Consider the following 141,717-nt stretch of genomic DNA (forward strand, 5'->3'; position numbering starts at 1 on the left):
AAGCAATCAATGAGAAAATGACGTAAGAATAATTGAATGATGCAACGAAAGTGATGAAATCATATACACTTGCTGCAAATGTGCCTACAAGAATTGATGTCCCTATTAGACAAAATTATGATGCAGTAAATGATTTATCTGTTGCACGCCTGAAGCATGGCATACCCTTAGACTCAAAAGGTTCATTCATTCGAAAAAAAGAAGAAGAATATGGCAGTACTGAACTATTGCGTTCCCGAAGCATAACTATTGCATTCCAGAAGCATGACAGTTGCTGCCTAGATGCACGTCCCAGAAAGTACAATCCACGGACATGGGAATGTTGATGTCTCATGCATGGAGCATGATAGACATATAGGTTCCAATGACTCAACTCCCAGAAGTGGAGATTAAAATCCAAGCTCTATAACGCTCAAGAGAAGGTTATGATCCGCATTCTCTAAATTATGACTATCCTGAAAGAGATAGTGCAATGCCCTTGAAGAGGCAATGGATATCCAAAGAAATGAAAAGCTTTTATGCATGCACATGCACATGAGAATATGGGATCACGGATTGATGATAACCAATGGTAATTTTGGTTTTTACAAGTAGTTACTAAATTCATCAATGAGCTGTGTTGATATTGAGTCCCGTTCTTTTTCGTCAACAAAATTATTAGCCAAAATGGAGAAAGGCAATTCCATTACAATTTTGTAAGAACGTGGAAAAATAGACCTATATATTTGAATATAATACAAATAGCCAAAAAATGTTGAACCAAGGAGGTTACATTGGGCATTTGTAATACAGTGAAATACACTCACATGATATGACACAAGGTATTGAAACCTGAAATTATACTATTGTAAACAAGTTCATATGAATGGAGAATTATATACGAAGGGTTGTGAGTCGTCCACATCATATCTCCATAAGTAAATCCCTTAAGTATACATGGGAGCAAATTGCTATGTATAAATTTCAAAGGAAAATGTGTCATGAAGTATAGAAAATCCCTGAAGGATTCAAATTGCTTGAACTAAGCCCTCGAAGCGTAAAGCATAAATTATGTATTCAATACCAATGGATGGTATAAATTGTCTTAGTGAGTACTATCATTATGATATTGTTGCAACATACTAAACTCTCTTGCAAGAGTCAATGACATTAAATTAGAACTCCTGAAGAGTTGATGATATTAAATTGGGACTCCTGAAGAGTCATGAAAGATTATAAAGTGTTGATAGAAATATTGTCTCAAGCTACAGATCGAACAATCTACCAACACGAATCTTATCCATGATGTCTATGATATTAAAAGAACCATATGGATTGAAGATTATGAGTTGAATACTTAAATGATGTAGACACTAAGAAAGATCATTTATCTTCGTGAGGGTAAAGATAAATTAATGTTTGGTCCAGAAGTACCACATCTTAGTGAAGTATATGCTTTATTGTATTTGGCACAATACACTAAATAAAATAAAGTTTATCTATTAATATCTCCGAGAAATTACAAATGTGTGCATACATATGAGTTAAAGCAAACAAATAGGATGAAGCCTTCACAAAGGTTGCTCATGTGAAGCCTCAGTACTCAGAAGTACCCCATAATGATGAGGCACTGGAGATTGATCATGTGGCACCCTAGTACTCAGCAAAACACCATAAGGGGAAGGCATCGGTTGCTTTCGAAATCTAGCAATGAACCTTTGGTGATCACTTTAAGTCCGACTTTCAGATTCCTGCAGCTGGTCGTGCTTTCTTTTCATGCTCGTAGAGTAATTATTTGCAAACACGTGTAATACTCTATTCTCGTACTTGAGCCCTCTGATCTCTTGTTTAAGACTTATCACCTCAGCCATCAATGATTCAACATGGCAAGTTTGAGCAAGTTGGCGTTGACCCATATTGGAAACAGAGTCAGCACACTGAACACTGAGAGCCAAAGAGTCTTGAACGGCCTACTCATCAGACCGTTTTGAAATGATTCTGTTATCCTTTGAAGTGAGAAGATTCCTAGCTACCACAGTAGCGGTTATGTTATTTTTCATCACAGAGTTCCCAACTGTAAGAGGACCATTAAAAGATAAGAAGGACGGACGCCATATGTTATCCTGACGCTGCTCGTCTGTATCACTCTTAAGACTCAAATCTAAGCAAATGTTAGATGGGCAAACCATTTTTAGAAATGATGAAGGAAAAAATGAGGTCAAATAAAATCTCAGAAGTGCAAGAAGGGGAAAATTTCTACAGACAGCAACTTTCTGAGCATACTTTTGAACACAATGGATGTCTTTATAAAAGAAGAGGCAACATAGCTACTTGTTCAGAGATCGAAGAGGCACCGCTCTCCGAATTTCAAAAGCCATATTTTCCTGAATAAAGTTCGTTGGCATTTTTCAGATGCAATCTCAGCTTTTTCTGATATCGCGTGCAACTTTGTCAAAGATCTCTGACAAAGTTGAAAACACATAAATCTTACTGTCCTAATTACACCACAGTTGCTGACAAGAGTAAAGGCACAACACCACCACTTGTTATTGAAAAATCTCTATATATGTCGGCCTCCGTTTCCCATAACAAGGCAGACCTGCAAAACTCCTAACTCTCTCTCATTGTTGAAATGCATCTGCAACCAAACCTCTCAACATACTCAGTTTCCTTTCTCTCCGAGAATACCTCTTCAAAACAAGTCATGCTAGAGCAAGAGTACCTCATATCATCAAAGACGAGAGTAAGAGTATCTCATATCATGCAATCTCCCTGTCATTTCCTTTGTCATTGTTCTTACCTGCAAAGACAAGAATAAAGAAAGCCATATGTCGGAACCTTCACTCCAACTCCCGGTAAGGAACCGACTGCCTAGAACCTTTCTTGATTGCTTACCTAGTATTGCTCTCGAGTAGCCATCTTCAACTATTGTTGGAGCTGGGTCTCCAGTCACCAAGAAGTGATGAACCATCTAAATGCAAGGGTTGCATTCCACTCCTGCATCAGAAAGCAAATACTGCAGGAGAATATGCCACACATGCTTGGGGGAAAACCAGGGAAAATACTACTTAAGCAAGGGAAACAAGTAAGGCAAGTGAAAATGATACATTGAAGTATGTGGAGACAAGCGCAACAAACACTTGCTGATTCATTCTCGACAAAGCCGAATATCACTTGCCACGTGAAACTTCTCATGGTACAACTTAATTCAAGATCAAGTTTCGAAGCTTCTTGAAGAAATCACAAGTCCGATTCAAGATCAAGTGTCCACCACCCTTGAATCAAATCTACTCCAGATAAAAGGAGTAAATTCATATCTTTGATGCAAGTTTAGCACAAAGTCTTACAACCCAGTTCAAGAAAAAACATGTGGAAAGTTAACAACAAGTAAAGCACCTCTTTCGACAACTCTCCTCGCTAAGAGACTGAAGCATAATGATCAGTGATCAACCTAAATAATTTGACATCAGGGGGAGATACTCATTAGGGGGAGCATTCAAAACAGATCAAGATTTTAAAGATTCAATCGAAGACTTGGAGCCATCCAAGAGGGAGTGTTGTGAATAATATGTGGATGGCCCACATGAATAGTTTGTTACTATTTATGCACAGTATTTTTACTATTCATTTGTGGAAAATTTGTAAAGTAAATAGTGTTCTCTTTTGTTTATAAAATGAATGAGAGATGAAGAAGGTTGTGAGACACACGGGAGAGATAGGAAGGAAGAAAGGATGAGAGAAAGAGAGAGGAATAGAGAAAAGAAAGGAAGAGTAAAGGAGATAATAGAGATAATTATCTTTGTACTCCTATTATTCCAAATTATAATGAAAGCACCACTGCTGCTCCAAGGACGTACTCCAGTCACACTGACTGTAGAGGAACCTCGTAAATTTTGTGTCTTGCTTCATTTATTCCACTGCATCCACCGTCGATTTTACAACAGTTTTGGTTTATACATTTATATCACACACAGCTTGATCAACATGTACAATGATGTAAATTAACAATAATAACTCATTTGATTAATGAACCGAAGAAAGCTACCATTTTATTACGATGATAATATTTAAACTGTTAAACAGTGTCTTGTAAAGGTCAAATTTAATAATTATGTAAATTGTTAATTGTATTTGCGTTGTGTTTGAAATTGCCATTGTAAACACACACAACTGATGGAAGAAGAAGAATTAAAGAAAAAAAAACATCTAGTAATTAACACAACTAGATTGTCATAAGGAATTTATAGCTTAAGTGAATATGAATACTTCATGCACTTGACTTTGAAGTCTTTAATTCGATTTAGAGCTCGTTTGAATGTGTTTTTAAAATGATTGGAAACGTTTTTGGTGAAAATGTTTTTAGAAACCAATCGTTAGTAAAAATGCAAGTAAATCCTAGAAAAGCACTTAAAGTGCTTCTTGGAAGAAGCATATAATTGGTGCTTCTTGCAGAAAGCACTTAAAGTGTTTTTGGAATCTCAAAATATTTTCTCTAAAAATGTTTTCATTTATTTTAAAAGCACATCCAAACGAACCCTTATTCTCTATAATCCCACAACTGTAAAAATAAGAAGAAAAAAAATTAGGTTGAACTCCATGTTCGGAAAATAATTATGTATATACGCTATGTTGTGGGTTCGATTCTCACTTACTTCTGTCGCTTTACACTATTTAATCATCTAACTCTATTGTTTATAAAATAAATAAATAAATTCAATGGGCCTCAAAATCCCTAATCGTACTAGCAGCCCTCAAGGCGGCAAGGCCCAGCAACTCGTCTCTTCTTTTCAGTCGTAGAGCAACTCAAAAAGTCCAGAACGTTCTGGAGGTTTCAGGAACTTCAAGTCCGAGCGGTGCAGCATCTCCTCGACGCTTTTTCCTATAAAAATCTCCCGCTCCTTGAAACCGTTTCCTTCATAGTTTCTCGTTCGTTCATTTATTAGCAGAGAGGAGAAAACCGGAGATTTTTTTAGGGTTTAGGGTTTTTGTTTCCGACGAAGCAACAATGGCGGACGGCGGACCCAACTGGGAAGGACTGCTCAAATGGAGCCTCGCTCACTCCGACGGCACTCGCCCCAATCGTAATCTGAGGTAATTATCTCTCCCTTGCCCCTAAGTTTCATAAATTAAAGCAATTATTTCGAGTTAGTTGAGATTACATTGACTGATTTGTGCTTTGTGTTTGATAGCGAGGAGGAACGGAAGTGGTTTATGGAAGCGATGCAGTCCCAGAGTATCGATGTTGTAAAGAGGATGAAGGAGATATCGCTTGTAATGCAAACTCCTGAGGACGTTTTGGAAGCTCAGGGAGTTACTCCTGCTGACATAGAAGGTATTTTCCTCCCCATTTTGTTGAATTTGATTAGTAAAGTTTTCATTTTTCGTTCTTTTTCTGATGAGTTTTCGACAGATTTATTAACTTTTTGGTGGTAACTCTTTTGGGTTTGTGGCAGATTTGTTGGATGAGTTGCAGGAGCATGTTGAGTCCATTGACATGGCCAATGGTAACATTTCTTAACCCCTTTCTTGTACTAGATTTTTTTTTTCGTTTTAATTCGAGCGATATTCTAATCTAATCTAAACAACGTGAGAATTTGAAATTGGGGCAGAGGTGGCACACTTAACTAGACTTTGTTATCGTATATTTTCAGTGTCTGTTTGTGTATTCATATTAAGGTCTTGGACTAGCATAATGCTAGCTGAAATTTGTAATCTGGCATGTCTCATTGGATGTATGTATGTGTTCTAGATCTTCACTCCGTTGGCGGTTTGGTCCCTCTTCTTGGTTACCTAAAGAATTCCCATGCTAATATCCGTGCAAAGGCTGCAGAAGTTGTGACCACTATTGTCCAGAACAACCCCAAGAGCCAGCAATTGGTTATGGAAGCGAATGGCTTGGAATATCTGTTTACTAATCTAGCATCTGACCCTGATGTCACGGTTCGAACCAAAGCCCTTGGAGCAATTTCCTGTAAGTACTGCATTTGGTGTTATGATGAACTGTGCTGTTTAGTCTCGCAAGTTCTTGTGTTTTAGTTTTGCGCGTCTTCTGAAAGGATATTGATGTATAGCTTTTGCTCGGCAAATTAATTACCATGCAGCTTTAATCCGGCACAACAAACCCGGTATCACTGCATTTCGTCTGGCAAATGGTTATGCAGCCTTGAGAGATGCTTTGGCTTATGACAACGTGAGATTCCAGAGGTAATGGTGTGTTACAAGGATTTAGTTACATCTTCATTTCGTTTCACTCGTACTAAATTGTATATTTGGAAATCTTCTGTTGTTCATGACTTCATTTTTGCCTCATTCAGTATCTCCAATATTGAAATTTCTTGTGAAAATCAATCATTTTTCAGGAAAGCTCTGAACTTGATTCAGTTGCTACTGCACGAGAATAGCTCTGATTGCAACGTAGTAACGGAGCTAGGATTTCCACGCATAATGTTGCACCTTGCCTCTAGCGAAGATCTAGAAGTACGAGAAGCTGCACTTCGGGGCCTTCTTGTGCTCGCTCAAGACAAAACTGATGGGGCCAATAGTAGGTTAGCTGATGAAGATGAGAAGTTGAAGCAATTTCTTCAAGAACGAATTAAAGGTATAAGTTCGATGTCTCCTGAAGATCTAGGGGCAGCTAAAGAAGAGAGACAGCTGGTGGACTCACTCTGGAATGCCTGCTACAACGAGCCATCTTCTCTTTGTGAGAAGGGGCTTCTTGTTCTCCCTGGGGAAGATGGTCCGCCACCTGATGTTGCAAGCAAGCTTTTTGAACCTCGTCTTAGAGCTTTCTCTCTAAATCCTGCTGATACAAAACCTGCTACGGAGACGAAAGAAGCTCCTCCTTTGCTGCTAGGATTAGGTCCTCCATCCGAGGCTGCAAATGCTCAAGGTAGCTCTGGTGACAGAGATGATACGAATGGTAGCTCACATTCGAATTAATGGCGTAGCCATTGCTGTTTATGTTGCCTGTATTTAGCTCAGTGAACTTGTTTTTGTGTATCATACTGTTTTGTTGTAATCTCTGTTATTCCCCCTCACCCCAAAACTTGTATTTCTATTTGGATTCACAGGAATTTTTGCTTGCATAATTTATACAATTTGGTCGTAAATTTGTTTGGCTTACAAATTGCAGTTTCACATGTATTCACAAGAATTTGCTTTTTCTCTGAGATTTTTCCTACATTTCCTCCATGTGTTGGATTTTTAGTTAGCAGGCAAGATGGCCAGTGTCCTAAAGAATTGGCTATGGGTTTTGACAATGTCAAAATTTTTCGAACTTTCAATCTTTGCTAGTAATCCCCGATCAAGGAAGTGATTAGATAATCACGATATTAGTTATTTACAAACGATAACATCAGTGAGATAATTGTTAGTTGTTAACAGAAGAGAGATCGGTGGGTTTTGAACTGCGCATCAGGGTACCGAAATCATTGCTATGTACCACAAATAATCACCATATTTGACTTTCTTGTACGTGCACACTATTTGATCTAAAGGTTCAACTTCCCCATCAAAATGCGAAAAAATAAACGATGCATAAGAGATCCTCGCCCTGTTTCGTTTGCGACCGCTCTATACATGTTCAACACTCTTGTACTTCCCATTAATCCATGGAAAAGGCCTTACTCCATATCCGCCATAACAGTAACAAAAAATGAAATCCTTATTCTACCTCAGTAACATGAGTTAACATCTCCCACATTCACAACGAAAGCATTCGGAATTTGCCCGTCACGCTCATTAACGTGCTTAGTCATCTATTTTTTTGTCACGCTACATTTTTTTTGTGTATAATTAATTTATTGTGCGCATATGCTTATAGTTGACAGATTCGTGATACCACTTTTTTTACACAACTTTTGACATACATTTTGTAAGATCTACTTCGTAATGTATTTCAATGATCCGAACCGTTTATGTTTTAGAACATCATTCATAGATCATCCTTGCAAAAATAAAATTAGACAAATTCTGTTACAACCACCCCCATATTTCCATTTTATTTCTGTTTTTTCCCTTAGAACATTTTTTAAATCTATCAATTTAATCCCTTATTCTCTTTTAATTCTAGCCGTTGATCCAGGTTATCCTAAACTGCCATGTGGCAGCTCTCTGACTCTCTTCTTTTCCCTCTCTTCCCGAAACACTTTCCATCTCAAACCTATCTCTCTCTCTCACGGGAAACCTCAAGTTCCAAGAGCTCCGAGAGCTCTTGTTTCTTTCCTCTTCGAAAAACAAAATCAAACCTAATAGATTTACCACATATCTAGGATCCTAGGAGCTCGAGGAACACAACTATAACCCTGCATGCGTTGGTAGAACACCTCTGTGTGTTCTGCCATTGAAGCCAAGAGCTTCAAACCTCTGAAACTCGAACTCAGAACCCGCCGAGAAAACCCGACGAGATCCACCTCGCCATTCTCGACCACAGTTGAGACTCTAAGCGGTATAATTCTGTTCCCATCATTTCAGCTATTTTTCCTCTTCAATTTGGTACTTGTTTTGACTGTTGTTTGAACGGTTGCCGTTGACCGGAGCTACAACAGCTCCGGTGTCCTTCCCCAAGCACACCCAAAGCCACTAGGCCATCCGGCCTTCTCAAACACCTCGGGCCTTAGCCCAATCTTGAACCAGCCTAGTCCCTTTTTGATTAATTGGCCTGCGGGCCGTGCTTGTGCTTGGAGTGTGTGTGTATGATTGGGCTGTGCCCTACATGGGCCATGTGTGTATGTGTTTTGGGCTGTTGTGCATGTGTGTGTTGTGTGAGTGTGTATCCGTGTGTGCGTGTGTAAGTGTTGTACCCGTGTGTGCGTGTGCATGTGTTGTACCCGTGTGTGCGTGTGCATGTGTTGTGTACGTGTGTGTGTGTGTGTGTGTGTCCGTGCATATGTGGTGTGTGTGTGTGTGTGTGTAAGCATGTGCACGTGTGTGTATGTATATGTGGGCTGGCGTGTGTGTGTGAGTGTGGGTTTGGGTTTAAGCCCAAACCACCCTTCTTCACCCTAAACCCTTTTTAACCCAAAAACCTTAGGATCCTAAAACCCATTAGACCTTAACCCATTCAACCCAAATCCTTTATTTAATTTAGTTCAAGTCCAAATCCTTTAGAAAATCCTTTTATTTATTTATTACATTTTTGTGCTTAGGTGAAGTTGCTAGTGAGGGAATTCGTAATCCTTATCCGCACAACTCTATTGCTAAGGAGTATCTATGAGTGGACCCTTTCTAAAATTGACATAATTTCATAGTTTAATTGCATAAATGAAATGCATGCCTTACGAGTTATTAACTGATTTTATGTTAAGCAGATTTATGAAATATGTTATTTATCGTCTTGTTTTTGGTGAGGAATTAGTTGTTGGCCTATATTGAGCTATATTTTAAAATATCGTATTTTCTATTAAAAAAAAAAACCATGAACTAGTAGACTATCTGATGGATGATGATAGGATGCTAGAACATGTTTTAGAAACCCCTCTTTATAGTATAGACGATGAATGACTTTATACTATGAAGTGATTATTTATGAGAGTCGTAACTATTTGTGTGTACCTAGTGGACACTATGACTCCTGGGGCGAGGATCTAGTGTTGGCAGATAGACCGGGAGAAATAATCCCTAGCTACGGGTTGAGGGACACGGAGCAGGCATTGGGCCGGGAGTTAGTAATCTGTGGCTACGGGCGCAGAGACCATAGTGATGGCATAGGGCCGGGAGATATATATATATATATATATATATTTATTCAGTGATCTTACTAGTAGTACATTATGCTAAGAGACGTTTGATATTTTGTGTTCCATGATATGTATCTTGAGATGTTTTTTGGCATGCTAAGATTTTCATTAAACTCATCACTTATTATGCTAGTAGTTTTCTTTATATAAACTATGGGGGTTAGTATCTTGATAACTATTTTATTATTATTATTATTATTATTATTATTATATATATGAACTTGGTCCACTCATCTTTGTTTTGCACCCCCATTCAGGTCTTAGAAACGAGGACTACAACACAACATATGAGGCATTCCCCTACCAGTAGCAGTCTATCACTCACTTGAGTGATATCTTGTAATGACCTTTCCTTTTGTGATCTTGTTTTAGAACGTGTGCTGAGCACTCTAGACATTTCATTAAACTTTGTTTATTACTTCTAGATCCTAATGTTTATTCATGAATATTTATTCCTAATCATTACTCTTGTATTCAATAAATGACTTTCATCACCCTTCGATGTCGGCCAACATGTGCCTATCCGGGTATTCGGATAATATCGGGGTTGTAACGTGTCAAATTCATAATCATTAATACATTCTTTTGCAGTAAAGTAAATGGACGGACACAGCGCATTGTTTCTTTTCCATTAACACATTCATGTGTGCCGTGGGTCTAGTACAAAACCGAAACCCAAAAGTAAATGCGGGCAGACTTGCAGTTCATGGGGTTTAGGAATGTGGTACTAATTAGGGGTGGGCATGGGCCGGGCTGGGCAAATTTTTGGGGGGACCGAACCGAACCTGGATGCAAAGGAAACGGGCCGGGCTGGGCCGGGGATAGCAAATTCTTATATAGGAACCATACCCGACCCGGTTGAAACGAGCCGGTTCAGGCCGGGTCCACGAGTTCTTTGTTTGTTTTTTTTTTCCCGAAACCTCCACCTTCCTCAACAGAGATAGCAAATTCTAATAAATCTTCTTCAAACACTGGCGGGGAAACCTTGTAGCAGGTTCTGCTTCTTAAACTCTGTATATAGAGAATATGTAAAAGACTTGCTGGTGTCTCCTCCAAAACACATAACAACTACTTCATAGGGATCGAAACCTAAAGCTGGAAACTCGGAGACTGAAAATGATTCCATTGGAGATTAATTTCACAAGCAATCTGCAGGAGACAGTACAACTTGTTAAAGTAAGCAATTTGGTAATACAACCAGTTAAAAAAAAAAAAACATCTAGTCTGCAAAATTCATACCATATATGAGACAAAAATATTCCCAATATATCGTGTACATCTAGAAAGTAAAATCTCTTTTTGCTTTACCAAATTTAAACCGGAAAATTAAGGATTCGTAACAATTTCGTTTTCAATTTTTACATAAAGAAAAAAAAAACCTTAATTTATGAAATTGTTATCAAACAAGATATCTGGTATGGAAAGATTGTAAGTCTGGGGCTAAACCTGGGAGCATGTAGAAAATGAGGATTGTGAGGTGAGAGAAATAGGGGCCACCATATCTTGGAGCTGGGAAATTAAAACCCAGATAGTGAGGCTGGTGTGAGCACTGTGAGGTGAGGGCAAGACGATTGAGAGTTGGAGTGGAGTGAGTCAAGGGAGAGGCGATGGAGTGGAGGGAGTCCAGGGAGAGGCGAGGTTGTCTAGGGAGTCGAGGGAGAGGCGATGGAGTCGAGGGAGAGGCGAGGGCGTGATTCTAGAACCTGGAGGAATTGGCTAGGGTTGATCTTGAAACTAACGGTTGAGATTGGATGATAACTTATCATCCAATTTGGGCCGTTCATTATAATTAGAAACGGGTCGGTTTGGGTACCTATTTTTCTACACTTATGGAACCGGCCCGAACCTAAAGTTTCAAAGGCCCGGCCCGGCCCGCCCCGTTTCTCTTTTTAAAAATTAGGAACCGGTCCATACCCGCATTACCCGCCCCGACCCGCGGTTCATATACCCGTTTGCCCATTCCTAGTACTAATATATCCACGAAAAAAGCTAATGAAAAGATTTACGGACTATATTAAAAAATTCTAAATATTTGATTGGAAAAAATTTAGAATGAATTGTAATTCAATTAGTAGGGTTATTTTCTTTCACCTTAATATAAAGGTATTTTTATAAATTAAATTTATTAACTACGGTTATTTGACAAATACTTTTAAACACTGAAAACACTTTTAAATAAAATATTTTTGAAATGTTGTGCTTTAAGAAAGATGCATGGTAACATTTACCACCCTAGTAAGGATGGTGAGCAAATTCACACTCAATATTACATGTTTTATTGTTGAGTTGATTAGTGGAATTAGGTATCAGTCAACAGGGGTAACGTTTGTTAATTAGAAAAACTAATGAAAATACGTCAAAACTTTGAATTTTAATCAAAATCTATCTGATAACTTTATTTAATGATAAGGACAAAAGAAAAAAATGGAAAAATAAAGCCAACCAAAAGCGCGTGCAAGGCACACACCAACCTGTGTTCAGTTTAAGAAATAGTCAGCGTTCAGTTTAAGAAATAATGATAGTACTAGTGTTCAGTTTAAGAAATAGTGATAATATTTGTGTTCAGTTTTTAGAAATAATCAATGTTCATTTTAAGAACTAGTGTAGTACCCGTGTTCAGTTTAATAAATAGTAAAGGAGAAAAGAGAGCATGTAATGGATGCGCGGGGTCTAGCGTGTCAGTTTTTTATTTGTTTTTTTATTATATTAAATATTTGTCATTTTATTAAAATTTAATTCAGTTTAATTAAAGTTTAAACCATTTTCATTATATAAAGTTATTAGATAATTTTTTTTCTACTAAAAAATTTGGAGGCCATTTTTATTAAAGTTCCTTCTAGAATTTTATATAAATTAAAAGAATTAATTATTTTTTATATTATTCACATAACATCATATTATAGATTCACTAACATAATTATAAACAAAATCCTAAGGAAAATACGACATTGATATGCGATGGTCGAAGACTCAAAGTCATGAATGTAACATCCCACATCGCACAAGGGAGTGATCCTTAAATGTATATTCTCATCCCTACCTAGCACGAGGCCTTTTGGGAGCTCACTGACTTCGGATTCCGTAGGAATTCTGAAGTTAAGCGAGAAGGGGCCCAGAGCACTCTCAGGATGGGTGACCCATTCGGAAGTTGCTCGTGAGTTCCCAAAAACAAAACCGTGAGGGAATGATAAACCCAAAGCGGACAATATCGTGCTACGGTGGTGGAACGGACCCGGGATGTGGTGGACCCGGACCGGGATGTGAAAATGGACCACATTCATCAATTCTCATTGTTAGAGATCATTTGGAATACAAACGTTTAACCAATTTTCTCGTAATTTATTTGTTTTTTTTTTTTAATGAAGTAGTAATTTAATGCATAAACTAATCATAATTTGTTGTTTGAACACGTGACATATAACATAAACATACTCTTCTCACTCATATACCAAAATAAAATCACAAAACCAACACCAAACTAGAAGTTATTAATAACAAGCAGCTTACTGAAAGTCATCACAGAAGACAAGATTTAAAATTTTCTTCTAGTTTTTTAAAATTTTAATCATGCCTCAACTTCCAATCTTTGCCATTTCAGTGTGTGCCTTCCCATCGAGTTTCCCCTTTATGGCCTTCGCCATATAATCTCCAAATTTTAATTTCTTGTATATTCTTGATGACTCCACCATATGATCAAACGGTCCAACTTCCGCGTCAGTATGTGGAAAAAGAAATGATGCATAAGATATCCTCAGCCTGCTTTCGTTGGGGACAGCTCTATGCTCAATGCTCTTGTACTTCCCATTGCTCCATATCTGTCATAAAAATAATAAAAATTATGTTTAAATATTAACATTGTTCTAACTTCTACGTACATACTCAATAATAACCATGTTTACCTCAAGAGCATCTCCGACATTCACAACGAGAGCGTTCGGAATCGGCTTCACCGGCACCCATTTGCCTTCTTTTCGAATCTGTAATCCGGTGACATTATCTTCTTGCATGAGTATGGTTATGGTGGTTGTATCCGAGTGCGGACCTAGAGCTAGTACTTTATCAGGCATGGAGCATGGAGGAGTGTAGTTCACCCGCAAGGCTTGAAGCACCTCTTTATGTAGTCCAAGAAGAGCATCCTTCTCTAGCTCCATGATTGTAGATAGAGACCTTATGAGTTCCTCCCCAATTCTTTTAACTTCACTTGAATATGCCTCGATAGTTTCCCTATCATCATCAACACACTTATCACTAAATTGGAAGTGAGTTTAGTTTAGTTCACTTCCACGTGTGGTTAATTGAATTGATTTGAATTTTTTTTATTATTTTGTTTTTTGGGTATTACTCTACCGACGTGTGGGCTTTCGCTCAAGTACTATGGTTCATATCTATTAACAGTGTCAGTGATAAGAGTTTCTCTGGAATAAGGATGTCTACATTGACGATCATGTTTCTGTCTAACATATGTAATTATTAAAACTGTATCAGAGATTGTTTAGCCATTTGATTGTCCGCATTTTCATTTCAGCTTTATCTATCGAACTTTATATTTTCGTTGTTTTACAATAGTTTTAAGTATGGATGTTTTTTTGGAGACATACTCCTAATATATAGACGGCTCCAATCATAGGATACTTTAGAAGTAATCCTAAAGGTTGTTTGGGCGAGGGATTTTCAAGTTTCAAGGGATTGATCTCAAATTTATTAAGAAATATATAGATCACAAAATGTTAAATAGGAGGGATTAGAAAAACTTTTCCCTTTATGAGCATTGCAATATGTGAGAGGGATTTGTAAAGGAATCCTCCCACTGGTTTGTAATTCTCTCTTGGGAATTTCTAGTTCCTTCTATATATTAAACATTTTTTAATCTATTTTTTAATAACTTGACCTTAATTCCTTGTGACTTGAAGGGAGAGGATCCTCTCCGGCCCAATACATTGGAATCCTCTGGATCCTTCTTCTTTAATGGCTGAGTCTGTGTTGTGGCTTCCTCGGAGTCGGAGTCGTGCTTCCCCGGAGTCAGCATTGTGACTTCTACAGAGTTAGTTATCGGCAACATTGTAATAGTTGTCGACGACATAAAAAAAAAAGTGAAGAAGAAGACGCAGAATTGAAGAAGAAGGATTATTGCAGAAGAAAAATTGAAGAAGACGGCGAAGCACAAGCAAAACTGCAGAGAAGAAAGAAGAAGAAGAAGGATCCGGATGTATTGGGTCCAGAGAGGATCCTCTCCCTGACGTGAAAATCCCTTATTCAAACAAAGCCGGAAAGACTTTTTGGGGTCTTAAAATACTTTATCGTTGCGTTTGCAACTGAATCATGCAACTGAATCATGTTCCTCGTGCTTGCTTGCTGGTAGCTAGCACAAGGACATCCAAAAAGAATGTTTCAAGTCCCCGGAAATAAATCGACCCAAAATAAGAAAGTCACAGGAAATAATTTCCCTGAATAATTTAGTTTAGAAACATACCTGAATCCATTTGGTGCAGTTGGCCAAAACTGAAGGTCTCTTGACTGAGCTGGATAAAGGCTTAGAATTAGTGTGTCGGACCAGTCCATTGTCTGCCCTTCGGAAATCGCATAGGCTTGCCCATAGCCCTCGCGGCCACCTGACATACGTATTTTATTCTTCTCTTCTAGAGGAAGTTCAAAGAACTTGGCCGTTGCATCCTTCATCTCCTGCAGCAATTCCGTTGCCACTCCATGATTAACCACCTGCAATCATGTTTAACTATATATATTATATATTAACTTCAAAGTATCTACCAATTTAGATATCATACTGGTACAATGGAAAATGTTCTTTTTTTTTCAAACTGTTTGACAACATAAAAACATGGTAAGTTTGGATGGTAGATCGCGTCGATTTTTTTTCCAGAATTTGTGTACCTCTACATTCATTGTTTGTCAACATAAACATTTTGTGTAGCTGTTCAGTATAAATATATTTAGGATACCTGAAAGAATCCCCATTCTTTGCAAGCTTGGTCCAGTTTGTTGAGCTCCTCCTTGTGCTCTCTCGAGAGCAGAGAAAGATCGAGGATAGGGATCTTCGATGAAAGATCAAGCACGTCTGCCGTACTCTTTGGCTCGTCTTCTTCCTTCCTGCTTACGAGGAATGTTTCAGGGACCTGCAATGGGTTACTTCTTACCATTTCTTGAACATTTGGTGCAAATGCCATCTCTAGGGTTGAAGGGTTTTTCGCTCTTGTTTCTTTCTTGTTCAGAAATATTAATGCTTCAGCTTCATTGGTTTCACATCGATTATTAATGGTGGAGAGAAAGAGAGGGTTCAGCAAAGTTACTTAATTTAGTGATTTGTTTTAGGGGTGTTGGTGATAGATGATGAACTATATTTTGTTCTATATTGATGTTTTATTGAAATTAGGTAGAAATAATTTCTTCTGATCACTTAACAATCCTTGCTTGATTCGTACCTTTAATGATAATATTATTTAACTCCATATGGTAGAGTGAGTCCAAATTTCTTTTGGTGATCGCATTTTTTAAGTTGCATTTGGGTAGTATTGTTGTCTGTATATATTATCAATCTCTTTTTCCCACACACTAGCGTTTAAATGAAAGATATATATAAACCCAACAGCCCCATTTGAGGTCACATGCTTCATAAAAAATAATGGAACAAAAACATTTCTTAAAATAATGCAGGGTTTTTTTTTGTCATATAAATAGTGTTTTTTTATATTAATTTTTTATAGTTTTTTTTATTTTTTTATTTTTAACAAACAATATTACTTACATTAAGGGGAAAGAGGGTAACCTTAGCCTCACAATAAACTAGTAATAATGTAATTCAAAAAATGTGTAGTCGCATGTAGCACGCCGTGATTAAAAAAACATTTATTTAAATCATATGACGTGAATGTTAGAATTAATTTAATTAACTCATCCAAATTGAATAGTTAATTAGTAAGCTAAGGTGGATCTTCTGCCTGCCTGGTTTTAAGAATCTTTAGGTCATCTCCAATGGAGAGGGTTAAAGATCAAAAAGTCAAAAACGACACCAAACGCTCATTGTCTGCACGAGTTGAAACTGCAAACGACACCAAACGCTTCTTGCCTGCACGAGTTAAAACTGCAAACGACACCAAAAGAAAATAACAAAAAAAAAAAAATAATAATAATAATAATAAAAAAAAAAAAAAAATGATGGTGGACGACACCATGTGAAAAAGAAAAAGAAAAAGAAAAAAAAAATTTAATTAGTCCTATGGTGCGGATTGCACCATATATAAAAATAATAATAGATAAATAAAAAAAAAAAAATATATATATATATATATAAATATATAATAATAATAATAAAAAAAACAAGAGAGGGCATCATTGCTTTGAATGATGGTGTCGTGTGGAAAGCAAAGAAAAAAAAATTAAAAAAAAAAAAAGAATGATGGTGGACTACACCATGTGAAGAAAAAAAAATATTTTAATTAGTTCTATGGTGTGGATTGCACCCAACACACACACACACACATATATATATATATATATATATATAATAAAAATAATAATAAAAAAACAAATGCATTGAAAGAAATAAAGTTAATTTCATTGATTTCTTTGAAAAAATTACAGAGGGAACATTTATAAAAAAAAAAAAAAAGTGCAAACAAACAAAAGCCTTCATTGATCAGGTGGCGCCTCAGTACTTGGCGGAGTCCCAGATCGGAGAGGCACCAGAGGGTGATTATTCAGAGCCTCAGTACTAGGCAGAACCCTAGGAGGAGGAGGAGGCACCGAAGGTTGATCATTTGGGGCTTCATTACGCGGTATAGCCCCAGAAGACGAAGGCAAATGCTGTTGAAACAAACCCACGAACTTCTGATGATCAAGTAAAATCTGACCATCAGATTCCTGCATCTGGTTAATTTTCCTCTTCATGTTTATAGCATAGCTATGTGCAAGCCTGTGTAACTGTTTATTCTCATGCTTAAGCCCCCTAATCTCCTGTTTGAGACTCATCACTTCAGCCGCCAAGGATTCAACTTGACGGGTTCGAGCAAATAGGCGCTGGGCCATATTAGACACAGAACCTGCACACTGCACACTAAGAGCCAGAGAATCCTTAACAGCCAACTCATCAGATTGCTTGGAAAGTAGTCTGTTATCTTTGGGAGTGACAAGGTTCCGGGCCACCACCGCAACAGTCATATCATTCTTCATCATCGAATCCCCAACGGTAAGAGGACCAGTATGGGATATGAATGATGGGCGCCATATGTTGTCTGGAGAAGGCGGGACTACCTCTTCACCAAGGTTCAAATCAAAACGACGGTCGGAGGGTCCAAACATTTTCAAAGGTGTTGAAGAAAGAAGAGATTAAACAAATCAAGATCTTAGAAGTGCAAGAAGGGAGTTTCTACAAGCGAAAATTCAAGTGTGCTTTGAAACGAACTGCGTGCCTCTATAAAAATCAACACTCGACGTGATTTCAGAGATCGAAGAGGCGAGCTCAGAATTCGAAGAGGCCGATTCAAAAATCAAAGAGGCAAACTCAGAAATCGGAGAAACATCTTGCTTTTCCAGACGCGTCAGCACCCATCACACGCAAACTCAGCTTTGCGGAAATCACGGGTAATTTGTCGAAACACCAATCCCAGATATCGAAGAGGCGCCAGTCTTTTTCAACCTCGTCAACACCTGTTACATGCACACTTAGCTTGGCGGAAATTACGGACAATTTGTCGAAGATTTCTGAAAAAGAAGAAAGCACGTGAAGCCATACCGATCAATCACACATTGGTTGCCGACACGAGTGAAAAAATAGTACCTCTACAGGTATTAAAAGACTTCCTATAACTGTCCACCTTCACCTTCCATAGCAAGGCAGACATACAGAACCTTTCTTCATCTCTAAAAATGTTTTCCCAACGAAGCCTCTCGAGTCACTCAGTGTTCCTTATTCCTTGGGGTACCTCTGCAAGCAAATGACACCAAAGCAAAAGTATCTCATATCACCAGGGTAGAAAGCAAGAGTATCTCATATCATGCTTTCTCCATGTCCTTTCCTTTGTCCTTGTTCTTACCTACAAAGACAAGGATAAAGAAAACAATATGCCGGAACCTCCACTCAAACTCGGATGCCACATTTGCCTGGAGAACAGATAAGGTAAGTGAAAATGATACCTTGCAGCATGTGGAGACAACGTGCAGAAGAAACAAGCAGAGAAGAATGCAGCATGCACAGTCAACTCAGCAGAAGGAGTCTAAGTTGAGGAACTCAAGAAGCTGCCACATCTGCTTGGAGAACAAATAAGGAAATGCGGCATGCACAATCAACTCAGTAGAATGAGTCCGAGTTGAAGAATTAGAGAGAAGAAGGGGTCTGAGTTGAATCCAAGAGCTCGAGAAGCTCTAACAACATATTGACGGCACCATCGCCGAAGAGCAAAGCCTCGCTGTGCAACGCTGTCAAATCGCCACCACTTCTTCGAAAGCAAGAGTATTTCATATCATGCTTTCTCCCTGTCCTTTTCTTTGTCCTTGTTCTTACCTGCGGGACAAGGAGAAAGAAAGCAATCAGCCAGCACTTGGTATCAATCTTCCGATCTGGAAACGACTGCTTGGAACCCTTCCCTGATTGCTTACCGAGCACTACTCTCGAGGTACCCATTATCTCAACATCTTATGCTTCCAGAGAAGATACCACATCTGCCAGAAGAACAGATAAGGTAAGGGAAAATGATACATTGAAGCATGTGGAGACAAGCACAACAAAACATGTGCCGATTCATCCGCTACTTCTTCAAAATCAAAAGTATCTCATATCATCAGGGTTGCAATCACTATGGGTGGAGGACTAGTTTTGACCCTCAAATTCTTGGGTCGACTTGCTAGGCGTTGTGGGCTGCACGTGCCGATTCACCACCCTTGAATCAAATCCTTAAAAATCAAGTCACCAACTGGAAGAAGAGCCTATCAATCTTGAAGATCATACCGTTGACCAAACTGCTCAGGTGTGAATTAGAAAGATTGAACAAAGCAACAAGTTGTCACCTTCACCTCGTGCTTGCTTGCTATGTGTTCGAGTCAACCTTCAAGAATCAAGCCTTAACGGCCTTTGAAGAAGCTTCCAGCCAAATTCAAGATCAAGCCTCGACGGCCCTTGAGGAAATCACAAGTCCGATTCAAGATCAAGCGTCCACCATATTTGAATCAAATCTAGTTCAAGAATAAGCTGTGGAAAATCAACAATTGGAGGAATCCAGAAAATCCTCCAACCCAGTCCAAGATCAAAGCTGTGGAAAGTCAACAAAGCGCAAAAACAAATACGTGCCGATTCATCCACTACCAAAGCCAAAGATCATCTACCACATGAAGCTTCTTGTGGTCCAATTTTAACCTTCAAGATCAAGCCTCGACGGCCCTTGAAGAAATTTCAAATAAAGTCCAAGAACAAGCCTCAACAGCTCTTGAAGAAATCTCCAGCCCAATTCAAGATCAAGCCTCGATGGCCCTTGGATCGACATCTACAGTAATGGACTTCAAAACGCATCTCCTACACGTGACAAGCACATGTATACGACGCGCCTTGAAGTGGGGGCATTTGTAGACATCGAAATTTCGGTAAATAAATATTGACCGATGAATCAAAGTTTCAACGCTCATGTATTACATAAATTTTACACGTAGCGTGTGTACAAACAAAAAATCGAAATAAGTTGGAAAAGTCATCAAACAGGACACGTGTCAACACCTGGCAGAAACGACTTATTTCATCTGGAATATTATATTCAAAATTAGGCCTTGGAAATTTCTATAAATAGAAGGCTAATTCATTCATTTGAGAGGACCAAAATCATTAGGCAAAATTCTTGAAGCTCTGAAGCCCTGAAACTCTGAAGCTCTCAAGCATCCAGGTTCCCAAAGAATCAAGAAAGCTCTCTTCGCTCTTCGTTCTTCGTTCATCGTTCATCCTAAGATCAAGCCCCAACGGCCCTTTGGATCAACAATCATCCACCAATTCAAGATCAAGCCTCGACGGCCCTTGAAGAGAGTGTTCTTCGTTCTTCGTTCATCGTTCTTCCAAGATCAAGCCCCGACGGCCCTTGGATCAAATCCACCTTCAAGATCAAGCCCAAAAGCCCTTGAAGATCCGTTCATCATTGTTCTTCAAGATCAAGCCCAAAAGCCCTTGAAGATCCGCTCATCACCGTTATTCAAGATCAAGCCTCAACGGCCCTTGAAGAAACATTCATCCTCAAGATCAAGCCCCAACGGCTCCTTGAAGATTCGCTCAAATCTACCTTCAAAGATCAAGCCCACGGCCCTTGAAGAAACTTCCAACAGTTCATCCAAAATCAAGCCTCGACGGCCCTTGGATCAGACAAACATCCACAAATCAACACCTTACGGAGATCGAATCAGAGGATCAAAATAGAGAGAGATTGTAACCCAAAATCATCAAATACAAATATTCTTTGTGCACGTTGTTCTTGTCTCTTTTGTTTCAGGAAAATTTCGTGTTCACACTTCCCATTACTCCATATCTGTCGTGTATAGAAATTAATTAGTCTAAACATATATATATATATATATATATATATATATATATATATATAGAAAATATATAAGAAGTTCAATAAAGACTCTAGCACTAGTTAAACATCTTTGATGCTACATACTTACACAGTACACTGCTTAATAACGTCTCCAAGATTTACTACGAGAGCATTGAGAATTGGAATCGACGGCACCCGTTCTTCTCCTAGACAAATCTGTAATCCGGTAACAGTGTATTCTTGCACAAGTATGTGTTGGGTTGGTGGCTGATATTAGAGCCACATCTTGAAAGCAACAGTATGGTGATGGTGTTTTTGTCTGAGTCATACCTTGTACTTCCTAAGGCATGGAACATGGAGGATAGTAGTTTGCCCGAAAATATTGGACCAACTCTTGATGCAGTCCGAGAAGAGCATCCTTCTCCGCCCCAACATGTAAAGATAGAGACCTAGGGAGCTTACCTCCAACTTTCCTTACTTCACTTGAATATCCCTCGATAAAACCTCCCTTCTCCAGAGCTTGAATAAAAACCAGTGTTCTAATTAGTCTCGGACTAATTTTGGTTTGTAGACCGAGCAGCATCCTCATCTTCCCTGATTACGAAGATTCCCTATAATTAGTAGACTAATAGGATCATTGGTGTCCTTTCTGCCTACCTCATTTAATTAATCAAAGAATGGAAAATTTCATATTTCTCATGTTTAGTTCAGGACATTTTTTCGGACAATGTTAGTTGAGACGCTGTCAGTTTTTATATTTTGGATTGAAGTTTTTGTATGTTGGCAAAGTCGTAAACTTGGCTCGTTGCATATATAAAGAGTCATACTCTTCCTCGTTAAGAAATCATTGCTCAATATGTCTGCAGAAACTTTTCCTTTGTATGATTTTATTGAGTTCCATTTGCTTATGTGTCGGATTGTGAGTTACAAATATAAAAGAATGACTCCGTATATGTAAGGAGCCAAGCAGTTTTAGCTTGAATTAGAAGGTTCACTGTTTTGTTCTTGCTTGTACAGAAGTGTATAGGATTGCTGACTTATCCAATTTAAAATGGAAAGGATTTCTTACAGAGACAGAAACCAAAAGAAATGCCTGCTGATTATTGAGGACTACTTGATTTTAAGTCCTTTTCTTTTCTTTTGTTTACTCTGGCTTTTGTAAATAGAAAACACAATTTTAAGTTTCAATCTTTGCCACTTGAGTGTGTGCCTTCCCATTCATTTTCATCTTGAAGGATTCCCTCAGATAATCTCCACATCTGACTTTCTTGTACTTCCAAACAGATCGTGGACAGTCCATCATGTGATCGAATGGTTCAATTTCGACATCATCATGTGGTATAAGAAATGTTGCATAAGATAGCCTTGCCTGGCCTTCAGTTGTGGCAGCTCTGTGTTCATTACTCCATGTACTTCCCATTACTCCATATCTGTCATGACAGAAACAAATGTGAAGCTCACTTTTCTCAGGTAAATCTAGGAAGACTTTTATAGTGTTAGAGAAGCATCTCCACGCTGCTACTTATATATAGTACCTCAATAACATCTCCGACATTTACAACTAGAGGGTTTGGAATTGGCTTGACCGGCGCCCATTCTCCTTCCTTCCGGATCTGTAATCCAGTCACATTGTCTTCTTGCATGAGTATGGTTATGCAGGCCGAGAAGAGAATCCTTCTCCATCCCCATAATTAAAGATAGAGCTCTTATGAGCTCCTCTCCAACTTTTTTAACTTCACTAGAATATGTCTCAATTGCATCCCTTCACAAAAACTATAATTAAAAATATTAGATACATACTTGGATCGCAAGAAACAATACTCTATTTTTTTCCTGAAATTTTACAAACATATATACTCGAATTCCTTCGTTGTGATTGGCCAATATTTGAGCTTTCTATATAGAGATGGGTAAACAAGAAGAGCCAGTAAGTCAGACTAGTTCAGTATCTGATCTTCCGAAATCGTATATGCATGCCCGTAGCCTTGAATGGCGTCCGATGCCATAGCAACCTTATCCTACTCTTCTAATGGAAGTTGAAAGAACTTCGCAGTAGCATCCTTCATGCCCTCATTACTACTGTTGCCACTCCATGATTTCCCATCTGCAATGAATTAAACTGAAAAGTTAATATCAAATAGCGCTAGAGTTACGAAATTTGATCACCAAATGTTAGTGTCTTACTCGTTCGAAGTAAAAGAGATTTAAAGTGGACTCATATTTAATTGAAATGAAAGTTTCGACATAACAAAATTTGGTAAAAATGTTGAAATACTCGTTATAATTAAATTATAGCTGTACTCGATATCAATTACCTGGAAGAAACCCCATTCTTTGCAAGCCAAGCCTAGTTTGGTAAGCTTCTCCGTGTTCCCACTTGAAAGCAGAGAGAAATCAATGGTAGGAATCTCCGAAGAAAGCTGACACATATGATCCGCGCTCTTCGGCATTGATTCTTAAGAAGGTATCTTTCAGGGACGTGCAAAGGGTTGATCTTTGCTATTTCCAAAACATTTGGTGTCTGCAGAGACGAGCCAAAAGTCGGGGGCACCACAACCTCCTCCTGAACAAGTGCTACATCTGTGTATGAACCCATGTTCCGTTGTCAAAGTTTTTCAGCTTAAAATTGCATCAATAACTCTAAGCATTCGGAGTTTATAGACCAGACCTCTAAATGGTGCCTGGTTTAAAGATTCTTTATTTGCAGAACAGTTGGAGCTTTCCTTCGGTTTTGTTGTATAGGACGCTATGCAACTCTGCTTCGAACACTTATCGTCGAGCTAATCCTATCATGTGCATGTTAGATACAAAGAATTTTGGTTAATATACTGACAACTACAAAACCAACAGGAAACTGCCGTCTAAAGTTGTTTAATTTCTTTGGAGTATTAGCTGAAGGTTCACTTCTTTTGGTTACGTATTCGCCGATGATAATTTATGTAAAGCGTAAGCATTAACAGTGATGTAATCTGGTTTTAGCATTACTCATTTCTTTAAAAAGTAAATCCAATCTTCTCAAAAAGAAAAAAACAGAATAACAACAGTTTCGTCCAAGTATAGCCATTGGCTACATCCTTTTCAGCCATGCCTCAATGTGGAGGGCAGAAAGTGATGACATACCGCGAAGCCCGGCATTTGTTAAGGCTGGAGGAGTCATCAAAGGCATAACTATAAGCCTTGGGGCATATGGCCTTAAACAGATGTGCGAAAAGGGTTGGTTTGCAAGTGTTTGGGTTTGCGTAGCTTCCTGTGCAGCAATACTTCGCAGACTGCATAGCCAAGCAGGCACTCTTACACCCGACCACCCTGCCTCCTCTCCTCACTTCCAACGCAGATGGGCAGCACACGTTCAAATCAACCTCGCATGAGGCAACACCGCACCCTATTCCCCCACCAACCGGCTTCATTGACACGGGCAAGTTAAAGCCATCAACCAAACTCACATCATAGAAATGCAGGGGTGAAGTTGATGTTCCGAGCGTCATTTCAACCACGGTCGCTGGAGGCACGCCTCCTTTTCCTTGGCAATGCAATTGGCCAAAACAATCGCCGGTCTCACAGTTGCCTTTTCCATTACTGTCAAAGAAGCAACCCTGCCTGCCCCATATTCTTCCTGACCACTTCTCAGGTACATCAAGAACTGATTCCTCGCCGCTGCCAAGATGTAAACCGCCGCTTTGAGGAGTGTCTACGCCTGCACTGCCGAGTATACCGGGCCATATGCTTTCATGGCAGTTGTTCACTAGAATCAGTTGAGCCCCATCTGAAACAAGAAACGGAAACAAGAAAACACAATTAGAAACCCAAAAAACGAGGACACAGCGCAGTAAAGGTGGCAATTTCGGACATCACACGTTACACAACTTGAAATTCTCACGAATTAAAGACACATAACTAACACAATTGAATTCATATTATATTAATAAATTGATAAATTTTCTCGTTTTTATATCGTTTTGCGTGTTGATCAACTAATGAGTTTGACAGAAAGACGAAAATAATATAAATAGATAAATCCGAACACGACCAATCGACATCCCTAAGTAGAAGAAATACATAGAAGAGATGAAGACTTGCTTGTAATTGAGATAGAGATTAGTAGATAGAGTATGGGGAAGAGAAAAGAGGAAGTTGGCATTGATTGAAATTAGGCCTGCGAATGGTTGATGTAGTTGAAATGAAAATACTTCTTCAGAACCACAAGCATATATATAAGTGGAGACAACATCAAGCTTTTTAAGTGTAACATCCTCTCTTTTGATTTCTTTCTCTTACTTTCATGATGATACAAGGGCATATATTCATTGCTTCCCATTGAGGGCTTTCTTTTTCTCCCCATATCCCTGAGTATAAAAAATCAAAAGGAAGAATATAATCCATTTTATAAATAAAGAATGGATTGACGATAATAAAAAAATGAAACATAGTCTAAGGATGCAGAGAGTTGTCCCACGTTGGAAAGTTAAAAAACCTTGAATAAGGTTATAAGAATTTGAGTTGATTGGTTTATAGAAGTTGGGTTACTCCACATTGTTAATTGGTATTGGGTTGAAATCTTAATTTTCTTAATAATATCAGGGTAAGTTAACCTATGCAAGGGTGGTGCTATCCACACACATCTCATTACTTTTCATACACCCTCTCAATTTTCGGTACGTCAGATCGAATGAATTGGAAGGATCAAATGATATAAATTAAAATGGTGTGTAGAAGATAAAACAGAGTATGTAAATAGCATCACCACCTAAGTAAATATCATCGTCCATATGTGTTCCACGTCACTCAAAAAGTTAAGAAAACCTCTTTGTTAGCAGTGGGGTGTGGCTCCGTGGTATTGAATGCATTGACTTGTAGCCGTATGATCTATCATTTTATAACTGCTGAATCTCAATGTTCACATTTAATTATTTATTTTTTAGATATTCAAATGCTCTGTTGCATTGTAGAAAAACTAGATAGCGGTGCGTTCTGAAACTGTAGGGAGAAATGGGAGATGATAGAAAAACATGCAATGCGAAGTTGAATGAAGCAACTGTTATTCGGATTACGTGATCGTCAATTTATCCTGTGAATCAAATGCCTAAAAGGGCATATATGATCACTATTTTTAAATTACACGTAGCAGCAGTACTTAAATGAAAAGTAATATTTCTGTTGGACGTGAAGCTAAAAACACAGCTATGCACCTCTTTATGTTAAATCATCAAATCTTTCTTTTGTGTAGAACAAGCAGCTTTTAACTGAATTTGGTATGAATCTTAGGGAAAAGGATCCTTTTTCCAAAATCCTAAGGATTTCGTAATCACGACAGTTCATTGTACATTGTGTGGTCAGTTTTCGTTAAATATTATTTATATTTATTTTAAAATTTTAAAATGATTTCTAACCGCACGATACACGATATCAACAGCTCACATCATCAATGTTTTATTCAATACTCTTATTTTTATACCCCACAAAATTCATTCATTGTTATGTTTTTTTATTATTAGACGTGTCTGTTTAATGATGTATCTACTATATTATTGTGCATCAATTGGATGAATATACTTTTTTGTTTATGACGAAGATGGATATAACTGTTAACCGATGAAAAATCCGTTACCCGGTGGGTCTAATTATGGATAATCTCCGATGGTTAATTTGCGGTCATGGATATGGTTAATTTTGTGGTTATGGGGATAAATATAACATTTTCATTCCCAAACCGAACTGTTGCCATCCTTAAACATCCTGCACCACAACATCGATCGAAATCCACCATCGTGCATCTCCATCCCTGGCAAATACCAGAGATCCAACCAACCAATGTAAGTGGTGGAAAAGAGAGCTCCAACCTTCCTCCATCAAGCACCAAATGGATCTGAGCCACATACTATGGTTTGAGCCACACATTTAATGAAACTAGAGGGAAGGAGATCCCACCAGTAACAATGCCAATAAAGGCATACAGATGGAAGGTGGTGGTGTTTCCACCGAAGCCGGAGCTATACGCACCTTCCGAGAGGTTTGCGACAAGTCAAGTAAAGAAAAATGGCCTGCAGATCCAAAATTGAGTGAGACAGAGGAAGGACAGAGCAATGTGCAATGGATAGGATGGTGAATGAATAGAAATAAGGATGTGAACAGGAAACTGAGATTGGAATAAGAGGGGATCAGAGCTAGGAGTGCAGGTAAATTGGGTCAAAACAGCAAGGACAAAACGCAGGCCAACGAGCACGCAAAAAAGAAAAAAGAAAAGAAAAAGAGAAACGGGAGACAGCCACCTACCCTGGACACAACCAGGGCAGGCAAAGGAAGAGGGAGGAAGCAAGTAAATTGGGTCGAAACAGCAAGGACAAAACGCAGGCCAACGAGCACGCAAAAAAGAAAAAAGAAAAGAAAAAGAGAAACAGGAGACAGCCACCTACCCTGGACACAACCAGGGCAGGCGACGGAAGAGGGAAGAAGCAGTTAAAAACAAACTCTCATAAGAGGAGAATGAATTCTCACGAAGGGAGAAAAGAAACTCTCACGAAAATGAGAGACAAGGATCAAAATTATGTAACAAATTTTAATCTTAAACTTATTAGCACATTCCTTCAGTACTTGGGCTAATTTGAAGGGCAACTTTTTTAAAACATAACAATTATGAAAATGTTAAAAAAAAAAAAAAAAAAAAGCAGCAAATGGCCCTTTAACGCTGTAGTGGAATGGTGTCTAATCCTTACACGACATGAGATTTTTAACATCTAATTTAACAAAATCTATATAAAAAAAAAATAAATTGATTTTTAAGTTTATGGCCAAAAGGGTAAATGAAAGTATGTAATATCTTTCAAATATAATTAAATTGCAGGGATTATCTTCTAAAATAAAAAATATTATAAAGTTTCAATTTTTCCCAGTTCAGGGTTTTTGGATAATCCAATTGAGGAAGAGAAATCACATCTCCCAAAATGATCCGCACCGCAGTTAAGCTATCACTATCTGCGGCCACCGTCAATCAAACCGCCAAGCTCGGGGTCTCCATCCTTCATCGATCACCGCCGTCCAGACTTGTCCACGACGGGATCAACGGCTTGAACGCCAACCCCGTTGCTCTTCAGATGATCAACTACGCTCTCTCTCACGCTAGGTCTCAGAAATCAGGTCCTTTTACAATCCGGTCATCTGAATTTTTGAATTTGTTCATAGAATTTTGAAATTAAATTGTTTTAATTTGAAATTTGGATTGTGGGAAATGTAGATGAATCGTATGCGCAAGGTGTGCTTGTACTGGAACAGTGCCTTTCGACTCAGCCGAGCGAAGGGCAAGACCCTGCTGGTGATAATTCAAGGGGAATGGTGTTGTTGGCCATGTCCACTTTATCATCTGAAAGGTTTCTTTTTTATCTTTTTGGTGTTTTTCTTTTATTCTCGTACTCGCGATATTCTACTTTAAACTAATCTAAATAGCGGAGAGGGGGATTAGAACTCGGGTGCGTATGGGAACATCCGTTCTAGCCAAGTTTGTTTGTTTTGGGTGATTAGATAACCCAATTAAGTTCTGTGTTTGATGGATTAAGAAACTTATATTACTTGAATTTCAAATTTTTAGAGGAAATTTCGGTGAAGCAATGGAGAAGCTGCAAAAGGTTCAAGATTTAACCAACTCTTCAGTTGGTGTTAGACGTAAGATTATTATTTTACATTTTTTTTCTTCATATATTTGTGAAGTTTTGCCTTAGTACAATGATCTGTTGACTAATAAACCATTCTGGGTTTTGTTAAAGTTGCCGCTTTGGAGGCTCTTGTCGGACTTCACTTAGAGTTAGAGCAGGTAAGTTGACACTAAAACGATTAAAAATATGGATTTGTATTCTTTTATAGTTAAATATGTAAATGGTTCTCCCTATATAGGATGATACTTCATCAGTGCTCGCAGATAAATGCTTAGAACTGTTGGAGAACAATGAGCCTGGATCTAATGGTGGAGATTTTATAAATGCTCGCGCTAAAGCAGTAAAAGGGCTTGTTGAACTTGTCCATGGTAATACTGCATCAGGTACAGTTGCAGGCTAGCCTTTGTCTATTTATATACATTTGCTTCAACTAGTACACTGCTGAGAGTCAGGAAAGAAGGAAAATTCTGAATTTGGTTTCTCTGCAGCTGAATTGTTCTTTCAAGGACTTAAGGACAACCCGGCAATCACTGGTGAGGTTCATTTTGTAGGTGATGATTGTCATTGCCTCTAATACAAGGCATCATTCAACATGAGATGATTAATTGAAAGCTATGTAGGTAGTACTGCTTTATCCTATGGAGAATTCTTGCATGCAACGCAGAACTTTTCATTGGCAAAGGATGTCTACCAGAATGTTATTCAAGGGGTGTCCAAGAATGAAGAGTATAGTAATCCGAATGCATTAGCAGCCAGTAATATGTCTGCCGAGGAAGTTTCCCTAGCCGCCACATGTGCTTTAGGACAACTTGAGGCTCACTTGGGGTAAGTTCGTGACTACTGTTGACCCTATCATTTTTCTGTTTAGAATGGTGGAGAGATTAATCTTTGATCTTTTAGGAACTTTGCCGATGCCGAGGAGATATTGACTAAGGCTTTAACTATAACCGAGGAACGTTTTGGTGTGTTTCTTTGGCATTACTTTCGTTATGACTGGTATGGAATTTTTCAGAATTTTTATGTAATGATAAGTTGGTATCGTTTTGGTTCCTTGATTTTTGTGTAGGCTCTCGTCACCCCAAGGTTGGTGTTGTTTTAACCTGCATAGCTCTCATGTTTCGACGCAAAGCAATGCTAGAGCATTCTAGTGCTCTTTTGATTCAAGAGGTTAGAACTTATACTGTATACTTATAATTCTCAACTTAGGAATCTTGCATGTTCTTGCTACTATATTTCTATGGCCTTATTCTTAACTCTTCCACCCCAAAAAATAAAAATGACAGGGACTTTATAGAAGGGCAATAGAGTTGCTGAAACCCCCACCATTGGACTCAGAAGGTATGCGTTAACTGTGCCATAAATTTCTCCATATGAGAGCCGGTAATAATTGCTCATTGCTCTTTATTGGGTTGTGTAGGTACAGAAGCAAAGGTAGATAGAAGTGATATAGTGGCCCTTGCAAGAGGTAATGGCTGAACATCCGAATGTTTCCTCAACATGAGCATATTAGAAATTATACCCAAGCAATGACCATTTTTAGAAAATCAGCCTTGATTTCTTACAATTGGATTTTATTCCATAATGTTATTGTTTACCAGTTTCCGGTCGATCAAATCTAAGCATTGTTTCCTGCACCTGATTGGTGTGGCTTATACTGTAAAATGAGAATACATTCAAGTAGAATAGGTCTCTGTCTGGATATTTGGAAACCTGTAATGGCCTTTATCGCTGCAGATGTTTGACGTGCTGACCTTTTAATCTAAAGATTATAACCAGGTTATCTGCATTGATATGGTTAATTGATTGTGTAGGTGGGTATGCTGAAGTGCTTTGTATCCAACAGAACCGAAAGGATCAAGGTGAAAAAGCAAAGAGTTGGGCGGAGGCTGCATGGAGGAACCGCCGGCTGTCATTGGCCGAAGCACTGGACGTATCTAATACTAGTTCAGCAGTTCCAATTATCGATGCTCGAATCAGCAGGGTCCTGTAATGTCGTCAGTCCCAATACTTGCAGTCGCAGTTGGAGGTTCTCTGGTGATATACATCACAAGGAATGAGAAGACGTGCTCCCATTCCGTCATATGCCATTTGCACTCGCTTACGATGCAGCAAATATGTGAGGATTTGTACCAAGCATATCTTTACACCATGTGACATCTTGGCATGAATGTAAACGTTATGTACCTATTTTCGGATAATGTAAGAGGTAGCTACGGTGGCCACTATATTTAGGTGAGATGAACAATCCCTCGGAAATAAATGTGCTATCAAATGAGTTTCGATTGACCTAAACCAGGAGCATTACAGATTCTATGACGTGCATTGGCCGGAGATCAGGAAGAAAGCGTCGTCGGGTTGGACATAAAAAGTTGGGAATATCGGAAGTGTCCTATATTACAAGGGAGAGATCTTCACGCATTAATTGAGGTACAAAACAGAGTTATACCCACTTAAGATGAAGCACAAACTGCAGTTTAGGCACTGTTCTAAAAATTCCCGCGTAGTGCCATCTAGGTTCCGTTTAGGTGCTGCCTAGACGTTTGAAAATTAAGAAAGGGCGCTGTTGAGGTGCCCACCTAGCCCGTCCAGACCAGTTTAGGCATCCGTCTAGGTTGCAACTCACTTAGACAGAAAATAGATAACTTTCATTTTACATTTTATTTTTTCAATAAATTGTAAAAGACTTGTTGAATACTTAAATAAACACATATTATATGCTTGTTCCTCATATTTTTATTATGTTCCAATACTTCATAACATATATGTCATTCTATTTTGTAATTTATGATGAAATTATATATATTTAAAGTATAAACAGACATTTATTTACATAAAATATATTAAATTCACTTAAATCCGCCTAGGCACCCGCCTAAGCCCCGCCTAGGCGTTAGGCTATAGCCCTCTGCCCGATTAGCGTCTATCATTTTTTAGAATCTTGAGTTTAGGTCTTGTTGCAAAAAAGACCGCATCTTACTTTTTAAGTAAATACCCAAATTGAACGATCACAGAGGAATATCTAGTCCTTTTCCAATCTCCACTCCAATCAACTGCAGTATTCCCTTGTTCAATATCTGAAAATCATGAAAGCAATATTAACCATATCAGCAAAAACTAATCGTTCTACAGTGCGGTTCACTGCACTTTCTCGACAGCTGTAACGACGAAGTATCAATACTAAACCATAAAAACGCAAAAGAAGAATAATTTTACCAGTTCCACTATGAAGGTTCCAATAAGTCCGATCATACATGCTCTAGAATTCCATATTTCTGCAGTCCTGGTGAATCCAGCAAAAGGGGCCTTAAACTTTGGCTCTACTTTTGGCACCACCACCTGCAAATTTTGATTCACATTAATCTACCTTCTCACAATTATACTTGAGCAAGAAGTTCTAAAATTTCATTCGGATTACAACACCTTGAGAAAAAAAAAATGAACAAATGGATGGCCTGTTTGGAAATCGCTTTTAAACTTTCAGATCACCAAAAATGCTTTTCGCTACAATTAAAGAGAAAATAAACTTCTCAACGTGCTTGTAATGAACAGGAAGTGTTTTTTAAAGAAGCATTTGCAAACCGGCCCTAAGAACGTACCCCAGCAGGAAGCTTGGCAGCTTGAACTGTGAAGGAGCTGGCACGCCTCCTGGGAGCTGGGCAGAGTTGCTGGGTTTGAGGATTTGCTGTTAGAACCCTAGTGTGGAGGAGAGAAGATGAGAGTATGATAGATGAAGTTGCCATGGTTGTTTTTTATTTTTTTATTTAATTTTTCTTTTGGTTGTTGTGATATATGGCATGCTCTCAAGCTATGGCTTCTTTGCCATCCTTATCTACTTCACCCCACACAGAACAATTGGCAAACAACTTTCCACGTCCACATGATTTATATTTTGCGGGGGTATGAATTGACATCGATTTATGCCAGGAGTTATTTAACATATGTATTGGGCCCTGGACTTTAATTTTTGGATAAAAATGGAAACTAATTGTAAGGTCCATTTCACGGCGAATTTTACTGATTTAAATTGTTGTTGTTTAATTTTTCCAAAATCGTTGTTTTTTTTTTTAAGTTGTATTTCATAGATGATTTTTGCAAAATATTAGGTAAATCGAAATATGTGATGCATCTAAGTGAGTTTAAAGAAATTGACGAATACTTTTCATTATCTAAGAAACAAGGAAATTTCAACGTGATAATTAAATAAGCAAATATTTGAGACATCTAATTGAGTTCAAAAAAATTGACGAACATCTTTTTACTGAGATGTATTATGTTGAATTAATATATCTAAATGTCTGTACTGAAACGGATATACTAAAATATACTAAATGAATTAATGCACCTAAATGAAGAACACAACATGCATCGAAATATTATATGAAACATTAGTTTACCTAAATGTCTACAAAAAAATATATTGTGACTAATGAAATGAAAATTAGGATTAAATTTAATTAATGCATTAAAATTGGGAAGAAAAAAAGAACTAAAATGGCAGAGTAGTTCGCTAATGTGCTTGTATTGATGGTGGTTTTGATGGTCAGAATGGCGGCGATGACCATGAAAATGCAATGATCTTAGAGGCAAAACTGATGGTGAAGATGGTGGTGATGGCAAAACTGGTATTGGTGGGTTTGGTGACAACGATTAAAATGGTGAGCGTGGCGGCAATGCCTATAAAATGTGTTGGTCATTGAGGTTGCGGCAACGATGACTATGGTGAAGATCATAAGAATATGGTGATTGTGACGGCGGTGGTGATAGGGATGGTTAGCTGGTGGTGGAAGTGTAATAATGGTGATGGTGGTGGTGGTGGAAGTGTAAGAGTGGTGGTGGTGAATCTGGCGATGTTGGCAACTTGGCACATATGGTTGAGTTTTTTACTTTTTTTTTTTAGTTTCAAATTTATTTTCCTCATTCATACAAAAGTTAAGTTTCAAACATTTCTTCAAAATAAAAAATATATTTCGAGCTTCCCAAAGTAGCATGTGCAAATTGAGGCGATAATGTGCAAAGCAAAGAGTCGAAATTTTAAAACTCTATTAGGAAGACAAAATTTCAACTTGATGCTTAGGTTTAGAAGTTAGCTAATTTAATTTCAACTTGTCACTTGATGCTCAAGTTTAGAAGTTAGCTAATTTAAGTACAATCTAGTCTTGTAAGTTAAAGATCCTAGGTTTGACTCTTGTCAATTACAAGTTTGATGCCAAATTATATGGCATACTCATTGTGTAACTTAGCTCAAAGAGAACTGTTAAGCGGATTCTCCCAAAAGTGAGATAAGTCTCACACTCAGCCAGCTATAATAATGCGATTCAACTTTGTCTTTGGCGAGAATCAAATCTAAGACCTCTCACTTACAAATAAAGAGAAATACTACTAAATCATATTAAGTTAGTTTTTCATTCATTTGATTGTTATTTAAAAAAACAAACAAACGATATTATTTAAATTAGGAAGAGGAAGTGGGCTTATTCTTATAATGGGTTAGCAGTAATGTGGTTTAAATTCACCTCTTATGAGAATTGAACTTAAAACTTCTCACTTACCTCTCGTTTGATTGTTATTAAAAATGAACAAGAATGATTTGTACGTGAACACGCCTCTTAAGAATTCGTCTATATTTTATGCTAGCTATGTGGGACTTCATTGCCAAAAAACAAAATTGCACGGCTGAAATCGTCAAAATAAAAATGACGAGGGACAATAGTGAAAATAGGTCAGAGTATTCAGCCATACTTGTTTCTCCGCCTAGGTTCATCCTCCCCGAACCAATTAATTGAATTACACAACGATTCGCAACTTTTTTTTCGCCACTTCATTTCCATATATACACAAAAGCTCCTCTCTCTCTCTCTCTCTCTCTCTCGGAACTTGCTTGCCAATCTCTCACAAGGTTTAAGGGTTTGTGCATGGAAACCTCTGCTTCTTCATCAGCGACGACTGCCCAATCATCGACGATTCGTATCTGTCGCTGTAGCTTCTTCAGACGCTGCTGTCGATGCTACTGTTGCTGCTTCTGCACCTAATTTCGATAGTATCAATCCCATCTCGACACTCCTTAGCAATTTTGTGTTCCAATTTTGATCCGGAAATTTGAGAATTTTGGGGATTTTTCGGTGGTCATGGGGTTAGCGGAGGCTCAGCCGGGCCTATCTCTAGGGTTTAGCTCGCATCAGAGTTCGAGCTCGTCGAATTCAATCCAATCCATTCCGCTGCAATTGCTAGACCAGAAAGAAGATAAAATTAGGGTTGAGAATGGGGATGATCGTGACGAGGACGAGAAATTCAACCTCTTAGGGCACTCAATCTGCCTGAAAAGGCAGCGGGATGGGTTCACTATGAACCCGAACCCGTCAAAGTGCTTGGCGGTGGAATCGGCGGGGCTGGAGGCGAGGCGGGCCGTGGTTCGGTCTTGGGGGAATCAGCCCCTTTCGGTTGCGGACCCGGAGGTCCATGAAATTATGGAGAAGGAGAAGCATCGGCAGTTCAAAGGTATTGAATTGGTTGCTTCTGAGAATTTCGTGTGCAGAGCTGTGATGGAAGCTCTGGGCAGTCACTTGACGAATAAGTACTCGGAGGGTATGCCCGGGGCAAGATACTACACGGGCAATCAGCATATTGATCAGATTGAATTGCTTTGTCATGAACGCGCATTGGCAGCTTTTGGTCTTGATCCAGAGAAATGGGGCGTCAATGTCCAGCCTTATTCTTGTACCTCTGCGAATTTTGCAGTCTACACCGGTCTTTTGCTCCCAAATGATAGGATTATGGGATTGGATTCGCCTTCGGGAGGGCATATGAGTCATGGGTATTATATTCCTGGTGGGAAGAATGTATCGGCTGCCTCAATATTCTTTGATAGTTTCCCTTATAAGGTGAACCCACAAACAGGGTACATTGATTATGATAAGCTTGAGGAGAGGGCGGTTGATTATCGACCCAGGATACTTATTTGCGGTGGGAGTTCATACCCCCGGGAGTGGGATTATGCCAGGTTTAGGCATGTTGCGGATAAATGCGGAGCTGTGTTGATGTGTGACATGGCTCATATCAGTGGTCTTGTGGCAGCCAAGGTTTGAAATTTGACATCTGAACTCTAGCTCCGTTATTTAGTTTGTGAAGTTTCTGAATTCGTTAGCTATTACTGTTATTATTGCTTCATAGCATACTTCTCACGAACTTGTGGGCAGAAGGAGAAAGCAAATATTTTGACTGATCTACTAAGATATCATACCATGCTTTCTTATTTGGTGTTCAGTGTGGACAAATTAGCAAGTTTCTGAATTGGTTTCCTGTTTCTGTACACGTGTTCTGCTATTATTATTGTGTGGTATCAATTTCTTCACAAAGTTATAGACTGCCTGATTGGCTGTTGTAGGAGACAGCAGTTTCAGAGTCCTATCTCTTACTTGGCATTTTAATGCTTATAAATTGGGCTGCAAAATAACAACGCTAGTCACTGTGGCTGAACCATTTTACATTCTTTTTGACAAAAAGAAAGAGAGATTGAATTGATTTATGAAGATAGTATATCACGATCTCTTGGTTAGAAACTGGTATAAATGGTATTTTATCATTAAGTATAACGGTTGAGCTGTTTATTCATAAACAGTAGTATAATAAGTTAATAACATGCAAGTCGTTCTTTTGGTGGCTATAGGGCGGTCTAGTGGACTTTATGTTGACTTTCTAATATATTAGATAACTGCTGGTTTTCTTTATGGGTGTCAAATTTCCGTTTCAAAGGACATAAATTTCTTGAAGGTGCCTGCTCCACAGTATTTCGTGCCTTAGGTTAGAAACTGGTTTCTTGTTTTTCCTAATGCCGTGTGTTCCGTGCTTCTTGTGTCTCATTTTGTGTACTCTTGTGCATTCTTTAATGTGATGTTTTTATGCATGGCAACTGTTCTTCATTTGAGAAAATGTCCGAATTATATCATGTTATGAAATGCCATGAATGCTCTAGTGCTGTGATCTGATTTATTGAGAAAGTATAATACTTAGTAATTTTTTTAGTATCTGAGGATAGATGAGGATGCTGTTAATGCTGTTTGTGAAACTCATTTCTTTGTTTTGTGTTAGCCTACCAATATTGGTTTGTAATACCTGTTTAGAATGACTTACCTTCCACTGTTCACCTCTTGTATGGATTATCTGTTTGTAGCTTAAGGTGGGATTTAGCTATTTAAAAGGCCATACTCATATTGGTTGAAAAAGGAGTATCCGCTATCTGTTTCTGACATACCCGCTACTGTTCATTACAGGAATGTGCAAGCCCATTTGATTATTGTGATATTGTTACGTCAACAACGCACAAAAGTCTCCGGGGTCCTAGGGGAGGTATTATTTTTTACAGGAAAGGCACAAAATTAAGGAAGCAAGGTGTACATCATACTAATGACGGTGATAACAATTATGATTTCGAGGAAAAGATAAACTTCGCTGTTTTCCCCTCCCTACAAGGAGGTCCTCACAACAATTATATTGCTGCTCTTGCCATTGCCTTAAAACAAGTAGCCACTCCAGAGTATAAAGCATACATGAACCAGGTGAAGAGAAATGCACAAGCCTTGGCTAATGCTTTGTTAAGAAGAAAATGCAGATTGGTTACTGGGGGTACTGATAATCACTTGCTGCTTTGGGATCTGACTAGTCTTGGTATAACAGGTATTATAGTGTTAGCCAAGGCCAATTTACAACTAGGATTATTGAATTATATTTCCATGTAGAGAACATCTACCTTTTAACTTTCCAGTTTTGTTATCATTTTAATCCGATTGGTTTTTTATAGTTAGGTCAAAATTCAAGTTTATATACCTGTTCATGTTGGCATTACATGATTGCTTTTATAAGCAAAAACATGCCCGAGGCCGGGCGCTTCTCTCTTAAGGAAGAGGCAGCGTGGTATTCCACGGGAGAGGTTTATTCGTGGCGCACGTTAGTGCGTTGGGCTCACATTAACAACCCGACTTCTTTCCTTAAAAGGGGGTTGCGTTGGGGGCTCCAAGGCCGCTCTGCTGCTCAAGTTTTTTGCAGCATGTGTGATCTGTACGCCCTACATCTTTTCCCTTTTTATTACATGATTGCTTTTGTAAGCCAAACAGAAGGTGAGTTGCCTTAAGAACAAAAATATGTTTTTTGCGAACATTAATAGTGAACTTCTAGTCATTGATAATTTTAACATAGAGAGAGGAAATGTTGGCAGAGCTGCTAGTTAGGGGAAGCTACATTTGATCGATCACCATTTTGAATGTTTATGCTCTGGGATCCTCTAAATATTTTAAATTTTTGTGGGTACATGATACTTCGCCCACTTTCTGTACTAGTCGATTTATTAGCTAGTTTATTCCCAAATGTGGATGATAGTGGGAGGTCTTATCTTTTCAATAGTTTAAGAAACATCTTTCATATAATCTTCTTTCTGACTGTTCCAATTTTAAAGCATTTGCATACATTTTCGCATCCAATCTCCCCTCTTTTTCTTTCTCTCACTTTGCTTAAACTTGCAATGTTATGTAATTTTAAGGTCTAATTTTGTACTTTGCTATCTTACCCCATTCCTATTTACAATTTAAATGATATAGGTAAGAACTTTGAAAAGGTCTGCGAGTTGTGTGACATCACTCTCAATAAAACTGCTATATTTGGTGATAATGGTGCTCCTTCTCGTCGGGGAGTGAGAATTGGTAAGTAGCCTTGGTCATTTGAATTTGATCTATTTCTGAAAGCTGCAGACTATGCCATTTGGCCGCTTGAGTTTTTATCATGTGGACATCAGGATCAAACCATCTCCCCATTTTTTTTAAAGTCGGTGTATCCTTGTCTGTTTTTCCTCCTGTCTCTTTGTGATGTGATGAATTTAATTACTCGGCCTGCTTGCCTCGCAGCTTGTTTTTCTTTTTATTATTCTGTGGCGTAATTTCGTTTTTTCAGGTACTCCTGCTATGACTACAAGAGGTTGTGTGGAGGCCGATTTTGAAACAATTGCAGACTTTCTTCTAAGGGCTGCGAAGATCACTGCTTCTGTCCAGCTGGAACGTGGAACATATCATAAAGATTTTATCCAAGGTCTCCAGAACAACAAAGATATTGTTGAGCTCAGAAATCGGGTCGAAACATTTGCGTACCAGTTTGAAATGCCAGGATATGATTGATGTCCAAACGCGTGACAGCTTTCATGCATGTGCAGCTTGTTATCTTTGCTTCTGTGGCTTACACCTTGCTTTCGTGGTAACCTTACACGATCCTTACTTTTTGACCTGCTCTGTTTTCCGATAATCTCGTGTAAATTACAGAGGAATACCAGAAAATATGTTGCCGATTTTCGTAAGTAGACCTTGTTCCCACTTCCCTGCATGGCAATTTCTTTGTGATTTTTTGTATAAATAATAGCAAAGCAATTGTTAATAATCTGCATCTATGTGAAGGTGTAACTGAAAAGTATCGAGTTTGGTCTCTTTTGTTAGCTATTGTTCTTCGTCTAGTTGGCAATGCCGAACCTCTATGGGTCCGTTCAGTTTTTGTTCCCGAGCAGCGTATTACGCGAACCAGGGGCCTCTGGTTAGTGCAGCAGTTCATGTAACAAAAGTTTGTGTGCAACATTTTTCTCTTTTATGTACACTACATTTGTCCGATCAGAGTCGACATTCTGCTGATTTTTTTTATTTTCTTTTGGTCATGCCTTCTGTGAAAGAAGCTGAAACCTCAAGCTGCACTTTTCTTTCAAGTGACAACCTTTTTTCTCCTGCCAAATGATCATAATAATTGAATATGTGGGTTTAGGCTGATTGAGGAGGACAGTATGGCCGTTTCTTTGCAGTCGAAGTTATAATCTCTCTCACTTTGTCATCTCAGAAAAGAAAAGGGTTCATTGTAATGGATGGTGTGTTTTTTTTGTTGATTTTAGTTGTCTGCTTTCACCAATATTTAATTGATTTTGCTTGCCATGGACTCCTTCAAGGGGAGATGGATTGTCTGCCCTCCTTTCTCCATACCCTCCTCATACCCTCCTGTTTTGTGCGGTCACGGTTAAACCACGTCAACATTTGCTTTTTGTCTTATTATTTTTATATAAAAATTAATATAAAATATTGGTATGGCTTAACCGTGACCGCACAAAACAGGAGGGCATGAGGAGAGTATGGAAAGAGGAGGGCAGACAATCCTTCTCCCCTTCAAGGGAGGCAAGACATGAATTTCTTTTCCGGCAAGGGACAAAAAGCATGGGATGCGGTTGAGAAACAAAGAAAGTGACCCATAATTTTCTGCCCTTTATTTCTAATGTTTCTCCAAATTCCCAAAGAAGGTGGAACAAAGAAAATCATCTGCGTGAAAAAATCCTATATGCTGGTTGTATACAACTATGTCTTTATTTTCACTTATTACGAGATTAACTGATGAAGTCTTTCTCGTGAGATAGTTGTGACGCCAAAAATCTAAATCTAAAGACTCAAAGATTTGCATGAAAATACGTGATTGGTTTTACACAATTATATATTTGTTGACTAATTCATGAAATGTAAGTTTTTCTCGTCAGGTGATGGGGTAGAAGGGTTAAGAAGAGACGTGGAGGAAGAAGATGATGTGGTGAGAAGGTTGCATCATGAACACCATTGCTTTCGAAGTGAACCGAATCAGACAAAAGCTTGTAAGGATCAAAACAAGGTGCTTTTTTTGACATTAAAGCAACCAAAGAATCAGACTACAGTCCCAAGCCGCCCTTTTCATCAGTCTTTCACAACTAACCACCAACTCTTTCGCAGTTCATGAAAGCGATTTTTCTTGAGCATCTACAGGCACTGAGTGCTGATATTTTTTAACTATTAGATAAGTTCAACTGTCACCGATCATTAACTTTAAGTTGCTAGATTAACTCCAACAAATAATTGTGAAAGGACACTCAGTGTTTGTAGGTACCGAAAAAAGTGAATTGCCAAACAAGACCCCAACAAGGGAGATATTTTCAAAAGAATTTTTTTTTTAAATTTTTAGAACAGACCAAAAGAATCATATGCTCTGATAAATTAATGGGATATTATCAAATAAAAAGTTTGAATAAATGGGATTTTGATTGTGCCCTTAAGTCTAAAAGATAATATGACAGAAGCTTCCATTCCTTCTTTTTCCTCTGTTGTTCACCCAATCCGTTTTTACTTTCACTTTTTGTTCTTTAAAATTAATTCTTTGACGAACTTGCAACTGCATGAAATATAGTCCAAAATTGGATTTAGCACTAGGTCTTCTCAACCCATAATTGCATTTCTTTTTTTCCTTTTTTTAAAAAAAAAAAGTATTAAATGATAGCTTTGTCATGACAGTTTCCCTCTCAAGAGATCAGGAAGACTCATAGAGGCATTTCAATCTCTCCTTACCTACCATCGTGTAATTCACACACGTTAGTGATCGAACCTAGAACGTGCCCCTATTTTAATTCACATTATAGAAAAAAGGGAGGTAGGAGTTTGAAATTGAAATGCAGTAAGTTGAAGAAAAATTCTTACTAGGCAGTCCCAACACTTGCCAAAAATAAAATATAATAATAATTAATAATGAATTCTATTTTACAAGACGGAGTTGAAAGTTTCTCCAAATACTTTAAATCTAGTGAAAGAGGATGACGTTCAAGTACACATTGACCTAATGACTTGACGCACATCCGGAACTGGTAACTTTTTATCCTCTTTCGATATGAGAATATTCGATCATAATCTAGTTTAAATTACAGAACGAGCCATTCGAACTTGGGTTTTAAGAAAAAGCACACCATTACACAACAAACTTAGCAACCTCTATATCAACTGCTAAAAACATGAGGCGCCAAAAACAAGAGGACATATACTACGTAAATTTTTTTTTTTTTTCCAACAACTCTTTTTTTTGTGTTTTTACCTGTGACTGCAAAAGTCCAAGAGCTTCTTCCTCCCCTCAACAATTTCATCAAACAAATCATCAAGTTGGCTCACAATATTCTCAGAACCAGAAGTCAACCCCCCAAAACACTCTCTCAGATGCTCCACTCTCTCTCTAATCCCACTCTCCCAATCCATCACTCCTCCCTGTGAGCCCCTCCTCTCCTCCAGTTCACCTCTCAGCTCCTCCATCGCTGCCTTCGACCTCCTGAACTCCCACACCAGAATCCCAGGCCTCTCGCTCATCTGCCCGATCTCCGCCGCCACCCTCTGCTGCAGTCTGGCCGTCGATATCATGAACGGTGATCCGAAGATCATGCAGCCCTCGTAGTCGTCGTCTCCTTCCCTGCAAAAGGTTGAGTCCTCCGGCGAGCAGAAGACCAGTCCGTACAGCAAGATCATGAGAAGCAGAGAGCTCACGTTTCTCATTGCGTACAGGACTCCCCTGAACCCGCTGAACCCATTAAGCTTCGATTCGACGGCGACCCTTTCGTCGAATTTCAGTGAGAGTGGTTGGATTCTCGTTCCCATCAGCGCTCTGTTCTCTTCCTCCAATCCAAACGCTTCCCGCCGCCACCGAGAAATCGCGCGCACCACCTGCTGACATGACAGAACACATGAGTCTTTAAAAAATGAATATGAATTTTGAGAGAAGTTTGAAGATTGTGATCAGAATTGAAGACCCACCTGGCGGGAGAGCTGAGGAGTGAGATGGTGAGAGTCGAGGAGGGTGGAGGTGATGGCGTGGCCGGAGGTGTAGAAATTCTCCATGGCAGAGACGGCGGATTTGAGGACATGGCAGGCTTCCCAAAGCTTGGAGCTTTCGTCCATGTACTCGTCAAGCCACTTGTCCCCAACAGGCAGATGGAGCTTTTGGACAAGAAGGTTCAGCTGGGAGTGGAAAGATCGAAGAAGGGTAAGAACCCTTTGAAGGAATTGGATTGACATGAAGTTGCTGGAAAGATAGACCCTTTCGAGATCGTCCACCCCACGAGCCAGGAAGGAAAAGAAGCCATTGACAGAGTTGGTGGAGGAAGGATCATCCATGTTTCAGCTTGTTTTCCTTTTCTTTTGGTGCGTGGAGTAAAAAGAGAGGGTGGTATTTGAATTTAAATGATGGGAGGATTGGAAGGAGTTGAGGGATGGAAAGGAAAGGGAATGGAATGGGATTGTGGGAAGGGGGGAGAATCTTACAAGGAGAGGAAGCTCAGGTTTCCAAGGTTGAAAACGATTGTTGTTGGGAGCAATGATGGGTGTTTCCTATGGAGGGGAAAAGGATGCCGTTTTCATCGTTTTAATGGGATGATTGTTTCTAGGGCTGGAAAAAACATTCCAAAATTTCCCGATCCCGGCCGAAAAATTCCCAACCGACAAATCCCGAACAGATCGGTTACCCATATCGAACCAAAACCGAAAGTTTTGGTACGGATTTTGGTATTCAACCTGCCTTCGTTCGAAAATTCCGAACCGAACCGAACAATTTTTATATATAATTAAATATATAATTTTAATTATTATAAGCCGTTGAATTTGGTTGAGATTAATCTCAACCCTTCATTTATAATTAACCCTACCCTTTCTTGACCTCTCTCTCGACTGCTCTCTCTCTCTTCTCTCGACTCCTCCCTAATTCTTCGTCTGTCAGTCCTCGTCCCTAATTCTCCTTCGGTCGATCTCAAACCCAGCCACCAGCACCACTCTGTCAGTCGATCTCGAACCTAGCCACCACCACTCCGTCAGTGGATCTCGAACCTAGCCACCACCACCTTCGCCGAGTCTCGACTCCGACCACCTCACCATACCCTCTCATCTCGCTCCAGCCACCATACAAACAACAAGCAAATCAGGTTCAGCGTATCCAGCAAGCAGGAAGGAGTAGGAAAGAGATGGCCCTAATCACAAACTCATTAGTATCAGAATCGAAAGCAGCACCGGATTGGTTCGAACTAATTTTCTCTGGTTGATGCAATTTTGTTTGAATTAAAATTAGATTTCTAGGGTGTGTGAAAATTGGGTTCTAGGATTTGAATTTGGATTTGTATTTTGGTTCAGTTTCGATTTTGAGATCCCGTCCAGAAATGAATTGGTTTGAGATTTGGGTTATCAGTTTCGGTACGGGATCCTGACCCGAACCAAGGGATGTGTGAAAAATTAAAACTTAGCCTCAAAATACCCAAAAAAAGAAAATATTGTGTATTTGTGAATTGAGAGAGAGAGGGAGAGACGTACAACAAAAGGAGCAAAGAAATTTTCATGAGCTCAATTGCTCATTATCATCAATTTTTGACGCATGAGAGGAGGCAACATGAGAAATTTTTTGGTAGGACACTCTAATTACGTCATATCGTACCCTCTAATGACGTCATATGTATGTTAGCTACGACAAATAAGTAAGATCTATTTTAGGATTCTCTCTCTTTCTAATCTTTTTCTCATTTTATTCATTTTTATTTGAACGGTTATGGTTTAGTTACGTCAACCTCTTATACTAATTTTTTTATAGGGACAATAAAACAAAAAACAATATGTGAGAGGAGGGAAGAGAAAATAATGAGAATATGAGGAGACAGAATCTTATTCCCCATTCTATTTGGATTCTACTCGGCCCCATCCTGTTGTACAAAGAGTCCGGATCCTCTTTGTGAGGGTTTTAAGAATCTGTGAATCGTGTCATTTCATCATACATTGTACAGTCAGAAAATATTTTAAATATTTTAATTTAAAAATAAATATAAACAGTACTTGATAAAAATTGACCACATGATGTACGATGAACGGATATGATTCATGGAGCCCCAGAATTTTCATAAAAAAGATCCGAAGAGGATCGTGTTGGTTGTACAAAATAAAGTGTGTGAAGTGGAGTTGCAGCAGGTTCAGTGGTACCATGGTGCCGATTCTTATAATGAAATGCTGCGTGAAGAGAAAATTATGGGATACTTTAGATTCGGTCTCTAATTATTAACATTCTTTGAATAAAACCTCAATGATATTCAAGGTTTGATCAAAGTCCCTTGACTTTGTACACCTCATTATATTACTATTAATATTTATAGTTTTGACATTAATTGTTTGATATTTTATTAGATTTATAATCCTATAAATTTAAAATCCCTCATTATAATACTATTAGAAACGGTTACAATAAAAGAATTCAAACATTTTGATTGAATAAATGGATAGAAACTATGTAAAAATAAGAAATAATAAATGGCAAAAGAATGTATCCATAGTGTTAAAAAAAATGGTACATTTTACAAAAAAATTGGTACATTTCACATATGTATATTAATAAAGAATAATGGGTACATTATAAATAAATTAGGGTACATATAAAAGATTAAAAAATTATGAGTACAAATGAATTTTTAAAAAATATAGGCCCTAAAAGAAATTAATACATGGGTACAAAATAAAACTAAAAAGAAAATACTACAAATTTAAAAAAAAAATGTTGCAAATTAAAAGTGGGTACAAACTAAAAATATAAATATATGATACAAAGTTTAGGCATAAAACATAAATATACCATATATAATTTTTCTATCATTGATTAAATATACAATGTCACGTGACGGTATACACATGGGTACAAACACAAATAAAACTTTAAAAAATATGGGCACAAAAAGAAACTAATATATGGGTACAAATTAAAAATGAAAAGAAAATTGGTACAAATTAAAAAATATTTGCAAATTAAAAATAGGTACAAACTAAAAATAAAAATATATGATAAAAAATTTAGCTATAAATATAAATATACTAATTGTAACATTTTTAACACTAAAGGAATATATTTAAAAATAAAAATATTTTATTATTCAAATAATTAATGATGTTATTAATACTCAAGGACCTTGATAAAAAATTAAGAATAAATAAGATTTTAATTAATAAAGTAACAAAAAGAATGATGTGAACCTAATTTTTCCGAAAATTATACATGATAATGTATTATTAGTTCAGAACATTACGTAACAATAAATTTGTTTCGTGTAAGTTCTTTAAATAATCTTTTGATTTTTTTGAACAATCTTTTGATTTGAGTGTTGTTTGGCTTCTTCCTTCCTCCTTTTCATCCTCGAGCTACTGACTTGGCTCCTTAATCCACCTCTAATCTATTGAAATTTGTGGGGTTTGTTTTTCCTAGATATTTCCTGTTTTGTTGATTTTTTTGAAAGAGGAGGGGGACTTCAAATTCCGGACTTGGAAATGGAATGATGAGATTCCTTGCATATGTAATGTGTCTTGTAATTTGTAAACCCTTCTGACCATGCATAAATAATTAGTCTTTTTAGGCCACATTTTCCTTTAGTGTATAGTTTTTGCTAATCATTCTTTTCCCTTGGGGACAAAAATTGATGATGCTTCTTCATAAATCATGCCCCTTTAATTTAATCCCAGCCGTTTATTTGGTACTCCTTAAGGACCCATCCAACGGCTAAGAAAGTAAATCTTAGTTTGAAATGATCAAACTGCATGGGTGTTGCAATCCACTCGAGAGATTGTTTATCATTTACATTTATAATAATATATAGTGTTTTTTTTGAGGTCCGAGTACACATAAAAATTTCTTCATCCAACCTACAGCTATAAATATGTTTAAAGTTGTGAGGTATATGTTTGTTTATTGCTTACAAAGCACTATACGAATAAGTTCCTTTAAATTTAATATTAATTTCATCTTTAATTATTTATTTATTTATTTTTAATGAGGTTCTTCTTTCTTGATGTGGAGTTTTTTTTTGGGGGGGGGGGGGACCAGGAAATCTAATAGTATGTTGGGGTATGTGACATTTTACTTTGTTTTTATATTTTTCGGGTGCTCGTATGTTTTTGGAAACAAAAATACGACATCTTAGGAGGATGTTTGGTCTTTTGAGATTTCATTGGAAAGTGAAGTAGAAGCTTAGGACCAGTGTTTTAGGGAATTGACATGGGTGTACGTACCTCGCTAGATTTTGGTCTAGGGTAAAAGTGATGACATATGATATACATTGCTTATCCATCCAATTTTTAGTAATTTTATGGTGTACTATGATATTCTATTGAAGTTAAAATATTCGTATATATCTTTTATTATATCACGTACAAATAAAATATATCAATCATGTAACGTTGTCTGCATATAATATAACACATGGAATAAATACAACATGTGGCGCTACTACCATACTTGAGAAATGCTAAGAAAACTCGCTCAGAGTGAGACTCTTCATGTACTCTCCGCCACATTACAATTTAGAGAGTTCAGAGAGAGTTTCATTTTTAAGAGAGTTTTCTTACTACGGTCTAGTGATATTCTTCTTTACTTGTAAGTGAGAGGTCTTATGTTCAATTCTCGCCAAAACAAATTTAAACCACATTATTGCTAGTCCATTATGAGGCTAAACCCATCCCCTCCTCTTTAGTGTATAAATAATATCGTTTATTAAAAAAAAAAATATTTGAGAGTGTTCGGATTTTCTTTTCTTTTCTTATTATCCTTCAATTAGTGCTGCGATTGTTTGACTCGCTTTTATTTTATTCTACTTTATTCTTCATTTATTTTCAAAAATAATTCTCATGTAATCTCTAGTTGTGTTTTAAAATTTTAATTTCTTTTAGTACAGGGGCAAAATTTTATTGTTTGATGTTATTGTCGCCCCCCTTTAATATCTTATTTTCAACATATTTTGTTGAGGAATCACAGTATGAACTTTAAGTTTGGCATAAAAAATTCAACAAGCTTAATTAAACTAAACTTTATGGGTTACCAATTTGAATTGTGCTAGTACAAATTTTGATTTTAAATTCAAAATTATTTTTCTTGAGACACTTTCAGTTTGACAGTGAATACCATGAGATTGGAATGTATTTTTTTTCCTGGTCAAGTCAATAGTAATTAATAATTGAACTGTTCACTTACTGAATCGCATCCCATGGATGTTGTACCCATACTCGCCGTTATAGCAACGCCTGCATTGCCAACTGAACGAGTTGTTATATAGTAGGAGGAAGAACATATATAGCTCTCTTTCTTTAGATCAAGTTTCGGGAGAGACTCTTTAACTAATTATGGAGAGTGATTTCTGCACATCATTTTTCACGCTATGCAAACTCATGCAACACTCATCATATCTCATAATTATAAGAAAAAAAATAAAAGGACAACAACAAAAACGCAGCTCCACCAGATGTATGTATAGGAAGTTCCTATTCTTGCCAACCAAACAAAAGGACTTCCAAGAATCCAGATATTGCCAAGTAAAATAAGGGCAGGTATTGGATTTAGGTTATGGTGTGTAGGTTGAGGGGTTTGCTTGATTATTAATGGTTAAACATGAACTTTTCCTTATAAAGTAGATGAAAAAGAATCACAAAAAATAAGTAGAAAATATATGATAGAGAAATACCTGCAGCTGGAAAAAAAAATTAGGGTTTTGGATTGAGGTGAAAGTAAACGCACTTGATGGCTAGCTAGATTGGTCAAGCAGCATCCCTTCCATCCCCATCATGCTAATACCAATAAAAGTCGATCTCTATAGAAGAATGTTTCATTTTCCCCTTAATGAGCTTAATTAGATGGATGCAACTGGATGGCCCATGGCCCCCTCAACCATGAAAATGATACAAAGGAATGACTTTTAATTCAAATTCAAAGGATATGGTACAAGGCTTTTGGGTTGTCTTGGCATTAGGGTTTTGAGAGTCGGAGACATTATCTGAGGAAAGTTGAGGTTCCACTATAAAATCAACTGACAAAATAGGTAGTAACCTAACTCCTTTTAAAGTTTATTCTTTTTCTAAAGTAAGTTTCATACTCTCAACACTATCATCCTGGAGCCTTTACTCTAGAATTTTGGACCTCCATGCCTCATGTTTTCAATTTAGGTTTTTATTAAATGGAAAAGGAAGGATCCTTTTTCCTAGCGATCCAGGAGATCCCGTGATGATGGCCGTTCATCATACATTGATGCGGTCAATTTTTCGTTAGATACTATTTATATTTAATTTTAAAATTTAAATTTCAAATGATTTTTAACCGCGCGATATACAATGTATTAAATGGCGGCGAGGACCCTTTTCCTTATTAAATGTCAACCCTAATCCACCATTCCCGTCATTTAATAATACGGTATAGTTGTATTCCTCTTCACTTGTAAGTGAGAGGTCTTAGATTCGATTCTCGCTAAAGACGAATTTGAACCACATTATTGGTAGTCCATTATGAGGCTTAGCCCACTCCTAATATCATTTGTTAAAAAAAAAAAAAAAAATTCCACCATTCCCACATTTTTTGTATTTTATTCCTCTTTTCGGTCTCCTCTATCCCATCTTCTGTTTCGTTCTTGATCCCGAATTAGATATCTTATGAAGGATATTGGATGAGAGTGAAGAAAAAAATATATTTGGAATTGAGATTAAATTTTAAGTAAATCAGTTGAAAGAAAATAAAGTTGGGAAGACCATTATGGTCTTTCAGCAGAAAAGATGCTCCACTTATCCAGACATGGGCAAGTCACTTCCAATTTGGTAAAAAGGTAAACCAAATATAGGTTAAAGTATCTCTCTAAGCATACTAGGACATGTGGCAGCGCTAAATCAAAACAACTGGATGATAATCATATTCTTAAGCTTCTACTTTCTTTTGTTATGGGCCAACCTGATGAACTTTACCATCAAATGGTCAAAGACGTAATTAGATTTGGAGATTTTTTTTTAGTACATTGATATTTTTACATCAAGAAAAGAGAGAGTTTGGCTAAACTACATAATTGGCAGCCTAATTTAGTATCAAATTTGTCATCCACGATATTCGAATCTAAGACATATCACTTCCAAATGAAGATGAATACTATTAGATTCAGATTTTTTTTAATAAATTAGAAGAAAGAACAATATAATTTTATCCACTCAACATGCAGAATCATGGGGCCTTCTATTCAATGGAACCGGATCCCCTCCAGATCCCTTTTGGACCCAATAAAACTGAGTCTGCTATGCAAGGGATCTGGGCTGTTGAAATTTGATCTAACGGGTACAAACATGAGACACTCTAAAAGTTATAATAATTGTAACTGTTGTATCAAATTTTAACGGTCCGGATCCATTGCTCAGCATGCTTAGTCTATTTGGGTCCAAATGGGATATGGTTCCCTATTCAATGCCACATATACAAAATATATAAATCTTATTCTATTATTTTCATCATTAACATCCTAAATTTTTTTTATATCGAACATTAATATATCTTAAGCCATAGTTTATATGCTAGAATTTGCACAATGTCACCCAATTTGGGATTCCACGAGGACCTGCATATGTGACGCCACACGAAGCTAAAAAGGATTATAAGCGTAAATCCTTGAAGAACGATAATCTGGAATCTAGCTATCAGGTTTGGAGAGTAATCCCAAAGGATGATTGATTAATTGATAATTGATTGATGGATCCAACGACTTAAATAAAGGATTACAACTGCTTTGAACAACTCAAATGACTTTAGTAATTAAAACAACATTAATTGGCATTTACGGAAATTAAAACTCTTTTTTTGGAAGCCTAAACAGTCATTTTTGGCCCTAAACACAACGAGGTCATGGTTTGACCTGATCGACAATTAAAACGCTTATTCTACTCACGATTCTATTCAAAATCGACATATTATATGCTCAATTCTGACACAAGAATATTGTTTGCTGCAGTTTCTGATATATATTTGTATCCAATAGAATGTATTATTGTTAGTGTGGTTGGACTATACAAAGACTATTGGTTACTCTGTTAATTAGTTAGGTTGTTATTACCATCTGGAGTGCTAAGCTGTCACTCAATATAAATGCGCTCTCTATTGGTCTTCACATATGACTTCTCTCCTCTGTATTTGTTAAGATTTCTTTGTGCTCGAGTGCACACCTCACAGAGAGAGAGAGAGAGAGAGAGAGAGAGAGAGAGAGGGTTGATACCCTTTTTATAGAAACAAAGCAGTAGGAATCAGCTCGGTTAAGGACAGATAAACCATTGCACCGAAATTACTTGTATAAAAAAAGTAGTAGGGGTTCTTTAAAATGATGAAGGATACTGAAGAACGGGGCCAAGTAAAAAAAATAGTTAAAATCCTGCCCTTCATCTCACTTTAGATTTATAGACATTTTTCTTTACCAACATTGCTGGTGAGGGTGTCACATCCCTGCTCGGGCTCCCACCATATCTTTGGGCTCGACTCCACCGTAGCGCAATATTGTCCACTTTAGGTCCCCATCACGCCCTCACGGGTTTGTTTCTGGGAACTCACACGAGAACTTCTCAATAGGTCATCCATCCTGGGATTGCTCTCGTGCGAACTCGCTTAACTTCGGAGTTCCTACGGAACCTGAAGCCAGTGAGCTCCCAAAAGGCATCGTGCTATGTAGAGATGATAACATACATATAAGGCTTACAGGATCCTCACCCCTAGGCGATGTGGGATCCTACAATCCACCCCTCCTTAGGCGCCCGACGTTCTCATCGGCATACTTCCGGCCAGGGATTGATTTTGATACCAAATTGTCACATCTCGGCTCGAGCACCCACCACATCCTGGGCTCGACTCCACCGTAGCACAATATTGTCCGCTTTGGGCCCCCACCATGCCCTCACGGTTTTGTTTCTGAGAATTTACACGAGAACTTCCCAGTGGGTCGCCCATCCTGGGATTGCTCTCGTGTGAACTCGCTTAACTTCGGAGTTCCTATGGAATCCGAAGCCAGTGAGCTCCCAAAATGCTTCGTGCTAGGTAAAGATAAGAATATACATATAAGACTTACATGATCTTCACCCCTAGGCAATGTGGGATCTTATAGGGGGTGTTGCAACAGGCTAATCTTTCTTTTCCTTTTGGTTCAAGTAGGGCAAAACCCACTTCAAGAGATTATGCCTTTTAATTCGTCCCTTTACCCTCAAAGGAGGAATCTTCCAAAAAATCAACATAATTCTGCAACCAAGGTGAATATGTGTTAAGGATCAATTAGCTTAGCTAGAACATTTAAAAATAGTGCTTATTTTATAGGCTTTATATCCCAAGGATCTAAAAGAGGAGAAATTCTCCTTTGCAACTGATGATACCACGTAACAACTATCTAACGAATGATTAATGTATTATTTAATTACTTGACTATCATCTATGTCATAAGTCATCGGTAATGACACTAAAACAAGATTAATTTTAAAATAGTTTCTCTCCTAAAAGAGAGCTCCTAGGTGACTCTTTTTCCATGAAGGCTTCTATCACTATAAGGTCCTACACCATGATGCATGCCACATGGAGCCAATTTAATGGTTTGCAACCTCAATGGTTCTTAGCATTACGCTTGTAGAGATATCAAGCATATATGTTTTGATAGCCGACGTGCTTGTTATTCTGACCATGAGTGCCTTACCCAACTCATTATAGTCTTGCAATAATTAAGTCAAAGACGTTCGTTTCGTCATTAGATGATAAAAAAATACATGACTTTTAGATTTGATATTAAAGGTGGCAAATAAATTGATGCACTTTTAATGTTTTAATCTCAATTCATATTATTAAATTTAATAATAGATAACCGCAAATTTTTTATCACTAGATGACTAAGAGAACAAAACTAATATTTAGCAATTTTACATTGTTGAATAATTTAATTGATCATGATGGTAGTGAATGTAAGTAACATCAAAGGCCATAGAAGGCAATAACACCAAAAGTTCTTAGCCAACTGTATGTGGAACATTTAGTAACTACCCTTTCAATCATAATCATATTTCTTCTACATATGAGACTCACTTGCATAATAGTGAATTCACATTCATGCATAAGAGACGTGATCAACAATGTTATCAATAATACAAGATATATATATATATATCTTTGATTATAGCTAGTTTTAGGTCATTGGTTTAAAACCTCCAGTCCCAATCCAATGCATTTCAATAATTTCCTGCAGGGTGGGGTTGAATTTGTTTGTCTCTTTCGTACGTGCAGGTTTAAACTACATAATGCAAATTTAGATTAACCTTTCAGATCATGAACCTTATATAGTAACCTTATTAATCTTTGATGCTATTGTTCACTTTTAAAGGAAAATCGTGCATGTCATCAGAAATGAACATCATGTTTCTTTGTAACATTATTATATGACGAGACATGATGAGTGATAAAAGAATATAGAGATACACGAAAACTGTATGCAAATTCTTAATCATCTTAAAGCCACGTGTCATTTGTGCAATAGAGGCACCTATACATGTTTCTTTAATCAAAGTATATTTGAAATTTACTTTACAAAATATCTCTTTAAATATAATTATTGGCAAAGACTAGGTGGCAATTGATTACACAAGGAGAGACTAGTATAGTATTCTTGTAGTTTCTTTGTGTGCTAAGGCTGCCACAGGCAAATTATAGTGCATGCTTGTCAATTGCCAATGCATATTCCTTTACTTACCACTTTACTCCTCCGAAAGAACTTTTAGTACACGAGTACATAAACATTATAACATTTTGTATAAATCATACAATATCGTATAGACAAAAAACTTATACATGACGTTGTTTTATTAGTACGAGACACTACAATGAGTCAATAATGATGTACTGATGCTTCAAAGTTGCTCTCCTATTTGAGAATCCAATCGAATAATCAGATGCAATAATTGTTCAAAGCCGATAATTATTTTGAACAAGGACATTGGTTTAGACATTGCTTATACTTCTATGCTTGATAGAGCAATTGAGTAAATTTCTATGGTTACCTAAAAGTCATTGAGTAAATTTACCTTTAAATCATTGCTGGCAGCCTGGAACTATAAAAGGCTGTAAATTACTGTAATTAAGGTCGGCCAATGTGGAAAGGGATCCTCTCCTCCTAATCTACCAAGTCTGAAGATCCAGATTATTGAAAAATGATCAAACGGCTAAAATTATTATAACTTTTAAAGTGGAACCTTGTTTGTAGCCGTTGAATCATTTTTCAATGGTTCGGATCTTCAAACTTGATGAATTAGGAGGAAAGCTCCGGATCCCTTTCAGGCCAATGTGTTTGCAGACCTAGAACTAGAGCCGTAAAAGGAGTCGCATCACATCTATGAAAAAAAAGAAAAAAAAAGATGGTTTTGATTTTGGATTTGGTCTGTCAGGATCTCAGGAGTAGAGCTGCCTTGCCTCTGGAGGAGGGAGAGGACTCATATTATTGGACTAATTTAATAGATGTCATGAGATTTTTTACTATGAAATTGTACACGTCTTCCTCAGAGATCAGTATCTTAATGTATTTTTTTTCTAAAGTACAAAAATGAAATCAAATAGTTGTTTTCAGTTGATGTGAGTGATTCAATATTTGATCAGAGATGAAATGAAAAAATTGGTATACCATTTTTTCAACCAAAAACAATTTTGATAATTTGGTAGCTATGATAGTAATAAAGAAGGGTGTACAGGAGAAGAACAAATCGTGTGTGGTTATCGTTTTCAATAACAACTGGCATGTGTTTATTTTTAATTATTTTTTTAACAAACGATAAGATATGTATAATACGAGATATTATCTCTTGTAATCGGTGACACCATATAAGATCTATTTATCGGATGACTGGTGTGCTATCTGAATACATGACATCATCTACGTTATTAATGGTGCTATTGGGACAACATATTAATTGCAAGAGAGTTTTTCTAGTACAATGCGCCATATAGCCAGTGGGGATCCATGACTCAAGGCTCGAGGGGTACTAGTGCAAAAATTGTACAACTTTTTCGTTGAGTCATATGGACCTGGCTTCTCTGCTCTCCTACTTCTCATACACTCTCATCCTCTCTTATTTGTGCGGTCACGGTTAAGCTACGTTAACATTTTATATTACTATTGCTTTTTGTCTTATTATCTTTATAAAAAAATCAATATAAAATATTGATGTGACTTAAGCATGATCGCATAAAATAAGAGAGGATGAGAGCGTATGGAAAGTGGAAGAGAGAAGCCGGATCCAAGTCATATAGTCGATCGCGAGGGTGGGCTTGTTAATTGCCATGATCTGTTGACAACTTTCAAAGTATATCTCAAGGTGTGTCGAGCATCACTTGTCAAGATCTACTAAATTATGCCCGAAAGATATTCTATCAAACAATCTGTGAGTATTCAAGTCCCATACCAGATGGGCATAAGGTCATCTGAGGATCTTTCTCCCCATATTTCCAAACTTTTGTAGGATCTAGGGACCCTTGGATCCGGTACCCACAATTAAGTGTCGAACTCATGACAACTAGATATCATCCTCATCATTATGTAAGCTAAACCTGATATCTCATCCAACTAACTAAAAGACTGTCGACAACTTTCAAAGCCTATCTCAAAGCCCGTCGAGCATCACTTGTCAAGGTCACTTGAATTATGCCTAAAAGATATTTTTTCGAACAACTTGTGAGTATTTTCAAGTCTCATACGACATGACCATAAGGTCCTCAGATCCTTCCTCCCCATAATTCCAAATTTTTGTAGAATCTCGCAACCTTAGGATCTGCCGTTGTCTATAATAATGGGACCTACAATTAGGTGTCTAACTAATAAAAACTATATATCATCCTCTGTTAGAATATGAGTATGAAACATGACTTAGAATTGGCCGTAATATTGGATGAATCTTTGAATGGAAAAGTCTTGTTAATATGCTCAAAGGAATTCTATTCCTTATAGAATTATTTGTGCTTATAGTAGTCCTTGGTTGTGGGACTTGGTTTTGCGCAACCTTCTACACTCATAGTATGATAAGGTATACTTTGTTGATTTCTGAACTAATTCTACTAGGAGAATAAGTTGGAATAATTCTATATATAACCTCAATCACTACTCTTGCAAATATCGCTGTTTGTTTTGAATTTATCTGAATACCTATTATTTGGCGAGCACTTTTAGTTTTGCAAAAGAGGAGAAGGTTGTTTGGTTGAGAAGCTGCTATGGCTTCTTTGAGTTTCAATTCTGCAGGTAAGCTTCTCCGCAACTCTTTGATTTCAGTTTATAGCCTTATTACTTAATATTGTTCTTGAAGTTTTGGTTATTCAATTGGTAAATCATTGATCTGTGGATATAGTTCTTACATCCTCATCATTATTGTAAGTTGAACTTAGAGATCTCATTCAACCAAGTGAAGATTGAAAATAAAATACTAGTAAAAAACTAGTTTGTATTAAATGAATATAAGTGTTTGTACCACACCTGACCAATCCCGAAACTACTAAGCACCGGTCAACGTCATACCATTAAGGACCCACTGAGGGGTTCATGTTGAGGCACCCATGCCGAAGCACAAGTGTTTCCCTCCAACCAGGAGGCCAATCACAGCATGATGCATGTCAACGTTAGAATAAAGCTCATAGAGTCCTACAATTAGGAAAAGGATCCGGCAAGGATCATTTTCCTAGGGATCCCGTGATCGTGATCATTCATCGTACATCGTGCGGTTAGAAATCATTTCAAAATTTAAAATTTAAAATTAAATATAAATAGTACCTAACGAAAATTGACCGCATGATGTATGATGAACGGTCATGATCACGGGATCCCTAGGATTCCCAGGAAAAGGATTCGGCGAAGATCATTTTCCATACAATGAATCCCTAATGTCATTATTGTACTTAACTAGTCATTAGAACCCACTAATGATAATTATGCTTAAACTTATGTATTTGTGCAAACCCTTCACTATTATTGAGAACTCTTGTAATTATTAATGAGTACTCCTCTACTTCGTAGACGTAGCCAGACTTAGGATGAACTATATACATCTTGTGTTGGCTTCTCTATCTCTATCTCTTTACATATTAATCATCACTAGGTGACCAAAACAACCGAGTGAAGGTCACAAACTTGACACTTTACGTTGTTCCAAAGTCTCACAGATTTTGTGCATCAACAAAAGGTAACATGTATGTATTTCGAAAACACATAAAAATTAACTTCTTCATGCTCTTCATAATTAATCTCATTCATTTAACCTTTGAATCACGGGGGCTTTTCTTTCTTTCTTTCTTATACACAAACTTGAAGCCCTTTCTGTCTTTCAGTTAAAAGGTATGTTCTCAGATGCTGCGAAGAGAAGAAAGCACGCCCGGTGGGAGTCAGATGCCTTATACATTAGGCCACGGGCGCCAGATGATCGTATTTACCAAGTTAAAAGTTTTAAGCACGAAGCTAAAAGTAGTAATAAATTGAAGGAAAAATTTAAGTTCTTTCTATCAGCTCAAGAAAACAGACGCAAATGCTTGTGCACCGAAAGGAAAAACCATAAGTTTTATGAGCTGTTTTAATTTCAGACTGCACACTATTTCATAGGTTCGGAATTATTTCACAGAGTCGGAAGAACTGAAAATTTTTATAAAGATATATCGCACTGACTGCACAACTCATTCATCTGAACTCGAGATATCGATGTTTGTTGAATGGAATGAAATTTCTTGGAGAATACGACTCTAAGTCTGAGGTTTCAGGCTCAAGCTACAGTTTGGTCTTGGCGGGATGTCTCTTTCAAGTTTGAACCGTTTTGGCTATGATCTATATAGGTGAAAGCATTGAGCAGCAACCAAACCGAAGTCGCTGTGAGAATAAAAAACAAATTATTCGATTGGATATATAATAATATGTAACATCGTTAACAACCGGATCCGTGGCGCAATGGTAGCGCGTCTGACTCCAGATCAGAAGGTTGCGTGTTCGATTCACGTCGGGTTCAATACCCTCTCCGGTTTTTTTAATTTTTTGCTTTCCGCCAAACTTATTCTGATAAGAAAATTTCAGTATATTCTAAACATATATATATATATATATATATATATATATATATATATATATTTATATATTTATATTCTTATTGTGTGCAACTTTTAATCAATTGTTTACATTGTTATTGGTTGTGTTCATTGACAGTTTTGACAATGTTTTATTTATTATTTATTATATTTAATCATGCAATTATATACTAAAAATAAGTAGTACAATAATATTAGTTAACATTTTTTTGTTCTTATTTTCTCTTCGTTTGATTTGTTAACATGATATTAGAGCAGGTTCCATCTCTCTGACTTCAATCCCCTCTTGTTTGGTATATCAATTTTTATCATTTCTATTGTCTTTTCTTTTTTAACTTCACCTTCAGTTTGTTTTCTCTAGTTCAGATCTTGGGAGTTTGTCAATTTTCATCGTGGGTTTGTTTTGTTTTTTATTTCGATTTAGCTTCTCTTCTTGTTTGTTTGGGTATCCGCTTTTGTTCGCACCTTGTTCTTGTTTTCATGTGTCCAATCTCGGAAAAATGTGGTCCTTGAGCATATAATGCGGTATTGACAATTTATAATCTTCTCCTTTATTTTATAATCAATGGAATAAGAATCAAAGTTTGTAATAACATTTTTCTTCTTTTATTACCCTTTGGTTATAGGTGGACTAAGGTTAGCTTTTAAATGTTATGTCCTTTATTGTCTTTTGAAACTGTAATAAAATTTAAACAAACAATAATTTAAGAATGTGCGTAAACTCAGATGAGTGCGGTGTTTAACCAGAAAAATTCTACCAAAATTTGATGAGGACGGGGTATTATATATTCAATCAGAAATATCTTTTCGTGACCCAACTGTCATTACATAAAAAAAAGGGCAAATCCAGAGGTGGGTAGCAGTCCAGCAGAAGTTCTAATAAGCATGCAGGAGGTAGAGAAAAACTGCTTTGCTTAATTATTTTAGAAAACTTCATTTTAATCCTTGGCAAAGATGACTTTTTGATTAAAACCATGAGTAAGATCAAAATCTAATTTTAGTCCCTTGATACATTAATAGCCTCATTTATTAATTATATTTTGATTTTTAATTATTTATCTTTTTCTTTCTAATTTTTAATGTATTAATTTTATTTCATTATAATTTTTATTTTCATTTCATTCATCGTAATATATTTTGTTGTGAACATTTAGATAAACTAATTTTTGTTATACAATATATTTCAATGTACTTTATCTTCTTCATTTAGGTATATTAAATTCATTATAATACATTTCGATGCATACATTTAGGTACACACATTTCGATACAAACATTTAGGTACATTAATTCAATATAATACATTTTTGGTACTAACACATTTCGGTGCATACATTTCGGTACACACATTTAGGTACATTAATTTAATATTAAAACATTTCGGTGCATATATTTAGGTACATACATTTCGGTACTAACATTTAGGTACATTAATTGAGTCTTTCAAATTTGAAGAATGTTAAATAAAATTAATAAATTAAAAAACTCTTTTTTGGTCAAAAAATAAATTAAAATTTGTGTATTAATAAATTTAAATATTTAATGGGAGACATTAAATAAAATGCACATTAATTATTTTGAATTAAGGACACATTAGGGACTAAAATCAATATTTAATCTAACACTAGGTTTTTTTTAAATTTTAATCTTCTTGAATGATTAAAGTTCAAAAACCCCTTATTATTTCTTCTCTCATCGATATACATCACACGTTCTGTCAAACTCTATCTCAAGATTTAACTTTTCTTGACGTACAATCTACGGGGAATTTATAAATAAATAGAAGATATGTTCTTAATTAAGGTAGTCATCTTCTCGCTTTCTCTTGTTAATCCCGGTGATCATTGTTTGATCTCTCATCTTAAAGAGAGACAAATCAACATGAAAATCATAAAAATTAATACGATTCTTCAACAGCACGGTCGTGGGACTTGAAGGGCAGTAATGAAAATCCCGGTGAGCTCTTAAGTTGTCCAAACAATCAACTGATGAATATTGCTCCTCCATCATCATATGGCACTTCACCAACTCACACTATATATTATACAGGTAGTGGACAAACCAGTCAATAAAATGTTAGATATTAATTAGCAAAAGAAAAGGGCAAATTAAAAAGGGAATTTGATACTGAAGATTGAAATTAATTAATTGACCTTTTGGTCATGATCCAATAGACTTGTAAGACACGTGAGGTAGGCGTTATCAGATATGGCTTCTGAAAGTTGTATCTTATCCAGACTGCACCTTAGAGCAGATATTGCAACCACACTTGGCCTAAAATCCAGAAGCTTGGAATCTGGAATTTTCATAATAATTTTTGTTTCATTAATTATGAGTACTATCAGCAAATAATAATACAAGTGTTTTATTATAATCGATATTAGTACTGTAAGCTTGATTAAAGAGAGTGAGGAGAGTTTGAACCCAGAACGCAGTGAGTTAAAAAGAAGAACTCTATTCAATAGGAGTATATACTACAACTGTACAAGTTACAACATACATCGAATAATTACGAATAAAAAATATGCATGCATATACATATATACCTGAAATAGCTCCAAGAAGCAATTTGTTAAGTCGGCCTATGAGCTTTTCATGAAGTTGGGGCTTCAAAGAGTCCAGAATCCATTCCAACAGTTCTAGGTAAGAGTAAGCTGTTGTAGACGCAAGGCGCCATCCTAATGCATTTAGCACCATCATTTCCATTCGTTGGATTGTGCTTGGCTCAAATGAATGGTCCAGATCTTCCATCTGCGATCAATATGAATTAGCACAGTAGTTAAACCAATGCAGAAACATATGATGGTTACATTCTTCATTAATAACAGCAGCTCATACACTTAATTAATGAATAGTTATCACCTGAAGTTCAAGCAGGGAAGGATTGCAGGTATCACTGAACTTGTTGGCAATAGATAAGCAGGCAACAGACACCAATTCAACCATCCAATATTTCCATCCCTGAAAATACATACACCTTTATACATATTAGTTTCATATATCCTTTCAATGTTGTCGAAACAAATAACTAGGAAATTGGAAAATTAGAAAATTTAAAAAAGAATATGAAAGGTAACCATAGAATTGAATTAAATAAATTCATTCAGTGATATACATACATACATATATATATATATATGTGGCCTTTCCCAAATTAGACCAATTGAATTCTGTCTCTCTCGCTCTATACATATATCACTGAATGATTTTAAATTATTACTATATAACATATAGTCCTTACAGTGCAATGGTTCATGGATATGAACCGATCAAGGTAATTTGCAGCATAGAAAACGGTTCCAAGGGAGAGGTTCAACCGACCTGCAGACTGAAAACACAAACAAAGAATTAAAATGTTATATTGTATTACCGTAGTAATCATCTTCTAATTAATACAAGGTATATGGTGGTTCTTACTCAACTAATTAAAAAGCGTAGTTTGATAAATATTAACATACACACACACACGCACATATGTTATTGTACTGACCTTGATGAACCACTGAATGCATTTTAACCTAGCAATGACCAAATTATTGGAAGATAGGTTCTCTAGATAATTAGGTTCAGGCATGTAGCTGATCTCCTTCTCCATGCATATGGTAAGAGCCTGCTCATAGTCTTCCTTAGTTGTATACATTGAGGATCCAAAGTTACTGTGACCGAAAGGCTCAGTAGTCACTGCAGGGGGACTTGAAGGGCATACCTCATCACAAAGCAAACTTTCCATGCAAACCATGCTTTGAATAATATAAAAGATGCTATGGCCAGTCTAAAAAAAGTACATATGTTTCTTCTTCCCCAATAATAGGGTACTCGAGTTAGAGATGAACAGTTTGAGAAAACGAAAGGAAAATATGGAAGATGGTGAAATGATCAGGAAAGTTGAGGGGAAGTTATATAAGAGTTGGTGGGTGGTTACAAACTTACAACTTACGGATAGAGAAATAAACAGAGGGACACGTCCCTCATGAAATGGGGTAAATGCAGTGTTTTTCTGGTAGTAGGCTAGTAGTAGTGGGTTAAGATTTTTATTTTAATTATTTATTGTGTTGGTATTTTGTGTATTATTTAAATTACGGTTTTTTATATTTTGACCTGGGTTACCAATTGCGTGAGTCCATGCACGAGGATGTTTCTGTGGGCAACTTAGTGGAATAAATGTTCTCTCTCCCTCTCTCTCTCATCTTATCGTCGTCCCCCTTCAATGCAGGAAACGAGGGCAAATGCTAAGGTTTGTGAATGTGTTGGTGCTGTGGTGGTTTGGTTTGGTTGGCACTGAACTTGAGAATAATATTAGGGGCTCAAATGTGGGCCCCATTTTCAATGTTGATTTTACAAGTTGTGTGTATTTGGGGTGGGCCCCACTTCGTGATCGTCTTCAACGCTTGATCATGAGGGACTTGGTGGTGAATGGCCAATTCTCAGCTCATCTCATCTCATCAGTTCTCTATTGGGACAATCTGCTACTGCAAGATAGATGATCTGTAATTGAATTGAATTGAATCTCTCCACAGTCTCCACCAACAAAAGCTGCTAATTGATTGGGGGACCACAAGGTCCACAACACATATTCTCTACCAGCAGCATTGAGGCTTGTAAACCAGCCGAACCTGGCTTGTTTAATTTTTTTTAAAGCTCAAAATAGGTTTGGCTTACTTCTTATACGAACTCGAGTGAGTGAGCTTAAAAACTTCAACTTGATACCAAGCTCAAACTGTATCGAGTTATTTATTGCAATAAGTTGGTTTGCTCTAATAACAAAAATTCACAACTTAACAACACATTTTAATAAATAAAAAATATAGAACATAAACAACATAACAACAAAAATTCATAAGTAATACTTTAAGAGATAGACGCCTCATACTTGTTAATGCTTGTTGTTTGTTTAGAAACAGAAGAGGATGGGAACATAAACAACACAACAACAAAAATTCGAAAGTAATACTTTAAGAGATAGACGTCTCATACTTATTAATGCTTGTTATTTGTTTAGAAACAAAAGAAGATTGGAACATAATATCAAATTCATCTTAAAAGTAACCATATTATCCGAAAGAAAATCCTCAAACATAATCTTTCATTCCAAACAAACTACTTGAATAGAGCCTAATTCAAGTTATCTCGTGAAAACTACTCATTGCTCCTGTTCTTGACAAGTCAAACATACTAATATTCAAACTTAACTTGTTTCTTAACGAGTCGAACCTAATGTAAATTTGAACTGTTTCAAGCCAATTCACAACCCTAAGAAGCCGTAGCTAAGCTGAGCTTTTTTTCATTCCACTTAGGCCTGTAAACTATCAATTTCATTTTAAACCCCCTCCCCCCAAAAATTATTCATGCCAATGCACCCGAACAATACTTGGTTCTTTATATATAAGTGGTCATTTTTCCTTCAATGACAACGTGACATCATTTAACCATACAAACTTCATAATTATACTAGTCACTCTCTTTATCATCAACTGAAGACCATCACTAGAAAAATTCATTCACTTTAAGACTGTTTAATCATCCTTATGTGTCGAACTAATCCACAATTACAATGACATTAACATCCTCACAATAAACCTTCAATTTTTTTTATTCCCATGGATGACTAAACGCTCTCTAAATCGAATGAATGTTTCTAGAAATAACCTTTAAGCAATAATAAAGAGAATGAAGATTTTCGATTTGTATGGTAAAATGATGTCATGCTTTCGTCATTAAAAAAGAAATGATTCCTTACATGTAAGTAGCGAGAAGTGCCCAATCCTCTCCCATTCCCATAAGTTCACTTATTCTGTCAACTCAATTCATTTGTCACTTATTTCGTGGAGGCCTTTGATTTAAGGAAACTTTAACGAAAAGCTCCCGGTACTGTTTATTTTAACGAAAAACCACATTTTAACACTAAAAAGTCAATCATGGTACTATTCACTTTACCCTTTATTTTATCTTTATCGTTAAAATTCAAAATTTTGAAACCTTTTTCATTAGTTTTCATTTGATTTAATGCAAAAAATTTTAAGTTTCAATTGTCCAATGTTCTCCCCTTCCTGTTAGTTTTGTCACTTATTCTGTCGTATTAAATGTATTTTCGTCCATTTTGTATCGTAGAAGCATTTGATTTAATGCATAAGCACTAAGTTTCATTTCTTTCACTCTCTTTTTTTTTCCTTTCTCATAGCTCAATTAAGAATTCCAAAATATTTACTATTTTTTCTTGTGAATGTTGCATTTTGATGACATATATGCTCCTAAAAGTTGGTTATATATTGCATGTTATGAAATTAACGGAAAATTGTGACACTATCGACTGTCTCCGAGATACCGGTAGGAATGAAAAGTTAGGGGGCTCAACCAAATTAAAAAAATTCATAGGGCAAAGTGGAACAAGGTACAAAGTTCAGGGCGTTGCCAAGCTTTCCTTTAAATCATAATACCAAGAATCATAAAGAAGTAAACTTGACTGGACCTAATTTTGCTTGTATTCACAATCATAAATTCAGATTTGAGCTGAAGGTTTGGCCACATATGCAAGATCTCATATCACCCCAAAGTAACTCGCAATCGGCAATTACAATACACAAGAACACCAAACAGCTCCGCAACATACTTTTACAAACACAGACAAATGCACATCTTCACAACTTGTACGTTATCCTTGCATTACAAATGGAGACGCGTGTTCTTGAAAATTGACCAAAAGTTGTACAATTCCTAGCAGGCATATCCCTAGACATATATTTTCTCATCTATCGCAGTTCTATGATGAAAAGCTGAAACCTGATCGTTCCTCGTTAGTGGATTTCAGCTCAAGCTTCTGAAAAGGGCTGCACGTTGGTTCAAGTAATACTTATCAGTCACTTTGCTGCAATGTGATTAAAATGCTAAACCAGAAAGACTGCGCATAATAATGAAAGTGGCAATATACTTTGTAAGCATACGCACATCCCATGAAAAAAATGAGGGAAATACTCTGGCCAGTATACCTGCTGTTAGGATCATAATAGAAGCCATTGATGGAGCCATCGCTACAAGAAAAACAGACATAGTAAAAGCCAGCTATAGTCAGCCCACAGTCTGTGCCAACATTCACAAAGTATTGCTCTTTCCATCTCTGCACCACCACAATGTCAAAGAATTCATCAACGTTTCATCTGATGGTTAAGTAGTAATTATATGGGGAATAATAAAGCAATTAGATCAGTTACCATGAATATGTATGGATAATTACTCAGATCTAATGATTTGCCACCATCAACTTCCACTTGGCTCTGTAAACAATAGAATTAATCAGACGATAAAAGAAGTTTTCCATATGATTGAGAAGATATAGACTCCTTACCAGAAGAGAGGAAAAAGAAGGAAACTTGGTCCAGTGCCTTATATCATCCTCTGGCCTGTAAAGGGTTTCACAAATAAGCACTAGATCATTATTCCACAACCATTGCTAATTAGGGTCTACGATGAACTACAGGTTAAAAGAACAAAAGAAACATACATTGCTTCCCATTTTCCAGTGAAGAAAGTATAATTCTTGGTGTCAACGATCTCTCCTTCCCAAAAGGTAACTACCTAACATACATTTAGGAAAACAAAGTAGATACCCAATGAAGGTTATGAAAATATCAGAATACGGGAGTGTGGGGGATTACAGTAACTAGATTTCCATATCCACAAAAAAGTTGATATGGTGTCAAATCTAATGTACACGTCTTGCATGAAAGTGGCAGGCTAGAATCAGCCAAATTAATAGATTCTATGAGACACACGATAAGCAGTGAACATCGTACTGATATCTTATGAAAGGAAGATTGAAAATCAGGCAAATCAAGTTTCTCGCTGCCACCTAATGAACCCAAAGAATGCTTGACTTAAGATTTAACTATGAGGTTTGCCATCTAGATGTAACCATATTACAAGACGTGGACTCTAGCCAACCACAGCACTGACAGCAGTATGAAAATCAAAGGGACCTACAATGCTAAAAGGGAATGAAACTCCTTAACTAAAGAACAGTCCGATAAAAACTCAGTAGTTCGTTCACTCTTTTGTTGTTCTTAAATCATTTCGCGAAAATACTTAATATCAACACCAATACACAAACAAACATTTCACGGTGACAGGTAATCAACAGGCAGAAAGAAACTTCTTACTGGTGTGTCTGCCATAGGAACGTTAAGAGCTTCCATGGTTCCACATAGATAACCATACTCAAGGTCACACCCCTGTATCCGAACATTCACTCTCCACGCTTCATCTTTCTGCAGACTAGAAAAGTTCTGCGTACCGGAGAAGGCCTGCCACAGAACCATGAACTTACTTCTACAATGTGGCACACATTTATGCTTCCGAATTTCGGTGCTTGTGCTCAAAGCCAATATTGATCAGGCGATACTCCGCAATTCTAAACCAATTTCAAGAAAAAGGAAAGAAATTTAAGAATTACAAAGGCACAGGGACAAAGAGAAACCTGTCCAAAGCTTAAAAGTGTGCAAGCTGGAGGAGTTGTCTGTCCACAATTTGAACCTGCACAGAGATACATCCACAAACATATACATAAATATACATACATATACATATGTGTGTGAAAAATTGGAAGAAAAATGACAGAAAAGTAGTGTCCTTGAGAATTCAATCCTACAAAATGTACCAAATAGTGCAGATTTCGGCAAGAAACCTAACTTTAGGAAATGGGCAAACCGCTGTTTGCGGTGGCCTTCGGTTTCGAGAGAGAAGAGGGGGGAGAGGAGTACCTGAAAGTTGAGAAGGCGCGGAGGTCTCCGCCACTCTCTCCGGCATTTCTTTGATTAATTCAATCGTAACGGAGTAAGGCGACTCAGATGCTACCTCCAATCCAATACGCCATCCAGAGTCCGCGTCTGTCTAATGAACCCGACCCGGAACCGCCTACTATTTTAGTTCCTCTCCTTTTCTTACCTCATTATTCTTCAACTTGGCGTTAACGTATTCTTGTATTTAAAAAAAAAATGCCATGTCCAAATCAGGATTATAGGCCACTTTCAATTCGAAATGGGCAAAATTCGTCTCTAACTAGAGGACAATAGCATAGTCTACATACAGGGTTGACTACACATAGCCTTAAGCAGACACATTCTAACAAAGCATCTTGTGGAACCTCTGTAGTCTCTCTCTCGCTCTCTCTCAATACAGTAAACTATAGTTATGTACGTGTGCTCCATTATCACTTCTGCTACAAACGTACTTTTATTTTTATTTTGTAAAGAACATACTTTGATTTTGGTTCTTGAGGTTTCCGAATTTTAGTTTTATAGAGACTTAGTGTATAGTTAATACACGTTTACTTACAATGAATGAATTTTCAAGAAATGAGTATCTTTCTTATTTGTGCTTACCGAGTTGGGATCAAAGGCATGCATGCCATTGGGGTGAAATTTGGGAGCCTCAAAGTATCATTGGATGTCACTCCTGCAATACCATCTAGGCTAGGGAGAGATTTTTTAGTGTGACCGTCACATGAGATGGTACACCATGTGTCTCTATATAAATTGTGGGATATGTGTGTTAAAAAGTTAATAACTTAAAAAATAAAATTTCTCACCACTTACATAAAAACACGTGATGTTCCATCCGTATTCCCGTCACAACTAAAAATTTCTCAGAAGAGAAAAAACGATGCAAGTCATCTTTCACATATGCTAGGCTTACTAGTATGAGTACTACAAGCTAATACAAACATCCGATAAAAAGCGGAGATAGAGTTGGAACAATATGCAGTATGCACACAGAAGTTGCTAGAGATTCCGGTTTCGTTAAGTCCTTCACCTCACCTTCTTCTCCAGTCTAGCATCGAGATATTCGAGCAATGGACTAATCATCGTTTACGTACCACACAGATTGAAATTTGAAACACATCGGAACACGTTAGGACAAATAGAGATAATCACATGTTTGACGAAGACACAGAGAACCTGTTACATTGACAAGCTAATAAGCACTTAGATACAAAACAACAGATTGTTCTGATTCCCGATTGTGGATTTTATGTTGTACTTCATAAAAATATTTACTAGAGAATGCTATGCGCTTGGTGTCAACGACCACCTAAGAGGCTGAGAGGAGTGATGACTCTGCAGCATATGAATGGGAAAACCCCGCGCCAATTGCAATTTCGTCAAAACCTTCTTTGTGAGGAAACGCTAAGCCCAAGAGACATACTAAATTTTGATGACGAACACGAGTGAACAAGAACAATCACTGTATGACTATATTGCTCTGTGCAATGCACAAAATCCATATTGCTCCGTCCAGACTGCAGATAGAATGGCAAAGAACAAAAGAACAAACTTGTGTATGATAATATGATTGGCCTTGAATGGATTGAAATTTACAAAAATCGTAAGTATTAGGAGTGCCACTCAGTTTTATACGCTATGAATACCAGATACATAGAAGATCTTGTTGCTTTTGAATTCATCGACCGCTGTAGAGGAATGACGAATCTGCAGCATATGATGACGGTGAAGACCCCCAGGCCATTGTAGACTCATCAAAACCTTCATTCTGAGAAATGGCTAGGCCACTTGCAGAGGCACTGAGAAGTGACAACTCTGCAGGCAAAGGGATATCACCCTCCAAATGCTGCATAACTTGGCGCATCCTTGGCCTTGTTGTAGGCTCTGATTGGCAGCACAACAGCCCAAGCTTCAACACCAACTCCACCTCCTCCGCTACAAAATCATTACCTAACTTTGGGTCTTTCGCCTCAAGAATATTACTTCCCTTCCAACAAGAAAAGACCCAATCAACCAAAATCACATCCTCAGAGCCATGATACTCTATTGGCCTTCTTCCACTTGCAACTTCAAGCAAAAATACACCGAAAGCAAACACATCACTGCTTGTTGTGGCCCGGCCTGATCTTGCATGCTCAGGAGCTAGATACCCAAATGTTCCAGCTATATGAGTAGTTTGAGGGTCTGAGCCGTGGTCATATAATCTTGCAAGCCCAAAATCTCCTAGTCTTCCATTCCATTCCCCATCTAGTAATACATTGCTGGCCTTGACATCTCTGTGAACCACAACCTGATCCCATTCTTCGTGCAAATAAAGCAACCCTGATGCTACACCTCTTATGACTCTAAATCTTTGCCTCCAATCGAGAGTGACCGCCGTTTGGCCAAAGAGGTACTTGTCCAGGCTTCCATTAGGCATGTACTCATAGACCAACAGTAGCTCTCCTTTTCTCCTGCAGTAGCCCAATAATGGGACTAAATTTCGGTGACGAAGACGTCCATTGCTGACAATTTCTGCCACAAACTGCTTCATCCCCTGTCTTGATTCGTGTGAGACCCTCTTCACAGCAATCTCAATCCCAGAGGTGGGCAATATACCTTTATAAACCTTACCGAATCCACCCTTTCCCAAAAGTTCCTTTTCTTGAAACCCTTTTGTGGCAATATATAACTCTTTGTATTTAAACCTTTGAGGTCCATATTCAAGCTCCCAGTCCTCAAGCAGTTCTGCAAACTTCTTCTTTCTTCTTAAGGCATAGTTTACACCAAAAAGAAATGCTAGCAAAGCGACACTCACCAAGATCACAGGAAGACCAATGGTCAAAAGTTTAGATATTTTTTTAGGTCCTAGCCGAGGCATCTTGGGAAGTTGCGAGAGAACAAGTTCTTCAGCCTGACCATTCATCTTAAAGCTCCACCCCAACAAGTAAGCAGAAGCAGTAAGCTGGCCAGTGGACGAGGAGAAGCCCACGTACATGGTTCTGTGAAGAACTGGGGAAAGGTCGCGTGTCAAAGACAAAAGTGGAATATAGGGCTTACCATTACTAACTAGAGCCAAAGAGACATTGATTTGCTTCTTGCTACCATCATAGTCCACCCAAACTTGTACCGGTTGGCCACTGGTGATCAATCTTTCTCCGACATAATATCCGGCAGGAGAAGCCACCTCAGAGGCCAAACCATTAATATCAATCCCGACATGGTTATCATTGATGTCCTTGAACTCATCGTTCCGAAAAGTGTCAAGCTCAACAGCAAAAATATGATTTGTTGGATTGCCATCGTTTGTAAAGTTGAAAAGGCCTAGGTGTTGGGCTGGAGCAGCGTGGGGCAGCCCTCTTGTTGGAGCGATGACAAAGGCTATTCCGTGGCCATAGAGACCTGTATATCTCATAGCAAAGATGAAAGTGGTAGAGAAGGAGAGAACTGTACCGTTAGATGAGTTCTTGAAAATTACTGGGTTGGGATAGAAGGCATGACCAATCTTGAATCTAGTGTAATTTGTAAGCCTCAGAAGACCATTGGGTGTCACTCTTGCTATGCCGTCTAGGCTAAGATTTGCAGACCCGAAACCATGGTAGGCGAAATTGAGATCTTCAGCAGCTGCTATGCTGACTAGTACAAGTAGTATTATAAGCTTGAAACACATGAATGCTTCTGCATAAAGAAATGGAGAGGGGACAGGGAAATGGAGGAGGCGGATGAAAGAGGACTAATTACTCGTTCTTCTTTCCAGAATTTTCCTGGAAATGAATTGCGTAAAGAAATTTGTGTTGTCACACCTTAAAGATAAGTTTGATTAATATGAATTATTGATGGTGATTTGACCGAAGACTTTTCATTCAACGTAATAGTTAATGTGTATCCTTTGCTGGCTTGGTGAATGTTTCTGCCACGTAGCTGTTAGAATTGCAAGTGTACAGTATCCCTAAGGAGTATACATCCATAATTATCGGATTAATCTAAATTTATTATTGTGATAATTGCAAAATAAAAATAAGGAGGGTGTAGTTAATTTGGATTTAATAGGATTTTAATGAACTATTTTAAGTGGCAGATTTTAAAGGATTTTTTAATGGACTTTATAATTCTGTATGGATTTTGGAAGATTTGTATGGATTTATAATATGATTTCTATGGATTTGTATGAACTTTTTTCATGGATTTCTTAGGATTTTTATTTGACTTCTACAACATAAAATGAATTTTTTCTCAGTACACAATCTAAAACATATATGATATCAAAATACAAACCAATACAATATATTTTTAATTTTCTCATTTGAATTATAATTTTTTATGAAATTTTTAACAAACCAAAACATAGATCATTGATGGTTTCAGATGACATCTAGATCAAGCCAAATTCCAACTAATTGAACCCAACCCAAGCATACAAAATTAGATCTTTGCTCCAGTAGCTAATAACTCCAAGTACAAGGCAAAAATACTATTGAATCCTAAAGCTCATCTTTTTGTTGTTGTAGCTTCCAAAACTGAAAAACTCGCAACTCAATTCACCATTTTTCACTTCAGCACCCAAGTTACTCAAAACCCCAACATCCCATACTCCAATCCCTCCAACCCCTCCATTTTCCCTTAGTTTCCAACATTTTCTAGGCTACCAAACAGAGTTAAAACACACAACTAAACAAATAGGGAAAAAAAAAGGTAGAGAAGTAATATACACATAGCAGAATAGGGAATGAAGACTTTGTGGGGACATTTCGGATTTGGTGGATATATTTTTAAGAAATAAAGGAATTTTGTATGTCGTCTTCTTTTCTTGAGAGATGCTTCGTCCTCTTATTTTTCTGAGAGATGGTTCGTCTTCCTCTCCAGAGAGAAGAAAAGAAATCCTAGGGGTGGAGGTTGGATTGTTTAAGGTGTTTGGTATTTATACCACCCACTCTCAAATTCATCAAAATCCTAGTTCATTAAAATCCTAGAAAATCTTCGATATTTTCACTACACTTAGATTCTTATGGACTTTTTAAAATCCTAATCGACTACCCATGAATTTGGATGTATTCTTTAAAATCCTAATTTGATTACACCATGATTTCAAAATCTTTTAAAATCCTCCTTTAAAATCTAATTGACTACACCCAGATTTTAAAGTCCATTAAAATACTATCAAGTCCTATCAAATCCTAATTTGACTACACCCCCTAAGTATAACAAAGTTTATGATGACAAAATTGGATATGCAAAGAAACTATGCAAGTAAATATGAAAGATGAATGAATGTAAATAAAAAGCTAGGAAACCAACTTCACCTAATCAATTCCATCCGAAATCTATAGCATATTAACCTTAATTACTACGCATGTTGACCATTGATATTTCCTAAATTATTTATTGTTCCCTTCCAGACTCAACCAAAGGTATTCGTGACTAACAACCCATTATTTTCCAATCAAAAAATTTAGAAAACCAAGAACCCATTATGCGCTATAGGAAATCCGCAAAAGAAACTGCATAAATAATGTTATTTGTTGAAAATATCAGCATTGTTGACAACGTTGGCTGATAATTGAATGCCCACAAATGGATTTTCAACATTATAGACTAATGAAAATATTGGCAGTAGACTTTGGAATTGTAGGAATCATAGTTTCAAAGTATATGTTGTAAATTTTGAATGTGCAATTAATGGGTTTGATCGGAGCTGCTCTATAAATAGAGTGCTTCGTATGCCTGCAATAACATACAGAAGAACAGAAAGAAAGAAATCTCTTCCTCCATCTTTTATTGTCATTCACTTGAGCTATAGTTTTAGTGTGATATTTTACATCTGCTTCGCACCTATCAAAAAGGTTATCCTTCTAACTTTTACATTTTTATAACACGTTATCAACACGAGTCTCTAAATATAACTATTTCTCATTCCTCTTCGCCGAATGAAAATCATTTCTCTTCGCCGAAAGAAAAAATGTTTCCTCTAAGGTTTTTACTGTTCATCTTCTTCCTTTGCCTCAACTGCGCGGTATACCCTCGCGACGAACTGTTTGCTCCATGCTTGCTTCTAGTTCTCCAACTAGCGATTACATACATCTTTGATTTCTTGTTTGGTTTAGATATTGATTACTAACTCAGTATTTATTTATGTTGATTTTACTGAAATCCAAGATGGTGCGGTACAATCGCCCATCTTGAACTGCAAATTTCATCTTACTGCGATCTAAGATGGTGCGGTATCATCGCCTATCTTGAATTATAGATTTAATTTTATTGCAAATTTTAGGTGGAGCGGTATAATCACCCACCCTACCCTGCATATTTAATTTGCCTGCAGTTTAATTTCATTGCAATTTTTAGGTGGTGCGATATAATCGCTCACACTGCTATGCGTATTTAAATTTTTCTTGCTACTAGAGTGGTGCGGAATAATCACCCATTCTATGCTACATCATTTCAATGAGAATGGTGCGGTACAATCGCCCTTCTCATTCACCCTGAAAATCTCGAGCCAGAAGTTTCGAGTGCTAATCATTTTGGCCTGAAGATCAAATGAAAAATTTGTAAGAACCAGAAGTTCTAACACTATATTCCTCCAGGAATACATATTGTTGCAAGTTCTTACACATCTCATTTTTCTTTCAGAAAAGAAAATGGCGAACTTGGCAAAGCTTGAATATACTGCCCTGGACATTATCGGGAAAAATTACCTTACCTGGGTACTGGATACCAAGATCCATCTGGAAGCAGGGAATCTTGGAGATACCATCAGGGAAGAGAACAACTCATCTTTTCAAGAGCGGGCGAAGGCTCTGATTTTATTCGTCGCCATCTTGATGAGGCACTAAAGAGTGAGTACTTAACGGTTGAAGATTCGTTAGCTCTCTGGCAGGCTTTGAGAAGCAGATATAATCATCAGACAACGGTGATTCTTCCAAGAGCTCGCTATGAATGATCTCACCTAAGGAACCATGATTTCAAGTCAGTGGCTGAGTACAATTCTGCGTTGTTCAGAATTACCTCTCAGATGAAGCTCTGTGGGGATACCATTACTGAGGAAATGTTACTGGAAAAGACTTACAACACATTTCATGCCTCTAACGTGCTCCTGCAGCAGCAGTATAGAGCGCGAGGCTACACTGAATACAACCAGCTGATATTTATGCTCCTGGTAGCTGAACAGAATAATGTCCCGACCTACTGGATTTGCACCATTCCCAGAAGTGAATGCTGCTTCCCTCTAAGTGAACGCCACATCCTCTGGTGGCGATAATCATAAACGAGGACGTGGCCACAAGCGAGGTCGATGGAATAGGAAAGGCAAGAACCATGGTGGTCAGTTTCACAACCAGGTTCTGAGGCATAATTCAGGCCTGAGCTTTAAAAATGTGAATCGTCACAAAAGCAAAGCTCACATGAACAATGCTCCCAGGAACTCTAAAGGAGCATGTCATATGTGTGGTGGCAATGGGCATTGGGCGCGCACTTGTCGTACCCCAAAACATCTGGTGGAGTTGTATCAAGCCTCTCTCAAGGAGAAAGGTGTCGAGACCAACTTTCTCGACCAGGCTAAACCAATGGATATACCTGATCCAGTGTTTGATTTATCAGGGCAATTGGACATAACTCACCTAGATGTTTCAGACTTCATTATGGAAAGGGGGAATGAAGTATACCAGTCCGACTAAATCGTTTTATGTTTGATGTACTTTTATTATGCTGAACTTGTTGTGTAAAACTAGCATTTCAGATTCAATAAAAGTGGCATGTAAATTTTCTTGTTATAACTTGCTTTTAACTCTAATTCTCTTACTAAAAAAGCATGGATAAAAACTATGATCATTCTCAGAACATGAGAAATGGCGAAGATATCTGTCTTGCAGACTGCGCAACAATGCATACAATACTTCGAGATCGAAAGTATTTCTCAAGCTTGATGTTTACAAAAGTAAAGGTAACAACAATATCAGGGCAATCAGATGTGATCAAAGGCTCAGGGAAAGACCAGGTTATGTTACCAAATGGAACAATATTATCCATACAGAATGCGTTGTACGCCATTCGATCTACTTGAAACTCATTGAGTTTCAAAGACATACGTTTAAATGGATACCACATTGAAACGAAAAGTGCAGAAAATGTGGAGTATCTATGCATTACCTCCAATGATACCCAGAAGTGTATATTGGAGAAGTTGCAGAGTTTGTCGAGTGGATTGTATTATACATATATAAAGACAGTTGAATCACATACTGTCATGAACCAGAAATTCATTGATTCAAAAGTTTACATGCTTTGGCATGACCGTCTGAGTCATCTAGGATCCACCACGATGCGTAGGATCATTACAAACTCTAATGGACATCCATTATTGAGCAGAGACATTGCTATCTCAAATGATAACCCTTGCAAGGCTTGTTGTCAAGGGAAGTTTGACACACCCCGTCCCGAAGGAGGGCATGTTGGCCGTCACGTGAGAGTGACGTAACCATTTGCACAGTACGGAAGCTTTAATTATACAATTTATAAGTTGATACACCCGAAGGTGAGTCCTAATTTTGTCAAATCTGTCAGAACACCGTCGAATTCCTCGTAGTCACCACACCTTTGTGATTCCTGAACCTGGAGGGGCGCAAAACCAAAATTGAGTGGGTCAGTAAAACAATTATTTTCCAAATCCAAACATTTCTCAAAACGTTGTAACCCCTCTCCGTAAAACTTGTATACTTTCCCAGAAATGTAAAATATAAATATACATATATATTCTCAAAACTTCATAACTACTATCTCAACATTTTTCTTTATCAATCATGCCATGCCATGTCTAATTCAACAGTTAAGTATGGATGCATCAACAATAATCATATCAGGTGCAAGAAAGTAATCAACCGGAGGCCCTCTAATAGCCCTGTACGGTTGAACCTAGAGCTCAAAATCTATCACTCTCACTCTGCCGGAGTCACCTCTGTGACCTGTCTGGCCTTCTGCACACAAGTTACGCTCTAGTGCTTTCTCATCAATCATCTGTGCACATAATCTAAGGTCACCCACCAGTCGAAATCTCACTAACACTCTACGACTGGCCCATCGCACCCACTCCGCGTGGACTGTGCGACCAGCATCTACTTGGATCCAAGGCGAGCGTGCGATGCGGTGAATACTATAAGCACTAAACCATGGTGCAGGATTTGAGCTCAATATATATCAACATCATCATAACAGTATTTAAATACTCACCTGATACTCACCTGTGCGTCCGCCGCACCAATTCATACATATGCATCATATATCAATTCATACTTTCCATATCATTTCATGCATGGCAATTCGATTCACATTTCTATCTACTTCTCATATACTTTCATGCATGGCATTTCAACTAATATATCTCATATACTTTTATACATTTTCATTAAAAGCATAATTTCATGCATTTTCAATTTCTGGGAAACGGCAAGTATATATGTATACGGAAAACAAAACTGCCCACTCACCTGGAGTTCGCCCTACAACTCCCTAGCACAATACGCCAAGGCGTCATGACGATCGGCGCCTAAAACAATAATCAATTCCAACCTCAGAATTCATATCGATAGAATATATAACTTATATAAAATGCGTCACTACGTAGATTGATCCGGAAGATCCACCACTCAGATTTTAAATCCATAACTTCCAGAGGTCCACATTATACCTCTAGGACAACATCCTAAAATTTCATTACCATCCAACGGTCGGATCTCCGTCAATTTCCAAAACTAAGTGACGGTTACATTCTATTTTATGAACTTACAACTCCAATTCCGGAAGATCCGTAAATCGGATTCCCAATCCGTAAGTTCCAATAATCCTCAAATATTACGTATTACAACGTATCAAAGTTTGGTAACGATCCAACGGTCGGATCGTCAATTCACATTTTCACCTAAATGCAAAACTTATAAAACGTTATTTGAACACCTAACCAACAATCCTTAATAACTTTCTCATACGGTGCTCAAATTGGGTATATGAATATACCACAGTGATCTACTCGACGTCACGGACGTCGACATATTTTTAAAATAATTTTTTACTGTAGCACGCGCCCCCACGCGCCAAGGAAGGCACGGACCTACGCGCCCCCACGCGCACCTTCTTCTTCCTTGGGTCACCGGACTGGTTTTTCCGGCGGCCGTTTTTCAATTTGCCATAACTTTGTCATTTCTCAACGAAATCAAGTGATTCAAAAACGAAAGTTGTAGCCCTTGAAGAGAAAAAGATAATGATACCTTGTAAAACACCTAGTTCGCCGTGGTGTGGCCGGAAACGGCCTCGAAAGCCTCGGAGGTCGCCGGAAACTGGGTATTTTTCAAATGAGTATAACTTCTTCAATACTCAACGAAATTGAGTGAAACAAAAAGGAAAGTTGTAGTACTTGACGAGAAGAAGAGATTGATACCTACCTCGACTCCTAACTCGCCGGGGATTCGCCAGAAAAAGCCTCGAAAGCTCCGGCCAAACTTTGAACTTGTCGATCTCCGTGTTCTTACGTCCAAAAACTTCCAACGAAGCACTCCGAGCTTCCTTGGGACCTCACTAAGCTCGCTGTGATCTTGTTTTAGCCTAAATCGTAACCATTTAAAAGATCATGAACAGTACCATTTCACGGGAACTTTGAAACTAGGGTTTTCCGAAGCAAAACTTACCTGAAATGGATACCATCGTGATCGTGAAGTCTTCAGGGTTCCAATGGTGGTCTTAGATTCGTCGTTGGTATAGATTTAGGGTGGTTTTGTGGTGGTCCGTGTGAGTTCGAAGGAGAGGGAGAGAGAACTGAGAGTTTCGTGAGGGAGGAGAGAGAGAGGGACAAGGTACGGGAATTGGGGAAGGTTTTGAGGGATGTGGGGATCCCACGTGTCCAACTCAATCCAAATTGTTAAATTTTCACCCCTTAGTCCCGTTTAAGGGCATTTTCGTCTTTTCACGTCATCGGAATTAAAATTCCCGGATGGGCTGTGACAAAGTTGGTAATTAGACAATCATAACTAAAGGTTGATGCTGAATCCCCATCATTTCTGCAAAGAATTCAAGGGGATATTTGTGGACCTATTCAACCATCTTGTGGACCATTTCGATATTTTATGGTTTTGGTTGATGCATTCACCAGATGGTCACATGTTTGTCTCTTGTTTACTCGAAATGTAGCTTTTGCGAGACTTCTTGCTCAGATAACTAAGTTACGAGCACAGTTCCCAGATTATCCCATTAAGTCAATCCGACTCGATAACGCTGGTGAATTTACGTCTCAAACTTTTGATGATTACTGCATGACATTGGGCATTGATGTTGAACACCCTGTTCCTCATGTCCATACTCAAAATGGTTTAGCAGAAGCATTGATCAAGCGGCTCCAGTTAATAGCCCGCACTCTGCTTATGAAAACCAAATTGCCAGTTTCTGCATGGGGACATGCCATCCTACATGCTGCATCACTGGTTCGATTGAGACCTATAGCCAACCACCAATACTTCTCAATACAACTTGTGTTTGGACATCAGCTAAACATTTCACATTTACGAGTTTTTGGTTGTGCTGTTTATGTGCCTATTACACCGCCGCAATGCACTAAAATGGGACCTCAACATAGACTGGGAATTTATGTGGGTTTTGATTCACCATATATCTTTAGATATTTGGAACCCTTGACAGGTGATATGTTTACAGCTTGTTTTGCTGATTGTCATTTTGGTGAGATAGTTTTCCCATCGTTAAGGGGAGAAAATACCGTTCCAGAAGAACGGAAAAAGTTGACATGGGTTGTTCCCACCTTGCCTCATTTTGATATTCGAAGCATTCAATGTGAAAATGAAGTAAAAATGATCGTTCATCTTCAAAGCATTGCCAATCAAATGCTAAATGCATTTAATGATGATATGAAAGCGACAAAATTGCATATACCAGCTGCAAATGCACCTGCCAGAATTGATGTCCCTGTTAGACAAAATAAAGTGGCAGTGAATGATTCATCTGGTGCACGCCTGAAGCGTGGTAAACCGCTAGGTTCAAAAGATTCAACTCCTCGAAAGAGAAAGACAAGGGCACAGCTGAATCCAAATGAAACCATTCAGGATGAGGGAATGAATGACAAATCTACAATTCATGATTCTAGACTTCCAGAAGAAGAAAATGTCCTTGATGATACACATGTCCCTGAAGAGACAGTAGTACATGAAAGCAAAGAAATCTCCATAAATTATACATGTACTAATGAATTGTGGAATCGGAATGAAATAATCATTGACGATATGTTTGCATTCGCAGTAGCCACTGAAATCATATTAAGTGATGATCTTGAGCCCCGCTCTGTTGATGAGTGCAAATAGAGACAAGATTAGCCTAAGTGGAAAGATACAATCCATGCAGAATTAAATTCCTTGGAAAGGCGAAGTGTTTTTGGACCAGTAGTCCAAACCTCGCCGGGTGTAAATCATGTGGGTTACAAATGGGTATTCACAAGGAAACGCAATGAGAAAAACGAGATTGCAAGATATAAAGCACGACTCGTTGCATAAGGTTTTTCACAAAGACCTGGAATTGATTATGAGGAGACATACTCTCCTGTAATAGACGCAATTACGTTCCGTTACTTAATAAGTTTAGTGGTTTCAGAAAATCTTGACATGCGACTTATGTATGTCATCACTGCGTATCTATATGGAGAATTAGATACTGACATATATATGAAAGTCCCAGAAGGACTCAAGTCGCCTGAAACAGCTAACAAACCATGAGGTATGCTCTCAACCAAATTAAGGTGATCATTGTATAGGCTGAACCAATCTGGACGAATGTAGTATAATCGTCTCAGTGAGTATTTGATCAAAGAAGGGTATATCAACAATGTCATTTGCCCTTGTGTGTTCATTAAGAAATCCAACTCTGGATTTGCTATAGTGGCAGTATATGTAGATGATATGAACCTAGTTGGAACTCCTGAAGAGTTACATAAAGCTGCTGAATATCTGAAAAGCGAATTTCAAATGAAAGACCTTGGAAAAACGAAATTTTGTCTCGGCCTGCAGATCGAGCATTGTGCTAGTGGAATTTTGGTCCACCAATCAGCTTACATTGAAAAAATCCTGAAGCAATTTGGTATGGATAAGGCTTATTCACTCAGCACGCCAATGGTCGTTCGTTCTCTGGACATTAAGAAAGATCCATTCCGTCCAAAAGAAGATGATGAAATGGTCCTTAGTCCAGAAGTACCATATCTGAGTGCAGTAGGTGGTTTGTTGTATTTAGCATAATGCACTAAACCAGATATAGCTTTTTTAGTTAACTTGTTAGCCAGGTATAGCTCTGCTCCAACAATCCGTCATTGGAAGGGTGTCAAAAATGTATTGCGATACCTTCGTGGGACAACAGATAAGGGTTTCTTCTACTCAAAGAACTTCACAAATGACCAGGTTCTTGTCGGATATGCAGACGCTGGTTTCCTCTCTGATCCGCATAAAGCCCGCTCACAAACTGGATATGTGTTCAAGAATGGAGATACATCAATCTCATGGCGCTCAATAAAGCAAACATTAGTTGCTACATCTTCAAATCATTCAGAAATACTTGATTTACATGAAGCAAGTCGTGAATGTTCTTGGTTAAGATCAATGATCCATCATATTCGGAATTCATGTGGTCTAACTTCGAAGACAGACAATCCAACCATCATTCATGAAGATAATGTAGCCTGTGTTGCTCAAATGAAGGAATGATTCATCAAGGGCGATAAGACTAAACACATATCTCTAAAGTTTTTCAGTGCACATGAGCTTCAGAAGGCTAAAGTTATTGAAATCAGACAAATCTGTTCTAATGAAAATCTGGCAGACTTGTTCACCAAGTCTCTACCAAAATGCACGTTTCAGAAGTTAGTGCAAAGTATCAGATTACGTCGACTTACCAAATAGCTAAATTTGGAGAATGTGGAATCAGGGGGAGATACATCTCAGGGGGAGCATCCATGATACATGCTTGTTGTACTCTTTTTCCTTCGATTAGGATTTTTCCCACTGGGTTTTTCCTATCAAGGTTTTAACGAGGCAACATAAGCATACTTAACACTATATCAACAATCCAGGTAAAGTTGTACTCTTTTTCCTTCGCTATAGTTTTTTCCCACTAGGCTTTTCCAAGCAAGGTTTTAATGAGGCAACTGATGTTGATATGTGGGCATCCAAGAGGGAGTGTTGAAAATATCAGCATTGTTGACAACGTTGGCTGATAATTGAATGCCCACAAATGGATTTTCAACATTACAGACTAATGAAAATATTGGCAGTAGACTTTGGAATTGTAGGAATCACATTTTCAAAGTATATGTTGTAAATTTTGAATGTACAATTAATGGGTTTGATCGGAGCTGCTCTATAAATAGAGCGCTCCGTATGCCTGCAATAACATACAGAAGAACAGAAAAAAAGAAATCACTTCCTCCATCTTTTATTTGTCATTCACTTGAGCTATAGTTTTAGTGTGATGTTTTACATCTGCTTCGCACCTATAAAAAAAGTTATCCCTCTAACTTTTACATTTTTATCACATTATTCCATTTATGGCACTCACTACTAGAAGCTATATATTAGATATCTCTTTTCGGTCTCAACCTGGTAGCCAATTAAATACAAGCATTAAGAACATATTTGAACACTCAATGTTAAATAATAATAAGAAATTAATATAACTATAAACTTCGATGGCTAAGCTACATCTTGGACCTAGCAAATAAAATTTAGTTTACATCTTAAGCAAAGAAAATTTAGTTCATAATATTAAAGTACAAAATAATTGAATTCAAAAGCATAGAAAGAAATTACCGAAATTCCATCTCGGCTCACTTCCAAGGCAAAGCTTGAATCTCCAATCTTCCTCCTTGCTCTTGTCTTCTCTCTCCCTCTCTGTATGTGCGTGTAGGTGCTGACAAAGTCTCTCAATCCTTATGCCGTGACTTGAGTTTTGACTTATACATGCTTCTTCTCTTTCCTTTCCTTATTCCTCACATAAAAAGGAAACACTTATGAGAACAGTTTTATTTTTTTTAACACTCTAAATCTTATAAATACACCTACTTTTTCGTATTATCCTTGAACTTCCTCTTTTATCCTTATTTAAATTCGAATAAAACAAGAAAGAAACAAACCCAACACCCACCAATGTGCAAGTGGCCCTTTACCCCAGTGGTGGAAAGGTGTTGGCTCTTGCATGATGACGTGAGGTCAAATCCCGTCAGTGGTTAATCTAACACCTAATTTAACAAAATCTATCGTTAGACCAAAAATAAAATAAAATAAAATAAAATAAAAACCACCCACCAATGCACCACCCTATTTCCCTCTAGACAGCCAATCATGCGCTACCATTAACAAAATTTCATTGATCTCAATAATCCAATTGTTACAAGAAGATAGTCTTGATAACTTAGGGGTGGTTTGGGAGTGAGGTGATTAAAAAAAAAGCACCCATGAAAAAAAGCTGTGAGAGTTTTAGGTGTTTGGTAAACTGAAAAAAAATGGCTTATTTTGGAAGCTGTTGTGAGAATAAGCTGAAATCAAAGGAAAAAGCTGAAGCTGCTATTTGTAGCTTTGGAAAACTGGTTTTTTTTCATAGCACACGGAGCTACAGTGCTCCTTTAATGAAAAGACCCACTATCAGACTGCTTTTTTTTTTCAAAAGCACTTTTACCAAAAAGTTTACCAAACACTCTGCTGATTTTTTTCACATCCGCTTATTCTCACAACACAGCCGCTTATTCTCACAGCAGCTTTTTTTCAAAGCACAGCAATACCAAACCAGCCCTTAATGTACCCAAATATATGCTAACTCTATAATCACAATTAAGGAATGCTTCTATGCAAGAAGCACTTTTCCATATGTTTTTCCTACCCATAGCCATCAAGTAGACAACCTTGATTCTAGCATTTGATATTGCAGTTTCTACAAGTTATTAAAGGTCTCGTAGGAAGAGAGTGGGGGAAGAAGGGGGCGGGGGGTTGTGAAGTTATTAAAGGTCTCGTAGGTGGAGAGTGGGTCTCGTAGGTAAAGAGGAGGGGGGGGGGTGTGGGGAAAGGAATGGAGTGCCTAGCGTGGATTAACGAAGTGGCGGAGGGTAAGCAAGGTGTCAGTTAGGTGAAATAGTATTTGGGGTTAAAATTAGAATTTAAAATGGGGTGCCAATAAAACAACCCTTATAAGAAACATAATAAGCATACCTTCTAATAATCTCCACCGTACATTCTAATTACATTAGGAAACATAAGGTTTTTTAGCTAAATTGGTCACAGATATTGGCTCCTCATCAATAGAAGTAGTCATTAGTGTTTGTTCTATTAAAAAACAAGATCGCATTTTTTTCACTTCGTTCAAAATAACAGTTGTACCCGCACTGAATTTGTCTATTTCTTTCCTTGAGTTTGCCCTCCATAATTCATTTTGTTCTTTTTGTGAAATATTTGTCAATATCCTCATTAAATATATGAGTTGGTTTGACAAAAATACTCATAAAAAGATAGTCACATGTTCTTTCACATGACTATTTAACGAGAATATTAATAAATTTTTCACGAAATGATCAAAATAATTTATGGTAGACAAACTCAAAATCACTTGTATTGATTTTTATTGTCAGACGTCAAAATGATGAGTTATGCTAAAAAAAAAACATAATCATCACCAACTAGGCTTAATTGATCGGCCCACTTTATTAGGCCATTTATCCAAATCCTGTACCAGTCCAACAAAAGCTCATGCGGGTCCAACTCGGTAATTCTCCAAGCTTCCTCGTAATTTAACCATATAAATTTCATGTTTTGTTTTTAAATATTTTTTATAAAACTCGCACAAAACAAATTAAACTCAACAAATTTATGAAAAATAATAACTAAATAATGGATAAACGAGACATAAATATGCGTAAAATATCAACCTAACAGTAGGGTGTTGGCTCTTTCTGGTTGGTTATTGATCTTTCTTTTTTAAGACGGTAGCACCAGCAGCACATTAATTTAAGGGAGGTGCTATCCACACACCCCATTTTACTTCTCACACACCCTTTAATAATTTCCGTCTGTTGATATTCTTCAATTCATTCCGATCTGACGGCCGAAAATTAAAAATGTGTGTGAGAAGTAAAATGAGATGTGTGGATATCACACCCCTAATTTAAACTAGTCTTCATGCACGTGTTCACGAGCGTGCATAAAGTATTTTTTTAAATTACTATGTGCTACTTGCGACTTATATGTTTTAAATATATTTATATGCGTAAATTGACAAAAAAAAGTCAAATATTTGAAGTAAATGAATAATTTTAGATTATACTAGAAGAAATCCCCATAAACCAATTAAAGCACCTGAATTCAAATAATAAAATCGTTTTCTATAGAATTGACATTAAAAATAGAGAAAATAATATTTAATAAACAATTAATTGAATCATATTATTGCTACCTTATTATGAGATTAAATTCACCCATTCCTCCTTAATTTAGATAATATCATTTATTAAACAAAATCATTTGACAATTAATTTAATCATATTGTTATCTGTGTGCGAAAGACCTTTTTATAACCAGCATTACACATAAAAAAGTAAATTATTAAATAAATACTATTAAAATGACGAAAATACCCCTACCTTATTTGCTGTATTATTTTGGAATACCTTTGAAGTTTTTTGTTTTGAGGTCATTTTTGTCCAAATCTTTTTGTTGAAGCATGATGATACCAAATCACTATTCATCTTTTTAGGGGTGTGATATTCACACACCTTATTTTACTTCTCATACACCTTTTTAATTTTCGACCGTCGGATCGGATGAATTGAAGAAGATCAACAGATAGAAATTATCAAGGATGTGTGAGAAGTAAAATGGGGTGTGGATAGCACACCCTCTCTTTATATATGATAGAAGATAACGATATGAGGGTAAAATGCTACGGAAGACAGATAAAGGAACCTTTGGAGAACAGTCTGCTAATGCTGAGGATATATCAAGGAAGAGATCGTTGGTGGTTCAAGCTGACCAATAGCGATCTCTTGCACTGGCCTTCGGACATAGTTTTCAGCAAAGCGGACAATCCAGCAAACCGTAACGGCGATCGAAGAACCACATAACCAATAGCGATCTCTTGCACTGGCTGATTTCCCAAACCCCACTTCTGCTAAAGCTACATGCCATTGATTATGATTAAAAACTAAATTAATCAGATCAATAATCGCTGATAAATAAAGGGTTATGTTTGTTTTCATGAATTCAAGCTCAAAATACAAACTGTAAATCCAAATTTTTGAAATTTAATTGATTTATCTCCTTACCCGATAAAACCTCCTCCTTTGGACCTCAAAAACAGCAGAAAATACTGAAGCAGAAAACCCCCTTCAAAAACCCTAACCCTAAATTGCCTGCAACTCCGAAACTGAAAGAGGAGATTTGATGTTTTGTGGTGGTGGAGGTTGGGGTTGTGAGTTGAAGCAGTGGAGGAGAGAGCGACAAAAGCAGAGGTTTGTGAGAGAGAAGTTGAAACAGAAAGAAAAGTTGAGACTCACCAAATCGCAATGAAGCAAGAATGAAGCGGTGGAGAGGAACAAATGAAGCGGTGTGGAAGAAAGAGAGGCAGGGCATTATTTAAAAATTTACAAAATTACCTTGTATTATCTTATGCACTCATTTTTGATGTTTTGATTTTTTTTGGTTTAAGGGTAATTTGGTCCAATTCTTTTTATCGAAATAGGTGACACCAAACTGAGCCTCCGGCTATATATATAAACGATATATGGGACCAAAACTAAATTCTTTATAACGTCACAGTCGATAGTTGGAAATACCAAGTTAGTCATATATAAAAAGAAAATGTATCTTTTCACATATTATGAATATTAAAAATTAATATACACATTGTTCTTGTATTTACCTATTTATTTAATGTAACTGGATTCAAAAAGCTCATAATACACAACCATTTGTACTTACCTTCTTCCTGTCTTGAAAGGATTATTTAACTACCTGGTTGAATTTGCTTCTAGAACAAGGTCAATAATGAGAAGCTCGAAGATAAAATTATTGAGGAACCAACAATCATGATGGAATAGCTTTATTGTCCTTGTTTCAGAGGCAACTTCAAGAAGAAAATACACTACAGCAGTAAACCCTAATATAAAACATCAGTGCTCGTTGTAGCCCGGCCTAATCTTGTATGATCGGGCGGGTGCTAGATATCTAAATGTTCCAAGATCTCATACTAATTAGCAATTTGTTTATACCATATTTAGGACCTCCGTATTTAGATCTCGTACAAATACTCGGGGGACTTAAATGTAATTATGTAATAAAGAAATGGGCAAAAATGTAATAAGTGATGATCTCTTATTCTATAAAAGGACTCCTCACCCTCACAATTAGAGGAGGCCAATTCCTAGGCCCTCTCACCCTCAGAAGCTCTCTTTCACAATCCTCTCAGAAATACAATAATCAGTGTGGACGTAGCCCAAACCTTGGGGTGAACCACGATACATCTTGTGTTATTTACATTACTTGCAGATTCACGGTCGGATTTACGTTGTTCCAAGACCTCCGGTTTTGTGCATCAACACAATTAAAAGAGCATTTTTAACCGAAACAAAGTGATCAAACTATCCAGTGACTTCAAAATAATCCAACTTATATTAATTTTGAGCAGAATCGTTTTCGATCATTTCTGCTAAAGCGTACAATGCACTAATTTTTAATTGTGTGTATAAAACATTAAAGAAAATTGACAAGCTAACAAGCAAATAGCTATGTCTATATTGCAAATCAGTAGATGAACATATATTACATTGACATGCTAACAAGAAAAAACATTACATACATACTATTTTTTTTTTTGGAAACATTACATACATATTGTTTGCACCCTTTATTTTTTGTGAATACAGTTTGCAATAGAATCCTAATTGCTTAGAGCAGTCAGCGACGGCCTGAGAGAAGTGTCGACACAACAGAAGAAAACCCCGTCCTCGAAGAAGATGGATATGACTTTGCAAAATCATCAAAACCTTCATAGGGCTCAAACACTAGGCCACTGGAAGAATGCGCAAAAACTGACAACTCCGGCAAAGGAATGTCACGGTCCAAATACTGCACAACTTGGCGCATGCTTGGCCTATCTGAAGGGTATGAATGAGAGCATAACAACCCAAGCTTCAACACCAGTTCCACTTCCTCAGCTACGAATTCCGTGCTTAACTTTTGATCTCTTGCCTCAAGAATATTGTTTTTCTTCCAACAAGAAAACACCCAGTCGACCAAAATCACATCCTGAGCTGGACCTTTTAACTCTATTAGCCTTCTTCCATAGGCAACTTCAAGCAAGAATGCGCCGAAAGCAAACACATCGGTGTGTGTTGTGGCCCGGCCTAATCTTGTATGCTCTGAAGCTAGATACCCAAGTGTTCCTACAATATGAGTAGTTTGAGGGTCTATTCCGTGATCATATAATCTTGCAAGGCCAAAATCTTCTAGCCTAGCATTCAGTTCCCCGTCTAGTAATACATTACTCGCCTTGAAGTCTCTATGAACCACAACTTGCTCCCATTCTTCATGAAGATATAACAACCCTGAAGCCACACCTCTGATGACTTTAAACCTTTGGCTCCAATTAAGAGTGGCCGCTGGTTGGTCGTAAAGGTACTTGTCTAGGCTTTCGTTAGGCATGTAGTCATAGACCAAAAGAGGTTCTCATTTTCTTCTACAATATCCCAAAAGTTGTACTAAATTTATGTGACGAGGCGGCCAATACTCACAACTTCTACCACAAACTCCTTCATCCCTTGCCTTGATTCATGTGAGACCTTCTTCATTGCGACCTCAGTTTTAGAGGTAGGTAATATGCCTCTATAAACCTTACCAAATCCCCCTCCCAAAAGTTCCTTTTCCTTAAACCCTTTTGTAGCAACATATAATTCTTTATATTTAAACCTTTGAGGCCTATACTCAAGCTCCCAATCTTCAAGCAACTCTGCAAACTTCCTCTTCCATCTTATGACATAAATGATGCCAACAATTGCTAGCAAAACCAAACTCACAGACATCACAGGCACACCGATGGTTAAAAGTTTAGATTCTTTTTTACATCCTATCCGAGTTAGGTGGGGAAGATGTGAGTGAACAAGTTCTTGAGCTTGCCCATTCATTTTAAAGCTCCAGCCCAAAACATAATGAGACGTAGGAAAAGAACTGGTGGAGGACGAGAAGCCAACGTACATGGTTTTGTGTAGGATTGGGGAAATGTCATGCTTTAGAGATAAAAGTGGAGCATGGGGTTTACCAGCACTGACTGGAGCCAACGTGACATTGATTTGCTTCTTGATACCATCATATTCCACCTAAACTTGCATTGCTTGACCACAGGAGAAAGACAATTTCCGAAACCCACGATTGTTTTCAGCATAGTATCCTGCGGTAGAAGATTTCACAGAGTTCAAACTATTAATATCAATTCCTACATGGTTGTTATCAATGTCATTGAACTTGATCTCCTTGGTAGTGTCTAGCTTTACAGTAAAAATATGATTGGTGACATTGCCATTGTTGGTTGAATTGAAAAGGCCTAGGAAAGGGTCGTGTCCAGCTTGGGGAATCCCTCTTTTTGGAGCAATGACGAAGGCCATTCCATGACCAGTTGCAAGCACTGATCTGATAGCGAACACAAATGTCGTAGAAAATGAGAAAGCATTGGTATCAAAATATGAATTCTTGAAGGTGACTGGGTTAGGGTAGAAGGCATGGCCCCTTATCCTTTGAGAGTCATTTGTAATCATCAAAAGACCGTTGGGTGTGAACTGGGCTACACCGTCTAAGCTAAGATTTGCTGACCTGAAACCGTTGTAGTTGAAACTAACATTTTGAGCTACTGCTAGGGTTGCTTGTATGAGTATTACAAGCTTGAAAAACATGGCTGCCATTCTTAGTTCTCTCCAAAACCTCTGGGAACTTTGTTATAAGCAATGCAGCTTAGCTGAGCTGTCCTTTCATTGTCTAACTAATTAAATGTTTTGTCTTTATGTAGCAGAATAAAACAGTAATCCAGACTGTTCAGTGACTGCCACGTTGGCAACTTCTTGTTGAAATATCTCACATCGATATCTCTGAGAAATGAGGAGTTTAAATATTCTAACCTCACTTTAACTAATACCGAGGTCTTTTGTGATAAAACCCCACACCTGACGAATTGTGGATATGGTAATTACTAAGTTGGAGACAATATCTGTGTTGTTGGAAGTGGGTCTTTGGCTGTCTCTTTGATAATTCTACATGGTATCAGAGCTTGAAAGTGAGCTCGTATTGCCACGTAATGGGTGAGTCCTCTGTGCCTAGCACGATGATAGTGGGTCCCTTGGCCCTGCGTATAGGGTGAGTTCCCTTGGCTTTATGTGGTTGTTGATGTGTGGATCTCCCACGTGTGACCTACTAATCGGGTCCTAATTGAGAGGGCATGTTGAAATATCCCACATCGGCTGTATCTCTGCGAAAAGAAGAGTTTAAATATCCTTACCTAATTCTAACTAATATTGAGGCCTTTTGTGATTAAACCGCACACTTGACGATTTGTGCATGTGGTAATTATTAAATTGGGGACAATATTGGTGTTGTTAGAAATGGGTTTTTGGCCTGTCTCTTTGATAATTCTACACTTCTCAGCTCAAATTCATTTTAGACTTTATATGTGATTGTGATGGTGCAACAACCAACAATGACAAATACAATATGGCTATTTGGTGGATTACACAACCAATACTAACAATAAAATTTCCAATTTCTCACAATAAATCTTCATCAAGAGATTTTCGGCCAATTGTTAAAGATCATCCAATTATGTTGAAGTTTGCCTTCAAATAGTTTTTCCCCATCCTCCTACACAACATTAGTAACAGTCAATAATTTGATGATAAGAGCAATGTAAAACAAGATAATCTTAATACATAAGAATAGACACCTCCAACATGCAGTTGAAATAAAAGTTTTTCTACTATAAGGACATCACCGTACATTAAGGGATATGCTATCCACACACCCCTTTTTACTTCTCTCACACCTCTTGTTAATTTTTGTCCTTTGATCTTCTTCAATTCATCTGATCCAACGGCCGAAAATTAAAAGGGTGTGAGAGAAGTAAAAAATTTGTGTGTGGATATCACATCCCTACATTAAAATTGTGGACATTCTATAGTCAAGTCAAGTACTTTGAAATATAATAAAGAGAGGTAAGATTCACAAATCTTGGAATACATAAAAAAGGGCAGGACAAAATTGCACTATCCCCATTGAAACCTACATTGACATTCAAAGGATCATTTGGATTAAAGACAAAATTCAACACCTGCTCGAGTTTAACTAATTTAAAGGGACAAATATATGTAATTCCTTACAAATTTCAAGACTATATTCAAAGTTCAATCAAACATAATAATACTATTGCTTTGGCATTTTATTCCAACCAATTTAAGGGAATGAAAGCATATCACTTTGCAAATGCCGAGAAATTATTAGGTCTGTATTATTTTTATACAGTTGAAAATTAATATTATTTTTAATTTTTACATAAATTTAAAAAAGAAAAAAAATGAAAAAAACGTAGGAGATCGATCTCCTTCCCCTTCCTGCGTTTGGATGGAGGGATGGTGCTGGTGATAATCAAGAAGGATGGTACTGATCACTTCCTCTGGTGATAATCATAAGTGGGTGAACATGATTTCGATCTCTTTCTTTCCTCTGGGTCGAATCTCAGTTTCCCCCGCGCCTCCTTCCACGGCAAAACGCCGCAAAGCCTAAATCTTAATTGTTGAATCTTCAAATCAAACCCAGTTTCCTTCTTTACCAACTCGCCAAAAAAAATTTCGACCAGAAACGCGTTGAAATTATAATTTGGGGGGCTGTTTTGGATTTTCCTTTTACCATTTTTAGATTTTGTTTTTACCGTAACCTTAAACGTCGAAATTCACCGCGTGATCTACGCTCTGTTCTTGAATTTCAGTGAGGAGGTGAAAAAATCCTGTTTTTTTTTTTTTCAACCGAATATGGGCAAGTACAGAGGTCAGGGGAAGCCCAGAGGAGGATGATTGTTTCGCAGAAAAACACAACCTTTGAGAGACCCAGAGGACGGAAAGAGAGAGATCGAAATCATGGGTTGCTTTCTTGCATGTTTTGGTTCTTCCAAAGACAAAAAAAACACAGGTGTAATCAGGAAAGCAGGGTGGTGTGCGGATCCGTTTACAATTCTATTTGTTCTCTGAGAAATCAATACCAACTTCATATATTGTCCAGATCCGTTTACAATTTAAACTCTAATACTCATACATAATGTAGTCAAGAAACAATATGCTCTATTGATGCTAGGTTTGATGGAAATCTTCCTTCAGCACCAAAAACGTTATCCATAATAAAACGCTACTCAGAGAATTGCAATGCCTATGCTACTTTTCAGAACACGTTACCAATGAATCTTTGGTCGTTTCCATCATGACTTAGCAAGTCCAAGAGTCCATAACCTAAATGAAAATACATGTTTAACAAGATTTTTACCACTAAAAGAACAACATATGATTTACAACCTTCAACAACATGTCAAATTTGCAGGGCCATAGTTTCACTTAAGGAAATACAAGAGTCGGTAGAGAAATTCAAAGATAACAGGTAATCACATATCATGGAAGTTCTGATTCCCAGAGAAATATACTTATCTCCATCCTCTTTCAAATTATACATAAAAGTAGGCTATCTATCGTCACTACACCTTGCCAAACCATAAAGCTGCTGATTTCCTCCAATAGCCGAGCTTCCACATATATTACCAGCTTGACAGATTACCCCAAAAACAAAATGATAAGTCAAACATGATCAAATTGTTCCCAAATTAAGACGAAGAAAGAAACTGCAAAAGTAGCTCAAAAAAATCCAACTGGGTAACAAGTAAGCAAAAGTTCCCAACTCAAATTTAGCATGCAATTAAAAATGAATGAGCAAAAAAAATTCAGAAGTACAAAAAAAGACAATTACTTTCTATTTCCCTAACCTCAAATTTCTCCCCTGAGCAAATTTAACATACAATTAACTGATTAAGCAAAAAAAAAATGAATGAGCAAAAAAAATTGTAAAGAAGTGGGAAAGAACACAGAACACCTTGATTTTTGTGTACTTTTCGTAGAGTTTGGAGTAGAGAGCTTCCGTCTGCGAACGAACAAGAAGAAGCTCACGGCGAGACTAACATTTTGCAGTCGAGACTCGAAACGGCAAGAAGAAGCTCACGGCGAGATGAAGGACTGACGGCGAGGGCGAGGTGTGAGAGATTGAGAGTGAGATGGGTCGCCCCGTCGTGGGTCGCCTGAGATTCAAGACCGAGAGAGACAGAGAGTTTGAGAGAGACAGAGAGTGATTGAAGTTGAAGACCGAGAGAGAGAGAGAGGAGGCTAACCTTTTGCTATCGAGACTCGAAACGGTGAGATGAGAGACTGATGGAGAGGGCGAGGTGTGAGAGATTGAGAGTGAGAAGGGTCGCGCTGTCGCGGGTTGCCTGAGAGATTGAGAGAGACAGAGTGATTGAAGACCGAGCGAGAGAGACAGGAAGCTCAGGCGGCGCGAGAGGGTTACTGGGTTAGGGTTCATGGAGGGAGTCTGGAGGCAGGGAACAAGAGAGAGAAGAGGGGAATGAAAAATAAAAAAGTTAGGGTTAAAGGATTTTGTTGATTTCTCAACAAAATTAAAAAACAATCACATAAATCCTAAAGGCATGAGGGTTCGAACCCATTGCCACCAGTGTGAAAAATTTCGCTTAAACCAACTTGGCAACAAGTTCTGTTTTGTTATGATTGTATGCCTAATCTATTTATAATATTGAAAAAAAAATTAAATATATATATATCGGTTCGGTTCGGTTCGGTTCAGTTTTCGAACCTCAAAAACCGAAACCGAACCGGTCAGATTCGGTTCGGTTCGGTTTGACATTTTCGGTTCGGTTTTTTTCGGCCTCGGTTCGGTTCGGTTGTCGGTTTTTTTCGGTTTTCGGTTTTTTGAACCCACCCCTACTTCCAAAGATAAAAAAACACAGGTGTAATCAGGAAAGCAGGGTGGTGTGCGGATTTATCTTACATTGCCGGTCCCAAGCCCGGATAAAGGAGGAGGGGGAGGGCGTCAGGTAGTCGACAGCCGGCACTCCATGATTACGTCGAATCCTTATGAAAATGAATCCAGAACGAAATCGCGCTAAAGCTAGGGCGTCACCCGTAAGTGGCGCGCTGTATGGCCCGAGCACAGTGATAAGTGAGCAAGGGTCGCTGTATCTCCATCGGCACCCAGATGCAGTGTTAAATGAGCAAGGGGGCTATAGAAACTTCTTTTCGAACGACTCCACTCAAAGTTGTTTGGGAGCATATGCTCCTATCAACTTTACACGGGACACACAAAAGAAGTACTTTGATCCTATTAGACGGGGAAGGGTGAAGAAGCTAGGACAGAAGGGTAGAGTTCAAGAGAGCAAAATGCGTTTAGGAACGTGGAATATAGGAACCTTGACGGGAAAATCTATGGAAGTAGTAGAAGTTATGGTGAGGGGAAGGATAAATATTATGTGCCTACAAGAAACTAAGTGGGTTGGGCGTAAGGCAAAGGATCTAGAAAACTCAGGGTTTAAACTATGGTATTCAGGCACAAATAGAACGAGAAACGGTGTTGGCATCATCGTGGACAAGACCTTGACACAAGATGTTGTAGATGTCAAGAGGGTAGGAGATAGAATCATGGCAATCAAGATTGTAATAGGACAAGAACTTATCAATGTGATTAGTGCGTACGCACCTCAAGTAGGGTTGGATACGAGTTCGAAGGAGAAATTTTGGGAAGACCTTGGAGACTTGGAGCAAGGAATTGCTCAGACGGAGAAGTTATTTATAGGAGGAGATTTAAATGGACACGTGGGCAGGGAGACAGGCAACTATGGAGGTTTTCATGGTGGCCATGGTTTTGGGGAGAGAAACGAGGATGGGGAAGCTATCTTGGATTTTGCAATGGCATATGATCTCTTCTTAGCCAACACCTTCTTTAAGAAGAGAGAAGAACATGTGATCACCTACAAGAGTGGGTCGTCAAAAACACAAATAGATTTTCTTCTAATGAGGAAAGGGGATCGTATAACTTGTAAGGATTGCAAAGTTATACCAGGATAGAGCGTGGCTAATCAACATCGCTTGTTGGTGATGGATGTATATATCAAAAGAGTGAGAAAAAAGAACAAGACTTGGAAGTGCCCAAGGACTAGATGGTGGAATCTAAAAGAAGAAAAACAAGCCATTTTCAAAGAGAAAGTAATCACCCAGTGTGTGTGGGATAGAGAGGGGGAAGCTAACCAAATGTGGGATTCCATGGCTAGTTGTATCCGAAAAGTAGCAAAAGAGGTATTAGGAGAGTCCAAGGGCTTTGCCCCACACCAAAAGGAATCTTGGTGGTGGAATGAGGAGGTACACACAAAGGTGAAGGCTAAGAAGTAATGTTGTAAAGCCTTATACAAGGATATGACCGATGAAAATGGTGAAAGGTATAGAAAAGCGAAGCAAGAGGCGAAGAAAGCTGTGAGAGAAGCTAAGTTAGCGGCTTATGACGATATGTATAAGTGACTAGATACCAAAGAAGGAGAGTTGGATATCTATAAACTAGCTAGAGCAAGGGAAAAAGAAGACAAGGGACCTAAACCAAGTGAGGTGCATCAAGGATGAGGATGGAAATGTTCTTGCTACAGAGAACGCGGTTAAAGACATATGGAAAGGTTATTTTCATAATCTTTTCAATGAAGGACATGAAAGGAGTGCTTCTTTAGGGGAGTTGAGTAACTCAGAAGAGTGTAGAAACTACTCTTTTTATCGTAGAATCCGAAAGGAAGAAGTGGTTGTAGCTTTGAAGAAGATGAAGCATAGAAAAGCAGTAGGCCCAGACGATATACCAATCGAAGTGTGGAAAGTTTTGGGAGAGACAGGTATAACATGGCTCACTGACCTTTTCAATAGGATTTTGAAAACGAAGAAGATGCCAAATGAGTGGCGAACGAGCACTTTGGTGCCTATCTACAAGAATAAGGGCGATGTACAAAATTGCATGAACTATAGGGGTATTAAGCTAATGAGTCATACAATGAAGCTCTGAGAGAGAGTCATTGAGCATAGATTGAGGCACGAGACACGGGTTTCGGACAACCAATTCGGGTTCATGCCAGGGCGCTCAACCATGGAGGCAATCTATCTCTTACGAAGATTGATGGAAAGATATAGAGATGAGAAAAAGGATTTACACATGGTCTTTATAGATTTGGAAAAAGCGTATGATATGGTCCCAAGAGACATTCTTTAGAGGATTTTAGAGAAGAAAGGAGTACGAGTAGCATATATCCAAGCTATACAGGATATGTATGAAGGAGCAAAGACTGCCGTAAGAACTCATGAAGGACAAACCGAAAGCTTTCCCATAACTGTAGGATTACATCAAGGCTCATCCTTAAGTCCTTACCTTTTTGCGTTGGTAATGGATGAGTTAACAGGACATATTCAAGATGACATTCCTTGGTGTATGCTTTTCGCAGATGATATAGGGTTGATAGATGAAACTCAGGAAGGGGTAAATACAAAGCTTAACCTTTGGAGAGAAGTGTTGGAATCTAAAGGTCTTCGCCTAAGCCGATCAAAGACAGAATATATGGAGTGCAAGTTCAGTGCAAATGGAGGCCAAAACGAGTTAGGGGTGAGGATCGGAGATCAAGAAATACCAAAGAGCGACTGTTTTCGTTACCTAGGATCTATCTTGCAAAAGAACGGAGAATTAGATGGAGATCTCAACCATAGAATACAAGCTGGATGGATGAAGTGGAAGAGTGCATCCGGCGTGTTGTGTGACCGCCGTATGCTACTGAAGCTCAAGGGAAAATTTTATAGGACGACAATAAGGCCGGCGATGCTGTATGGCACAGAATGTTGGGCGGTGAAGCATCAACACGTACACAAAATGGGTGTAGCGGAGATGAGGATGCTTCGTTGGATGTGTGGGCACACGAGAAAGGATAAGATTAGGAATGAGGATATCCGGGGTAAAGTAGGAGTAGCCAAAATTAAAGGAAAGATGAGAGAAAATCGGTTACGGTGGTTTGGACATGTGCAAAGAAGGCCTACTGACGTTCCGATTAGAAGATGCGACTATGGGACAGAGGTTCAGGGCCGAAGGGGTAGAGGAAGACCTAGGAAAACTTTGGAAGAGACCCTAAGAAAAGACTTAGAGTACTTGGATCTAACGGAGGACATGACACATGACAGAACACAATGGCGTTCTAAGATTCATATAGCCGATCCCACTCAGTGACTTGGATTTTTCAAGTCTCCAACCGAGAAGTTTTCCTCACTCAGGAAATTAAGAGAACACTACCTCAACCTACATGCTCCACTCACAAAGCTTCAACATACAAGCTTCAACAAAAGAAAATTCAAAGAACTTAGCGAAGAAGGCTTTGGTGTATTTAACACAATACGTTGAAATGAAGGAAAGCTTATTTATTGATATCCCCGATAAGTTACAAATATGTACATATACTTGAGTCAAAATAAATAAACAAGAGGGAGCCTTCACAAAGGTTGCTTAGGAGAAGTCTTAGCAGTCGGTAGAGCCCCAGAAAGAGAAGGCACCAGAAGGGGATCATTCGGAGCCTCAGTACTGGACAGAACCCTAGAAGGAGGAGGCATCAGAGGTTGATCATTTGGAGCTTCATTACGCGGTACAGCCCCAGAAGACGAAGGCAATAAATGCCTTTGGAACAAACCCACAAATCTCTGATGATCAAGTAAAACCTGACCATCATATTACTTCATCTGGCCAAGCTTCCTCTTCATGTTTGTAGCATAGTCATGTGCTAGCCGGTGCAACTGTTTATTCTCATGCTTGAGCCCTCTAATCTCCTGTTTGAGACTCATCACTTCAGCCGCCAATGATTCAACCTGGCGGGTTCGAGCAAATAGGCGTTGGGCCATACTAGACACAGAACCTGCACACTGAACACTAAGAGCCAGAGAATCCTTAACAGCCAACTCATTAGATCGTTTGGAAAGTAGTCCGTTATCTTTGGGAGTGAGAAGGTTCCTGGCCACTGCCGCAGCGGTCATATCACTCTTCATCACGGAATCCCCAACGGTAAGAGGACCAGTAGGGGAGACGAAGGATGGGCGCCATATGTTGTCTGGAGAAGGCGGGGCTGCCTCTTCAACAAGGTTCAAGTCAAAACGATGGTCGGAGGGGCCAGACATTTTCAAAGGTGTTGAAGAGAGAAGAGGTCGGACAAATCAAGATCTTAGAAGTGCAAGAATGGAGCTTCTACTGGTGGATATTCAAGTGTGCTTTGGAACTTAATGTCAGCCCCTATAAAAATCTGCACTCGACGAAGCTTCAGAAATCGAAGAGGCGCCTGCTCAGAAATCGAAAAGGCGTTTGCTTTCTCAAAAGCTGGGCTGCTCAGAGACCATGAGGGTCGATCTCAGAAATCGAAGAGGTGTTTGCTTTCTCAAAAGCTGGGCTGCTCAAAGACCACGAAGGTCGATCTCAGAAATAGAAGAGGCTTGCTTTCTCAAAAGCTGGGCTGCTTAGAGACCACGAGGGCCAATCTCAGAAATCGAAGAGGCACCTACTTTTCCAGCCTTGTCAGCACCTGTCACACGCACACTCAGCTTTGCGGAAATTATGGGCATTCTGTGAAGATTTCTGGCGAAGTAGAAAACACATGAATCGTACTGTTCAATCACCCACTTCCCACACGCAACAGTAGCTCATGGGTACCACATATAACTTTGCCAAAGTTCTCTGACAAAGTTGAGACACGTGAAGCTTGCAGCTCCCACTACATCGTTCTGACCAAGAAGGGTAAAAGAATAGCAAAGAAACAACAATAACAATGTTTAGACACATAAATTTTGAAGGTCTAGCTACCATATTATTACCCACAAGGGTAAAGGAACAGTACCACTGCTGGATAATTGAAAAGTCCCGGTGTGTCAACCTCTGTGCTTCGTGGCAAGGTAGACTAGCAAACATGCCCAACCTTTACTCACATTCGAGAAAACACTCCCAACAAGATTGCTTGCTCCAAAATCGAAGAGGCACCGCCCTCCGAATCTCGAGAGCCAGACTCCCAACATGATTACTTTCTTAAAAATCGAAGAGAGGGTAAAGGAACAGTACCACTGCTGGATAATTGGAAAGTCCCTGTGTGTCAACCTCTGTGCTTCGTGGCAAGGTAGACTAGCAAACATGCCCAACCTTTACTCACATTCAAGAAAACACCCCCAACAAGATTGCTTGCTCCAAAATCGAAGAGGCACCGCCCTCCGAATCTCGAGAGCCAGACTCCTAACATGATTACTTTCTCAAAAATCGAAGAGAAGGTAAAAGAACAGTACCACTGCTGGATAATTGGAAAGTCCCTGTGTGTCAACCTCTGTGCTTCGTGGCAAGGTAGACTAGCAAACATGCCCAACCTTTACTCACATTCGAGAAAACATTCCTAACAAGATTGCTTGCTCCAAAATCGAAGAGGCACCGCCCTCTGAATCTCGAGAACCAGACTCCCAACATGATTACTTTCTCAAAAATCGAAGAAACCGCTTTCCGAATCTCGAGAGCCAGACCCCCAGCATGATTACTTTCTCAAAAATCGAAGAGGCATCGTTCTCCGAATCTCGAGAGCTAGATCCCCGACAGGATTGCTTGTTCGAAAACCGAAGAGGCACCACTTTCCCAACTTCAAGAGCTGGATCTCCTTGGATAAAGCTTGTCTGTAATCTTCACACGCAACATCAGCTTTCCATATACCACATACCACTTTTTCAAAGTGCTCTGACAGAGTTAAAACTTGTGAAGCTGGCAGCTCCCACTACCGTGCTATGACTAAGCAGGGTAAAGGAATAGCATTATTACTTGATGTTAGGGAGACTCTTATATATGTCGACCTTCATCCCCAACGGACAGGCAGACCTGCAAAAATGCTCAACCCTTCCTTTTATCTGAGAGGGCACTCCCAACGAAGCATTTCGAAATATTCAGCTTTTTTTCCCCTCGATAATACCTCTGTAAACAAGCTATACTAGAGCAAGAATATCTCATATCATCAGGGTTAAAAGCAAGAGTATCCCATATCATGCTTTTTCCCTGTCTTTTCCTTTGGCCTTGTTCTTACCTGCAAGACAAGGAGAAAGAGAGCAATCAGTCAACACTTGGAATCAAGCTTCCAGCCAGGAACTGACTGCCTGGAACCCCTTACCTGATTACTTACCTGGCATTGCTCTCGAGTACTCATCTTCAACATCTTATGCTTCCAGGGAAGATACCACATCTGCCTGAGGAACAGATAGGGTAAGTGAGAAGGATACAAGGAAACATGTGGAGACAAGCGTAATAGCACACGTGCCGATACATCCACTACTCTGTCAAAAGCAAAAGTATCCCATATCAGCAGGGTTGAACGTACTCTAGATTTGATGGACTTGTTTTGACCCTCAAATTCTTCAGTCGGCCTTATACTCTGGAGGAAACCAGAAAACCCTCCAGCCCAGTTCAAGAATAAGCCTGTGGAAAGTTACTTCTTCAAAAGCAAAAGTATCCCATATCATCTCTTCTCATTTTTCTTCTCTTTATCCTTCATGCTGCCTGCAAGATAGGGAGAACGTGAACAATCAGCCGGAGCTCTGATTGCTTACCTTGTCTGTCACCTCTTCCAGCAGATCCCCTAGCTCGGCGACATGGGGGACTCCTACTACATGGTTTGTATCGCGCTTGACCAAGCCTAAAACTATAAGTAAGCTTCAAGTGACATTGATACATTACCTTGTGCATCTCCACCAGTTACAGATACCACCCCTGGATGGAGGAAGAGTACTTCCAGAGAAGATGCCACATCTATAAGACAGATAAGGAAAGTCAAGACGATACCACACTCCGGTACTTAGAAGTTTCGTGGTTACGAGATTATTCTCCCACAATATTTCCTAATGTCATTTGTACTAAATCATTCACTTGTGCTCACTAAATGAGAGATTGAACCTATGTACTTGTGTAAACCCTTCACAATTAATGAGAACTCCTCTATTCCGTGGACGTAGCCAATCTGGGTGAACCACGTACATCTTGTGTTTGCTTTCCTATCTCTATCTATTTATATACTTATCCACACTAATGACCGGAGCAATCTAGCGAAGATTACAAAAAGTGACCGTTTTCGCTACCTAGGATCTATCTTATAAGAGAACGGAGAATTAGATGGAGATCTCAACCATAGAATACAAGCTGGATGGATGAAGTGTAAGAGTGCATCCGGCGTGTTGTGTGACCGTCGTAGGCCACTGAAGCTCAAGGGAAAATTTTATAGGACGGCAATAAGGCCAGCGATGTTGTATGGCACATAATGTTGGGCAGTGAAGCATCAACACGTACACAAAATGGGTGTAGCAGAGATGAGGATGCTTCGTGGGATGTATGGGCACACGAGAAAGGATAAGATTGGGAATGAGGATATCCGAGGTAAAGTATGAGTAGCCAAAATTGAAGGAAATATGAGAGAAAATCGATTCTGGTGGTTTGGACATGTGCAAAGAAGGCCTACTGACGCTCCGGTTCGAAAATGTGACTACAGGACAGAGGTTCAGGGCCGAAGGGGTAGAGGAAGACCTAGGAAAACTTTGGAAGAGACCCTAAGAAAAGACTTGAGTACTTGGATCTAACGGAGGACATGACACAAAACCGAGCGCAATGGCGTTCTAGGATTCATATAGCCGACCCCACTTAGTGGGAAAAGGCTTTGTTGTTGTTGTTGTTGTAATTTATTTAAGAGGTTAAAATGACATTAAATTCTAGCTGTTTAAAAATAATGACAAATAGATAGCCAAATTTGAATGGAAGAATCACGACTGACGTGGTACTACAACACCACCTAATAATTTATCCGGAGAGGTTGTGAGAGAACAATTTCTTGTGCCTGGCCGCCATTCTAGAACACAATGACAAGTGAGGAGTGAGCATTGTGGATGAGGAGATGCCAACATACATAATCTTGTTATGGACCATGGAAAGGTCACGCTTCAAAGATAAGAGTGGAATGTGGGGTTTATAAACAACGATCGGAGCCAAAGTGACATCGATGTTCTTCTTGGCGCCATCATATCCCACCCAAACTTGCATTGATTGATTTCTAATGAGGGTCAAGAGAAGAGAATGCTTTGAATCCTTATATTATTCTTCCCAATTTGAGGTATAATATACAATTCTAGATCTGTCATGATAAAGAAAGGATAATTACGATAATTACAATCCCAAATTACAATGGATTAACCGTAACTAGGAAATCTTAAATTGTACGAAACTATATACAAGTCAACATTCTACCCCAAGTTGGTGTATTTGATAGGATTTTTAGTATCTGCATAAAGAGGGTTAAAATCACATAAAATACTTGTAAGAGAACAAAGTAATTGTAGTAAAAATGCTTATGCAAGGTCGTTCCCACATGAATTATCTAAAACAATTTATGCAAAACCAAAATCTTAGTTAATTATTTGAAAACAAGGATTAGAAAGGGTTGATTTTGAATTTAAATATAATAAAAACAAATTTAATAGGGTAAATTACATAGTAGCCCCTCAGGTTTGAGGTCTATTACAATCCCATACAACAACTTTAAAACATTTCACTTTCATACATCAAGTACCATTTTATTTCAAAATAACACATCCGTTAGATTTTCCATCCACTAGTCTGTTAAATGCTGATGTGGCTGCCATGTGGAAAAATAATAATTTTTTATACATTAAAAATATTATAATATTAACCTTATTAAAAAAACAAAAAAACCATTAAAAGTCATCGTCTTCATCTCCACCCAACTTCATATCCTTCTTTCTCCTTCTCCAGCCCACCCTTTCCGTACTGTCTTTCTTCTCTTGGCCTCCCCCCCACCCCACCCAAAACCCTAAAAAACCCAGCTGTAGGAGAAAGAGCCCCTCCTTCAATCTTCATCTTCCTTCCCCAAACCCAGTCTTACACCGACCCATCAACCACCACCACGCCGGGGGGGGGGGGGGTATGGGATCTGGGTTGTTCTCTGGTTTTTTTTTTTCCTTCAAAGGTGCAGGTATGGGGTGGGGGGGGGGTGGGTGGGGTGATGGGATTTTGGATTTTCTAACCTTTTTTTTTTAATTTAGAAGATTCAGATTTAAAAAAAAATAAAAAAATTAATTTTTTTTGCCACGTGGCACACATTTGGCAGCCACGTGGTACAATGTGGCAACCACGTCAGCACTTAACGGATCAATGGACGGAAAATCTAACGGAGGTATTATTTTGAAATAAAATGGTACATGATGTATGAAAGTGAAATGTTTTAAAGAATTTGTATGGAGTTGTAATAGAACTCAAACTTGAGGGACTACTATGTAATTTACCCAATTTAATAAAAGCAATTTAGGAAAAAACAACTAGTAACCAATTAAGAAGAAATCAAATAAAAAAGAAAAGGTTTTGAGAAATAAGTTTGGAAAAGCATTAGGATTCTGCTGTCATCTTAATAATCATATGTAGATCTACTTACTTTTAAATTCTTGGGTTTTAATCTCACTATGTTGCACTCTGTGATGCGAATTTTACGTTGAAACTCAAGGGTTTCAACCTTTGCAACTTCTGCGTATACGAACCCCAGCCCCAACGACAAATTCCAGCAAATGTTGTCGAGTTTGAAGTCGGCTGGTGTTGGTAATGCATTCATTCTCTCTCTCTCTCTCTCTCTCTCTCTCTCTCTCTCTCTCTCTCTCTCTCTTGTTTCTGGCATGTTTGGATGAAGGATTTGTTGTATCAATTTATATGGGGGATGCGCGCAGCTCATTATATTACGAACTTTGAATGCTTACAGAGACTTCAAGCCTTAACTTTTGAGTGGAGCAAAACCTACCAATCCCACAAAGTATGAATCATGACTGACGTAGAATATACAGATCAACATATGAATCTTAAAGAGCCTAGTGCAAGTTGGGTTCTTTATGGAATTTTTTTTTTATTTTGTCCTTATCATTAAATAAGGTTAGTGGATGGTTTTTTTTTTTTATTAAAATGTAAAGATTTGAAGTCATTTTCATTAGTTTTCCTTTTAAATATGGGACCAAGACTAAATTCTATATAACGTCACAGTTGATAGTTGGAAATACTAAGTCAATCATCTCTACTAATTAATAAAACACTCATTGTTAACTAAAATCCTATGAAATTACCAGTTTAACCCTCTAATTAAAACATAACGTAAATAAGAAACATGGGGTAGAAATGTAATTTCACATAACCAAATATTGTTTTTTTTTTCAAAACCTCACCTACATGTAATCCTAACATATCTCTAATTGAAAAAAAAAAAACTTCCCACTCCCACATTCTCTCTCTCTTCCTCTCTCCTTTTATTTAAAAAACAAGAATAAAAAATCTTTTCACACACTTTGTGTGTGCCTATATGCTAGTATATAAAAAAAATGTATCTTTTCACATATTATGAATATTAAAAATTAATATATACAATTTTCTTGTATTTACCTAATTAATTTAAAAGAAAACTAACTAAAAGTACTTAAAAACTTTAGTTTTAATGAAAAAGAACAAATAAAGGTGTAAGTGAATAGTATCAGGAAATGTAAAAATGTGATTTTTCGTTAAAAGTGAACAGTACCAGTAGTGTTTAATTAAAACTTTTTTTATTTAGTGTAACTGGATTCAAAAAGCTCATAATACACAACCATTTGTACTCACCTTCTTCCTATGTCTGGAAAGGATTATTTTAACTGCCTGCTTGAATTTGCTTCTAGAACAAGGTCAATAATGAGAAGCTCGAAGATAAAATTATTGAGGAACCAACAATCATGATGGAATAGCTTTATTGTCCTTGTTTCAGAGGCAACTTCAAGAAGAAAATACACTAATCTTGTATGATCGGCTGGGTGCTAGATATCTAAATGTTCCAAGATCTCATACTAATTAGCAATTAAAAGAGCATTTTAAACGGAAACATAGTGATCAAACTATCCAGTGACTTCAAAATAATCTGACATATATTAATTTTGAGCAGGATCGTTTTCGATCATTTCTGCTAAAGCGTACAATGCACTAATTTTTTAATTGTGTGTATAAAACATTAAAGAAGATTGACAAGCTAACAAGCAAATAGCTAGGTATATATTGCAAATCAGTAGATGAACATATATTACATTGACATGCTAATAAGAAAAAGCATTACATACATATTGTTTGCACCCCTTATTTTATGTGAATACCAGTTTGCAACAGAATCCTAATTGCTTAGAGTAGTCAGCGACCGCTTGAGAGAACTGTCGACTCAACAGAAGAAAACCTCGTCCTCGAAGAAGACGGATATGACTTTGCAGAATCATCAAAACCTTCATGGGGCGCAAATAGTAAGCCACTCGAAGAATGCGCAAGAACTGACAACTCTGGCAACGGAATGTCACGATCTAAATACTGCACAACTTGGCGCATGCTTGGCCTATCTGAAGAATTTGAATGAGAGCATAACAACCCAAGCTTCAACACCAGTTCCACTTCTTCAGCTACGAATTCCGTGCTTAACTTTCGATCTCTTGCCTCAAGAATATTGTTTTTCTTCCAACAAGAAAACACCCAGTCGACCAAAATCACATCATGAGCTGGACCTTTTAGCTCTATTGGCCTTCTTCCACAGGCAACTTCAAGCAAGAATGCCCCGAAAGCAAACACATCGGTGTGTGTTGTGGCCCGACCTAATCTTGTATGCTCTGGAGCTAGATACCCAAGTGTTCCTACAATATGAGTAGTTTGAGGGTCTGTTCCGTGATCATATAATCTTGCAAGGCCAAAATCTCCTAGCCTAGCATTCAGTTCCCCATCTAGTAATACATTACTCGCCTTGATGTCTCTATGAACCACAACTTGCTCCCATTCTTCATGAAGATATAATAACCCTGAAGCCACACCTCTGATGACTTTAAACCTTTGGCTCCAATTAAGAGTGGCCGTTGGTTGGCCGTAGAGGTACTTGTCTAGGCTTCCGTTAGGCATGTAGTCATAGACTAAAAGAAGCTCTCCTTTTCTTCTACAATATCCTAAAAGTTGTACTAAATTTCTGTGACGGAGGCGGCCAATGCTCACAACTTCTGCCACAAACTCCTTCATCCCTTGCCTTGATTCATGTGAGACCTTCTTCACTGCGACCTCAGTTTTAGAGGCAGGTAATATGCCTCTATAAACCTTACCAAATCCCCCCCCTCCCAAAAGTTCCTTTTCCTTGAACCCTTTTGTAGCAACATATAATTCTTTATATTTAAACCTTTGAGGTCCATACTCAAGCTCCCAATCTTCAAGCAGCTCTGCAAACTTCCTCTTCCATCTTATGGCATAAATGATGCCAACAATTGCTAGCAAAACCAAACTCACAGACATCACAGGCACACCGATGATTAAAAGTTTAGATTCTTTCTTACATTCTATCGGAGGCAGGTGGGGAAGATGTGAGTGAACAAGTTCTTGAGCTTGCCCATTCATTTTAAAGCTCCAGCCCAAAACATAATGAGACGTAGGAAAAGAACTGGTGGAGGATGAGAAGCCAACGTACATGGTTTTGTGTAGGATTGGGGAAAGGTCATGCTTCAGAGATAAAAGTGGAGCATGGGGCTTACCAGCACTGACTGGAGCCAACGTGACATTGATTTGCTTATTGATACCATCATATTCCACCCAAACTTGCATTGCTTGACCACAGGAGAGATTCAATTTCCGAAACCCACGATTGTTTTCAGCATAGTATCCTGCGGTAGAAGATTTCACAGAGTTCAAACTATTAATGTCAATTCCTACATGGTTGTTATCGATGTCATTGAACTTGATCTCCTGGGTAGTGTCTAGCTCTACAGCAAAAATATGATTGGTGACATTGCCATTGTTGATTGAATTGAAAAGGCCTAGGAAATGGCCGTGTCCAGCTTGGGGAATCCCTCTTTTTGGAGCAATGACGAAGGCCATTCCATGACCAGTTGCAAGCACCGATCTGATAGCGAACACAAATGTCGTGGAAAATGAGAAAGCATTGGTATCAGAATATGAATTCTTGAAGGTGACTGGGTTAGGGTAGAAGGCATGGCCATTCATCCCTTGAGAGTCATTTGTAATCATCAAAAGACCGTTGGGTGTGAACTGGGCTACACCGTCTAAGGTAAGATTTTCTGACCTGAAACCTTTGTAGATGAAGCTAACATTTTGAGTTGCTGCTAGGGTTGCTTGTATGAGTATTACAAGCTTGAAAAACATGGCTGCCATTCTTAGTTCTCTCCAAAACCTCTGGGAACTTTGTTATAAGCAATGCAGCTTAGCTGAGCTGGCCCTTCATCGTCTCACTAATTAAATGTTTTGTCTTTGTGTAGCAGAATAAACAGTAATCCAGACTGTTCAGTGACTGCCACGTTGGCAACTTCTTGTTGAAATATCTCACATTGATATCTCTGAGAAATTAGGAGTTTAAATATTTCAACCTCACATTAACTAATACCGAGGTGTTTTGTGATAAAATCTCACACCTGACAAATTGTGCATGTGATAATTATTAAGTTAGGGACAATATCGGTGTTGTTGGAAGTGGGCATGTTGAAATATCCCACATCGACCGTATCTCTACGAAAAGAAGAGTTTAAATATCCTTACCCAATTCCAACTAATATTGAAGCATTTTGTGATAAATTCCCACACTTCACGATTTGTGCATGTGGTAATTATTAAATTGCTGACAATATCAATGCTGTTAGAAGTGGGTCTTTGGCCTCTCTTTTTGATAATTCTACATCTTTTTGATAATTCTACACTTCTCAGCTCAAATTAATTTTAGACTTTATATGTGATTGTGATGGTGCAACAACCAACAATGACATAATTATTAGGAAAAATTAGTATCCGGTCCCTAGTTTTTACTGTTTATTGACTAAGACCTTATTAGTTCTCAAATTTTGATTCAAGTCCCTAGCATTAATGTGATAATGAATTTACTTGTTTATTATATAATTTTTTAATATAAAAATTAGTAATTAATTTAGGGTTTAATACTCACACCTCTATTAAACTTCTAATTAATTTTCAATTCAAACATTTCCAAAATAATAAAAAATTAAATTAAATTAAGTTTGTACCTTTTAGTTTTTTTTATATATAAAAAGATTCTCAATTTTTTAATCTTAAATGTACCCATTCATATAATTTTTCAATTTTTTTAATCTTAAATGTACCAATTCTCAAATATATCAATTTGTTATATGTAAAATGTACCCTTTTTTTTTAATATAAAATCCATTCAAATTTTTTAATCCATGTTTAAACTTATATGGGTACATTCTTTTTCATTGATTTGAGAATGTATCCATGTTTTGGTATAATAACTTTTTTTGTTAATTTTGGTTAATGTACCCATACATATATGTATATATATACACACACACACAATATAATAGAGAGTATAATTTATATTTTATTATTTTTAATCCCATAAATTATGGGTTCTATTTAAAATCTCATTAATATAAACAATTACAAATTTCAATTTTTAATTTTTAATTAAAAAAATATAGTAACTTACATTATTACATTAATGTCAGGGACCTCAATAAAAAACTAAAAACTAACAAGGTTTCAATCAAAGAATATTGATAGCTAGGGACCGCATCCAACGTGTCCCTAATTATTATGTTGGGAACAATATCGGTGTTGTTGGAAATGGACCATTGACTTGTCTCTTTGATAATTCTACACTTCTCAGCTCAAATGAATTTTAGACTTTATATGTGATTGTGATGGTGCAACCTCCAACGATGACAAAGTTAGTTCTTCACCATACAATGTAGGAACAAGACCCCATTTATCATAAAAAGAAAGGGAAATGACGCAGAAAGAGCCAAGGGGTCTAGGGAAGACGATGGAGATAGATACTTGGGAATCACTCAACCAGGAGCAACGGATTCGCTCAATGTCTGTAATCGAGGATTCACTCAACACAACTAAGTCTAACACTTAATTTAAGAGTAAAAACTCACTCTCTTCTTAGATTGATTATAATTCACTAAATTGACTTCCTTTTGAGTACATAAGGATAGGGAGATCAAAATAATTGATAGGATAAATATTGATACTAAAAATTATGGTTTCTAGACATCCAGTTAAAACATGGCTTTGAAAGATAAAAAGCCACCAACAACATGTATAATACATAGACCATATTAGTTGTTGTGGGCTGCATCATACTCCTTTTCTCAGTAAGATTTTCGGCCAATTGTCAAAGATCATCCAATTCTGTTGAAGTTTGCCTTCAAATAGTTTTTCCCCATCCTCCTACACAACATTAGTAACAGTCAATAATTTGATGATAAGAGAGCAATGTAAAACAAGATAATCTTAATACATACGAAAAGATACCTCCAACATGCAGTTGAAATAAAAGTTTTTCTACTATAAGGACATCACTGTACATTAAAATTGTGGACATTCTATAGAAGTGAAGTAATTTGAAATACGATAAAGAGAGGTAAGATTCACAAATCTGAGAATACATAAAAAAGGGCAGGACAAAATTGCACTATCCCCATTGAAACCTACATGACATTCAAAGGTAAGGTTTGGATTAAAGACAAAATTCAACACCTTCTCGAGTTTAACTAATTTAAAGGGACAAATATATGTAATTCCTTACAAATTTCAAGACTACATTCAAAGTTCAATCAACAACAACAACAACAACAAAGCCTTTTCCCACTAAGTGGGGTCGGCTATATGAATCCTAGAACGCCATTGCGCTCGGTTTTGTGTCATGTCCTCCGTTAGATCCAAGTACTCTAAGTCTTTTCTTAGAGTCTCTTCCAAAGTTTTCCTAGGTCTTCCTCTACCCCTTCGGCCCTGAACCTCTGTCCCGTAGTCACATCTTCGAACCGGAGCGTCAGTCGGCCTTCTTTGCACATGTCCAAATCACCAGAGCCGATTTTCTCTCATCTTTCCTACAATTTCGGCTACTCCTACTGTACCTCGGATATCCTCATTCCCAATCTTATCCTTTCTCGTGTGCCCACACATCCCACGAAGCATCCTCATCTCCGCTACACCCATTTTGTTTACGTGTTGATGCTTCACCACCCAACATTCTCTGCCATACAACATCGCTGGCCTTATTGCCGTCCTATAAAATTTTCCCTTGAGCTTCAGTGGCCTACGACGGTCACACAACACGCCGGATGCACTCTTTCCATCCAGCTCGTATTCTATGGTTGAGATCTCCATCTAATTCTCCGTTCTCTTGCAAGATAGATCATAGGTAACAAAAACGGTCGCTTTTTGTGATCTTCGCTAGATTGCTCCGGTCATTAGTGTGGATAAGTATATAAATGGATAGAGATAGGAAAGCAAACACAAGATGTACGTGGTTCACCCAGATTGGCTACGTCCACGGAATAGAAGAGTTCTCATTAATTGTGAAGGGTTTACACAAGTACATAGGTTCAAGCTCTCCTTTAGTGAGTACGAGTGAATGATTTAGTACAAATGACATTAGGAAATATTGTGGGAGAATGATCTCGTAATCACGAAACTTCTAAGTATCGGAGTGTGGTGTCGTCTTGACTTGCCTTATCTGTCTCATAGGTAGATGTGGCATCTTCTCTGGAAGTACTCTTCCTCCATCCAGGGGTGGTATCTTTAACTGGTGGAGATGCACAAGGTAATGTATCAATTTCACTTGAAGCTTACTTGTAGTTTCAGGCTTGGTCAAGCGCGATACAAACCATGTAGTAGGAGTCCCCCAAGTCGCCGAGCTAGGGGGTCTGCTGAAAGAGGTGACAGACAAGGTAAGCAATCAGAGCTCCGACTGATTGTTCACCTTCTCCCCATCTTGCAGCAGCATGAAGGATAAAGAGAAGAAAAATGAGAAGAGATGATATGAGATACTTTTGCTTTTGAAGAAGTAACTTTCCACATGCTTATTCTTGAACTGAGCTGGAGGGTTTTCTGGTTTCCTCCAGAGTATAAGGCCGACTGAAGAATTTGAGGGTCAAAACAAGTCCATCAAATCTAGAGTACGTTCCACCCTGCTGATATGGGATACTTTTGCTTTTGACAGAGTAATGGATGTATCGGCACGTGTGCTGTTACGCTTGTCTCCACATGCTTCCTTGTATCCTTCGCACTTGCCCTATCTGTTCCTCAAGCAGATGCGGAATCTTCCCTGGAAACATAAGATGTTGAAGATGAGTACTCGAGAGCAATGCCAGGTAAGTAATCAAGTAAGGGGTTCCAGGCAGTCAGTTCCTGGCTGGAAGCTTGATTCCAAGTGCTGACTGATTGCTCTCTTTCTCCTTGTCTTGCAGGTAAAAACAAGGCCAAAAGAAAAAACAGGGAAAAAGCATGATATGGGATACTCTTGCTTTTAATCCTGATGATATGAGATATTCTTGCTCTAGTATAGCTTGTTTGCAGAGGTATTATCGGGGGGAAAGAAAGCTGAATATTTCGAAAGGCTTTGTTGGGAGTGCCCTCTCAGATATGATGAAGGGTTGAGCATTTTTGCAGGTCTGCCTGTCCGTTGGGGATGGAGGTCGACATATATAGGAGTCTCCCTAACAACAAGTAGTAATGCTATTCCTTTACCCTGCTTGGTCATAGCACGGTAGTGGGAGCTGCCAGTTTCACATGTTTTAACTCTGTCAGAGCACTTTGAAAAAGTGGTCTGTGGTATCTGGCTCTCGAGATTCGGAGAACGATGCCTCTTCGATTTTTGAGAAAGCAATCATGTTGGGGGTCTGACTCTCGAGATTCGGAGAGCAGTGTCTCTTCGATTTTTGAGGAAGTAATCATGTTGGGAGTCTGGCTCTCGAGATTCGGAGGGCGGTGCCTCTTCGATTTTGGAGCAAGCAATCTTGTTGGGAGTGTTGTCTCGAATGTGAGTAAAGGTTGGACATGTTTGCTAGTCTACCTTGCCACGAAGCACAAAGGTTGACACATAGGGACTTTCCAATTATCCAGCAATGGTACTGTTCCTTTACCCTCTCTTCGATTTTGAGAAAGTAGTCATGTTGGGAGTCTGGCTCTCGAGATTCGGAGGACGGTGCCTCTTCGATTTTGGAGCAAGCAATCTTGTTGGGACTGTTTTCTCGAATGTGAGTAAAGGTTGGGCATGTTTGCTAGTCTACCTTGCCACGAAGCACAGAGGTTGACACACAGGGACTTTCCAATTATCCAGTAGTGGTACTGTTCCTTTACCCTTGTGGGTAATAATATGGTAGCTAGACCTTCAAAATTTATGTGTCTAAACTTTGTTAGTGCTGTTTCTTTGCTATTCTTTTACCTTTCTTGGTCAGAGCGATGTAGTGGGAGCTGCAAGCTTCACGTGCTCAACTTTGGCAGAGAACTTTGGCAAAGTGATCTGTGGTACCCATGAGTTATTGTTGCGTGTGGGAAGTGGGTGATTGAACAGAAAGATTCATGTGCTTTCTACTTCACCAGAAGTCTTCGACAGAATGCCCATAATTTCTGCAAAGCTGAGTGTGCGTGTGACAGGTGCTGACAAGGCTAGAAAAGTAGGTGCCTCTTTGATTTCTGAGATCGGCCCTCGTGGTCTCTGAGCAGCCCAGCTTTTGAGAAAGCGAGCGCCTCTTCGATTGATTCGGAGAACGGTGCCTCACCGATTTTTGAGAAAGCAATCATGCTGGGGGTCTGGCTCTCGAGATTCGGGGAGCAGTGTCTCTTCGATTTTTGAGAAAGTAATCATGTTGGGAGAGTGGCTCTCGAGATTCGGAGGGCGGTGCCTCTTCGATTTTGGAGCAAGCAATCTTGTTGGGAGTGTTTTCTCGAATGTGAGTAAAGGTTGGGCATGTTTGCTAGTCTACCTTGCCACGAAGCACAGAGGTTGACACACAGGGACTTTCCAATTATCCAGCAATGGTACTGTTCCTTTACCCTCTCTTCGATTTTTAAGAAAGTAGTCATGTTGGGAGTCTGGCTCTTTAGATTCGGAGGACGGTGCCTCTTCGATTTTGGAGCAAGCAATCTTATTGGGAGTGTTTTCTCGAATGTGAGTAAAGGTTGGGCATGTTTGCTAGTCTACCTTGCCACGAAGCACAGAGGTTGACATACATGGACTTTCCAATTATCCAGCAGTGGTACTGTTCCTTTACCCTTGTGGGTAATAATATGGTAGCTAGACCTTCAAAATTTATGGGTCTAAACTTTGTTAGTGTTGTTTCTTTGCTATTCTTTTACCCTTCTTGGTCAGAGCGATGTAGTGGGAGCTGCAAGCTTCACGTGCTCAACTTTGGCAGAGAACTTTGGCAAAGTTATCTGTGGTACCCATGAGCTATTGTTGCGTGTGGGAAGTGGGTGATTGAACAGTAAGATTCATGTGTTTTCTACTTCCCCATAAGTCTTTGACAGAATGCCCATAATTTCCGCAAAGCTGAGTGTGCGTGTGACAGGTGCTGACAAGGCTGGAAAAGTAGGTGCCTCTTCGATTTCTGAGATCGGCCCTCGTGGTCTCTAGGGAGCCCAGCTTTTGAGAAAGCGAGCGCCTCTTCGATTTCTGAGATCGGCCTTCGTGGTCTTTGAGCAGCCCAACTTTTGAGAAAGCAAACGGCTCTTCGATTTCTGAGATCAACCCTCGTGATCTCTAAGCAGCCCAACTTTTGAGAAAGCAAACGCCTCTTCGATTTCTGAGCAGGCGCCTCTTTGATTTCTGAAGCTCCGTCGAGTGCAGATTTTTATAGGGGCTGGCATTAAGTTCCAAAGCACACTTGAATCTCCACCAGTAGAAGCTTCATTCTTGCACTTCTAAGATCTTGATTTGTCCGACCTCTTCTCTCTTCAACACCTTTGAAAATGTCTGGCCCCTCCGACCGTCGTTTTGACTTGAACCTTGTTGAAAAGGCAGCCCCGCCTTCTCCAGACAACATATGGCGCCCATCCTTCGTCTCCCCAACTGGTCCTCTTACCGTTGGGGATTCCGTGATGAAGAATGATATGACCGCTGCGGTGGTGGCCAGGAACCTTCTCACTCCCAAAGATAACAGACTACTTTCCAAACGGTCTGATGAGTTAGCTGTTAAGGATTCGCTGGCTCTCAGTGTTCAGTGTGCAGGTTCTGTGTCTAATATGGCACAACGCCTATTTGCTCGAACCCGCCAAGTTGAATCATTGGCGGCTGAAGTGATGAGTCTCAAACAGGAGATTAGAGGGCTCAAGCATGAGAATAAACAGTTGCACCGGCTCGCACATGACTATGCTACAAACATGAAGAGGAAGCTTGACCAGATGAAGGAAACTGATGGTCAGGTTTTACTTGATCATCAGAGATTTGTGGGTTTGTTCCAAAGGCATTTATTGCCTTCGTCTTCTGGGGCTGTACCGCGTAATGAAGCTCCAAATGATCAACCTCTGATGCCTCCTCCTTCTAGGGTTCTGTCCAGTACTGAGGCTCCAAATGATCCCCCTCCGGTGCCTTCTCTTTCTGGGGCTCTACCGACTGCTGAGACTTCTCCTAAGCAACCTTTGTGAAGGCTCCCTCTTGTGTGTTTATTTTGACTCATGTATATGTACATATTTGTAGCTTATCGGGGATATCAATAAATAAGCTTTCCTTCATTTCAACGTATTGTGTTAAATACACCAAAGCCTTCTTCGCTAAGTTCTTTGAATTTTCTTTTGTTGAAGCTTGTATGTTGAAGCTTTCTGAGTGGAGCATGTAGGTTGGGGTAGTGTTCCCTTAATTTCCCGAGTGAGGAAAACTTCTTGGTTGGAGACTTGGAAAATCCAAGTCACTGAGTGGGATCGGCTATATGAATCTTAGAACGCCATTGTGCTCGATCCTGTGTCATGTCCTTCGTTAGATCCAAGTACTCTAAGTCTTTTCTTAGAGTCTCTTCCAAAGTTTTCCTAGGTCTTCCTCTACCCCTTCGGCCCTGAACCTCTGTCCCATAGTCGCATCTTCTAATCGGAGCGTCAGTAGGCCTTCTTTGCACATGTCCAAACCACCGAAACCGATTTTCTCTCATCTTTCCTTCAATTTCGGCTACTCCTACTTTACCCCGGATATCCTCATTCCTAATCTTATCCTTTCTCGTGTGCCCACACATCCAACGAAGCATCCTCATCTCCGCTACACCCATTTTGTGTACGTGTTGATGTTTCACCGCCCAACATTCTGTGCCATACAGCATTGCCGGCCTTATTGCCGTCCTATAAAATTTTCCCTTGAGCTTCAGTGGCATACGGCGGTCACACAACACGCCGGATGCACTCTTCCACTTCATCCATCCAGCTTGTATTCTATGGTTGAGATCTCCATCTAATTCTCCGTTCTTTTGCAAGATAGATCCTAGGTAACGAAAACGGTCGCTCTTTGGTATTTCTTGATCTCCGATCCTCACCCCTAACTCGTTTTGGCCTCCATTTGCACTGAACTTGCACTCCATATATTCTGTCTTTGATCGGCTTAGGCGAAGACCTTTAGATTCCAACACTTCTCTCCAAAGGTTAAGCTTTGCATTTACCCCTTCCTGAGTTTCATCTATCAACACTATATCGTCTGCGAAAAGCATACACCAAGGAATATCATCTTGAATATGTCCTGTTAACTCATCCATTACCAACGCAAAAAGGTAAGGACTTAAGGATGAGCCTTGATGTAATCCTACAGTTATGGGAAAGCTTTCGGTTTGTCCTTCATGAGTTCTTACGGCAGTCTTTGCTCCTTCATACATATCCTTTATAGCTTGGATATATGCTACTCGTACTCCTTTCTTCTCTAAAATCCTCCAAAGAATGTCTCTTGGGACCCTATCATACGCTTTTTCCAAATCTATAAAGACCATGTGTAAATCCTTTTTCCCATCTCTATATCTTTCCATCAATCTTCGTAAGAGATAGATTGCCTCCATGGTTGAGCGCCCTGGCATGAACCCGAATTGGTTGTCCGAAACCCGTGTCTCTTGCCTCAATCTATGCTCAATGACTCTCTCCCAGAGCTTCATTGTATGACTCATTAGCTTAATACCCCTATAGTTCATGCAATTTTGTACGTCGCCCTTATTCTTGTAGATAGGCACCAAAGTGCTCGTTCGCCACTCATTTGGCATCTTCTTCGTTTTCAAAATCCTATTGAAAAGGTCAGTGAGCCATGTTATACCTGTCTCTCCCAAAACTTTCCACACTTCGATTGGTATATCGTCTGGGCCTATTGCTTTTCTATGCTTCATCTTCTTCAAAGCTACAACCACTTCTTCCTTCCGGATTCGACGATAAAAGGAGTAGTTTCTACACTCTTCTGAGTTACTCAACTCCCCTAAAGAAGCACTCCTTTCATGTCCTTCATTGAAAAGATTATGAAAATAACCTCTCCATCTGTCTTTAACCGCGTTCTCTGTAGCAAGAACCTTTCCATCCTCATCCTTGATGCACCTCACTTGGTTTAGGTCCCTTGTCTTCTTTTCCCTTGCTCTAGCTAGTTTATAGATATCCAACTCTCCTTCTTTGGTATCTAGTCGTTTATACATATCGTCGTAAGCCGCTAACTTAGCTTCTCTGACAGCTTTCTTCGCCTCTTGCTTCGCTTTTCTATACCTTTCACCATTTTCATCGGTCCTCTCCTTGTATAAGGCTTTACAACATTCCTTCTTAGCCTTCACCTTTGTTTGTACCTCCTCATTCCACCACCAAGATTCCTTTTGGTGTGGGGCAAAGCCCTTGGACTCTCCTAATACCTCTTTTGCTACTTTTCGGATACAACTAGCCATGGAATCCCACATTTGGCTAGCTTCCCCCTCTCTATCCCACACACATTGGGTGATTACCTTCTCTTTGAAAATGGCTTGTTTTTCTTCTTTTAGATTCCACCATCTAGTTCTTGGGCACTTCCAAGTCTTGTTCTTTTGTCTTACTCTTTTGATATGTACATCCATCACCAACAAGCGATGTTGATTAGCCACGCTCTCTCCTGGTATAACTTTGCAATCCTTACAAGTTATACGATCCCCTTTCCTCATTAGAAGAAAATCTATTTGTGTTTTTGACGACCCACTCTTGTAGGTGATCACATGTTCTTCTCTCTTCTTAAAGAAGGTGTTGGCTAAGAAGAGATCATATGCCATTGCAAAATCCAAGATAGCTTCCCCATCCTCGTTTCTCTCCCCAAAACCATGGCCACCATGAAAACCTCCATAGTTGCCTGTCTCCCTGCCCACGTGTCCATTTAAATCTCCTCCTATAAATAACTTCTCCGTCTGAGCAATTCCTTGCACCAAGTCTCCAAGATCTTCCCAAAATTTCTCCTTCGAACTAGTATCCAACCCTACTTGAGGTGCGTACGCACTAATCACATTGATAAGTTCTTGTCCTATTACAATCTTGATTGCCATGATTCTATCTCCTACCCTCTTGACATCTACAACATCTTGTACCAAGGTCTTGTCCACGATGATGCCAACACCGTTTCTCGTTCTATTTGTGCCCGAATACCAAAGTTTAAACCCTGAGTTTTCTAGATCCTTTGCCTTACTACCAACCCACTTAGTTTCTTGTAGGCACATAATATTTATCCTTCTCCTCACCATAACTTCCACTACTTCCATAGATTTTCCCGTTAAGGTTCCTATATTCCACGTTCCTAAACGCATTTTGCTCTCTTGAACTCTACCCTTCTGTCCTAGCTTCTTCACCCTCCCCCGTCTAATAGGATCAAAGTACTTCTTTTGTGTGTCCCGGGTAAAGTTGATAGGAGCATATGCTCCCAAACAACTTTGAGTGGAGTCGTTCGAAAAGAAGTTTCTATGGCCCCCTTGCTCATTTAACACTGCATCCAGGTGCCGATGGAGATACAGCGACCCTTGCTCACTTATCACTGTGCTCGGGCCACACAGCGCGCCACTTACGGGTGACGCCCTAGCTTTAGCGCGATTTTGTTCTGGATTCATTTTCATAAGGATTCGACGTGATCATGGAGTGCCGGCTGTCGACTACCTGACGCCCTCCCCCTCCTCCTTTATCCGGGCTTGGGACCGGCCATGTAAGACATAGGCGGAGTTACACATTCAAAGTTCAATCAAACATAATAATACTATTGCTTTGGCATTTTATTCCAACTAATTTAAGGGAATGAAAGCATATCACTTTGCAAATGCCGAGAAATTATTAGGTCTGTATTATTTTTATACAGTTGAAAATTAATATTATTTTTAAATTTTACATAAATTTAAAAAAGAAAAAAAATGAAAAAAATGTAGGAGATCGATCCTCCTTCCCCTTCCTGCGTTTGGATGGAGGGATGGTGCTGGTGATAATCATAAGTGGGTGAACATGATTTCGATCTCTTTCTCTCCTCTGGGTCGAATCTCAGTTTCTCCCGCGCCTCCTTCCACGGCAAAACCCCGCAAAACCTAAATCTTAATTGTCGAATGTTCAAATCAAACCCAGTTTCCTTCTTTACCAACTCGCCAAAAAAAATTTCGACCAGAAACGCGTTGAAATTATAATTTGGGGGGCTGTTTTGGATTTTCCTTTTTACCATTTTTAGATTTTGTTTTTACCGTAACCTTAAACGTCGAAATTCACCGCGTGATCTACGCTCTGTTCTTGAATTTCAGTGAGGAGGTGAAAAAATCCTGGTTTTTTTTTTTTTTTTTTCAACCGAATATGGGCAAGTACAGAGGTCAGGGGAAGCCCAGAGGAGGATGATTGTTTCGCAGAAAAACACAACCTTTGAGAGACCCAGAGGGGGAAAAGAGAGAGATCGAAATCATGGGTTGCTTTCTTGCATGTTTTGGTTCTTCCAAAGACAAAAAAAACACAGGTGTAATCAGGAAAGCAGGGTGGTGTGCGGAAAGGATTACCGGATGGAGATCGTCCGATCTCTTCCGTTCTCTCTTTTTTTGTTTTTTTTTTTAATTTATTTAAGAGGTTAAAATGACATTAAATTCCAGCTGTTTAAAAATAATGACTGATAGATAGCCAAATTTGAATGGAAGAATCACGGCTGACGTGGTACTACAATACCACCTAATAATTTATCCGGAGAAGTTGTGAGAGAACAATTTCTTGTGCCTGGCCACCATTCTAGAACACAATGACTAGTGAGGAGTGAGCATGTGGATGAGGAGATGCCAACATACATAATCTTGTTATGGACCATGGAAAGGTCGCGCTTCAAAGATAAGAGTGGAATGTGGGGTTTATAAACAACAATCGGAGCCAAAGTGACATCGATGTTCTTCTTGGCGCCATCATATCCCACCCAAACTTGCATTGATTGATCGCTAATGAGGGTCAAGAGAAGAGAATGCTTTGAATCCTTATATTATTCTTCCCAATTTAAGGTATAATATACAATTCTAGAGCTGTCATGATAAGGAAAGGATAATTACGATAATTACAATCCCAAATTACAATGGATTAATCGTAACTAGGAAATCTTAAATTGTACGAAACTATATACAAGTCAACATTCTAGCCCAAGTTGGTGTATTTGATAGGATTTTTAGCATCTGCATAAAGAGGGTTAAAATCACACAAAATACTTGAAAGAGAACAAGGTGATTGTAGTAAAAATGCTTATGCAAGGTCGCTCCCACATGAATTATCTAAAACAATTTATGCAAAACCAAAATCTTAGTTAATTATTTGAAAACAAGGATTAGAAAGGGTTGATTTTGAATTTACATATAATAAAAACAAATTTAATAAAAGCAATTTAGGAAAAACAACTAGTAACCAATTAAGAAGAAATCAGATAAAAAAGAAAAGGTTTTGAGAAATAAGTTTGGAAAAGCATTAGGATTCTGCTGTCATCTTAACAATCCTATGTAGATTTACTAATTATTTATGAATTACCCATGCAACTTTGAATGTCACATCCCGGCCCGGGCCCCTACCACATCTCGGGCTTGACTCTACCGTAGCACGATATTGTCCGCTTTGGGCCCCGACCACGCCCTCACGGTTTTGTTTCTAGGAACTCATACGAGAACTTCCTAGTGGGTCACCTATCCTGGGATTGCTCTCACGCAAACTCGCTTAACTTCGGAGTTCCGATGGAACTCGAAGCCAGTGAGCTCCCAAAATGCCTCGTGCTAGATAGAGATAGGAATATACATATAAGACTTACAAGATTTACTCATCTGGACGATGTGGGATGTTACAAGCCTTACATAATGGAAGAAGTACTTTTCATCGGGGGGATGAACCAGTTACCAGTGGTGGAGAGCATTGGACACAAAAACGACATGTGTAATTAGAGCGACAACGAAGGTCTATCTGTCTACTGTCATCTCAGATGCTTCGATTTTTCTTTTATATACCTGTGGTAAGTCTTAAAACTAAAGTATATATGTACTGAAAGTTTAGAGGACTTGACAAAGAATTAAGAATGGTAGCTGTGTTTTTCAGGGTTGTAATATTTGGATGAGGATCCTATCCGGATCCCAATGGTAGGGATCCTAGGAATGCTCACATTTTAGCCGTTCATCGTATATCATGCGGTAAAAAATCATTTGAATTTTATTATTTAAAAGTAAACACAAATAGTACCTGACGAAAACTGACAGCACGATATACGATGAACGGCTAGGATATAAGAATCCCTAGAATCCCCACCATTTGGATCCGAATGGGATCCTTATCCATAATATTTCTACTAGTAAACCTAGCAGTAGCTGAAAATGTTAGTTTCACCTACAATGGCTTTTGGTCCGCTAATCTAAGGCTAGATTGTGGATGCAAACTTTGCCGTCTCTTTCTTTGACAAAAATGCACATGCAAAATAATAACACTTTCGATTAAGGCCAAAAACCTCACGCGCCTACGATGAATAGGGGGCTTTGGCTGAAGAATCTCTAATGCAAAAGTTAGAATTTTGAAAATAATGTATTTAGGAGTTTACGGGTAGCCAATGAGTGGGCCCTTTGGATGGAGAGTGGCTGACCATATTTGGGGGTAATGGGTGAATAATTGAAAGATATTATGTGAAATAATATCTTGCAATTAACATGACAATTATTCCTGGTTTAAATAGGAAGTTTTGGGAGTTACATTTTGAATAAAATCATTAAGGGATAGATGATGAGTGTGAGAGGAATATGAAATAAATTTCATATTGGTCAAATTTGACTCTTCCTTGATTGAGCAGTTATTGTCTGTTGTATGTGCGTGGGAATTCCGGTATGCCTCAAGGGTAATCTCATCTTTTCACCAAAAAATCCATGTGTCACCTCCATGATTTTTCGGATTATTTTTTGCTCCATAAATGCTCCCACACCTGTTGGGCTGCTCGCAGGAAAGGGAAGTGGTTGTAGAGAGCACCAATTGCTTGAGGAAACATAAGATTGTTTTCTATTTTGATGTAGATTCCTGCTTTGATTGGAAATTAGATTCTTCTAGGAAAGGGAAATAAATTACCTCCAAAGTCTATTTAAGTCTACCTTAAGTATAGGATTAAATCTTCGAAGAGCAATTATTTAACCCTACAAGAAAGAGAGAAAGCTAGAGGATATTTGTTCATCGTCTCCTAGCAATCTTCTTTGCTTGCCCGTGCAAAGAACCGTCTTTTGTTGTTTTCTTTGTCTTCACGCCGTACTAAGGTAAGAAAAAATTATTTTCCTTGTCTTCTTATTGTTTGGAGCCTCATGGCTTGAAATTTGGCTTAATGGGGATCAAGGATGTGACTAAAGTGGCTAGGAAAGCCATGGAGTTGCTGTAGCGGTGTGGTTGCTGCTGTCGACTCGACATGGCTAGAGGGTTGGTTGCAGTGGTGTGGGCCCCGAAGGTGAGTTGGGGCTCGGCTTAGATCACCAATGAGATACGCTAGGCTTGGCTAGCGTAGGCCAAGGTTGTGAAATGCTAGGCTTCAGCTTGTGCGGGATAGAGGAATGAGGTGCCGGGGCAATTGTCCCCTCATGTTGGCTTTGGGTTGTGGGCCATTGGGTCGAGAAGAGAGAGATAGGGAGGCAGCATAGGCTAGGCTCCCTTGGCTATTCTTTCTTGCATCTTTGTAGAATTTCTTCGAGCATGTCTTCTTTAAGCCATAAGAGCATGATGATGTGTCGTCGTTGTATCGTCAAGGTGGGTCTTTGAGTAAAGTGGTCTACTTTAAGGCTGCTCACGTCAAAATTAATTCTGATGACTCGTTCAGAGACTTCCTCAAAGCATATAGGCATTCCACTCCGTTTGGGGTGCATGTGAAACGTGTTAAGGAGGGGAGCAGCCGTGGGCCATGTACTGGGGCGGAACGCTATCAAGTTTCACCTTTACTACTTTGTGTTGGGATTACTTTTCTTATCCCGCGTTTTTTCCAAGAAGTACTTTTCTTCATGAAGTGTGCCCCCGCTTAGTGTTCTCCAAATACGGTCCACGTGATGGTGAGATTCATCAATCTGAGCTAATTCTTTGACTTAGATCTAATAGTCAATGAATTCTGGTTCTTCTTTGACATAGGTCGTATTGATTGAGTTGGGCAGCTACGATCTTGCCATAGGCTCTTTAATCATTTGAGTAAATGAGATCATGATTGGGCCAAGGAAACTTTGCAGATAAGTGGAAAGTGAGAGTCTGATTCTTTTCCTGAGTTGGGCGTTCTGACGATTTTCATCACCGATAAGTAAACTGCTTAGTTTTTAGGTTGCTTTGTGATTCTAGTGAGTTCTTCTCTGGTTTACTAATTATCCTCTTTTGTCTATGTAGATTCGGAATTTCGCTAGCTCCCAAGAGTTCTCAAGATATGAAGAAGGTGCACATTACTTTAGGTATCCCTGCTGAGTACATTGAATGGCGTTGGCTGCTTAGTCATTTTCACTGGAAGACATGTGGGTTGCCCCTAAGAGAGGAGATAAATCGAAGTTATTTGCTCGTCCGATCACTGTCGTCGACCCTTTTGCAAATGAAAGTGGAAAACAGAGACATTCCACGCATGCTCAAAAGATATTGGTTGAGAAAAAACTGAAGACTTCCTCCACTGCTCATAAGGGTCCGCCTACTGCCGAGAAATTTGTAATTGACTTGACTTTTTCCAAGGGAAAGAAAGAAAAGGCTGCTAGATATGAGCATGTGACGTTTGCAATGCTGAAAATGGCTAGTACGATTGCTGATAGGATTGCTCAGCGTAGAGATTCCATCGTGCCCCCAATGCCAAAGTCTATACCAAGACGTCCATTAAAAGTTAAGTTCGATTCACATTTAGAGATTCTTGCTATTATAAAGAGTAATAAGGTAGACTCTGCTACTAAAGTGGTGCATGGGCCTATTCCTCTTGCTACTGAGATTGGTTCGCATGATGAGAAAGATGAGTCTACTAGCATGGGCAGTTGTGAGAAATCCACCAAGCCTATTTCTGAAGAGTATACAGACATCTGTGAGCTTTTAAAGCTTGATTTGCTTGAAGACATGGAAGTGTGTGCCAAACTTGTTGTTGGCGTCATTTAGGTTGTTTGCTCAAGTTCTTTTGCGAAGCATATGAGCCAATATAAAAAGACAGCTTTGTTTGCTATGATGCAGAAAATGGTGAATCTGGCAGTCGAGTCTATGCTCATTCACTAAGAAAATACCAAGGGTACCAAAGAGATGACAACAACTATGGAAACTTAGGCTTGTACTTCTGCCGAGAATATCAAAAAGTTGGAACATGAGCTCGTTACTTTGAAGGGGTTCAATATATCTACCCCCACTTCTTTGCAACTTGAGACAACTCGCCAGAAGATCGATGACTTGATGGCTAGGTTTGATGCGATACAAGTTAAGTATGAAAGTTCAGATAAGGAGATTAGTCATTATATACCTCAGATTCAAGATCTTGCATACCATTTCGGGGCTTCGTTTTGCTACCTACGCAAAGGATGAAGAGTTGATCGCTGCTTGTAATCAAGTAATCCACTTCCGGAAGATCGTGATAAGCTTGAACTTCAAGTGTTGGAACTCCAATGTGTGCTGAAGATCAACAAAAGTCTGAAGAAGGAAGTGGATGATTTGTAGTGCATCTGTGTTTGTCTACTCAAGGAGAACGACCAGTTAAAGAGTGAAAAGGTTGGATCCCCTTTTCGGTAGGCTGTCTAACTTTGAGTTTGCTGGAAAAGACTTCGAGACCTTCTCTGTTTGTCTAAAAAAATTTCTTGCCTTTACTTTCGAGGCTTCCATTGGTGAAGTAGTCGGAAAGGTCGATGCTTAGGCTGGGGCAGCCGAGGGTGAAGTTCTAGATAATTCTGAGAGTGTGGCGTGCTGAAGGTGTAGCAGCCGAGTAGTAGTGGGATGTCCAAGATGCTGAAGAGTAGTTTCCTAGGTAGCCTTTAGGATTTTCTTTATTTTCCTTGTTGTTTTTTCTTTTGCTTGAACTTTATAGGCCTTTGTTCTTGGTTTATCAATTTTGCTAGAAAATTTAATAAATTTGTTTACGCCTCTTATGTTTACGCCTAACCTTTAACCTTTAGAATAGCGACAGACGTGCTACTTTTCCATAAACAGACAATCCTGCGTAGCCTATATAGTCATAGGTTTCGGTGTAGATCTTTTGCAAAGCTGTTAACCATAGGGTCGGTAGCCAGATGCCTTACTTACAGAAGCAAATGAGTTGGCGTGACCACTTGGCTATTAGCTTCGGTTTTCTTCGATCCCTTAAGCTATGTGGCCTGCATCACAACATAAGAAAGATTTCTAGGGCATGAAATTCGCTAACGTTTTGTGGCAAAAGTACATGGTTGTATGGAATTTCATGGGCAAAGGTCCGAAAGAACACTTTGCATTTTATGTAACCAATTATGTAGGCTGCAAAGCAAGTATCACAACACTTTAGGAATCAGTGTAGATCTGAATGATCATTTCACGTTTGGCAGAGATGAAGCTTATCAACTGCGTAAAGCTTATCAACTACGTACCATGTTAGCACTACATAAAGTTTTGTATGTGCACGCTAACTGTTAACCTTTCAAAAAAATGTGTAGTTGTATAAGTTTAGCTCGGCTAACTACTCGAAGGGCAAGCCCTAGGCAGTCTTCTGTAAACCGTAGGCTACCTTAGTGTACTCAGTAGCAACTTTGGGGTTCTAGGGCTGCCGTCCATAAGGTGTACTGTGTAATGTGCCTCATTTGTCTTTGAGGCTTGGTTTCCCGCTGATTAGGCCAAAGACCAAAAATCTTTCAGTTATCTAAGCCTTGAAAAATACCATTGTGGCTAATTCTAGGGATCTTAGTGCATGTCATCATGCACCTAGTTACACCAGGGCAGCCCAACCCATCTATGTCTGGATATTCGAAGTGTATAGTTTACCATATCACATTGGAGAGCATGGTTGGTCTTTATTGAAAAATGAGTGAAATGAATGAAAACTTAGCTGTAAGGTAAGAATTGCATAACAATTGGATAGTCCTCGGTTTACGAGGTGGTGCCCGTCGAACTGCTTAAGTCTTTAAGCTTTAATGTAGCAGGAGGTCATGCATGGTACATCCTCAAATTATAGGCATTCCATTACTTTTCGATCTCTTTGTCGCTCATGGTGGCAAGGGTGTAGCTACCCGTACCGCCTACTCTACTAATCTTGTACATACCTTTCTAGATGGGATCCATCTCTTTGAAGCCTTCATTGCGGGTAGTGATGAAGACTTTTCTCAGGACTAGATCTCCAAGTTAGAACTGTCGAATCTTTACCTTTTAGTTATAACTGGAGATAAACTGCTGCTGGTAGGATGCGATGTGGTTAATGACCTTCTCGCGTTCCTCCTCTGCTAAATCTAAGTTTGTGGCAATCTCTTTTTTGTTATGATCGATGTTTGGCAGTAAAGTGCTAATACTTGGCATAATGACATTAGGAGGATGATTGCTTCTTAACCAAATGCCAAAGAGAAATGAGTCACACCGGTTGCATATCATTTGATGGTGCACTAAGTCCAAAGACATCCTGGAAGTTTGTCTGGCCACTTTCCCTTTTTGTCTGAAAGGGATTTTTTAAGGCAATCGAGGATTGTCTTGTTGGATGCCTCGACTTTCCCATTGCCTTAGGGATACCTTGGCTTGGACATGTACTGCTTAATGCCATATTTCTAGAAGAACTTCACTAAATCTTTGCCTACGAATTACGGGCCATTTTCTGTGATGATGGATAGAGGGATGCTAAACTGACAAATGATGTTCTTTTTTATAAAGCACTATATGTCCATTTGAGTTGTGGTTGTCATGACCTTTGCTTTCACCCATTTAGTGAAGTAGTCAGTTGCCACAATCATCATGCATCTGCCCCCAGTAGCGGGCGGCATTGGCCCTACCAGGTCGATTGCACACTGTATGAATGGCCAATGACTTGTCTTCGAGTGTAGTTTGCTAGCATACAGTGTTAGTACTGTCTTGGAGCGTTGGTAACTGTCGTACTTTTGTACTAACTGCTTAGCATCATAATGCATAGTAGGCCAGTAGTTGCCTATGTTAAAATAACTATATGCTAAATATCAGCCTCCAAAATGATTTCCACAAATGCCTTCGTGGATTGAACTTAGAATCTTCAGGTCATCAAGAGGCGCTAAGCAGTGAAGATATGGTCCGGAGTAGAATCTTCGAACAAGAATATCATTCCACATGTAATAGCGTGCTTCCTTCGTTCGGAGCTTTCTTGACTCCAATCTTTTTATGTGGAGTGTGTCATTGACTAGGTAGTTCTCATTGAGACTTTGCCAGTTCAAAGTTGTACTAACTTATGACACCTCGGCTGTTATGCTTGGTTTTTCCAGATACTCCACCAGAATAGAGCGTTTGAGTTGATGGTCGAGGGCGGAGACTAGACCAGCTGGCGCATCCATCTGAGCGTTGTCTACCCTTGAAACTTAAGTGAATGTGTAAGTATGAAATGCCTCAAGCTGCTTTTGTACCTTCTCTAGGTATTGCACCATTCTTGGATGCTTTGTTGTGTACTCTTCGGTAGTCTGGTTGGTGATTAGCTGGGAATCAGAATGAATTGCGAGCTTTTTCACCACCAAGTCTTTTGTCATTTCGAGGCTTGCTTGTAAGGCTTCATACTCTGCTTCAGTGTTGGATGCTTTAAAGCCTAGAGTGACCGTTTTCTCGAGCATCAAACCATATGGGTGATAAGGACCGCGCCTGCTCATGAGCCCTTGTAGTTGGTGCACCGTTAACATGCAAATGCCAGAAGTCTCCATTGGGTAAGGCATGTATAGCTATAGCATACTCGGTTGCCTCAGGGGTGTCGTTGGGCTACGCTAATGCATCACCTAGGCTAGGCGTGAATTCTGCTATGAAATCTACCAAGGCTTGGGCCTTTATCGCATTACAAGGTCGGTAAACTAAGCCGTACTAGCCAAGTTCCAATGTCCATTTTAGTACTCCTTAAGAAGTGTTTGGACCATGTAAGATTGATCGTAAAGGATACAAGGTCATAACGATGACTGTATAATTTTGAAAATATGGTATGAGCTTCCCATCCTCAACAACTAGTGCGAAAATTAATTTCTAGATCTTCAGATATTTGATTTCCAAATCGAAAAGAGCTTTGAAAGTGTAGAATACCGATAGTTGGGCCCCATGCTCTTCTTGTATAAGAGCAAAGCTCACTGCTACTTTTGAAACTGCCAAGTAGATGAATAAGTCTTTCTCTGCTTTTGGCTTAGATACTAAGGAAGGTGATGTGAGATACTTCTTTAAATCTTGGAAAGTTCTTTCGCATTCATCATCCCATTTATCTCCTTATGCCTTCTTGATTACTTCAAAAAAGGCTTGCATCGATCAGTGAGCTGTGAGAGGAAGCGGTTGAGAAAGGCTGCTCATCCAGTCAAGCTTTGGGTTTCCTTCAGGGTAGTTAGAGACTTCATCTTTAGGATTGTTTGGATGTACTTCGATTGCTCGTTAAGTCACTAGGTACCATAAGAATCTGCCTGATACTCCAAACGTGCATTTAGTGGGATTGAGCTTCATATTCTACTCTTTAAGAATGTTGAAAGTTTTTCGCCAAGTTACCAATATGGTATGACCGCTACTTGCCTTTCACCATGATGTCGTCAACGTAGACTTCCATAGTTACTCCAATTTGCTTCTTGAACATCATATTTACCAGCCATTAATAAGTAGCTCCCTCGATCACGAACGATAGCAGTAGGTACGTGCAGCTTGTGGCAAGTTGGTACGTGCTTCTTGATCACGAACGATAGCAGTAGGTACGTGCTTCTTGAACATCATATTTACCAGCCATTGATAAGTTAGACCACATTAAGGCTAAAAGGCATGACTTTATAGCAGTAGGTACCTTGCTCGATCACGAACGCAGTTTTCTCCTTGTTGGGCTCATGCATGGCTATTTGGTTGTAGCCGGAGTATGTGTCCAAGAAACTAAGTAGCTAGTTTCCTGAAGTTGAATCTACTAGTAAGTCGATTCGGAGGACCAAATAAGGATCATTCTGGCATGCTTTGTTGAGGTGGGTGTAGTCTACGAAAACTCTCCATTTGCCATTCTCTTTCTTCTTTACTAGCATGACATTGGCAAGCCATGCTGAGTGTGCTACATTTTTTATGAACTCGGCCTCCAGTAGTTTATTGATTTATGCTTTAATGATCGTCACTTGTTCGGGTGCAAAGTGTCTTTTCTTTTGGATCACCAGTTTGGCAGCAAGGTCAACGTGCAGCTTGTGGCAAGTTGTATTGGGGTCGATACCAAGCATGTCGGAAGGTGACCATGCGAAGATATCACGATTCTCCCTAAAGAAAGTCGTGAGTTCCTTATTTTCCTTAGGGTTCAGATGTGAGCCAATTCTAGCCGTCTTCTCCGTCTGCTAAGGAACAAGAAAAATGTGTTTGGTGTTTTTTTTAGTTTTCATCCCTTCTCGCCTGCTGATGCATTGATTTGGACACCATTTTCTTGACTTTTCTGCTGAAACCTTGATTTGGAAACCATCCTCTTTGACTCATTCAATACTCGCATAGTGCATCATCGAGATGTGGCCTGGTCAGACTTGATTTCTCCGACTACTCATACCAGGATGTGGAATCAGATCTTTTGATACTTGACGGAGGTTACGACATCCAGCTTTATCAGCCAAGGTCGTCCTAGAATCCCATTGTAGGGAAACATGTTGCTTACTATTGTGAACGTTTGCTTTGAGACAACTGGAGGTGTTATCATGTCAAGTGTTATGTTGCCAATAGCAGTTGAGGTGTGCCTGTTGAATCTAGTGAATACCTCCGTTTGGCATATGGTTGTGCTTTCTAGGCCTATCTTTTGAATTACTAAGAACTGAAGTAGGTTGATCGCACTTCCGTTATCAACCATCATTCTGTCGACTATAGCGTGGGCTATTTAGACAGATATCAAAAGTGTGTCGTCATGTGGGAAGTCGACGCCTTCGACATCTAGCTCAGTGAAGCCAACAATAGGTAAGTTAAGTATTGACTACCTGGATCTAAGAGACTAATAGAGCCTGTTGGATCTTATTCTGCTTAGAGTTGTTAGTGGCCCTCGAGTGCTAGGATTCAACGAAGATCCCCTCGATCCAAATTGTCTTGGTCAGCAACTCTTTATTAGCATCTATGTTTCTTCTAGGCTACTCAGCTGGCTTGTTCAAGTATCTATTGACCTTACCTTGTTTCACCAGCTTCTCTAGGTAATACCTCTAAGTGTAGCAGTCGTTGGTCGTGTGACCAGGATCTCAATGGAATATGCAGTACATAATGTGGTCTAACTTAGAGGTGTCTCCCCTTGATTGATTCGGCAGCTTGAACCATGGCTCACTCTTGATATCGCGGAGGATTTGGTGGATCAGGATCGAGAACTTAGTATAGTTCTTGGACATTAAGCCTCCTTTAGTCGAGGATCAGTCCCTGCACTTGACCTTCGACCTGCTTTTGTTGTTGTACTGCTTTATGTTTTCCTTCTTTTGAGTTACTGTAGATTCTTTGCGAGGCTGCTGGGGTGTCATGTCTGCTTGTTGAGCCTTGTCCCAAAGTGTATTCTTTTCTGCCATAGTGAATGAGACTGCCAGAGTCAGATATTCTCTCATGGTCAATTTTTTTTATATAAGGGGTGGTTTGTTCAAAGTCTTTTTTGAAAGGCTACATTAGTTATCGAGTCGTTGCAGAGCGACTCCTTTGGGTTTTTCTTAATGTTGAACAGGTGGTTAGACTTATTTTTGATCGACCGATAAGATGAATATTCCTTGGTGAAAACCAAAGAAAGCTTATTGAAACTCCGGATGGATTATGGCAGTAGGCTGTGGAACCAGTCTTGTGCCTCGCCTTGCAAAGTAGTGGTGAATATCTTGCACATGAGGGCATTATTGTTCCGATAAAGGATCATTGCATCGCGGTAGTGTTTTACGTGCCTCTTTGGGTCTCCATCTCTCTTGAAAGATGTGAAACATGGCATGATGAACTTGCGTGAAGGCTCTGTCTGCTCGATCTCGTACGTGAAAGGTGACCTACTTATGTTAGTCATGTCCTGTCAAAGCACCCCATCCGTAACTTCATTACACTAAAAGTCGTGCAATCATTCGATCAGGAGCCTCTCTACTTCTTCCTGAATTTCCTTTGCTAGGGTAGTGGAGCTTTCGACTGCCCCCAGTCGTGACCTATTGGTCTAGGCCGTAATGCATGTGGTATGTTCCTAGCAGGGGATCGGGTTACTAGCAGGTTATCGGTTGAACTTGAGCCGTATTGAGTGACTGTTTATCTTTGTCCGTCGTGCTGCCTACTCCGATATGAGGTGGATGGTGCTCCTTGCGGGCCTAGCCATGAATAAACACTTCGCTTGGAAGGTTGTCCATGTTTATTATCAGAGTGTGGCCTCAATCGTGAATGTATGCTCGTCAGTGGCTTAATCGGGAGCTTTTCCGACCCAATACCTAGGCCTTTTTAATAACACCAACGACGGCAATGAAACCAATTGTGCTTTTGTTGTAGAGCTTGACACCATACAAAATATCGAATTAGGTGACATCAATAACAACTATGTTGGAATTGATATTAATGGTTTGCACTCTAGGAAATCAGCTCAAGTAAGATATTATGCTTAGAACAATGGGGGGTCCCGGAACTTGATGTTGACTTGTATATAGTTTTCTACAATTTAGGTTTTCAGAGTTAGGGTTAATCCGTTGTAATCTGGGATTGTAATTATTGTAATTATCCTTTTCTTATCATGGCAGATCTAGGACTGTATATTATACCTCAAAGTGAGAAGAATAATATAACGATTCAAATCATTCTCTTCTTGGTACCAGAGCCAGGTCGAAAAAGAAAGAAAGAAAAAAAAAACCTCACCGTGCTGAATAGTTCAGCGCGCAATTTAAAACCCAATGTCGTGCATAACAGTAGCATGGTCTATGATCAACGAGCAATGTTTTTGTACCATTGTTGTAGAAAACTGCACTAAGTGACTAAGTGTCGTTGTTGTCCTCAAATGACAGCGAGTGATTCCTTCATCGTTGTTGTATAGGAACATGTGCAAAAAGTCTCGCAGCCCAGACAAATCTGCAGTGTGCAACCCTGTGTTTCCTCTTCGCTTGTCCCTGCATTCCCTTGATCATCACTATCGCCTCTCAGCCGTGCCAGGGCTTCGGTGCGTTGTCCTGATTCGTGATCAGTGAACAACTTTGTGTTGTTGCAGCTTCGTCCTGATTCTCAAGTAGGGATCAGCTTTCTACATTGTTGCTGCCCAGACTCGATCAACACAACACTAGATCGTCCAGTCAATTATCTGCGTTGTTGCTCCAATAATTGTTGTCTAGTCAACTTGCTACCGAAAATTTTTGTCAACGAATTTTTATTTTTATTTTTACCCATGAAGGGTGATACTGACAAGGCCAAGACCACTACTATGGCAGGCAAAACATGTGCTTCCGTTGCTAAATCTAAAAACACATTAGATTGTATAATTGACCAAGCATCAACCCTGAGTGCCGTGGTAGGTAAAGATGGTAAACCTCTATACACTTATACTACTATTATGAATACTACATGGATAATTAATTTAGGGGCTACTGAACATATGACTTATGATTCTAGACAGGTTCCAGTTCTAAAACTCTGCACTCAAACAATTGACAATGTCGTTGATGGTAATGCCGCCCTTATTCTCGGGGAAGGCACTGCAACTTTATCTAATGCCATGAAACTTGATACTATTCTTGTGGTTCCATCCCTAAATTATAAATTGTTATCCATTGCACAAATAACCTTTGCCTTACATTGTTTGGTTATTTTTTAGCCTTATTTTTTTATTTTCAATGACATCTATACGAGGAAGACGATTGGTTATGGTATTAGACGAGGAAAGCTATACTACTTGGAGTTGACATCACAAAGTACTGGATTGTTGGCTCAAGCTCTTTTAGTTGGCTCACCTCGGGGGGAGAATAATAAAGTGTCAGACGTCTGGATGTGGCATTGTCATCTTGGACACGCTTCATTTGGTTACTTGCATAAGCTATTTCCTTGTTTGTTTGCTAAGACTAATGTTTCTCAGTTTAAGTTTGGGGTTTGTGAAATGGCGAAAAGCCATAGAGCTAATTTTCCTTCGAGTTTGAACAAAGTTGTGTTCCTTTTATGACTGTGCATTCTAATGTGTGGGGTCCATCTAAAATTACTACTCAACAGAATGGAGTTGATAAGCGGAAAAATAGATACTTGTTAGAGGTAGTTCATGCTTCGCTTTTCGCGGCACAACTCCCCTTACATTATTGGGACGAAGCCCTAACTTCGGCAACATATCTTATCAACCATTTCTTATCTCACACCATTGACTTCCAAACACCATTGCAAGCCCTCATGTCTCAAACTAATTGTCCACCAGTTTTGAATCTTTCTCCATGTGTATTAGGATATGTAGCATTTGTCCACCTTCACGCACCGTAAAGACATAGTAAACTTGAACCTCGCGCTGCTTGTTGTGTATTTTTGGGATATGCCATAACTCAAAAGGATTATCGTTGTTATCATCCTCCAACCAAGAAAATGTTTGTCACAATTGATGTAGTTTTTCATGAAAATGAGATGTATTATGATTCGTTTGAGTCCTCACTTTAGAGGGAGATACGAGATGATGAAGTTGGGACCCTTGATTTTGTTACCCCGATTGGAATTGACGTGTAGCAACCCACATTAGCTGAGGAGCCCACGACATTTGGGCTCCAGGACAACCAATAGAATTAGCCCACATCTTCTGGGCTTTAGGAGCAGCAGGATCTGGCTTCAAGATCAACAGGACCAATCCGTGGCTTCTAGACGTCAGAAACAGTAGGACCAGCCTACGGTTGGCGGGTTTCAAGGCCAATAGGGTCAGCCTGTGCCTTTTGGAAACATAGAGTATGACACGAATCAACAGATGATCCACCAGTTCGTCATCTTCCAAAGCGCATTAATTGAGGTATTCCTAAACCTAGTTATGAGGCTGATCCTAAATGTAAACACAAATATCATGTGAGTGAACCAAACTTAGATTCAGGGTGAGATATCCATTGAACAATTATGTGTCTACTCGCCACCTATCGAAATCAAATAAGTTATTTAATTATCAATTATCTACTGTATCTATTCCTAACAGTATACAGGAGGCCTTAGCAGACGTCCACTGGAAAGAAGCAATGAATGAGGAATTGAGATCATTGAAGAAGAATGCTACTTGCAAAGTAACAGACTTGCCAACTATCAAGAAACCTGTGGGATGTAAGTGGGTCTATACGATGAAATACAAAGTAGATGGAACAATTGACTGTTTTAAAGCAAGGGTGGTGGCAAAAAGGTATACATAGAAGTATTGGATTGACTACAATGATACCTTCACATCAGTGGCTAAAATCAACACAGTCCAAGTTTTACAATCCTTAGCAGCAAACTTAAATTGGTTGCTACAACAGTTTGACGTAAAAAAATGTCTTCTTACATGGATATTTGACCAAGGAGATATACATGGAACTCTTACCAGGAAGTAACGTTCCCACCATGCATAGACAAAAGGTGTGTAGACTTAGAAAATCATTGTATGAGTTGAAGCAATCTCCGAGAGCCTGGTTTGGTAGGTTTACCAAGTCCATGAAAGCATTTGGATATAGGCAGAGTAATTGTGATCACACAATATTCTTGAAGCATTAGAATGGAAACCTTACAGCATTCATTATATATATGGATGACATAGTAGTCACTGGTAAGGATCCCAATAAGTGTGCAGCTTTACATAAATATTTATTTACTAAATTCGAGATGAAGGATCTTTAGTCTCTAAAATATTTTATCAGGATTGAGGTGTCAAGGTGTAAGTCAGGAATTTTTGTATCCCAAAGAAAGTATATTATTAACCTATTGAAATAAACCGATATGTCTGTATGTAAACCTGTGACTACTCCCTTGATAGAAAGAATGAAGCTCAGTATTGATCCAAACCAAGTACCAGTTGATGAAGGGAAATATCAAATATCAGTGGGACGATTAATGTATTTGGCACACACTAGGGCGGACCTTGAGTGTAGTTAGTCAATACATGCATGATCCGAGAGAACAACACATGAGTGCCGTTATGAGGATATTGAGTTATTTGAAAGGAAGTTCGGGAAAAGGTATTTTGTTCAAGAAGAATGGTCATTTCAGAATTAAAGGTTATACGGATGCTGACTGGCTGGTTCGACAGATGATAAGTGTTCTACATTTGGTTATTTTACCTTTGTTGGTGGAAACTTGGTAACATGGAGAAGCAAGAAGCAAAATGTAATAGCAAGGTCAAGCGCAGAAGCAGAATATAGAAGTATGGCACTTGGTATCTGTGAGATTTTATGGCTTAAATTTATGTTACGAGATTTGGGTGTCAAACATAGTTAGCCGATGAAGTTGTTTTATGACAATAAGGCTACTTGTGATATTGCTCACAATACTGTACAGCATGATAGGACCAAACATGTTGAGGTTGATATGTTCTTTACTAAAGAAAAAATATAAGGAAAAATAATTGAAGTTCCTCCGATCAGAACGGAAGATCAAGTATCTGACATTCTCACCAAAGCAGTTTCAAGTGAAAAGTTCTCTAAGTTTGTAGACAAATTGGGCATGTGTAATATATATGCGAGTAAATTATAGCTATGGTCCCTTAACTTTATGTCAATTGTAGCTTTGGTTCCTCAACTAAAAATCCATTAGATATGGCCCTTCAATTTGCCAAGCTATGGAGCATTGGTCATTCCGTTATGTTTACTGTTAATATGCTTGTGTGGTAGTACAATGGAACCCACAATTATGTTAATATGGGTGTCGAATGGAATAAAGAATTAGGTATATAAGTTAGATTTTTCGTATAAATATTCGACAAAAGAAACAAAAATAAAAATAAAACATGATTGCCCCCTCCCATCTTTCATCCTCCCCATTCCAAGATCTCTATATCTCTCGTAGTTGCACACCAAAGCCATCATATACTTACCCATTCCAAGATTAAACCACCTTCAATCTTCATTATTCGGGCAGATGGGGACCTCAGAATTACAGGTAGTGTTACTCCATTCACTGTCGATTTAGGTTTGATCTGGGTTTTGAGAGCCATATGCGGAGGGGAAAACTAATGGGGTTTATTTTTAGACCGTTTGGGAAGAGTTTGGCACATCAAAATTGAGGGAAATGGAGTCAATTGGTGGTAATTGTGACAGTCTTGCCATTGTACAGAGAACTATGTTTTTAGGGTATTCAAAATATATTTTTTTTGGTCAAGGGTTTTCAAATACTATTCCTTCTTACTGTACTTGTAGCTCCCATCTGCTAGCCATGTAAGCACCTTAACGGAATATTTGACGGTGTTAGAAGAAAATCACTGATGCTCCACATTTTATTAAGTTCAAGGACTATATCTAATTGAATTTTAGTTGAGGGATCAAACCTACAATTGGCTTAAAGTTTAGGGACCATAGCTACAATTTACTTTATATATGTGATGAGTCGATTTTATATAATATAGGACATTTATATAATATAGTATGTTTTAATAATTATTTTGGTAGAATTTTGATACTTTGCTTTATATTTTCAATATAGGACATTCGACTTCCTCTAAAGCAAAACATGATCAAACGAATGAATTTTAAAGTGATTCAAATTGGAGGATGTTCATGAGTCCATTAGCTTGTACCTATCAAAATATCAGATTTTTCTACCAAGTGATTATTTTCTGGCAATGAAATAAAGAAGCAGTGTGCGGTGTTGGAAAGTGACGTTTTTGAGCTTAATTGCGATTTTTGGAGCTCAAGATGACCTCTGATGGATTCGTGACCTTCTGGAGAAGTGTTCAGAATAGTCGAAGCTTTAAATATAGCTATTTTGGGCCAGTTTTGGAGCAGATATGGGTCCAAAACGTGGTCGTGTAGATTTTGGGCTGATTATCCTAATCAATTTAGGATTATATTTCCTAATTTATTTGGTTTCCTAGTTTTGTTCTAAGTCATTTTCTAGGAAGGATTGGATTTTCTATGTAGTATAAATAAGCCTTTTGGCCGGCCCTAGTTCTTCTTCTTGATGTGATATTGGAGTGAGGAATTTGGCAAAAACATAGAAATTTTCAGACTTTATTCTACAAGGTGTTTTCACTCTTTTTAATTATGAATATGCGTAACTAACTTTTGCCCTTGCAGCGAGGCCAGGAGCCTTAACATGAATATGTAGTTTTTATTTAATTGCTTATGATATTATGCATGTAGACTTTGAATTATTAATCACTGTGTTTAAATTGTCTCTATATATTAATGCTTAGCTACCATTAGGATATTTAGATAAGTAATCGGATGCAATTCGGTCGGAATACCACCAGAGGATTGAATATTGCTTCTTGTGATTGATAGTTGTAATTTCACTTAGGACGAATGTCATGTCTTAAGGGTTGCATGTTTTTCAAAGGGTTTTCACAAAGCGTAATGAGTCATGCATGTTTATATTTGATCTGAATGTCACAGATGGATTGCATGTTTGATATATGTTCTATCTTGAATATCACAAGTAAAATATACATTAGGAAAACCTAACCTTCAATGTCACATCCCGACCCGGGGCCCCACCACATCCCGGGCTCGACTCCACTGTAGTACGATATTGTTCGCTTTAGGCCCCGATCACGCCCTCACAGTTTTGTTTCTAGGAACTCACACGAGAACTTCCCAGTGGGTCACCCATCATGGGATTGCTCTCACGCAAACTCGCTTAACTTCCGAGTTCCGATGGAACCCAAAAGGTCTCGTGCTAGGTAGAGATGAAAATATATATATAAGGCTTACATGATCCACTCCCCTAGGCGATGTAGGATGTTACAATCCCCCTTAGAGGCCCGATGTCCTCGTTGGCACACATCCGGCTAGGGATTGGCTTTGATACCAAATTGCCACATCTCGGCCCGGGCCTCCACCACATCCCAGACTCAACTCTGTCGTAGCACAATATTTTCCGCTTTGGGCCCCGACCACGCCCTCATGCTTTTGTTTCTGGGAACTCAGACGAGAACTTCCCAGTGGGTCACTCATCATGGGATTGCTCTCGCGCGAACTCACTTAACTTCCGAGTTCCGATAAAACCCGATGCCAGTGAGTTTTCAAAAGGCCTCGTGCTAGGTAGAGATGGGAATATACATATAAGGTTTACATGATCCACTCAATCACCCACATCGCCCAAGAGAATGGATCCTATAAGCCGTATACGTTTATTCTCATCTCTACCTAGCACGATGCCTTTTGGGAGCTCACTGGCTTTGGGTTCCATTAGAACTCCGAAGTTAAGCGAGTTCGTGCGAGAGCAATCCCAGGATGGGTGACCCACTGAGAAGTTCTCGTGTGAGTTCTCAGAAACAAAACCGTGAGGGCGTGGTCGGGGTCCAAAAATGATAATATCGTGCTACGGTAGAATCAAGCCTTTGATGTGGTAGGGGCTTGGGCTGGGATGTGACATTCAAAGTTGCATGAGTAATTCATAAATAATTAGTAAATCTGCATAGGATTGTTAGTATGACAACAGAATCCTAATGCTTTTCCAAACTTATTTCTCAAAACCTTTTCTTTTTTTGTCTGATTTCTTCTTAATTGGTTACTAGTTGTTTTTCCTAAATTGCTTTTATTAAATTTGTTTTTATTATATTTAAATTCAAAATCAACCCTTTATAATCCTTGTTTTCAAATAATTAACTAAGATTTTGGTTTTGCATAAATTGTTTTAGATAATTCATGTGGGAACAACCTGGCATAAGCATTTTTACTACAATTACTTTGTTCTCTTACTAGTATTTTGTGTGATTTTAACCCTCTTTGTGCAGGTACTAAAAATCCTATCAAATACACCAACTTGAGGTAGAATGTTGACTTGTATATAGTTTACAATTTAAGAGTTACGCTTAATCCCTTGTAATTTGGGATTGTAGTTATCATAATTATCCTGACCTCTGTACTTGCCCATATTCAGTTGGGAAAAAAAAAAAAACCAGGATTCTTTTCACCTCCTCACTGAAATTCAAGAACAGAGCGTAGATTGAATTTCGACGTTTAAGGTTACGATAAAAACAAAATCTAAAACTGGTAAAAAGGAAAATCCAAAACAGCCCCCCAAATTATAATTGCAACGCGTTTCTGGTCGAATTTTGGCGAGTTGTTAAAGAAGGAAACTGGGTTTGATTTGAAGGTTCGACAATTAAGATTTTGGTTTTGCGGGGTTTTGCCGTGGAAGGAGGCGCGGAGGAAACTGAGATTCGACCTAAAGGAGACAAAGAGATCGAAATCATGTTCACCCACTTATGATTATCACCAGAGGGAGGTAATCAGTACCATCCTTCTTGATTATCACCATCACCATCCCTCCATCCAAAGTTCCATACAACGTACGCACAAGACCGTCACTGGAAAGTCTTCATAGTGGTGGACTGATCGTCGATTCAATTTAATACATAAAAGACAAGAGTCACAAGACTCCAAGTCTGCAACACCATCTAAACTATGATCAAACTGAGCAAGTGGCCATGATCAGTTCCATGGCCCGGTTAAGGTCAGACTCCCAAAACTTGATTGAAATTAAGAATAATTGCCTTGTTAGTTACAAGATTTTATTTTACATAATATGTTGTAATTATTTGCCCATTACCATCAAATATGGCCAGCCACTCTTCACTTAAGGGGCCGGCTACTCTTCTATAAATACTTCTCTTATTTCACTAAAATGCCAAGTTATTGGTTACCCACAAACTCCTAAATATATTCTTTTTAAAATTCTAACTTTGACATCGGAAATTCTTCGGACAAAACCCCATCTCTCAATTCATTAGGGATGTGTGAGGTTTCTGACCTTAATCGAAAGTGTTATTATTTTGCAGTTACATTTTCGTCAAAGAAAAAAATAAAGAGAAATTTACATCCACAATCTAGGCTCAGATTAGCAGACCGAAAGTCATTGTAGGTGAAACCAACATTTTCAGCTGCTACTAGGTTTACTAGTAGAAATAATACAAGCCAGAAAAACACGGTTGCCATTCTTAATTCTCTGTCAAGTCCTCTGAACTTTCAGTACATATATACTTCAGTTTTAAGACTTACCACATGTATATAAAAGCAATATCAATGCAGCTAAGATGACAATAGACCATGGAAGAAAATATCGATAATATCGGCGATATATCACCGATATTATCGAATTTTGCCGAAGCCGATATTTTAAGTGGTATCCAAGGGGTTTTCGTCCAAATTTCGCGATATTATCGTGAAATATCGGAACTGTGCAAGTCGGAGACGAACACCGGAACTTCTACAGCTCCGGCCGACTGTAAAACAACCCCCTAGACTCCGATCTAGGTATGAACATGAAATAGAAGACGAGAGGAACGTTTTTATAACGTTCGTTTGCCGTGAAACGGCCGGAGGTGTTCGGAAAGTTCTTCGACACCCACAGCCTCGCCGGAGATGGGTGTGCCTATTCCCGAGTTGATTTCATCCCAAAAACCTTGCAAAAAGACGAGATAGAACTTCAATTTCATATCTAAGCTTCGATCTAGAACATAAAATGAAAAACCCAAAACTTACCTAACCGGAGAAATTGAAGGAACTCGCCGGAGCAGGTGCGATGGTGTGCGTGTGGGTCTCGGTGCAGAGAGAAAGGAGAGGTGTATATGGGTCTCGGTGCAGAGAGAAAGGAGAAGGAGGAGCAGAAGGCCGTGGTGTGTGTGTGGGTCTCGGTGCCCAGAGAAAGGAGAGGGAAGAGCAGAAGGCCGTGGTGTGTGTGTGGGAGAAGGGAGAAGAGAGATCGAGAGATCTGTGTGTGTGTGGGGGGGGAGAAGGGAGAAGAGAGATCGGAGAAGGGAGAAGAGAGAGATCGGAGAAGGGAGAAGAGAGATCGAGAGATCTGTGTGTGTGTGTGTGGGGGGGGGGGAGAAGGGAGAAGAGAGATCGAGAAGGATCAAGAGAGAGAGAAAGAGACAGAGGTCGTGTCTGCGTGTGTGATGTTTGTGTGCGTGCGTTGTGTGCGTGTGTGGTTGCGTGCGTTGTGTGTGTGTGTGGGTTCCTCCTGTCAGGAGGACACATGACTCACTCAGGATTCTCGACAACTTTTACAATTATTTTGACAATTTCAGACCACTTTTACAATTATAACTTGTATTCTTTTCAGACCATGGATGGTGGTTTCATTCAAAACCGTGTGCCGATATTCTTTCAAAAGGTGGAGTATCAGAGCCATTGTGATATTCTTTCAAAGTTGCCATTGTGATATTCTTTCAAGAGGTGGAGTATCAGAGCCATTTAGAGCATTTTCGTTTCTTCTTTTTCCCTTACCCCTTTCAAAGTCATTCCAGATCCATTCCAGAGCTTGAACACAAAGGGTTCCATATTTAAAGTAAGTTTACCAACTTATATTTATATTATTGTAATTTATACAACAACAAAAATATTTGTGTGGACTCGTATGTTAATTTTTTTAAGTAATTAATACTTGCATGTTAGTTTTTGTAAGTAGTTAAGTAATGTTAACAATTACATGTTAATTTTTTTAAGTAATTAATACTTGCATGTTAGTTTTTGTAAGTAATTAAGTAATGTTAACAATTACATGTTAATTTTTTTAAGTAATTAAGTAATGTTGTATAATTATTCCCTAGGATAATTTTAATATGTTTAATGTTATTTATTATTTTATTTCTCTTACCATTTTCAAAGCCATTCCAGATCCATTCCAAAGCTTGAACACAAAGGGTTCTATATTTAAGGTAAGTTTACAAACTTATATTTATATTATTGTAATTTATACAACAACAAATAAATTTGTGTGGACTCGTATGTTAATTTTTTTAAGTAATTAATACTTGCATGTTAATTTTTGTAAGTAATTAAGTAATGTTAACAATTACATGTTAATTTTTTTAAGTAATTAAGTAATGTTGTATAATTATTCCCTAGGATAATTTTAATATGTTTAATGTTATTTAGTATTTTATTTCCCTTACCATTTTCAAAGCCATTCCAGATCCATTCCAAAGCTTGAACACAAAGGGTTCCATATTTAAGGTAAGTTTACAAACTTATATTTATATTATTGTAATTTATACAACAACAAATAAATTTGTGTGGACTCGTATGTTAATTTTTGTAAGTAGTTAAGTAATGTTAACAATTACATGTTAATTTTTTTAAGTAATTAAGTAATGTTGTATAATTATTCCCTAGGATAATTTTAATATGTTTAATGTTATTTATTATTTTATTAATATTAGGTTTTATTATCAAATTGGATTATTATTCATTAATATTAGGTTTTTTTATTCTCAAATTGGATTATTATTCATTAAATTAGATTATTATCAAATTGGATTATTATTCATTAAATTAGATTATTCATTAAATTGGCTTATTATCAAATTGGACTATTCATTAAATTGGATTATTATTAAATTGGATTATTATCAAATTGGATTATTATTCATCGCTATGTTTTATATTAGGATTATTTTTTTATCAAATTGGATTATTATTAATTAAATTGGATTATTCATTAAATTGGCTTATTATCAAATTGGACTATTCATTAAATTGGATTATTATTAAATTGGATTATTATCAAATTGGATTATTATTCATCACTATGTTTTATATTAGGATTATTTTTTTATCAAATAGGATTATTATTCATTAATATTAGGTTTTTTTTGTTATCAAATTGGATTATTCATTAAATTGGATTATTATGAAATTCGATTATTATAAAAAAGGAATATTATTCATCACTATGTTTTATATTAGGATTTTTTTTTATCAAATTGGATTATTATTCATTAATATTAGGTTTTATTATTCCATATTATTTTTTTAATTACTTAAATTTTTACAATCATTTTCTTTACTTCATATTTAATTCTTCTGTAGAATAACTTTATTATTTAGGTTCTCTTATATAACCGTCATCACTACTATATTTTTTGGCCAAAAAATACTTGTCTAATTTTCATGAAAAATAAATGTAGGTACATTTACGATGTCCAGTGGAGCTACTAAACGTGATCCAGCTTGGGAACATTGATACCCAATAGACGGAAAAAAACATGGCACAATTTGCAAATATTGTGGTCGGGTAATGAAGAGTGGTGGAGTGACACGACTTAAGTACCATCTTAGTGGATTAGATCCAGCAAAAAATATCCAACGATGCGATAATGTCCCCCCAGAAGTGAAGGCATTCATCAGCACATTATTAAAAAATAAAAAACAGCAGAAGGAAAAGATAACACAGGGAATGGAAAATATTCGAGCTGGGCTACGAGGAGAAGTCTATGGCCAAGCGATTGACAGTGATGATGATGACGATGAGGAAGAATGTGATGATGACATGGGACCTGAAGAACGACGCAGTTTGAAACAAGCATTACGTGCCTCCAAACAGTCAGCATGGGAAAGACAACACCTTTATAAAATTCCTAATAGAGCACAAGGTTCCGGGACAAGTGGTGGTGCACAAATGAGACGGGGAGGCAGTCTTAGAGAATCACAACCAACACCACCAATAGCCCCAAGTTTATATAAGTCATCCAAATCACGTCAAAAGAGTGGTTGGAGTTATTTCACTTGAGGTAATGTGAAGGAGGGAATGGGGCGTCTAATTAGCAAGTTCTTTATCTATGAAAATGTCCCTGCTGCGAAGGCATCATCACATCATTTCAAAAATATGGTAGTGGGATGTCAACAGGCCGGTGTTGGAGTACAACCTCCCACTCCCTATGAGATAAGAAACAAATATTTGGATATGGAGTATAAAGACATTGGCGAGTATGTTAACAAGTTGAGGTCAAA

General features: G+C 38.4%; 12 protein-coding genes, 1 long non-coding RNA gene, 1 other non-coding gene and 2 pseudogenes across 20 annotated transcripts; 5 read left to right on the plus strand and 11 right to left on the minus strand.

Annotated features, from left to right (window-relative positions):
- The first annotated feature begins 4,783 nt into the window (after nucleotides 1–4,783).
- On the plus strand, nucleotides 4,784–7,105 carry LOC126593309 (hsp70 nucleotide exchange factor fes1-like). Its single transcript, XM_050259346.1, has 6 exons — nucleotides 4,784–5,070; nucleotides 5,169–5,311; nucleotides 5,433–5,483; nucleotides 5,729–5,950; nucleotides 6,081–6,183; nucleotides 6,339–7,105. Exons 1-6 carry the CDS (start codon nucleotides 4,985–4,987, stop codon nucleotides 6,916–6,918), a joined length of 1,185 nt encoding a protein of 394 aa, XP_050115303.1. The 5' UTR covers nucleotides 4,784–4,984; the 3' UTR covers nucleotides 6,919–7,105.
- Nucleotides 7,106–13,134: 6,029 nt separating this feature from the next.
- On the minus strand, nucleotides 13,135–16,049 carry LOC126593311 (protein SRG1-like). Its single transcript, XM_050259349.1, has 4 exons — nucleotides 15,674–16,049; nucleotides 15,187–15,431; nucleotides 13,616–13,940; nucleotides 13,135–13,531 (listed from the first exon to the last, which is right to left on the minus strand). The coding sequence occupies exons 1-4, from the start codon at nucleotides 15,896–15,898 to the stop codon at nucleotides 13,289–13,291; spliced, it is 1,038 nt and encodes a 345-aa protein (XP_050115306.1). The 5' UTR covers nucleotides 15,899–16,049; the 3' UTR covers nucleotides 13,135–13,288.
- A 6,292-nt stretch (nucleotides 16,050–22,341) lies between these two features.
- LOC126593313 (protein SRG1-like) lies at nucleotides 22,342–24,094 on the minus strand (annotated as a pseudogene).
- Nucleotides 24,095–24,198: 104 nt separating this feature from the next.
- Nucleotides 24,199–25,504, minus strand: LOC126593316 (thaumatin-like protein). 2 transcript variants are annotated; one of them, XM_050259352.1, is made up of 2 exons: nucleotides 25,295–25,504; nucleotides 24,199–25,001 (listed from the first exon to the last, which is right to left on the minus strand). In XM_050259352.1, the coding sequence occupies exons 1-2, from the start codon at nucleotides 25,374–25,376 to the stop codon at nucleotides 24,328–24,330; spliced, it is 756 nt and encodes a 251-aa protein (XP_050115309.1). In that variant the 5' UTR covers nucleotides 25,377–25,504; the 3' UTR covers nucleotides 24,199–24,327. The 2 variants fall into 2 exon arrangements, with proteins under 2 accessions (XP_050115309.1, XP_050115310.1); XM_050259353.1 differs by having other exon boundaries at nucleotides 25,316–25,502.
- A 2,590-nt stretch (nucleotides 25,505–28,094) lies between these two features.
- On the plus strand, nucleotides 28,095–31,173 carry LOC126593308 (uncharacterized). Its single transcript, XM_050259345.1, has 12 exons — nucleotides 28,095–28,369; nucleotides 28,467–28,599; nucleotides 28,818–28,891; nucleotides 28,993–29,039; nucleotides 29,120–29,264; nucleotides 29,370–29,414; nucleotides 29,502–29,706; nucleotides 29,782–29,843; nucleotides 29,948–30,048; nucleotides 30,165–30,219; nucleotides 30,299–30,346; nucleotides 30,693–31,173. The coding sequence occupies exons 1-12, from the start codon at nucleotides 28,177–28,179 to the stop codon at nucleotides 30,869–30,871; spliced, it is 1,287 nt and encodes a 428-aa protein (XP_050115302.1). The 5' UTR covers nucleotides 28,095–28,176; the 3' UTR covers nucleotides 30,872–31,173.
- A 476-nt stretch (nucleotides 31,174–31,649) lies between these two features.
- On the minus strand, nucleotides 31,650–32,696 carry LOC126593322 (light-harvesting complex-like protein OHP1, chloroplastic). Its single transcript, XM_050259359.1, has 3 exons — nucleotides 32,478–32,696; nucleotides 32,095–32,217; nucleotides 31,650–31,955 (listed from the first exon to the last, which is right to left on the minus strand). The coding sequence occupies exons 1-3, from the start codon at nucleotides 32,619–32,621 to the stop codon at nucleotides 31,887–31,889; spliced, it is 336 nt and encodes a 111-aa protein (XP_050115316.1). The 5' UTR covers nucleotides 32,622–32,696; the 3' UTR covers nucleotides 31,650–31,886.
- A 1,945-nt stretch (nucleotides 32,697–34,641) lies between these two features.
- Nucleotides 34,642–39,521, plus strand: LOC126593307 (serine hydroxymethyltransferase 7-like). The gene is made up of 4 exons (XM_050259344.1): nucleotides 34,642–35,957; nucleotides 37,149–37,551; nucleotides 38,469–38,570; nucleotides 38,818–39,521. Exons 1-4 carry the CDS (start codon nucleotides 35,007–35,009, stop codon nucleotides 39,036–39,038), a joined length of 1,677 nt encoding a protein of 558 aa, XP_050115301.1. The 5' UTR covers nucleotides 34,642–35,006; the 3' UTR covers nucleotides 39,039–39,521.
- A 1,879-nt stretch (nucleotides 39,522–41,400) lies between these two features.
- LOC126593314 (uncharacterized) lies at nucleotides 41,401–44,009 on the minus strand. Its single transcript, XM_050259351.1, has 2 exons — nucleotides 42,480–44,009; nucleotides 41,401–42,389 (listed from the first exon to the last, which is right to left on the minus strand). Exons 1-2 carry the CDS (start codon nucleotides 42,837–42,839, stop codon nucleotides 41,769–41,771), a joined length of 981 nt encoding a protein of 326 aa, XP_050115308.1. The 5' UTR covers nucleotides 42,840–44,009; the 3' UTR covers nucleotides 41,401–41,768.
- Nucleotides 44,010–55,415: 11,406 nt separating this feature from the next.
- On the plus strand, nucleotides 55,416–62,109 carry LOC126593320 (uncharacterized). Of its 2 annotated transcripts, XM_050259357.1 has the most exons (3): nucleotides 55,416–55,559; nucleotides 55,703–55,771; nucleotides 61,805–62,109. In XM_050259357.1, exons 1-3 carry the CDS (start codon nucleotides 55,456–55,458, stop codon nucleotides 62,073–62,075), a joined length of 444 nt encoding a protein of 147 aa, XP_050115314.1. In that variant the 5' UTR covers nucleotides 55,416–55,455; the 3' UTR covers nucleotides 62,076–62,109. The 2 variants fall into 2 exon arrangements, 1 of the variants encoding a protein (XP_050115314.1); XR_007612910.1 differs by lacking the exons at nucleotides 55,416–55,559; nucleotides 61,805–62,109 and adding an exon at nucleotides 56,851–57,354 and having other exon boundaries at nucleotides 55,596–55,771.
- TRNAW-CCA (transfer RNA tryptophan (anticodon CCA)) lies at nucleotides 57,444–57,515 on the plus strand. Its single transcript has one exon. It is a non-coding gene; the product is annotated as a tRNA-Trp (tRNA).
- LOC126593312 (putative cyclin-D7-1) lies at nucleotides 59,251–61,423 on the minus strand. The gene is made up of 6 exons (XM_050259350.1): nucleotides 61,082–61,423; nucleotides 60,833–60,919; nucleotides 60,454–60,552; nucleotides 60,138–60,342; nucleotides 59,745–59,887; nucleotides 59,251–59,625 (listed from the first exon to the last, which is right to left on the minus strand). Exons 1-6 carry the CDS (start codon nucleotides 61,328–61,330, stop codon nucleotides 59,386–59,388), a joined length of 1,023 nt encoding a protein of 340 aa, XP_050115307.1. The 5' UTR covers nucleotides 61,331–61,423; the 3' UTR covers nucleotides 59,251–59,385.
- A 1,943-nt stretch (nucleotides 62,110–64,052) lies between the features above and the next one.
- On the minus strand, nucleotides 64,053–66,542 carry LOC126593319 (uncharacterized). The gene is made up of 8 exons (XM_050259355.1): nucleotides 66,342–66,542; nucleotides 66,059–66,114; nucleotides 65,742–65,885; nucleotides 65,087–65,160; nucleotides 64,931–64,985; nucleotides 64,797–64,859; nucleotides 64,575–64,702; nucleotides 64,053–64,415 (listed from the first exon to the last, which is right to left on the minus strand). The coding sequence occupies exons 1-8, from the start codon at nucleotides 66,385–66,387 to the stop codon at nucleotides 64,349–64,351; spliced, it is 633 nt and encodes a 210-aa protein (XP_050115312.1). The 5' UTR covers nucleotides 66,388–66,542; the 3' UTR covers nucleotides 64,053–64,348.
- A 922-nt stretch (nucleotides 66,543–67,464) lies between these two features.
- Nucleotides 67,465–70,360, minus strand: LOC126593323 (L-type lectin-domain containing receptor kinase IV.2-like). Its single transcript, XM_050259360.1, has 2 exons — nucleotides 68,124–70,360; nucleotides 67,465–67,766 (listed from the first exon to the last, which is right to left on the minus strand). The coding sequence occupies exons 1-2, from the start codon at nucleotides 70,009–70,011 to the stop codon at nucleotides 67,672–67,674; spliced, it is 1,983 nt and encodes a 660-aa protein (XP_050115317.1). The 5' UTR covers nucleotides 70,012–70,360; the 3' UTR covers nucleotides 67,465–67,671.
- A 4,467-nt stretch (nucleotides 70,361–74,827) lies between these two features.
- On the minus strand, nucleotides 74,828–85,038 carry LOC126593325 (uncharacterized). 5 transcript variants are annotated; one of them, XR_007612913.1, is made up of 5 exons: nucleotides 84,673–85,029; nucleotides 84,314–84,524; nucleotides 81,176–81,603; nucleotides 75,818–75,876; nucleotides 74,828–74,945 (listed from the first exon to the last, which is right to left on the minus strand). It is a non-coding gene; the product is annotated as an uncharacterized LOC126593325 (long non-coding RNA). The 5 variants fall into 5 exon arrangements; XR_007612912.1 differs by lacking the exon at nucleotides 74,828–74,945 and adding an exon at nucleotides 80,263–80,382 and having other exon boundaries at nucleotides 75,473–75,876; nucleotides 84,673–85,038; XR_007612915.1 differs by lacking the exon at nucleotides 74,828–74,945 and having other exon boundaries at nucleotides 75,473–75,876; nucleotides 81,176–81,341; nucleotides 81,510–81,603; nucleotides 84,673–85,033.
- Nucleotides 85,039–86,287: 1,249 nt separating this feature from the next.
- On the minus strand, nucleotides 86,288–88,180 carry LOC126593306 (L-type lectin-domain containing receptor kinase IV.1-like; annotated as a pseudogene).
- A 15,404-nt stretch (nucleotides 88,181–103,584) lies between these two features.
- LOC126593304 (L-type lectin-domain containing receptor kinase IV.1-like) lies at nucleotides 103,585–105,799 on the minus strand. Its single transcript, XM_050259342.1, has one exon. The coding sequence runs from the start codon at nucleotides 105,737–105,739 to the stop codon at nucleotides 103,739–103,741; it is 2,001 nt and encodes a 666-aa protein (XP_050115299.1). The 5' UTR covers nucleotides 105,740–105,799; the 3' UTR covers nucleotides 103,585–103,738.
- Nucleotides 105,800–141,717: the final 35,918 nt, after the last annotated feature.

The sequence above is a fragment of the Malus sylvestris genome, chromosome 12 (genome assembly GCF_916048215.2).
Source record: "Malus sylvestris chromosome 12, drMalSylv7.2, whole genome shotgun sequence".
NCBI classification, from domain to species: Eukaryota; Viridiplantae; Streptophyta; class Magnoliopsida; order Rosales; family Rosaceae; genus Malus; species Malus sylvestris.

Excerpts from the sequence above, each read along its gene's own strand:
- LOC126593322 (XM_050259359.1), bottom strand. The coding sequence starts at position 32,621 with ATGGCAACTTCATCTATCATACTCTCATCTTCTCTCCTCCACACTAGG. Across the intron at positions 32,218-32,477 it reads CTGCCAAGCTTCCTGCTGGG|GTGGTGGTGCCAAAAGTAGA; the intron begins GTACGTTCTTAG and ends CAAAATTTGCAG. Across the intron at positions 31,956-32,094 it reads GAACCTTCATAGTGGAACTG|ATATTGAACAAGGGAATACT; the intron begins GTAAAATTATTC and ends CATGATTTTCAG.
- LOC126593304 (XM_050259342.1), bottom strand. The coding sequence starts at position 105,739 with ATGGCAGCCATGTTTTTCAAGCTTGTAATACTCATACAAGCAACCCTA.
- LOC126593314 (XM_050259351.1), bottom strand. The coding sequence starts at position 42,839 with ATGGATGATCCTTCCTCCACCAACTCTGTCAATGGCTTCTTTTCCTTC. Across the intron at positions 42,390-42,479 it reads CTCCTCAGCTCTCCCGCCAG|GTGGTGCGCGCGATTTCTCG; the intron begins GTGGGTCTTCAA and ends TCATGTCAGCAG.
- LOC126593312 (XM_050259350.1), bottom strand. The coding sequence starts at position 61,330 with ATGGTTTGCATGGAAAGTTTGCTTTGTGATGAGGTATGCCCTTCAAGT. Across the intron at positions 60,920-61,081 it reads GCATTCAGTGGTTCATCAAG|TCTGCAGGTCGGTTGAACCT; the intron begins GTCAGTACAATA and ends TTGTGTTTTCAG. Across the intron at positions 59,888-60,137 it reads GCTTCTTGGAGCTATTTCAG|ATTCCAAGCTTCTGGATTTT; the intron begins GTATATATGTAT and ends TGAAAATTCCAG.
- LOC126593309 (XM_050259346.1), top strand. The coding sequence starts at position 4,985 with ATGGCGGACGGCGGACCCAACTGGGAAGGACTGCTCAAATGGAGCCTC. Across the intron at positions 5,071-5,168 it reads CGCCCCAATCGTAATCTGAG|CGAGGAGGAACGGAAGTGGT; the intron begins GTAATTATCTCT and ends TGTGTTTGATAG. Across the intron at positions 5,312-5,432 it reads TACTCCTGCTGACATAGAAG|ATTTGTTGGATGAGTTGCAG; the intron begins GTATTTTCCTCC and ends GGTTTGTGGCAG.
- LOC126593319 (XM_050259355.1), bottom strand. The coding sequence starts at position 66,387 with ATGCCGGAGAGAGTGGCGGAGACCTCCGCGCCTTCTCAACTTTCAG. Across the intron at positions 64,986-65,086 it reads ACTGGAAAATGGGAAGCAAT|GCCAGAGGATGATATAAGGC; the intron begins GTATGTTTCTTT and ends AACCCTTTACAG. Across the intron at positions 64,416-64,574 it reads TATTATGATCCTAACAGCAG|CCCTTTTCAGAAGCTTGAGC; the intron begins GTATACTGGCCA and ends ACCAACGTGCAG.
- LOC126593307 (XM_050259344.1), top strand. The coding sequence starts at position 35,007 with ATGGGGTTAGCGGAGGCTCAGCCGGGCCTATCTCTAGGGTTTAGCTCG. Across the intron at positions 35,958-37,148 it reads GTGGTCTTGTGGCAGCCAAG|GAATGTGCAAGCCCATTTGA; the intron begins GTTTGAAATTTG and ends TGTTCATTACAG. Across the intron at positions 37,552-38,468 it reads GACTAGTCTTGGTATAACAG|GTAAGAACTTTGAAAAGGTC; the intron begins GTATTATAGTGT and ends TAAATGATATAG.
- LOC126593323 (XM_050259360.1), bottom strand. The coding sequence starts at position 70,011 with ATGTGTTTCAAGCTTATAATACTACTTGTACTAGTCAGCATAGCAGCT. Across the intron at positions 67,767-68,123 it reads AGCCATTTCTCAGAATGAAG|CGTTTCCTCACAAAGAAGGT; the intron begins GTTTTGATGAGT and ends TCTTGGGCTTAG.
- LOC126593320 (XM_050259357.1), top strand. The coding sequence starts at position 55,456 with ATGCTCAAAGGAATTCTATTCCTTATAGAATTATTTGTGCTTATAGTA. Across the intron at positions 55,560-55,702 it reads TACACTCATAGTATGATAAG|TTTTGCAAAAGAGGAGAAGG; the intron begins GTATACTTTGTT and ends GAGCACTTTTAG. Across the intron at positions 55,772-61,804 it reads TTTGAGTTTCAATTCTGCAG|GAAACGAGGGCAAATGCTAA; the intron begins GTAAGCTTCTCC and ends CCTTCAATGCAG.
- LOC126593311 (XM_050259349.1), bottom strand. The coding sequence starts at position 15,898 with ATGGCATTTGCACCAAATGTTCAAGAAATGGTAAGAAGTAACCCATTG. Across the intron at positions 13,941-15,186 it reads ACTGCACCAAATGGATTCAG|GGAAACTATCGAGGCATATT; the intron begins GTATGTTTCTAA and ends TGATGATGATAG. Across the intron at positions 13,532-13,615 it reads ATGTCGGAGATGCTCTTGAG|ATATGGAGCAATGGGAAGTA; the intron begins GTAAACATGGTT and ends TTTTTATGACAG.
- LOC126593308 (XM_050259345.1), top strand. The coding sequence starts at position 28,177 with ATGATCCGCACCGCAGTTAAGCTATCACTATCTGCGGCCACCGTCAAT. Across the intron at positions 29,415-29,501 it reads GGACAACCCGGCAATCACTG|GTAGTACTGCTTTATCCTAT; the intron begins GTGAGGTTCATT and ends AAAGCTATGTAG. Across the intron at positions 29,707-29,781 it reads CAACTTGAGGCTCACTTGGG|GAACTTTGCCGATGCCGAGG; the intron begins GTAAGTTCGTGA and ends TTGATCTTTTAG.
- LOC126593316 (XM_050259352.1), bottom strand. The coding sequence starts at position 25,376 with ATGCCAACTTCCTCTTTTCTCTTCCCCATACTCTATCTACTAATCTCT. Across the intron at positions 25,002-25,294 it reads CAAGTCTTCATCTCTTCTAT|ATGGGGCTCAACTGATTCTA; the intron begins GTATTTCTTCTA and ends TTCTTGTTTCAG.